Source organism: Rhodnius prolixus, unplaced genomic scaffold (genome assembly GCF_049639745.1).
Source record: "Rhodnius prolixus isolate KJV_2025 unplaced genomic scaffold, Rpr scaffold_2, whole genome shotgun sequence".
In the NCBI taxonomy this organism is placed as follows: domain Eukaryota; kingdom Metazoa; phylum Arthropoda; class Insecta; order Hemiptera; family Reduviidae; genus Rhodnius; species Rhodnius prolixus.
This window is the reverse complement of record NW_027411592.1, coordinates 42,139,300-42,274,092: the sequence shown is the minus strand read 5'-3', so window position 1 is coordinate 42,274,092 and position 134,793 is coordinate 42,139,300. Positions and strand designations below refer to the sequence as shown.

Below are 134,793 nucleotides of genomic sequence, written 5' to 3'. Positions count from 1 at the left end.
AATCAAAATGAGAAATATTATCAAATTCAAATTATAATAATTTTCGTTTTTTAACCATTTATTTCCCTTATAAAAACTCTTACATAGTTTCTATCTGAAGATCATTTTGCTGAGTGGCAGTACATTAATTCACTCCTCTCAGTTTTACAACTTATTGCAGTACACCCGGTTGGCATTACTGCCTTTTTTTTTTAATCACACAATTTGATATTCTTTGGGCAGCATTAATCCTTCTCTGTAGAAACTAACTTTTACTGTAATTAAGATAAATAATTTTTTTAAAAAATTAACAATTTATAATTATTATTACTAAAAAACTTGAAATAGTTTAAATAAATTACTAAGTACTTCTACACAGTATACACATCAGACATACCTATACGATACAACCCCTACACTACCCTGTACATATGCTGACGATACAGCCATACTAGCTACAAGTACACATCCTTCATCAGCTTCATACAAGTTACAGACACACTCACATAAAATAGAATCTTGGGCAAAGAAGTGGAGGTTTAAAATGAACCGACATAGATGCCAGCATGCCACGTTTACTCTCCGGCGGGTCTCCTGTCCACCTGTCCTCTTCAACAGCAATCCTCTTCCTTATACAGATCTGGTGCGCTACCTTGGGCTCTACATAGACAAAAGACTCACGTGGAACCTACACACTAGACTTAAAAGACAAGCAATGACGAAACGTGCGAAACTGTTTTACAGACTACTTGAACGACGCTCTAAATTACCCATTGAACTCAAATGCTTACTACACAATAATATGTGGATATCCTAATGTGGACTTACGGACTAGAGCTGTGGGGTTCAGCCAAACCAACAAACGTACGGACGGTACAAACATTTCAATCAAAACTCCTCCGACAGATAGTTGATGCTCCTTTCTACGTGACTAACCTCACTCTTCACACCGACCTCAACATTCCCTTCATAGACCAACTCGCCAAGACTAAATATCAAAAATTCCATACTGCTCTCTCTGCTTGCTTTAATCCTCTTGTACAGTCTCTCGCCTCCTCTGACATCCCTAACAATAATCCTCGCCGACTGAATCGCCAGTGGCCCCGCGACTTCCTTACAGTCTGAAGAACTAAACGTCATTATTCTCCTATCTCTACTCTCTCCTCCTCACATTCCCCTATCTCATCTAGAGAGTGCTACCGCTGGGTAGCTTCTCTCCTCCTGCTCTTCCCGCACCAGTTCATCTTATTTACATCCTATTTACTTATTGTATATACTTGTACAAATTGTACAAAAGAAATTAAAAAAGAAAAAAGTACTTCTAACCAAAGATAAACATATTACAAATCATTCCTTAATATTCTATAAAACTGGAAACCTTGCGATTCAATTTTAAAAGCAGTTAATTGCTAAATAGGTACAATTCATAATTGTAAAACGAATTTCAACAAAATATCTTCACGGTTGATGGATAGAACTGAAATCCAAACATTCCCAAGCCTAGCAACCAATGCATCCCAACCGTTTGGTTCTACTTATTTAAGAGATATCTTTTTTTTTAATGAAATTTGTTAAAGCCAATAGAAATAAATTAAACTTGGTACCGCAGTATTAAAAAAATAAAATATAAAAAAACCATCAGCATTTTTAGATATTAAACAATGCAAGCCCATTTGTTCACATCAAATTATAATAAGAACAATAAATATGTATGCGAGTAGTTTTTAATAAAAGTAATGTGAATTAATGGCTTGTTTGGTTATAAAAATGATGTAAGACTTATTTCCAATTTACTTATCACTATAGATTCCTGCTTAATCGATTTGGGGGTACGCCCTAAGCGAACAAAAATCTTTTGGTGATTACAAGGTTTGTCGCTCAGGCAAGCCCTCTCTAACAATACAAGTGAGGTGATGTTATACTTACTTTAAAATGTTTTCTAATATTGCAGATACCAATATAATTTGGAAAAAGATTGAAATATTTTATTTATTTAATATTTATTCATCCATATTTGTACCTAGGTATGACCTGTTACAAATAGAGTTTTGTTATTTAGGTCTACACCAAATTCATCCTACCATAACATAATTCTGACCTAAGCAGCCAGAACAAATTCAGTACTCACGACTTGTCACCAACTTGAAGCAATGTGAGTAATTGGATTCAAGTGATATCGAATTCAGAGCAAAGAATCTTCATTGATAACATATACACACTCATATCGAATACTCCTAAAACAGTAAAGTAGAAAGAGTAAGATTATAATCATAATATAATTATTAACAATGTTTTTTGTAAAGTTGATTCTGGAACCGATAGTGACCAAAATGTTGGCTAGTAACCTTGAAAATTTCCGTTCAAATTTTAATAGACTAACATCCTTAAATAAAAGCCTGAAATTATAGGTTTCTAGGATAAAGGTTTTTATCTTACATTTCCAGTTATTATGTTTTATTAAATATCTCTACATTTCCTTGTACAAGTTGGCAATGTTTCAACAGTACTGTTCAGTTCATAGTGAAATTTTGATTATAAAGTATAAGAAGAAAGAGGAATCGAAAATCTCGCCCGCCCTTGACCACTTTTTTGGTTTAATTTTTTTTGCAACTAAAAGAAAGAAAAAATAATCAAGTTGTACTTTTAGAGGTCACTCTGCTTCACAAAATGAATTTTTTAAGCACACAAATTTATATCAGAGGAAATTTACTTAATTCTTCATAAAGAGAAGTGAGACAAATGTTTGGTTTATTTTAGAAATATAATATTCTCATTAAATAATTATTTATTACTTCCTAATATTTAAAATTTAATACTTGCTTTCACAGAGAAAACCTACCCAGAAATCTCTGCGATTCGTTTATTCTTCTTTTTGTACTCAGAAATCTCAAAACTTTAAATCTGATTAAACATTAAACTAAAGAATTCTGAAGAAAAGACAGTATTGAAGAGTTTAAGAGTATTGAGAAAAATTCTTATCCTCTTTCTTCTGCTGTCGGATTTACAGTAAACCAAAGGACAAAAAGCGAGGCAATAAAAATTATACTAACTAATGATAATCTAATATTATGCTTTGATAAAGTAGTAATGCTCATTAAAATTAAAAGGGAAGTTTTACTTTTATTTGTTCGCCCTTGGACTGGTGCACTGCTAATAAGATACATCTTCAAACTTATTCATTCAACATTTCAAGGTCTTCTCAACAAGCTAAACCAGAAATATATGTCAATTTAGATAATATCGTTTTGAAATGTATTCTTTAATATTACCATAGTTTCTTTTATCATAATAATTGTAATTATAATAATAATAAAAATAGAATGATAATGAATTGAATCCTTGCTTAAGGAAATAAGTCCAAGTTACAAAATTGGTATTTTACAATATTTCACAATGTTGCGCAAACTTATACAAAATACGTTAATGTTATTGGTAAAAGATAACAATGCTTGGGCTGATGTAAACTGATCACTATTTTTCTATTTATTTTTGTAAATCTCAGAATTTTTTCTAATTACATTTAATTTATAAATACAGATGAAACAGTAATTCCACATACCTTCTCTAGTTATATTTGTGGCTGTTTCCACATTCTACAAGTTACACGCTATTCATTTAAAGACTTTATTTCTTTCAGTTCTGAAATCTAGCGTAAATGATTTTTAAAGTGGAATTTTAAATGATAATTTCTACAACTATAACTTCTTGTAGATCGATCTGCTTGTTACCACTTCTTTTTAAACTTTTATAGAAGCTCTTTTTATAAAGACTGTATCCTTAGTGACAGAGCAAAAAAGAATATTTAGGGTTCATTAATTCATGTTTCGGAGACATCATTCAACTACTCATCAGGTGCTTCGCTCTGCAGACAATATCACTGCCTCACTCGAGCAGCAGCAGAATTGCTCGAGTAAACACTCGAAAAAACGATACAACTTAAATAAATTACACGTGAGATAAAAGCTCCAAGGGCCAAAGGAGGATGAGAGTCATTCGGTAGAGCAACCAGGTCTTTGCCATTGGTTCTCATTGAATGGAATCATCCATCGTTGGATGCCAAACTACTGACGAAGGTGCCCTGCCGCCGTATATGCAAAATTTAATAGCACAGTCATAGTCTAGAAAACTTACTCCAAAAACTGATCTCAGTTTCTTCGTGACATCACCAAATCGCAGATATAAAAATCGCAGATGAATTTGGCAAAAAATGAGACGGCCACTTCTCCCCCAAAAAGTAAGCTAAATGCCGGATTTTTTGTTTTTAAAAATGGACCTGGAGAACTCAGGTTCCTATCAAAAAATCCAGAGCTTGAAGACACCTTGCCAAAAATAGTTTTTGTCTTAGTAATTAGTTTTTAACGATCAAAACCTTTCGTACTCGTTTTTTTTTATGTTTGTAGAAAAATGAAAAAGTTTTTAGGGATCTATCGACCATGATGCGCGGCTAGTAATCTTTGTTTGAAAAGATCTGAGACTAAAAAAAATAGCTTGTAATGTAGAAATAGAAAATAGACAATAAATAGACAGATCTCACATCAACTTCAAAAGTGATCGGAAATAGTTATTGAACTAAAAAGTGCGTCGTCAGCTCCCAAACTTAATGGTCAGCTAAAACATTAATAGATCCATTTTTGAACCTGAAATAACCAAAATCATACACGCACGATCTACAAAAGCCCAACACAGTCTTTTTTTTATTAAGCTCAAATATCTAAAGAAAAGATTTTCATTTATTTATAGAAATGGCTCGACACTAAAGTTCATCAGCGCGCAACACATCTCAGTGCTGGCCTCCCGTCTGCTGGATAATACAGTTCTGGACAGAGAGCTGAAGAGGCTCGAAGAAAGAGTAAATCGAAGAGTTAGAACTTTGGATGCACTGGCTCGCTAATTCACCTTCTCTTTAAAGGATTTGTGCAATATATTTAATAAAATATATTATATAGATTGCATTTGCCATTTTTAAAAGCAATGACTAAAAAATATAATAAAATTACAATTTTAATTCTTTGCAAATGTTTCTTAAATTGTAGGTTTTACTTTGAACTATTTTTGATTTTTCCAATTATTTAGTGATGATAATCAGTCATATATAGTGCTTACCTTCCTAGATTGTTCATTTTGTTATCAATTTTACTTTACTTTTAAATATTGCTCTAATTAGTACTTTAAAAGAAAGAATTACAGAACTTTAAACGAATGGCGGCAGTCTTGTTTCAAAGAACAATAAAATAGTTTGGTGTAAACTGGTTGTTCAATGTTAACTTGAGAGGTACAACCGGGGGCCGGCCCCATATTCTCGTTATTAATGTAAAGTATAGGTTCTTTTATAAAATCATAACCCTATTTTAGTACCCACTAAATGCCAACTTATTGAGCATCTATTAGCAGGCGGTAATTATGTTCTGAATAGATGTAATAAAGCTATAAAACATTTCCACAAACGAATGAATAGAAAGACACATTCATTCATTGGAATTTTTCAAAAGAAATAAAAGCTGTGTCAGCATCATCACTACAGCCTGTATGACGCCATAAAACCAGTTTCCTATTCCTAATAGACCTCCTTCTCATACACAATATCCTATAGCTTTTACCATTTATTACATTTATTCATGATTTCATGCTTAGTATTCATTTCAATAGCAAAGAAACTGTATACTGCACTTTAGAATTGCACTTCCAATGCACTTGCTATTATGATGAGCACTACATATCCTTTTATAGGTTCATTGCTCCTGGCAAAAAGAAAAGTTATACTTCCTTCCAAATTTCTCCTTCTTCTTTATTTTTTTTAATTGTTCTATCTTTTTCAGCTAAACCATTATATCAAAATTTTTAGTTTGTAGTATTAAATAAAATATAGGTTTTCGATAGACAATTTCCTTCAGTTTACTTCAGTATGGGGAACGATTTTCATGTAAAAATAAGCCCTAAACATTGAGGTCATTCATAAAATGGTGGTTCCCTTCGGAAAATTTGTATTGATTTGCTGACGATCCATTGGACCATTGGAGCCCAGATTCTGGAGTCCCAGAACTATGGGATATTTTGAGTTTATCTAAAAATTATTAACCCTCAAACCACAAGATGAATTTTCCCGACACGAACACCAAGATAGGGTCGGATCCGACCCGATACTATATTTTCTTGCTTACAGTGAAAAACTCAAATATAACTCAAAATAACACATTTATTTCTACATAAAATGTATAATTTTTTTAATAAATTGTATGATTTTATGGCATTAGTCTATTTAGAATGGACTAATAAGTGAAGAAATGAACTTGAAAAAGGTACTTTGTTTCAATAAAAACAAAACAGTTTACAAAAAGGTTGAATGAAAATTAAAGTAAATTAGTTGTGTGGTAACAAAATTATCATATTGTTATGGGAAAAAATCATTTGATTGTTCGCCATTATCAGTGGGAACAAGTAGGACATATTTTCCAATCGTAAGGAGTAATTCCTTTGGAAAACGCTCGTTTTTCAATCTTTTTTCTTCTAGAGGAAGCGTCAAGGCAAACGCGAGGTTCTTGAGAAACGTCGAACGTGCATCTCCAGAGTAACTTTCTTCATTTTTGTTCCACTTGTGCAGGACAAAACGTATAACGTTAATACCAAGGTCGGGTCGGATCCGACCTAGAATCTGACTTACTGAAAGAAATACAAACCTAGAGAGCGGAGAGACCCTTACCGAATCGGCGGAAACAGTGTGGCCTCTTCCTAAGGACTCACAGAAAGGGTATACCGAGTCTAATCGCTAAGAGTTAATTGTGGGGGGAACAATGGAAATATGTTTTCGCCTCGGGTCGGATCCGACCCGCATCTTGTGGTTTGAGGGTTAAAATTAAACCGTTTGATAGGCACGATATCCTGGACTCACACAGTCAACAGTGCTAATGTCACATAACATTTAAATAAATAACAAATAGAAACAGCTATTTTTATAATTATATTCGTTATTGATGACTACCGACGCCTTTTAAAAATAATAATATACAAACTATTATTTTTTTTTGTCTAAATAATTTTTTTTTAAATTTACATTTTCTATTTTACTTGGATTATCCCAAAAAAAGAAATCAAGGATGTAGTTGAAAGTTCGTTTAATGCGGTAGGCAGTGTGCCGAAAGACTTCTACTCATGATGCCTTCAGATTTTAAACATGCTCTTGATTTGCCAGATATTGTCACGATTTTGCGATAGTATATATATCTACTACGTACATTGAAGGATGTATTTTTGTTACCTGTTCATGCTTGAGCGACAAACAATTTTGCCTGCGGTACAAAACACTCTACCTGCTAGATTCAGGATCTGCATAAAATCTAGTCCACAATTCTCAGCGAGTTTATCTTCTTTTTTTTTTTAATATTCACTTAGAAAGGAAGCCTTCTAAGTGAAAAGGTTTAAAAGTTATATTTAATGAAAGAATTTCGAAAAAAATGAGCAATATAACTAATAACCATTAGCCGATTTCTTTATCGCGGAATCCGAAATATAAAAATTAAGTTTCTAGATAATAAATGTGAACTAGTCTAAAAATAAAATAACCTTTTGACTTTCACACAAATTATCAGTTATTAGTTTATCAACAGTGTTATATTTAAAAAAAATAATTAGAAAATTGATTAATGTTTTTTAATAAATAGTATATTTTACGTTTTATAGGTTTTGAGTGCATTAGGTTGATCTTTTACGAAGGAAGTAATATTATTGAGGGATTCATTTCCTGTACGGTAAAGTCCGTTTTCTATAAGATTTTATATGTGATTTCATTTTTTATAATTTCACGTGAGAAATTAGTTCTTTATGAATATATTCCTTTAATCGCGCACTGAACAATTTAAAAAAGGAAATTAAAAACGTTAATAAGTACAAAATGAATCTGTTGACTTATTATTTATAAATGTTAATTGCTTTAAAAGGCAGTTGTCAAATGTAATCGGAAAGCCCGTCGATGCAATAATAATATTCGGATTATCAGCAAGCATATTATTTGGCCACCTAGAAATTTGTGGTCCATGCAGCTTATCGCTTTTTGTATTTAGACGTAAATATTAGGACCTAATCCCTGGGCTATGCGTGCCAGTCATCTTATCTATCAAAATTCTTAATAAGTTTGCTAATGTTGCGATAGGCTTATTCCTCTTCAAAAAGATCTTAGCCTATTCAGAACTCTCTCGGAATTGTTCTGATGGAAAATGAATAAAGAATTTATTAAAAGAAAATGTCACAGGAAACTAGGGTTGCCAACTCTATGAAGTTCCAAAAAAGGACACCCTAAAATATTAGGTACAATCAGGGCCGTCGACATGATTTTGGGGCCCGGGTATATACTCGTATATCATTTGGTTTCCTTTTTTTATTTAGGTGTACATGCAGAGACTCCGGCTCCGGGCCCCGGGATAAGTCCCCTCTCCCCCTGTCTGTAATCTGGCCTGGGTACATTTATATCTTACATACTTATTTAAAAAAAGTTCTCGTTACATCAATAACCTGTTGACCTATTCAGTTTAGTTAGAACAGAAAAACAACACGCCAAATGAAGAAGTCTCAAAAGTCAGAACTTAAATCAAAAATACAATAAAATAAATTAGATTTGTGTGAATAATATCTGAAAAAAGGACAAAAGGCGTCCTTTCCTAATTTAAGAAAGGACAAGGACAACCAGGTGTTAAAAAAGGACTCTCCTTTCCAAAAAAAGGGCAGTTGGCAACCCTACAGGTAACTCTAACTTAATTTTTGTCGACTAATCTATGTAGATTTCCTCAAAATCCATTTATCAGAAAATGGATTTTATTGAATGGTTTTCCTGGTTTAACTTTTGTTTTTGTTTTTTTTTTTTTTTTTTTTTAGGCGCATCAACATCTGGAGTCATGGGCGCCTGGAGCTTTTTACAGAGTATTCCAGCATAAGTACAGTGTTCTCTTGTTGCAGACAACACTCTTCACCATCGGGGTGTGAGCTGTAAGAAGCTCTAAGGCTGGAAACATCCTTCTCAGGGCGAAAAAAATATCGCTTCCTTTTGCCTGAGACACTCATATAACCATTAAGGCTACTAAAACATTCCCATTAATGATTCTCTTTTATGACTAATGTTAATTTTTGTTACAGATTAATGGCAGCAATTATCACTTTAGCCAATATTCGTTGCTTTCTAGCCTGGCATTTGGAGCTATTGTTCAGCTTGCTCAAAGCCACAGAGCAGCCTGATTATCCCATTGATTCTCGGCCAGCAAAATCGGAGCCCAACTCTTCAATTGTTTCTAATTAATATCAATATTCGGGCAGTTTAGTTTGCTCCATCAAAATAACTGTATACTGAGACAAATCTATCCTCCATTAACTCTTTGAATGAATCCTAATTCAAATAACTAACACTACCACTTAGACGCCTCTTGTCTTGTAAGCTCTTTTCTTTCTCGACATCAGTTTTAGACATCATCAACCTCGATTATTATGAGGATTTATGTTCAGCCTTTTATACAAAGAAATAAATAAATGACTCAATATAATCTTGCGTAAGCTTTATACTACTTCAAAGGACATTAGCTGCTTTTTAAAATGTTTTTTAAGAAAGTAACTACGCTCTAGGAATAGTTTAATGCACAATCTTAATAGATTTACCCATGTTTTTAATTAACCTGATCATTAATACGGCTAAAAAGGGTTCACAAATCATCGAAAAATAAAAAGTAATTATATTTTATTTTAATAAATGAAACGGTGCCAAAATAAAATGAGAAATTTTGGTTTCTTCAACTAGTTAAAAAAAAATTCTTTTTAAAACAAAGTATAGATAAAAACTTCATCTAAAATTTAAACTAATTTAAACTGGAAAATTTCTTATATTCTTTAGAGTAATTAACACTAAGATAACCCAGTGGTAACAGTGTTGGCAAGTTTGCATCGGACGATTGCGCAATTAGTGCTTGATATCTTTCTTTATGTTATAATAGTCTTCGATAACGAATTTCTTGACGATTTTTAGCCGAGTATATAGTTTCGATGGCACAAACAATCGAAATACTTTTGCACTTTCTTTAGATTGTCGTTGCACCAGTCCTGACTTCAATAGCAAGCGATTGATTACTCTGTTTTGGGGAAGTTAGCGTTACACAGCGTGGGAATTAGCTTAGTGTGCTAGGTAGCCACGTGCAGAACACGTGATCGAAACCAGCTATTGGCCCTTACTGCATTTCTCTTCCTTAGGGTACGTTTACAACGGAGCTGTGAGTATAGATGATAGCAGAGATGATAGCTGATAGAGTAAAATATAATCGCTGATTAGTGTGCACAACAGAGCTGTGATTCATGTCCGAGAAGTGAAGAAGAGTTTTTATGTTCAGCAGCAACAAAAAGGTATATTTTAAAGAAAAAACGCTTTAGAAAATATCATGTACATCCCATAAATAAAAAACGAAGTACTTTGGGTGAATTTCACCATCTATATAAGGAACTTAGAAACTATCCGGATCGTTTTTTTGAATATGTGAGGATGGGTCCACCCACATTCGACTATATTTTAGAAAAAATAAGGTCAAAATTAAGAAACCTTTGGAAAAATTGTCATGGAAATCCTATAACCATAGAAGAAAAACTAGGGTAAGTAATGATTTTATTAAAAACAAAAAACAAATAAATACACATGAAAATAAATGTAAGCACGATTTAAAAAACAAAATATTGTTTAAAAGTAAATAATAAAATAATAACCAAAAATAATGAGTAAAGTCAGCACTAAATAATTTTTCGACGTCCATTTTGAAGCTCCGATACTGGAGTTCAGCTAGCAGAAAAATGAAAAATTCAATTCTATCATCTATGCTCGTTTATACCGGCGCGTATGAGTCACTAGTCGCAGCTTCGTTGTGTACTAGGTTATTCTATAAGCGCTGATGCATCACTGCTATCATCTCCGCTATCATCTATGCTCACAGCTCCGTTGTGAACGTACCCTTAGAGCTTCTTACAGCTCACTCCCCGATGGTGAAGAGTGTTGTCTGCAACAAGAGAACACTGTACTTATGCTGGAATACTCTGTAAAAAGCTCCAGGCGCCCATGACTTCAGATGTTGATGCGCCTTAAAAAAAAAAGAAAAACAAAAACAAAAGTTAAACCAGGAAAACCATTCAATAAAATCCATTTTCTGATAAATGGATTTTGAGGAAATCTACATAGATTAGTCGACAAATAAAAAGATATTTAAGTTAGAGTTACCTGTAGGGTTGCCAACTGCCCTTTTTTAACACCTGGATGTCCTTGTCCTTTCTTAAATTAGGAAAGGACGCCTTTTGTCCTTTTTTCAGATATTATTCACACAAATCTAATTTATTTTATTGTATTTTTGATTTAAGTTCTGACTTTTGAGACTTCTTCATTTGGCGTGTTGTTTTTCTGTTCTAACTAAACTGAATAGGTCAACAGGTTATTGATGTAACGAGAACTTTTTTTAAATAAGTATGTAAGATATAAATGTACCCAGGCCAGATTACAGACAGGGGGAGAGGGGACTTATCCCGGGGCCCGGAGCCGGAGTCTCTGCATGTACACCTAAATAAAAAAAGGAAACCAAATGATATACGAGTATATACCCGGGCCCCAAAATCATGTCGACGGCCCTGATTGTACCTAATATTTTAGGGTATCCTTTTTTGGAACTTCATAGAGTTGGCAACCCTAGTTTCCTGTGACATTTTCTTTTAATAAATTCTTTATTCATTTTCCATCAGAACAATTCCGAGAGAGTTCTGAATAGGCTAAGATCTTTTTGAAGAGGAATAAGCCTATCGCAACATTAGCAAACTTATTAAAAAACACATACAAACCACATGTTGGGCACATAACCTAAAAACATATAACTTTTATTTTAGTAGTTAACACCGCATTGAAAACCTGAAGCGATTACAATACTTCCTTTTTCCCTTGCGGAAAGAGAAAGAAAAAAGTATTTTTGTGATCAGAATCAGGATTTAGTAGTTTGGAATAAATCATTTCGATCTAACACATCTTCCATCATATTTAATTAGAACGTAGCAACATTCATTTACATGAACAATCACTTGATTACGCTAAGGACATTAAAAAAAAAAAAAAGTGTGCCAATCCTAGTCATTAAAAAGAGAAAGACCAGCTAAACTGACCTCCGAAATAGATAATTAGTAAGGGTGGAATAGAGGAAAGGTTATATAGTAATAAGGTTATATGTTCGTGGATAGAGGCACGTATAGCCTAGTAGGATCATGTTCTAAGTGTGAGTGAGTCATCACGCAGTTCGTTGCTGTCTTATTCATTCCACACGGTCTCACGTCACACCACTCATGTTCTGCTCGGCCCTGTCATTATGTAGACCGGCGGTAATATACATACAAATTAGGGAACGGAAAATTTTTTCAAATTCTTTCCTTCCATATTAGATAGTAATTTAACTTCCACTAAGGATGTCTTAATAAAATTATATTTATCTAAACTGTACTAACTTCCCGTCGAAATTAGGTTATTCAAACATTTTATATTTCTTTCACTTTTGCTTTGTATTCGGAAATAGTACAGAGAATTCATGAAATCTCATTAATAATTTCAGTGTCCCTTGCTCACAAGACCACTGAGTTCGTCACTTCACAGCCCAATGAAGTTGGTTCAACACCCTATTGGGGTAGAGATTCGGGGTTCGCTTTTGGCACACCCTCGCAATGACAGTGTCCTCCTGCAACGACCTCTACCGGACAGAGGCCACTTACTCTTGATTTCTTTACAATCCTGGGTTTCTCATTGAGTTTAAACACAGTCATAATCTTATAAATACCACTGATGAGTTTCTTACACAGGTCCTAACGGATCAGTGCCTTTCTTTCCTTTGCCTATTTATGAAATAGGCATAACATCCGATATTAGAATAGAATCCTACATTAGCCCAGACACTGATTGCCCTAAATGTCGCCAGATTGTAAAAATAAGTTGTAAATTTGCTACAACTTGATCTAGAAAACAGTAGAATACTTGCATAGAACCACTCAAATTTTAGTCCAAGCCTAAGAGTATGTAAGAGTCAACTTCATTCGTAGGTTTAGAAGTGTTAGTAATTTAGGAAGTACCTATCATCCGGTCCAATTAGAAAGGTAGAATCATATTAAATCGTGTTCAGTCATACACAGCTTTTCTTGGCGGTCGTTTTAACTTTCCCGCCTTGCTTTTTCCCGCGCTCCTGGTTCCCGCCAAACGTCTGTAGCCTCGCATTCTATAACCTTCTCTGTGTCTCATTTCTGTTGCTTCCAGGCTACAGTACACCTAGTTTATCGATAATGTATCCTTTCCATTACATATTCATCACTTCAGCATCAATTTTTCTCCATCTTCATTTACATGGGTTTTCTCGGTGTCTTTGGTGTCTTTTGTTTGCCCACTGTACGGCCCTGGCCATTCAGGCCTTGACCCCTACCAGGTGTCCAACCTTGCCGAGGTGGTGGGGCTTACGCACTAAGGGCACTAGAGACTACACCCTCTCTAAAACTTTCGTGTCTTCCGCTTCTGGGTGTGGGCGCCTTCAAATCGGTTACAACTGAGCTCGTTGATTACTATGTTTACATTTGTTTGCTAGACTTACGACGATGACACCTATATATACAATGTAAGAGATTGATAGAACAACTTCAATAACAAGATATAAAATACCTGGTTCCAGCATTATCTAATGAGCACAATAACGCATTGTAGGTAATAATTTTTCGATTCAAATAGTCTCAAGGTTGAACATTACAAAGGAAACCAAGGTTGATGCACCTTGTTTTAAAAATAATTATATTGGTAAGCAATTTTTAAGTAGTACATATTTAGCAAGGCTCAGGAGGGTGCAAAAAAAGAGATTACTTAAAGAGATCTGATAATAAAAAAAAATTATAACTAAAATGATCATGTAATTACAAATAAACTTTTATGCGAAGTTTGAAGAGTTGTTTTAAAAGAAATCATTTGTACTGTTTACCAAAAAACCGTAATTAAAAATAACTTTCAATAAAGTCGACTTCTGGTTCTCGAATATCAACCGAATCGACTGAGACTGAGCGAAGCAGCGAATCAAATTTTATCAGTAGGAAATTACTGCAACGTTTTGTTTTAATATCAATCGCACGTATCCAAACAAATGCATTCATCATGAACACCAAATACAAATACACAATTTATTTGCAAATAATAATAATTATGAAAAAATTTCATACCCAAACGGTGAATACTTCAAATTTTCACATTAACCATAATTTCATTTACAGCAGCTTCACAGACGTAAAAAATTTTGAATGGTGGCATTAAAAACCAGATGTACGAAATAAGAAGGCAATTGACCGTAACGCAGGAACTAGTTCGTGATTCATAAGAATGATGCCAAACGATCTGACCTAGTGGTGGGGCAAACTGGTGCCAAGCCGGCTGGAATTAACATTACTAACACGATTGGTTCAACCTTGGTTAAAACAATCTTTCCGCTGTCTAATGTTATGAAATGCAGAACTTCTAGTAAATATTAGCTATTTTATTAAAATAAAATAGACAGATGAAAAATTTACAAAATAATACATAAATTATCTTGAATAGTCATGTAATATAATATATTAAATTGTTATATTATAACAAGAGGCTTGTAATTCTCAAACACCTGTAAGTCATTTTCATGAAAAATTGTTACTAAAAAAGCGATGGAATCGACTGCAATGTTAGGGTACAACAAATTTTTGGTTTAGAATTATTAATAAAAGCGAAAATGGAAAAGTTAAGAGATATTAATTATTTTATTAAAAAATACGAGGGTCATTTGAAAAGTCCGTGCAAAAATAAAAACTACTTAATTTTTGGGGGTAAACCTTTTTTATTTTTCAACATAGTCTCCTTTTAGGCTTATACACTTCGTCCAACGCTGCTATAGTTTGTTGATCCCTTCCGAATAATAGGATTTGTCCAAGTCTGAAAAATAGCCATTCGTTTCTGCAATCACCTCCTCGTTTGAATAAAATCTTTTTCCCGCCAGCCATTTCTTCATATTGGGGAACAAATAGTAGTCCGAGGGAGCCAAGTCTGGAGAATAGGGGGGATGTGAAACGAGTTGGAACCCTATTTCCATTAATTTTGCGACCACATCTGATGAGGTGTGAGTGGTGCGTTGTCGTGATGGAAAAGGACTTTTTTGTGGGCCAATCGTGGGCGTTTTTCTTGCAGCTCGGTTTTCAAACGGTCCAATAACGATGAATAATATGCACCTGTAATAGTTTTACCCTTTTCCAGATAGTCGATGAGGATTATTCCTTGCGAATCCCAAAAGACAGTCGCCATAATCTTTCCGGCCGAAGGAACGGTCTTCGCCTTTTTTGGCGCAGATTCCCCCTTGGTAACCCATTGTTTAGATTGTTCTTTGGTCTCAGGAGTGTAGTGATGTATCCATGTTTCATCCACAGTGACGAAACGACGCTTAAAGTCCTGCGGATTCTTCTGGAACAGCTGCAAACCGTCCTTGCAACACTTCACACGATTTCGTTTTTGGTCAAGGTGAGCAATCGCGGCACCCATCTTGCGGATAGCTTTGTCATGTCCAAATGTTGTTGCAAAATATTATGTACCCGTTCATTCGAGATGCCCACAGCACTAGCAATCTCACGCACCTTCACTCTTTTGTCATCCATCACCATATCATGGATTTTATCAATGATTTCTGGAGTAGTAACCTCAACCGGGCGTCCAGAACGTTCAGCGTCACTTGTGCACATATGGCCACTCCGAAAATTTTGAAACCACTTATAAACTGTTCTAATCGAAGGTGCAGAGTCACCATAATGTTTATCAAGCTTCTCTTTAGTCTCCTGAGGCGTTTTGCCTTTCATAAACTAGTGTTTAATCAACACACGAAATTCTTTTTCGTCCATTTTTTGAAAATCACTCGACTTCCTCGATTCAAACGAATGCCAAACACAAAGAAATAGACCGATCTGGCTGAAACTTGGTGTGTGTTCTTCCAAGAGATGCTACTAACTAAACATAACCTCGATACGCGCCAGTAGTGCTATCTCTCTGACTTTGCACGGACTTTTCAAACGACCCTCGTAAAAAAGGTAAAGTGTCCATTGTTTACCTGTAAATCTAAAATCGCCAAAGATTTTTTTTTAATTTTTTGCATATGGCTGTCATTTAACAAAACAGACCTGGTTGTATGACACTCGAACGTTTTCTTTAACGGCAAATTACTCCCAGTTAGTCACGTTAGAGAAATCTATGATATCTGGTGAGAATTTTGACAGTTCTAACTCCTCCAAGATAAAAAGATCCAAACTCCTGAATTTTCTCCAAATAATTTCAGTAAAAATTTAATTCTACAGTTGTTAAAACAGCAAGTTACTCTGAAATTTAATCTTAAATTGAAGGCTTTCTCAAACCTACCTGGAAACTGCCCTAATACTAATTAGTAAAAGATATAAATCTATGTAATGTACGTAAGAAGTTTACAGGAAATTCTAACAGCCATTTTCGGAAGAATCTCAAAAAAATGAACAATCCTTCAAGTAAAAAAGTACATCCTTTTAAAACAATTTCTTTTTACACGGATTCCGCAGGAACACACTTGATCCTTTTTACAAGAGAACGCTTATTATACAAAAATTCTACTTTTGAGAGAAGCTATTCAGTCTCTCTATCCAAGAATCTCTTCCTGTTCTTAACAAGCAAATTCTTATTAAGTATAATGAATTCTTAAATACCATAGAAATAAAAAAATCAAGTAAAAAGAATATTTTACCGGAATTAATGTACTCTTCATTCAGATAAACCTAAATTATCGTATTTTCTTTTTCAAATTTAAACCAATCGTGACATTTTTGTTGATGGCTTCTTTAAGTAACTGTTGTTTAGAAGTTTAATTAATTTATTTTTATTTTTATGTAAAATCCAATGGAATATCTACAACCATCTAGGTTGCCCTTGATGTTTCTGTAATTTCCTGAACTTCCTGAACCATATTAACAATTTGGGTCTGCGCTAAATAAATTAAACGTTGAGAAAGATTTTTTAAAAAAAATATAAATGAAATTAGAGAAAACCTTAAAGGCTTGTTTTTATTATACAAATTTTAAAAACTTCAGCAGAGTTGGGGTGAACGTTTCATGCGTATTCATAAACGATTTGATCATTTTAATGAAACTTTTACAAATATTTTTCAACTGTAGAGATCAACTATCATTGTTATTGTAAATTAGTAATCCCTCCGTAGAACTTTCAAGGCCAAGGTAGCAAAAGACTCAGATTAAACTGCAATTTCTTAGTACAACTAGCAAAGAATAGCTTGAATTTTATAAATCAGAAGTTAGAAAAAAATAAAATAATAGATCAATAAAAATATAACCTGATTTTTTATAAACTATGTTTTCTAGCCGTAACAGAGAAGTAAAAAAATTAAGGAGCTACGGTAAAATAATTACTACAAAATTACGGCAGTGATTTGTGAATTGATACAAAAGTCGACGATGATGATAGGGTAGAGTGTTCAGTTGGGACTGAATAGTGTTTATTTTTGTTGCTTTATATCCTGTGGATTTAATAATTCAATCAACAGATCGTAACAATAATTGAGACGATGCAAAGGAATGTAAACAAAAAAAAACATAATCTACTGTAATATTTTTTGGAAATATACTTTCTTTGACGTTAGATCAGCTCTCTTCTCTTTTCATCAGCACCTTTCTATCGTTCTTATAAATTAAGGTTTTTGTATTTTAAGGTTAGTTTTGTATTACATTTCGGTTGTTTTAACATTATCAAAAGATCATTTCTTTGAACCTAATTCCTGTACCAATAACCAACATATTCCGCTACTTTGGGGCTTTACATAGAAGACTTCCTCCTAACCCTCACAACTTATGAGAATAGACTTAACAGATGCTAGACAACTTATAGAGATTATTAAACAACAGCAGTCTTAACTTTCCTAGAACTCTTCAGCTCCTAAACTTTCCATGTCGTATAAAAGATAAATTTAAGCAAGTATTTTAAAGTTCGTATGAGGATAAAGCTCTATGCTCTACGATCAGTTCTATACTGATCCAATTATTGTACAAGTAATCTAAACTAGTTATCTAGACTCTTCGCTCCATAGTTCACGCCAATTTCTTTGTCCCCCAGTCAATCAATTCAAACAGACAAACTTTCCTTTGGACATCTAAGTTACTCAAATTTATTTTTAAAAAATCCTACTTAGAATCTCATTCCAATCGTTGCGAAAACACCTTCCTTCCTGGACACCTTCTTGTAATCCATTTCAACGTCTTAGAAGATAAGGATTTTCTCTTTTACGACGAGTTACTGGTTGTTAAAGAGTTACCCCTGAAATTATGAACAAACGAAAATTTCTATTCTTTTTAATTGTCCATTTTCATTAGTATTACGCATTACAGAAATTGATTTACTTACAATCTAATTTATATTAGCGACTCTGTTTTCTTTTTACTCGAACGAAACCTTATACATAAGTCCAAATGTTTTTTTCCACCTCATTTGCCATATTAAATAGGGCTTCCCTGACCTTGAACAACTTGTAAACAAATTTACTGAAATAACTTTCTATTTCCGTGTTGAAAAAACGTTTCCGGGCGAATAATTAAATAGATTCATGAATCATAAAAAAGTAATTTTACCTTTAAACATGTAAAATGTTATATTTGTAGTCATAGTAGTCAATAAAAGTCTATGAAAATAATATTTCCTTTACTTCATTTCCCAAGAAAATCGTTCATCAAAGAGTTTTGAATTGGATTTTGTAGTAGAAATTCATTTTTGATGGCCTAATATGAGTTCAGAAAGTTCTTTACTATCTTTGTTTGTTGTTTTTTTAATTAGTTTTAGTAAAAAGAGTGAATCTCTGGTTGCTTAGGGTTTAATTAAGGAAATCAGGTTCAAGGCCTCTGATCATATGTCGTAGAATTTTGGGTTTTCCCCCATAAGATAACTATCGAAATCGTTCATTACTTTTCGGTTTGAATATTTCCCAGCAATGAACTATTAATCTTCATTTACATGGTTATTTAAACAAGGTTTGCAAACTAGTTTTTATTTAAATAATACAATTCGCTGTATTAAATCACAACATTGTTGACTTGCTTTACCTTACCCACATCTTAGCAGATTTGTGATTTTCTTTCTTTTTCCCTAAAGACTTACAAATCTACATAATTTTCTTTATCTCTTAGGAATAAATAAAATAATGTGAATATATAACGTATGGATAGATATTTTCAAACAAATTCTTATTGCATCAGTTACTTTATGCAATAATATAAAAAATTATTTTAAAAAAATCTTAACTATAATTTTCTAATTAATGTTAAATAATTAACCAATCAGAATGCATTGATAGAGGTGTAAAATGTGGGCGGCTGGATTGGCAAATCAGAAGCTGCAAGTATAATGGTGACCACACCTACAACCCCTGCCCTTTTAATTGTGCAACTTACAAAAACCGTTTTCTCTAGTTTTCTATTATTTTAAAGATAGTAGCCAAAGAGTTTTATTTGAACTTAAGTAAATCAATCTATACTTGGGTTTAAAACTTTTTTAAGAAATTTTGATTGGAGGATGGTTCTCGAAGAGCTTCAACGATTCGCTTTCTTCTTCTTTCACTTTTATAGTAGTGAACGATTTTAATGTTTAGTAAAAATTTTTAAATTCTATAGTAAAAAAATTTAGCTAAGCAAATGAGGTCAAATTCCTGTAAGCACACACCTGATTTAGATTACAATTAGTCAGGTTATTTAGAAACAAGTGATATAAAGGTCAGCTTATTTAGAATATATGCCCCAACCATACTTTACTCTTACATAAGGAAAGACAGCCCCTGAAGAAAGTAGACAGAGATGGAATATTTTAAATTAGAAAGCTAATTTATTATTGCGGAAAAAAAAATTCTAATAATTACAAGAAATACTGTTTTTTAATAGTAACTTTCTTGTAATTTATGACGTCAAAAATTAGTTAAACTCTTCGTGCTGCTCAGCACGTCGTTTCATACTGAGGCAATATTTCTTCGAACTAGTCCAAATTACAAGTACACTACTGACGTCAGGACAAAATGGAAACGCCTTGTGGTAATTAAGCACTTGTGTGTAACTCTTTCTAGAATGTAATCCAAACGATCTTTATTACCTCAGTGCATTGCATATTGCACACTAACTTCCTGAACGATATTCTACAAATTCCTTTCATTATTTCATCAATACCGGTTTTAAAGCAGAAATAAACCGCCAACTTTTGCAAAAAAAAATTTAAAGTTGTACATTTTAAGTTTGATTAATTTTACAATCTCTAATCTCTTCCCGCTCAAAATGAGGAATATTGCGTTAGCGACATAATTATTTAAACTGTCCGGTAGAACAGTTGTATAAGGGTTGATCGCCAAAACCAGTTTAAACTCTTCTTACAGAAGTATTCGAGAGCACAAATTACACACAGATAATAACAAATAAATTATTTCCCGGGTTCGAATCCAGCAGCTGACCCTTAGATTTTCTCTTCCTAGGAGCTTCTTACAGCTCACTGTCCGGTGATGGACAGTGTTGTCTGTAACGAGAGAACACTGTCCGGAGGCCGGCAGTGCACTGGAAAAAGCTCCGGGCGCTAATGACCTCAGCTGTTGATGCGCAAAAAAAAAAAAAAAAAAAAAAAAATTATTTACCAATAATGGTTCGTTTCTCTATTGTAATTTACTGTAGTCCTTTTCATTGAGCATATCTCTTTCTATTATATATTACTTACACACACACACACACACATATATATATATATACGAATATATATATATATAATTGTGGGAAGAACACCTAGATTAACAATGTAATTAAAGGAAACTATATTATTCAATATTAAAACAGAATAATTGTTACACTTGACTGCTACATAAAATAAAGTAACAATCAATTAATTCAAAAAATGAACATCAATCGACGATTATTGATAATAATAATAAAATCGAACAAAATCATAATGCATTTATTTAAAAAAGAATTTTAAATTTTTTAGCCTCATAATTTTGTTGTTTGATTAAATATATCATTCAAAATAAATAAAAACACAGTTTGAATACATGTTCGGTTTAATCGAAAGGTTTAGTCATCAATTAAACTTAAAAACCTGGTAAAACCTACGGAATTACTTACATTGTCAAAATTCCAATCTAAAATTGAGGTAAAATTCACTTTTAGTATCAGTAGAACATGACAGTAAAGGAGCTCGTAGTGGAATATACAATGGAAGGGTGTGAAAGAGTGGGCGTAACCTCCAGCCAATCAAACATCAAAAAACTGATATTCTCCATTTTGCCCATTTTCAATTTAGCCAATGATATACTGGAATCGTACTGGGCTCAATAAAAGCAGGTTCTACCACTTCAGATTGGCTGACTGTTTCTTCCAATCTGAAAATCCCTATTCACCAAGAACTGGCAGCGAGCTCCTAGTGCATTATGTTCTACTGATTCAAAATTCGCATTTTTTTCCGAATTTAGATAGGAATAGATGACATATTATCTTTTTCATTTATTTTATTACATTTTAGGAATTATTCACCTTCAATAATGCTAATTTCTTTTCATATTAAACTTATTTTAAAATATACACTTCAATTTATGAATAATATTTTAGTTCTAAATCATCTTTTAGAAAAACAAGTTTTTCTTTTAGTAAATTTCCTGAATGCATCTTTCTATTGATGGTAGCATCTTGGAATGGCGAATTTAGGCTGTGATTTAGGCTTATTTTAACAATTTTTTCTCTTATGGAAATATGATATTTCGTTGAATTTAAGGCAGCCATTTAGACACTCTATATTAGAGGATTTTTAAAGCTAATACATTATAATTTTTGGATGAATTCCTGGACAATCAAAGCGCCTACTCTGGTAGCTCCTTCTTTTAACTCTTTACTTAAGGAAATGTCTTCACGAAAGTAATAAACTATTTTCGAACGCATTTCTTAGGGATAAGATGGATGGTAAATAGGGGGAAGGCTGATAAGTCGTAAATAGAGAGAAAGCTGATAAGTCGTAAATAGGGAAATAGCTGATAAGTCTTACAGTTACATTCAAGAAAGTACTTTTCATAAGTTCCGTCTCACGGCATCTTCAGACTTATCTTGCTCTTGATCGGATAAGAGTCGCACATTCTCTCGGACGCCCTTTTTGCTAAAGGGATGTTGGACATCTAAGCACCGACCATTTTTCTAGTATTGTTCGCAAGTCAAAAATTGTAATAATATCAAGGTGAAGAACACACAAAAAGGCTGGAAAATTCGTCCAAATGGCACAAAGACTGAGGTACTGTTAGGTAAACCTTGAGAACAATTTCAACTAAAATACAAATCTCTGAAAATATCATTTTTGCCCATTTTCGTCAAAGTTTTTCATGAAATCTATTTGCCCTGCATTGTTACTAAAAATTGCACTCATAAACGAACATACGCTCTTTATTTAAAAGAAAATTTGGAAAAGATGAAAACTTCTAGATGTCAACTTATTTAACAACTAACCACTTCGCCAACCCCTAATTTTATACAGAGTGCTAAAACAAAATGTAAACCAGAGAAAAGTTTATATACTAATATTATTACTAACAGCATTAAAAATGCATTTTTTTTTTTTTTTTTTGCTTTTTTTGGCATTGGCTTTCGCCATACAGCCAGCATCGTCTAGGTGCTTATCAATAGAATATATGTTAACTCACTCTCCACTCTTACTTATTAATATATTCGCTTCACACATTCATCCCTCTACTATATACAACCAATTACATAAACTACAACTAATGGATGGATCAGTACTCTATATTCCTGCCATCCTTATAGCTTAACCAAAATTAAAATCACGTAATCTTTCTCTAATCAATTTCTTGCATTCATTCTATAACTTTTAAATACATTCATATTTCATTGCTAGCTCTGCTATCGACTTAAGCACATAAATGTTGGTGGAGAATATAATGTCTTCGTAGCGAAATGGTGCATCTAAATACCTGTATATATCGTCAAACATTCGTTTCCTTTCTACCACATAACGTGGACATATCATTATTACATGTTTGAAATCCTCCTCCTCATTGTAATCTACGCAAAGAGGAGAGGACCTTTTGTTGATCCTGTGTAGATACGATCCGCACACCGCGTGGTTCGCTCTCAGCCTGCTTATTGTCGTAATAACCCATTTATTAGTGACAGTTCCCTTAAACCATGGTTGTCTAGGTAACTGATCTGCCATAGTTTTATAGAATCTACCTTTATCACCATTATTGTAATCTGTCTGCCATTTTTGTTGTGCTGCTTTTGCAATTATACCCTTGATATCGGTGTGTGGTAATTTATAATTAGCCATTTCCCCATTATTTGTGGCTTCCTTTGCAAGTGTATCAACAATTTCATTCTCTTTTATACCACAATGACCCCTTACCCACAAAAAATTAATGCAGACTCCCTTCTCTTTAAAAATGGCAATAGTTTCTACAATCTCTGCGATAATGTGATTCATTCCTGCAGACTGGTTGTGTATATGTGATAATTTACACAACGCACTCTTGCTGTCACTAATAATGGTATATTTTTTTCTCCGACAACGAATAAATATATTTTAAAGCCGTTAAATGCATTTTCTTAAAGTGCATAAAGGCTACTACACTAAGTGAAGACAATGTAACGGACTAACACGGACATTTGTGTGAGAATGTTAACACAGTTTTTTGTTTGCGTGATTAAATTGACCAAATTAAGCATATTTAAGCAGGTGTAAGCATATTTGGGACATGTTAAAGTAAAGGTAAGGATAGTCAATAATGCAAATAACAATCTTTATGACAATCTTTGATCATTTAATGAGATAGAAAGGTTGGTACCATATTACCTAATAAATCCTGCTTAATGACATCATTATGTAGATTAAACTTGCTGAGGACGCTGAATGATAAATCTTAAGTATATACATTTTTTTTATTTTTACCTTTCACTAATAGAGGAACAGCTTTAGTTTAGCAAATAAAAATCGTTGAAAACTAGAAACTGTTACAAAAAGGCAGAAAGTAATTGATTAAAATCATTTACAGAACATAAAAGTCATTTAAAACCGAAAAGCTTTCCAATAAAACAGGCATATTATATCCAATAAAACCTGAATCCTAATATTAAAAAAAAAGTAACAAAAAACTGGTTTTAGAGATATGCTAATCTACTACCTTATTCTGTCAGCTAAATTAGAGGTCGGTTAAAAGTATCAGTTATTTCTTAAATTATATATAAGTGCTTAATAAAGAAATTTACTATTTCGCTCAGGGAAAAAATTAAATAAATTAAAAAAAAATCGAATGATTATACAGAGAAATATTGGATGTTCCGCTCGTAGCTTCTACAATGATAATCTTCCCCGTTGAACTTCCAACTCAGATATCGGACCCATTTCAGCACCAAACCATCCAACTTTAAATCTTAACACCTAAATTTTTCTCATCATTGGTATCGTAGGCCTCGGAAAATGTGAATGGTTTGTACGTTAAATGCAGAAATTATAAATTTAAGAGGTAAATAAATGATTTTTTTTGGTTCAGTAATGCTTCAAAAACAAGTTTTTTTAAAAAAAAATTTTTTGTAATTACTCGATATGATTCACTACTCTATTTTTATATTAACTAGGGGAGCACTATAAAAACACCCAACTTGAGCTGTAAACATTTTATTGTTTATCTCATAAAATTAATCACTGCCTCCTTGAATAGCCCTCTTCAATAAGGAAACTTTGATACCTATTTTTTTTTTTGGGAAAGCTTCCTCAAAAGGACCTTCCATGATGACCAGAAGTTCTTCCATTCCGTATTCGTGGATCCTTCAAACTTAATTCAAGTTTGCTGCAAAAGTGCTCAAACACGCAGAATTCTTCAAGATTTGTCGTTGTCAGATCTGATAAAAAGTTTACGCATCGGCTAAGTTCAGAGGCTTTACTTTGATAGATAATGTATGACGCAAAGTGTTGCAGTTTCAAATTAATACATTGTTCTTATTTGCTTTAACCTCATTTTGGAAGTTGGTGCATTATTTTAAATAGTGTCATCAAGCTTTCATCAGTGTTTGGCACCCAGGATTACTCTACAATTTAAACAAATTCTTTACTACTCCACCTTAACTTCCTGCCTGACCGATTTCTGTCTGAATGATTCAATGTAAAATGGCACGTTGAGATCTCCAAATAGTGTATCCTTAACAAAAACTTACAGTTTTAAAAGTTAAGTATAAGGGTTGATTAAACGCCAAAAGGTACACAAATCAGCAGTACCCAACATTTCATTAATACTTCATTGATATAATTTAAGTAATTTTACTGCATTAACTTTTCCTTCACTTTTTTTAGAATTTATTAGATGTCACAGACCCTTATGCTGGCCAGTTCGTTCATAATATTATTTTATTACAATTATGATAAAATGTATATTATATCTTTATATTTTTTATAATGTTTTCTTTTTAAACTGTGATTAATAGTTTGATTATTATAGATAAATAGATATTACAGTCAATCTAAGTTAAATGGTGTGCTACTTGAGTAAATATTTTGTAGATGAAAATGGCCAGCATAAGGGTCTGTGACATCTAATAAATTCTAAAAAATGTGAAGGAAAAGTTAATGCAGTAAAATTACTTAAATTATATCAATGAAGTATTAATGAAATGTTGGGTACTGCTGATTTGTGTACCTTTTGGCGTTTAATCAACCCTTATACTTAACTTTTAAAACTGTAAGTTTTTGTTAAGGAGATTTTTGTACCTTTTGGATAGATTTTCCTTTTTGTCTATTAGCAAAGTTACGTCTGCTTTACAGATTTTTTAAAATTTGGAATAAGCTATTCTATCATTATAACCTGATATGGTGTTAAATCGGAACCGTAACTACCACTGGAGAGATCTTTTTAAAGAATGGTTATAGTTGCGGTCCCCAAACCATCCTCAATAACCATTTTTTTGAGAAAGCGTTTTGAATAAAATAGGAAGGTATTTTTACGTAAATAGCAAAATTAAAAAGGCAAAGATTTTGAATCGAACGACAATTCATTGATGTAAATCGGTTCACTCATTGATAATTTTAACGATTGCAGTACTTCCTCTTAGTAGGTGTAAGAGCATGATGGGACCTCACAGCCACGTAGAGGAGCTTTAATCACTTCTTCGTGCTAAATTTTATCAAAATCGGACTAAGCTTTGTAGAAATATTGGTAATAATAGTTTTAGAAAGGGCCTTATTTGGGTGGGGCAAATTCCCTCCTTTTGAGGCATAGCGTCGAGACTTTTAAAGTGCAAATCTGTACAAAATTTCGATTCGAATCGGTTCACGTGTCGATAATTTGAAACGATTGCTATACTTCCCCTTAACAAGTGTAAGAGCAGATCGTCGCTTTATTGTTACGTAGGGGAGCCCTAACTCTATCATCCTACCAAATTTTATCAAAATCGGGCCAAGATTTACAGAGTTATTAGTAATAATAATTTTGGAGGGGGCCTTACATAAAGGGGGCTAACTCCTCTCCCATTTGATGTACAGCGCCGAGACCCCCAAAAGGCACATATACATAAAATTCCAAATCGAATGACACCTTATTCATGAATACTGGAATAATTAGCTGTCCTAAAAATATGCATATCTTTATTTTCTTTATTTTATATTACATATATATAACATTGTGGGAAGAACACCTAGATTGAGAATGTAATTGAAGAAAAATATATTATTTGCGATAAAGCCAGATTATTTATTACTTATTATTACAAACGTTTGACTACAACATAAAATAACAATTACTTTAATCGAAGAATGAACTTAAACCAATGATTTTTATTTAAAAATAAAAATAAATGCATAAAATTATTGATGTAAAAAAAGTTTATGAATTTTTTAGCCTCTTATTTTTTTTATATTTTTTATAACGTTTTCTTTTTCACCTGTGATTAATAGTTTGATTATTATAGATAAATAGATATTACAGTCAATCTAAGTTAAATGGTGTGCTACTTGAGTAAATATTTTGTAGACGAAAATGGCCAGCATAAGGGTCTGTGACATCTAATAAATTCTAAAAAATGTGAAGGAAAAGTTAATGCAGTAAAATTACTTAAATTATATCAATGAAGTATTAATGAAATGTTGGGAACTGCTGATTTGTGTACCTTTTGGCGTTTAATCAACCCTTATACTTAACTTTTAAAACTGTAAGTTTTTGTTAAGGATTTTAAAGAAAATTTGGGAATTTTATCTTTTATAGAAAAAGAGAAAAAAATTGTCAAAGTTGGGGGTTTTTCAACGTTACGCTTTTTCGTGCAGTTTTTGATGGTCAACCCTTGTACAACTGTCCTACCGGACAGTTTTAATTTGCACAACGTAATTCATGTTGCAGGTTTTCTTCCGTTAAGTTCGAGAGTGATTTATGTTTTGTAGATTCACATTTTTCACAGGTGAAAGTAGATCTAAAAGTGTTCAGTAAACGAGTACTATAATAGCCCATATTTTCGCAGAGATAACGCCAGTAGGACAGGAGATACTGTAATTTGAAATATAAATTGCTCCCAAACATTATCACCTTGTATCTCCAATTAAATTGAATTGAAATGAGAATTTATTTACAATTTAAAAGAAAGATACAAATTGTACTTTAATACAAAGGAGGTTTCAGGCTGCAGTGCCTATATTAACTCCACAATCTTAATATTTAGGTATTTGATAAATGGTCCAAACTTACATACAAAGGCAAAAAACACAAAAAACCTTACTACATGGAGTTAATTAAAGCAAGATATACTTTAGCCTTTTGTGCTTGTATTTTTTATGACCAAGAGAACTTAAGTTATAATCTCCAATATAAATACAGGTAGAAAGCGGGAATTGTACACAATTGAGATAAATGAGTACTATAATTGTACACATTTTCGTAGAGATTACACTAATAGGAGAGGAGATACAGCAATTCGAAATTTGAAGGAAATGTAAAGCTCCCAAACTTTATCACCTTATATCTCCTTAACATCTTTTTTCTCAAAATCTATCAAATCTAGGTTGTTGCGAAAAAATTACAGTTATAAAGGAGGGTTTGGAGTAAGATTTAAAGAAAATTTGGGAATTTTATCTTTTATAGAAAAAGAGAAAAAAATTGTCAAAGTTGGGTGTTTTTCAACGTTACGCTTTTTCGTGCAGTTTTTGACGATCAACCCTTATACAACTGTCCTACCGGACAGTTTTAATAAATACAGCTAAACAGCTGCAATTACGCACAATTGTAAAGGTAAATGAGTATATATGTATTGTATTTTCGGGACGTTTACAGTGTAACTTTATATTTGGTAAATTTCATTTTCGAAAAAACGATTCGCAGCTTTAAGTTTATCCAAATGCACTCACAACTTTACGATATGTGCCATATCTCTCAAATTGAAACATTTTTCTCGCGTGAGAAAAGTGTTATAAAAATGTATTTTGGATTCTAATGTTTCAAAAAATATGCTTTAGTTCATTATTACATTGTAATTCAATCAGTACCATTTGGAGATAATAAACTAATTTTGTAAAATTAGGATGAATCTGGCGGGCAATCAATTTATTCAAGGCGGGCTACATGCCTACAAGGTGGGCAGTGGTTGGCCACCCTCAGCTCCATCTAAACAGCCGACACCTCTCTCAGAACATCCTTACACTACGATTAACCAATGAGACGTTTAGAAAGTCACTGGCCATGAGATCTTCTTACATCCCATCCTAGTGAGTTCCTATTCTACTATTTTCAGCTAAATAAAATTTACTACTTCTGTTTATCATTAGTAAGAGTACGTTATTTTTTTATAACTTAAAATTTCGGCTTAAAAAAAAAAGAATCATGTTTAGTCAGCTGATACATTTTTATGCACCAACAGCTATTAAATAAAGAAAATCCACCTTATGCAGGAGTAAATTTGTCGAATAAGAGAAAAAAGAAAATGGCGAAAGTGATGAATAGTAAAATTTAATAACATTTCATAAGTTTTGAATGAATTTTTAGATAAGCGATGCTGGATAAAATCGCTGTTTTTTTTTATTGTTTGTTTAATCACAATCAACGCATTTTAGCATTATAAGCAATAAGGGTAACATACAATGTCCACAATACACTTAGCGTGGAGGAGGTACCAAGAGATAAAATAATTGTTATTTAGTAATTTTAACAGAAAAAATATTTTATATGCACACTACTTGTCTCCTGCATTCTAAGTAATAGATTCCTCTCTTCATTGTAGGGTTAGGCTGCACCATATATTTTATTCAATTATTTAATGTGAAGGTGGCTGTAAAATGATAGAAGAAAGGAATATACACTGATCATGAATCAATCAATAGACGTTTTAATAAACATGCCAAAGCTCCGGATATCAATGACTTAAGACATAGACCCACCTTAAATGCTAAAGAAATTAATACATGAACGCACCAATGAGGAAATTAATTTGAACAATTTCTTTATGAGGTCAACTATCTTTACTGAGTTTTTAGGTCCGAGATGAGATTACATTTCCTTCATATTTCTAATATACATATGCACAAGCATTGTAGATAGTGTCAATGAGCTAGGCTCACCGCCACAATTGGATAAGGGTTGGAAGATCACTGATTCACTAGCTATCCAATGCTACGATGCTAATTCAAATCATGGTGACGATTCCTGAAAGGACATTTCTAATATGTATAGATCAAAGTTGAATTGGTGCCCTGCATTTAGGACATAAGTCATCCTGGCCCTAGAGGGTTTATGACCAAAATGCACAAGTAATGCAGCCAATAAAGAATTGGCGCAAATAGTATCACTATAGCGGAACACCAAGCTGGTGAAAAATTTCATTAGCCAATTCCGTAAATCTACAAAGGCGTTACTCCAAAAAAGATGGAAGGCCATTCAGACGATCGTAGGCTTCTTGACGACCACAACAAATAAGTGAAAACCTACTTCGTACTAGTCTGCAAACGTATAGTTAGATTTGACAGAAGGGTGAAGAAACATAACTAGTATTTCATGTCAGAGATTTGTGAGAGGACGTCTCTTTGGAGGAGAAAAAGTCATCAAGCATAATGCAGCAGTACCTCTCCAAACTCATAAGTCTAAACAATTGGAGAGGTATTCCAACTAGAGAGTCCCAAAACATGGGGTCTGACAAGCCAACCTCTACGGAATTGAATCTAGACTTACATCCAATATTTATATTAGAGAATTACGCTTAGAAAGCAGAAACAGATGGATCATGTTTCAACACATATGTAGATATTTTCTAGGTTTATTCTAAGATGCTAAAAATGGCAATGATTAAGAGGATAATTATTTTTTGATGCGTTTTTTTTTGGAATCGGAGCTAAAATTTACAACAAAGTCGACGTAAAAAAAATAATTTTATAAACGGGCATGAAAAGCTCTTCCTTGGTTTAGATTGATTCCTTGATTGATATCTAAAAAGATCAAATACTTTTTTAATAAGCTGCTTCATCTTTGTTTATATACATTTAATTCTCACTACTGGAACATTCCTAACATGGCACATCTTTTAATCTACTACCTCTTTTATTTTTACAGCCAGGCTTCCCATCGTCCGTTTAAAAAAATAAAATAAAAAATTTAGCTTACTAAGCTCTGATTAAATTTGGACATAGAATAAGTTTGTTGTATGTGTGTTCAGCAATATGTTCCGTGGGAAACAGATATTATGACTTCATTAATATTGTTTATTTGCAAAGTTATGGAATGTTGTTTTGTTTATACAAAAATTTTATTCTCATGGATTAATCAAATGTTTCCTGTTAACGTGGTTTCAACAGTTTTATATCTTACAGGCTCAATGTATTGAATAAAGTTGGACAATGTTGCCTTGACTATAAGAAAGTAGAAAGAAATACTTGATCTGTTAGTGTTTCCAGTTAAAAGTAGAATATTTTTTTAAACTAGGAACCGAAATATTATGACTATACAATTCTTTTGAATCTTATAGATTTCTTTTAAAATCAGAAAGTGGATATGAAAACTGGATACAAAGCAATTATCGATGATAGTTTCCTAGTTCTAGAATGTATAATCTTCAATGTAGTAATCTTTCCTACACTAAAGATAATCTTAAATAAGTAAAATTATGCTAGTGATTCAGAATTTTGCATTCTGTAAAATTGGCATACTCGTATACCACGAGAATAAAGAAACAAAAGGAAACGATACCAATCAAAGCTTTAAAATAAAAGCAATAATCCATTCACATATTATGTTCATGACTGAAAGCCTAAAGGCCGGTTTTTCAGCCCGAAATAAAACAAAAAAATTAAAGCTCCTTTTAGTTTATTACCGGCTATAAAAATAAATAACATTTCGGATATATTTCGTTTAAAACTTTTACGTTATGAAGGAAATAAAGTAAATAGCTTACTGGAAATCATTTAAAAAGCATCCGCTACATTTAAGTAATTTTTGCAGTCATTAACCTCCTTCTTTCTCAATTTTACTCTTCAAAGATCCATGACTTTATAACATTTTTTTTTATTGTAATATAATATGACTTATTCTATGTAGTAGTAGTAGTGGTTCTAGCAATTGATTGTGAGGTCTAGCGTTCACCCATAGCTTAAAGACAGTCGTATGTCCAATACTTGCGAGAAAGGATCCAAAACCATCTAAGAGATTCTTCAGTGCTTGCCTCAAAGCCTAGTTCGAGGCCACGCTCATGCCATGTCCAGCACAAGGCAGTGAACATTGAACGATGACTGCGATCTTGTAGCCAGGCCGAGGATCAGACAATACATCGTGAAAATATGTGATATAATGGCAGCAGCTTGATTAAGACTTCTATTTCATAGCCACTTTCTGTAGCCACTTTAGGTGGTGTAACGTTCTGCCCCACTACGGATTGTTCAGTGGTTCGGAGAACTCTCTTTAAAGTACTTCAACACTTCTTGTTGCATTAAATATGTAAAAAATGATTAAGAAGTTTAAAATTTTACAAATTTTTGATTTTTAAAATTAAAATAATAAAATCATTGCAATTAAAAGTGTAAAAAATAAAATAATTATCTCGTACGCCTACCTAAAAAACAGCTTTTGACATTTTCTGTAGATTTGTGGACACTTACACACACTTTATGCATATCTCCATAAAACATGAAAATGATAATTATCCCAACAAAATGACCACATATCAAATATTTAAAAACTTGGTAGTTGGACATTAATCTCGCCCGAAGAAATAGGTTTTTTTTTATTTACAAATTCTTACAAATAATAATAATAATAATAAGAACTAATGAATGGAAATATAAATTTATTAATTTTTTTTACTATTTCTGCAATAATTTCTCCATCAATTTCGATCATTGCATACAATAATGCTTAATAAGTAGTTAAAATCCTTTAAGGGAAGAAAGTACCCTAAAATCAGCTCTAAAAGCCGCAAAAAAAAAGTCTCTGACACATCACGCGGTGAAAAGTTAGCAACTATTGGGTAAATTATTTTTTGTTTTATGCGAGCGCATCGATTTTCGTCCTCGAATAACATTGTATTTTATTATCCTTGACCTTCCTTGGGTAACTCCGAAGGCTCAAGATTATTATATTCACGTACTAAAATTAATAAATAAAAATAAAATGAAAATAATACATTATTAAAAATTTAGATGTTGCAAAAATTTATCCTATAATTGATACAAATATTTTTATCTAACATTATTAAATAAAACTTTTAAAATTATGAATGGATACCCCAAATTTGTTTAGGATGAAATGCAAATCATTTCCTGCCCAGATAATAAAATAAAATGAGAAAAAATACTTATCTGTTATTTGTTTTGAACAATAAATTACCAATGTGCTGTACTAAGTAATATATTATCGATAACAATGTTTTTATTAGATTATCTATTTTCAAAGTAATACCTGAAACCATCACTGGTCCCAATATCTGTCGGTCAATATCAAGAGAAAGATAAATATAATACAGTATATAGAAATAGGAACATATTATCAAAGAAGATCGAATTGATTTTATCAGAAGTAACATACTGAGGTCTGAGCGTGATTACTTCGGAGTTCATTGTCGTGACACCCACAACCATAGACACACATTTCAGCTTCATTGTGATAATCATCTCTTCGCTAATCTTGAAAAGTCTGCAGCCCATCCTAGACAAATAAAGAGATATTTTAATTTTAATGTTTGTAGATAAAATTATTATTATTTTTTTAAATGCATTTTGCATTATTATAATGATCAATTTAGGACATCATCAACCAGCTCGTGTATCATTTCCTCAGTATTAGTAACCTATTGATCTGTTATTGGGTTCTTAACTGCTGTTAAGGTATTATTATGATTTAAGATTAACATTTAAGAATTATAAATGGAAAATTGTTTAATTTTTTGTGGTGATTGTTCACTTTTTTCTTGCTGAACTGATTCTAATGAGTCTAGTCTGTGAATCTAATTCAATAACCTAGTTGCTAAGTTGAAGTAAAGAAGCTAAATAAACAATTATGACTGACATTGGCAATCATTTTTTCCCCTTTTGATTTGTTATTTTATTTTATTTTTTGATAGCGCTGAAAAACCATTAGGTCTTCATTAAAAGGTTTTATAGGAGATATTATAACCGACTCAGATCTTCAAAATGAGTTTTCACAAAAACATTTTTGACGATCACGAAAAATTATTTTTTTGAATTAATCTCTCTCTCTCTTTCTCATGCTCTTAAAATAAAAACTAATAAAAGGTCATCTTAATATTTCCTTTACTTCTTTTTTTAGCTAAAATAGTCAACTAGAAATAACTAGAAATATACTTTGCAGCATAAACCCTCAAATTTTCTAAAGTTTTCCGAACGAATAGTGTCAAGAATATTCTTTAAACTCAGGTGGATTTTAAGGAGGTTTCACACAGTTAGATTAATTCTGCAGTGCGGGTTGATATCGCATGTTATGTCTGAGTCAGAAAGTGTAATGTGAGTAGAAAACATATTTGAAAACAAATTCTCTACACAAAACTGATTCGATCAACTTCTTATAATGGATAAAAGTACGAACTCGTCCCAAAGCAAGAATAAAATCAAAATCTAAATCTAAATAAAATACAGATCGATTTGTTGAAATCCAGTTTGCGGACTTACCGATATTTACAGTGAAAACTTAAAATGGAAAACCTGCACGATTACAGTACCTACTCTTACGTAGTAAGCAAAGGAGTAAAAAAACATCAGTTTCGATTGGGCCCCCAAAAATAGTGGTAGAAAAAGTAAACTTCTTTCATATTCTATGGTAACCTCTTTGATATTTTGAAACAAGTTCTTGCTTAAAAAAATGCCAATAGCTCAAATTTATCGGAGTATCTTACTATATGTGATACCAAAAATTTAGTTAAAATATTGGTGATAATTGTTTTAACAGACAATGTACAACAAATAATGCTTAATAGTCACTGATATGACATGATTTGCCAATGTTAGTTGATAATAAATTGATATAAGAAATAATTATCAGAAAAATTAAGCACTTATTTCAATTAACTTGATGAATCACTTTGGAGTTCTAAAAATATCTTTATACATTTTTTTTTTGTGTTAATTCCACTCATTAACTAATTCTAGTAACTCAAAATATGTTTTTATTATTTTTTGGAAGGTTAAGAAGAAGTATGTCTGTCGATTTAATAGCAGCTACAGCATATATAACTGAACTACAGCATAATTTTATCTCCACTACTCTATATCATTTATAATTTTGTTAATATCGTTGGTAAATAAATGTCTACAGTATTCTCTCTAAAAAAAGGTCCATATTATGATGCCCGTTTTGTTGAAATGCCTCAATCCTAGGGGGAGATTCAACCAGGCGTCTGTGCAGTGATCTAGAAGATGCAACATCCAATTATCAGACCAGCCGGGACTTACTATTGAAATTTTAGGAGAATGAAGACCACTCTTTAAAATAATAGAATCAATATTTGCACATTATCATTTGTACTAAACAAAAAGAATTGAAGGCTGGTTCAGATCTGGACTAACTAGACTTGAACTTGGAACATTAAGGAATTTAGGCACACAAATTGTCGGCCATGTAGGTATTATGATATATGATGCAGGGGAGCAAGATACATGCTGTTGGTATGATTCAAACCGAAAGCCAAGGAAGTACTCAGAGCTTGAAAAGAGCAATTTAAGACTTGTAGTTGAGGCCACAAAGGAAAAGCAGTGCCCAGCCGGAGAGCAAACTCCCAATTGCTACAAGCGGAGTGTGATCAAACACCAGAGCAGTAAATAGTAGAAATAAAAAACCATCTTAATTACATTTATTGAATTAATAGAAAAGCCGGTGACGAAATAAGAGACATTCACTCGTTTAAACCCATTAATACTTGTTTCAACAACTCTGATTGTATTTATTAGTCATTTCATTTATAGGGAAGCATTGAGTAACTCATCTAGTGGATAAAACCAAGGTTAGAGTTTTTACTTTAATCCTAATTACTCCGTTTAATGCCTAATCCTAGCACATTAGTATTGTGGTAGTAGAAAATTCAACTCTTGACAGAATTATGATAAAATAAGGCCAAATTTAACCGGCTATTTTAAGTTACAAGTTTTTTGATTTAAGATTTTTAAATTTAATATTAAAGAAAAGCTTTTTTGAAAATAAAAACAAATCTAGTAGAAAATTAATTAAAAACAATAAAGATAAAAAAGAAAACAAATAAATAGAAGCATATAAATAATAAAATATTTAGGTGAATCAAAAGAAAAAAAAATCTATAAGAATTTAATATTTCCGTCTATAAAAAAGAATTAGTCAGAATTTAATGTATAAATATTTTTCAGTCTAAAGAAATTAGAATTGTTACATAATTACATAAACAGAGCATTCTCTACGTTCAAAAGGGAGAAGAAGTGGAAGAAGAAGAAACTTATTTCTGGCTGTGTGCAAATGTACATAGAAAATCACATGTAAGTTAAGAGTGGTTCACGATTCTCAGTTTCAATCCAAGGACTGATTAAATTATCATTTTATCAGGTGAAACGAAGTGCCTAGAGCCTCTTATACGAGTATACAATTTTTAAATATAAGATAAAAGAGCAGTTTGTAACATGTGATACACGATTTTTATAAAGATTATGTGAGTATCTGAAAAATTGCATAACTTAGATATATATTACAACTCTCTCAACTGATATAATAAATGTATATATTTTTTTATTTAATTAATTATTATTTTATACGATTAAATTTGAAGGTCGTAAAGATTGTTTGAATGCCTAACTTGTTGGAACTTTTAATTGATTGGTTTATTTCTACAATTTTATCAAGAGATAGCGCCAATAATTATCTAGTCTGTGACATTTCGTTATTAAACTGTGTGCTTGACTCCTGTTCGTGATTATTTCGGCCATAAGTGGTTTGATAAAAGATTTATGTTTATTTTTCTTGACTCTGGAATCAAATTTTCTGTCTGTCCAGCCGCCGCCAATGTTTCGAAATACTTTTTTCAGCTTTAATTCTTCAGCATTGACTTAGTTCATAACTCTACAGCCGTAAGTCCAGTTCGAATCCTTCTACTGGTGGAAGAGCGCTAGGGACAAAGAGGGTCCTTCATCCTCCTCACCCAGATATACTCCTCATGATTCAGAAACGTGCAATTATTTAACTGCTCTCTGGGTAATCTTAATGAAAGTGGGAACGTATTTCATATTGTCTAGAACGTTTTAGAGTTTCAGAATATATGAGAAAAGCTGTCTCGGAGGTTCTGGACTGTAAAATAAAGAGGCGTTATCTCTCTTACAGGCTTTAGGAAGTATTGTTTTTTACAATCTTTTCTTGTTGAATATTGCGAATGAATTTCTTGCAAAATTTTTTCTTCTAGTTATTTTTCATTACCTTTTACTGATAATTTTTTATTTCTACACTGGACATAACAATCACTTGGAATTTCTGTCAGCTGATACTTTCCTTATTACATCATTTAAATAAAATCAGGGTAATTTCTTTGTAATCATTGTTTTGCTTATGAAATACTAACCAAATGTTAAAATATGAGGTATGAGGTAAATAAATTTTTAACAGGAACAACGAACAACTAATTTAATTTTAAATTTGATTTAATGTGAATTCACTCAGTTTGTATTTGTAGTAAAAATATCTTGGCCTTTCCTTAAAACTAAAAGTTCTTAAAATGCTCTACATTTATGTGTAATTTTAAGACAAATGTTAATATTTATACTAATTTGTCCATAGTCTCAATTCAATTTTGTTTAGAACATTTTGTTAATAATACTGGAGTTTATTAGAATGTATTTAAAGAAAATGATAGCGGATAAATTCTGGTTTCTGATTATGTTACAAACTTGTTTATACTAAGCGCTTTTTTTTGTGGTAATCTACCTCATTTTGACACACAGAGCTTTTTTAACTTTTGCCAACTCAACATGTCGTTCTTTAGCTGAATTGATGTTGAATGGGTTGATGGGCACAGAGGTGATTGTATCAGACGTATCCTCCGAAATCGTAGCCTTTCCGAGTTAATGAGTGCTTGAGTTATGATCATGGAGAAGTATAAACTCTTTCAAGGAAGCGGAGTAGTGTCTAAGCACGAGGGAGTGGATATCCCACACAACCTGCTGACTTCCCTCTTTTTCTGGCACCTTATTAGGCAGCTTAAATAGACACCAGACATTCAAGCCTGAAATAAAATATCCTCACTGAGAAGCATTGGAGGAGGAATATCTGGCAATAGGAGTGGTTATCCTCAATTTTCAGACTGCTGATATTTCGCTATAGAGATCCTGGGAGATTACCAGGTTTTGGAGAGACTTATTCCTGTCGCTTCTTCCTTATTCCTTTGTAATATTGTGTGATATTTATGAATAATTACACGCCTTAAATACCTCTTTTAAGGCCATCATTTTGGGGCAACGTTGAATCGAATTGTTACGTTTCATTATTCAAAATATTTTATTAACATTTCTACAGATCTTAGCAACAGCTTCAAAGTACATTTAACAGTATTTTTTTATTTTTCTGGTATTTTAGTAAAAAAAAAAAAACAGATGAGAACTCTCATTGTTTTTATTCTTCTTATTTTCAAACATCTAAGTTTTTACTGGACTTCGTATCTTTATTGGATTTTCTTACTTCCTTAAGAGTGAGAAGGCAATCACTTCGATTCTAGATGTTTAATTCTGAGTCCACCAAATTTTTTTAATCTTAATTTGTTGAGTGTGAATGGTTAGTAAAATGGAAAATTGCAGAAAAAACGAACTTCATATTGTGATAAGATATTTACTGGACCAATTTTTAATGAAGAATTTTTTGTCTCCATGGCCTCATGTTTGATTGTTGTTCACTTCTTCCTACAAATATATTTATTTCACTGAGGTTTGATTCTTGGCGTTCGGAAACACATCCAATGTAATCTAATACCCAAACACCCTTTAACCAACCTTAATAAAACTTTTAGATGAAATTCGTTAAGCCTTTAAACCAATACACTATACAAAATCTTGTACGTATCTTCCAAGAGTGATAGTTCCAGACATTTTTGCTGAGTAGTTTGTCTCCTTTATTATTATTATTACATTTACGGCTTTATTAGGCCACTCTAACTTGTTTTCCCAAATTTCCTCTAACGACAAGAACATTTGGTTTATCTGTTCTTCTTTGCCAAGATTAAGGGATTGGGGAAGAACCAAGGTGATCTTTCATGGTTATTTTTTTTTTTTTTTTTTTTTTTTTTTTTGGCGCATCGACGTCTGTGGCCATTAGCGCCTGCTCACAGTTTCTTTTCTCACATGAAGGCCACTAGAGCTGGGATGGTACCCTATTGTCCTATCGGGCTGCCACACACATATCTTGCTCAGCAAGGCAGGGTGGAGCCTAGGCAAACGGAAGCAGACCGCGCTCCCCTCTTACATCATCGGTCTAGCCGACGAGGGGGAATGCGATTTGGCCGATGGTACCATCCCTTATTTTCATAAGCTGACGTTTATCCAAAATTCAAGCAATTAAAAGTACTTTGGGTTTTGCTTTAACTATTAATAAACAAAATTGTAACGATTTATATAATAATACATAATAATATACAAATACATTATATATGACATATGTAATAACGCTTAATCTAGATTATGTACATAGTCTATCCTAAGGAGGCTATTTCGTAGAATCTAACTCAAGTGTGCAGTACTTTTAACAAATGTTCCTGCACACTCTAAAAGTGACCTAATCCTAAATGAATTTAAATCTAAGGGGGGTTGAAATACTTTTATAAATTTTTTTCAACCCCGAATTAAAAAAAAACAAAACTAAATCTAACATTCATACCAACATTCTCGCAATAAATACACGTACACTGATAAAATCATTCATGCCAATAAATACATTCACGCTAATAAATACATTCACGCCAATAAATACTTTCATGCCAATAAATACATTCACGCCAATAAATACTTTCATGTCAATAAATACACTCACGCTATTAAAAAGAACATACTACTCATTCACACAAGGGGAAAGTACTCGATATTCCTTTCCCCTTTATAAGAACTAAACTATAAGCTAACCTAATCTATACCTAAATTTTATTATAATAATTTATATTTTTTAAGAAATCAAATAGCCTCCTTACATAAGGAGAACCCTCTTGGAGAATTGCGCGCTGGTCATGTGGCAGACCTGCTGTTTCTCTCTGTGTTCGCAGTGCCTGACACCCTTCCAACACGTGCGACACTGTCAGCCTTTCTCGGCATCTCGGGCACCTCGGCCTTCTTTCGGCAATGAGGAGGTACCCATGTGTCACACGTGTATGCCCAATCCTTAGCCTCGTTAAAATTACAGATTCATGCCGCGGGTAGTTCTCGACTTTAGCATTTCGCACACATGGTTTAAATTCTTTAAGTTTTTCGTCAATATTATCCCACTGACTTTGCCACTTGTTATTTATAATATTTTTCATATATATTTGTAAGTCAGTGGGCCGAACAAGGATGGTATGGCTAGTTTGTGTAGAGGCTGCTCGTTTTGCAGCCTCGTCCGCCCTTTCATTTCCGGACACGCCAATGTGGCCCGGCACCCAGGCGAACACCACCCTTCGACCATGTGTGCTTAGCTCGGACAATAAATAGTATATCTTCATGACCATTGGGTCTGTCGAGAATCTATCCCGGAGAGCCATTATTGCACTTAAGGAGTCGGTAAGTATTAATGCTTTTGTGCAATAATTTCTTTTAATGAACTCTATGGCCTGGCAAATAGCATAAATCTCAGCCGTGTACACGGTCGCAAAATGCGGGAGTGTCCAACTGAGGGTGACTCCCTCCGTGTACAAGGCACTTCCAACTCCGTCGTTTACCTTCGAGCCGTCTGTAAAGATCGGTCGGTAGTCATAATAAAAGTTTAAAAGCTCTAGAAGTCTTTGTCTGTAAACGACGGGTGGTGTTTCATCTTTTTTAAATATTGCCAGGTCCATGCGGACGCATGCGGAAGGTAATGTCCATGGTGGGGAAGGCGAGAAGCCCCAATCCATCACCGAACACAATTGCACTCCTTCCGTGTCTAAGAGCTCTTTGGCCCGAACCCCGAGTGGGCGCGTCCGCGAGCGTTGTCTTCTAAATTCATCTTCATGTGGGCTCTCAAATATGGCAGGAAACAAAGTATGAAAACGTTTTCCCCATATTCCGGCAATGTAAGTCAGGGTGAGCTGCTCTCTCCTCAGCTGAGGAGGATGCATCCCTGACTCCACATAGAGGCTTTGCAAAGGACTAGTCCGGAAGGCGCCTGTGAATAATCTAATTCCTTCGTTGTAAATTCTATCTAATAATTTCAGGCGAGACTTGCGCGCAGAACTATACACCGGGGCTCCATATTCTAACTTGGAACGGGTTAGTGAAATAAAAATACTTTTCAAGATTTCCCGCTCCGTCCCCCATTTGTATCTTCCAAGGAACTTCAATAAATCGAGGGTTCTCCTTGCTTTAGTGCTAATGTAATCAATGTGATCCTGCCAGGTCAACCTACTATCAAATACGAGGCCCAGGAAACGGACACTTTCTTTATAGCGGATCGGTGTGCCATCTAGTACCAGTGTCGGAGGATTACAGTTCCGTCTTAGGCGACAAAAATGAAGGCACACGGTCTTAGTTTCAGAGAATTTAAATCCGTTCCTAGATGCCTCTTCAGCCACTCTCTCTACAGCCTGCTGTAGGGTTTCCCCGACCTCATCGATATCACTACCTGATAAATAAATAGCGAGGTCGTCAACATATAAGGATACTTGTAGTGGGTCACCTACAACTTCAGCAAGGCTGTTTACCGCTATCGTGAACAACGTAACGCTCAATACCGACCCCTGAGGTATGCCATTTTGTAGTTCATGTGGGTCCGAAAGGACCGACCCCAGTCGCACTCGGAACCTTCGCAGTTCTAAGAAGCTACGGAGGAACCTCGGCAATCTCCCTCTCAGTCCCCACTCGTGACACTTCCGCAGAATCGCATATCTCCACGTCGTATCATAGGCCTTCTCGAGATCGAAGAACACGGCCAGCACGTGTTCTCTACGCATAAAAGCGTTTTGCACATAGATCTCGAGGCGGCTCATCTGATCCAACGTGGAACGATATCTGCGAAATCCCGCCTGATACTGGCTGTAAAGTCCTCTCGTTTCTAACAAATACACTAGTCTATAATTAATTATAGACTCAAGGACCTTACTTAAGCAGGTGGTCAACGAAATAGGTCTGTAACTGGAGGGGTTACTAGGGTCTTTTCCTTCCTTTGGGATCGGTATAATAATAGCGTCCCGCCAACCATCAGGGTATTGGCCGGTATCCCATATGCTGTTATACAATTGGAGGAGGCCTACCTTCCCATTTATGTCCATATTTCTGATCATTGCATATGGGATCCCATCCACTCCTGGGGCAGAGTCTTTACATTTCTGTAAGGCATTGTCTAATTCGTGCATGGTTAGCGGTTCATTGTATGTTTCATTGATAGCGGCATCAAAATCGAGTGGCTGTTGCTCCACGTCACCTTTTCGCCGAAGGAATTCCGCCGAATAGCTCCCCGAGCCAGACACTTGAGAAAAATGCCTAGCCAAGGCCTCAGCGACTTCCTCTGCCTCGGTGACGACGACATCATTTATTTTTAAGACTGGTATCGACGGGGTTTTACGTCCACCAGAGAGGGCTCTTATCTTACTCCACACCTCTTTCAACGTCGATGTTGAGGAGATTTTTGACAAGTATGAGGTGAGAGTTTCCTTTTTTTCATGTCTAATTATACGCCTCTCCCTGGCTCTTAATCTTTTGAAGTTTATAAGATTTCCCTCCGTCGGATGTCTTTTGAATCTGTTTAAGGCCCGCTTTTTTGCTGCATTAGCTGCCCAACATTCCGAAGTCCACCAGGGGACAGGGGGTCTAGTGACCTTCCCGCCCACCCTAGGAATAGTGGAGCTAGCTGCAAGAGTCAATCCTTTAGTAAACAAATTTGTATCAAGGTTGACATCCCCTGTAAGGGGTGGTATCAACACTTTGGCAGCATAAGCAGACCAATTTGCTTTTCTGATGTCGTATCTCCAGGGCATAACGTATTCTGACCTGGAGATGGAGCTTGCTACTAATATTGGAAAATGATCACTGTGGTATAATTCTTCTAGTGTGGTCCATTCAAGTCTAATTGCAATTGTGGGAGTTGCCACACTCAGGTCATTTGCACTGAATCCTCCTGAGTGTGCATTAAAATGAGTTACTTCACCACTGTTGAGGAGCATCAGGTTAGCGTTGTCTATAATCTCCTCAAGAGCTCTACCTCTAGCGTCAGTTCTGACGGAACCCCACCAGGTGCTGTGACAATTAAAGTCACCCATTAGCAGCACCGGTGCAGGGAGTTGCGAGAGTAGATTCTCCAGGTCACCTCTTCGCCAATAGATATCTGGTAGGTAAATACTAACTAAAGTGACCTGCAGTGGTGTAGCTAGGCGCACGGCAACGGCTTGTAAATTAGTTTGAAGAGGTAGCCGCCTGCTGGAGATATTTTCCCTTACACAGACGGCAACTCCGCCATGCGCCCTCCCACCGGGGGCTGGTTGCACTTCTTTACTGTAAACAGTGTACCCAGGGATTCTTATAATTTGTCCTGGGCGAATCTTGGTTTCTTGGAGGCACAACCCGAATGGTCGGTGTTCTCCTACAATTCTGCGCAAACCTTCCATGTTGTTTTTGAAACCCCGCATGTTCCATTGAAGAATGGACTCACACATTTAAGTATTATTAGTAGCCTGACCTGGCAGGAATATTCTATATACTAAGGATAGACTATTTACAAGAATAACAATACATTTGATAAAAGTCTTAAGATAATACATGTTAAAATATTTTGTAGATAAATACCGAATTGGAAGAGCTATATACTTCATTTTGCTGACTCGTAGTCAGTGCCACAATCGTCCCCAGTTTTACCCCTGGGCAGACCCTTTTTCTTTCTTCTTGGAAGGAGGGAAGAGGTGCTTTCACCACCTTCCGATTCCGAAGCATCCATGTCTGTCTCTATCAATTCTCTTTGCTGTTTTGGAAGGCTAACAACAAGCTGAGAGGACGCTTGTTGCTCTAATGTTTTAGTTTTCCCCCTTGTCTTTAAAGGGGGTGGCAAAGAGTGTTTTGCTGTTTTCTTTTTGGGGGAGCGTTTTGGTGGATTTACCACCTTCCACTCCCCATCAGAGGGATTCATTTTTTCCGGTGGGCGTGATCCCACCTTTAAGTCACTCCCGCTAGTAGCGGGAATGTTTTCTGGTGGTCTTTCAACCACCAGCACCCCTAACGGGGCGTTTTGGATTGGTGGTGGGATTACTCCCACCTTTGAAGAGTCTCTCCCCACAAATGGGGAGAGCCTCTGGGGTGGTGGGATTTCTCCCACCTTGATGATAGAATCCTTTAAGCCCGAGGAAGGGCCATTTATTTGATCTATTCGGGTCTTTGCAGGGGCTACGATTGAGTGTGGCACTGGTAGGGGCGCCCTCATCTTTTCTGCATAGGATATTTCTTTTGTCGCATACGATTTGCTTTCCACTATTGCCCTAGCTTCAAGGTAGGGCAAGTTTTGCAAAGTCTTTATTTTTTGTATTTCTTTTTCTCTTGCTAAAGTTGGGCACCCCGATGATCTGGCAGTATGTTCTCCGCCACAGTTCACGCATGTAATTGGTGGTGTGCAATCTCCTTCATGAATAGATTTACCACAAATGCACACCGGTTCTGCAACCTTACATCTCATAGCAGTGTGACCAAACTTTTGACATTTAAAGCACCTCATTGGCGAGGGTATGTATGGGCGCACTTTTAATTTATAGAAGGCTGCATCTACCATTTGCGGCGGCTGCGGACGATCGAAAGTGAGGACCAAAGAGGCGGTATCCACTAGGGACCCTTCTTGCCTCCTCTTTATTCTCCTCACTTCTATAACTCCTTGGTCGGCTAGTCCTTCTTTTATGTCCTCTATGCTACTATTGAGAAAGTCCCTGCAAGTTATCACTCCTTGCGAAGTATTTAAACGTTTATGGGGACCAGCTTCCAATTCGGTATCCATATATTTTTGTAGGTTTAAGATAGCTCTAACTTGGTTACGATTATCCGCTTCAATACAGATTGAACCATCATTAAGTTTTCTGATACTCTTAGTCTTACCCAAAGTACTTTTAATAAACTTATGAAGCTTAAAGGAACATTCGTTTGAAAATGTTCCTTCCTTCTTTTTCAAAACAAAAAATCTTCCCCAGTTGTCTTCATCTAAATTAATAAATTTAAAACCTGATTCACTTACCTTCCTGTGGCCACCCTTGGCTTTCTTCCTTGGCGGGGAAGAAGGGCTATAGGGTTGCAGTGTAATCTGCTCCCTAGTTGTCGATATTCCTAAATCGGTGTCCATGTCCATGCCGAGTTTTCCGCCGTTAGTATCCATCGTAGGGGGTTGAGGGTTAGGGAGTTGGAGATTATTGGTAGTAGGAACGGTGAGGATTTGGGATGATGTAGGTAAGAGGAAAGGATTGGGATTCGTGGGGTGAAGGGAGGTAGTTGGTGGGCTAGGCCCGAAAAAGGTTGATTGATTATCCATAATAATCAACGAAGATTCATCAGAGCACGTGATCCCGCCTCCACGGACGCTCAATTGGATCCGGTTACTATCCGGATGGATCATCACACCCCAATATAGACCGGTGCCGCGGAAGACAACGTTCCGGTACCAGGTACCGACCCGTGCCCCCGCGACCCCCTTCCTACCCCTAGGAACCTGTCTGAGACAGTGTTCCCTAGCCGATTTCCTGAAGTAGGGGTATCCTCCAGGTGGAGCTCTCGGGTGAAGCCGAGGCCGAAGACATGTGTTGGGATAAGAAGCCCACAGGTCGACGTCTCCCTCAATGCCCAGGATCCTCTTTTCCACCCTAGCCCCAAAGCCTCGCCACGGCACGCGAGGGAGAGATATTTATACTCTGACTCTCGACGAGTGCGTGTCCTTGTTCGTGCAGTGTGTGTAGTCGTCTGTAAAGTGTGAGTGTTTAGGTGTAAATGAGTGTGTGTGGTAGGGAGCTCGAGTTTACCTGTGGGTTCGCTAAACCCAAGTAGCTGCACACATCAACTACCTCTGCAGGCCCTAAGTGTAGTGTGTGAGTGTTAAGGGGTGTTAGTGTAAGTGTTGAAATGTTGTTAGACTGGGATACCCGCAGGGACGCCAAGCTCCCTGAAGAAGTGGCTAGTCCACTTCCCCCTACGGGGTTTCATGGTTATTATATTATTTCTTAATTTTTCAATTGATTTTATCACTCTTCAATGAATGTCTACACTTTAGTTACAGCTTCTATTTCAGGTACAAGTTCCTCTTAGCAGACACTGTAAAAATCTTCTATTTACGAGTAATATGTACTTACATTTTTCTTCTACTTTTCTAATTTAATCTTTGCATGCATCTGTTTTCTGTCTAAAAACTCGATTTCTGTATTTTATAGCTCAATAGAAGTTCACATAGAATAAAAGTTCAGTAAAATCTGCTTAAAAAGAGAAACAAAAATCAAATACAAAAAAAAATAAAATTAATAAACGTTAAATTAGGTAATTAATTATTGCAAGAATTCCACAGAACCATATTTAGAGCAACACTATCTCCAATTTGAACCGGTTCTGTTTCTACTTTCAGCGTTAGCAACAAGATTTATTAGAACTGGGCAATACATTCTCTGTGAATTTTCCCCTTTCTCCTGTTTAATATCGTTCAGGAATTTACCTACTTTTAGCTTTTTGTTTTCCTAAATTTTTTTTTAAAGGTAGGTCTACATTTGTTTTTTTTTGAGTGCCTTTAATTGTATTATTTGTACACATTAATACTATTCTTTTTTCTTTTTTTTATAATATGACACAGTAACTTTTCTTAATGAGATTGTTTCTGAGAACATGAACAAAATAATTTAGACGGTATGCTTTCTTTAAACGATGAAATATACATTGTTAATTAAATAATTACTTTGTGCTTTTCACTCTGAGTGTTCCCGGACGATTCCAAGTCAGTAGTAGGAGAAGCCAAGATGTGTGGCGTTAATCCGAAGAATGATATCTTCGTGAGCCAAGAAAAATTGGCGACATTCTTTCAGGAAGAGCTAATTGCAACATATTTTTTTATTGCTGGAATTATCCAGGCAGCTTTTCTTTTCTTTTTTTTTAAATTTTTGTTTGGCCGGTACGGATTGTCTGGATGACCGGCTATTCGGGACAAAACCGTAATAAGACGGTAATGAAACTTACTAATACATTGTTTCATATAGATTTATGCTAGGAATTAATTTTAGAGCCGTTCTAGATTGTTGGGGTTTGGTTAAGCTTTCTTGTAGTTACATTTCGGTGTAATGTATAGTTTTAAAAGGTTTTCCATGGTTATATAATAGGGCCTTGAGGATGATAAGAGAAAGTAATGTAAGAGTTCACATCAGTTTTTTCACAATTAATGTGTGCTCTTTGGGCTTGAAGAATTTACTTGAGCCAAACTTTAAATCAACCTCACATCTACACACTCTTATTTACTTATTGTACACTTTGATAGATGCCTGCAATCTATGAACAAACTCTAAAAGTTAGAAGACCATTAAAGACTTTTAGGTGTAGAAGCAGTCTTTCTAATAAATTACCATTTTTAAATGTTAAACAGGTTAAAATAAGGAAAGTGTGGACATTTAAGTGATTCTTACCATAGTCTAAAATAAACATTAGTGGCTTGATTATTTCTAATAAATGACAGTTCTGTCCTTGATGCCACAAAATTTATTGAAGATGTATTCCAATGAGCTTGTTAAAAATGTATTAGTCAAAATTTTATGGGGAGCAATATTACCATTATGTATCTCACACAGTTCAGACTGACTTTTTTTTTTTTTATACTACAGTCCCAATACATAAATCTTTTTTTAAAAGAAATTATTTATTAATTATTTCTTTCTGATTCGTGACTTCTTCGACCCGTAAGCGTAGAAAACTATTGATTAATATGATGTTTTTTTAAGACAATAATTTAGCACTTACTTTTCCATCCCAGTTTCAACTTCAACATTTATTTTTCGTAAATTCCGATGTCCTAATTAATGTTTTATATGATCTAAAGTATTATTGATGATTGGATTAATCATACATAATTTTAATTGTATAAAATTTGGGCCAATAAAAGTTTTGTAATAAATCTTAAAATTAATTTAAATTTTCTGATTGTTTATTTAATTAGTCATTTTTTGTTTACCCAATCACTCCCACTTTCGTTCTTCTTATTTCCTTTTCCCCAAAAAGGAGGAAAAATCCATTGAAGTTGTGTGAAATTTTCACGCAAAACTTTTAAAGTTTCCCTGAGCACAGAAGTTTCGGATCGCTTGCTGCTTGCTAATGCAGGCTCATTCAAAAATCTCTTAGCCACAAATTCGCAACGATTCACTCTATCACTTGGTATGGTGTTGTTTGCTCAATTTTAATTTTAACTTTTAATAACACCTGCGAATTAAAAGCTTCAATGCTTTTAAAATTGTAGGAGAATAAAACCAAACGAATAAAGTACTGAAATTATTTGTTTACTCGCAGAAGACCTGCTATTAATAAATTTGTTAAAGTTAATGGCAACTCATTACTTGAAAAAGCGAAGTGAAGTACAGTTGGGTTACTGCTACATTCCAAGTTAACATTTTCTAAACATATTAACTCAGTCTGTTATAGATCTTGGATCTTCTGTGCAGTTGTTTCCTTCATCTGAACAGAACCACAACATCTTAGTAGTCTCAATAAGAAACAAATACCTATAAGTACACCCGGAATAATTATATGCAGTTCCTGCATGGTCTAACGCTTGCGCTACCAATTACCAAAAACTGTGAAGAGTATAAAATAAATGCTTGCGGTTAGTCAGGCTTTTTTCCAGATGGACATAGATAAACCATATGCACGCTATGCTAGTAGATTTTGCTAGTGTGTCTTACCACTGTTTCTAACACAACCGAAAGGTATATTCAGCCTTCTTCGAACAGTGTACATAGTCATATTGCCGAAATTGTGAATTATAACAATGCTGTGCAATAGTTATTTATTTAACAAGTGTGGAAAGTAGTACTTTTCCTCACGCGAGGCAGGGTTTGCACGCACGAGCGAGCGAAGCGAGGCGAGTGCAAGTGCAAATTGCCGAGTGTGAGGAAAATACTTGACACTCGAGTTAAATATTATATTTTTTCTGCAACCATTAGATTTATTAACTAAAAAAATTAAAAATTTCATTTTTACAGTCTACAAAAAGTAATTTATTTATTATAAACTTTTATTGTTATATTACAATTATTTACATTACTTACGTATTTACATTACTTATTACATTTTCTGCTGTTTCTTTTATTGATGGAGGAGTGTTTTCTAAACAGGAATCACTAGAATCCATTTTAAATTTCTATAAGGTAACACTATTATAACCTTTTTAACTGTTATAATTAAAAATATCTAATTATTTATTAAAGTATTATTTTTATTTCTATATTCCTTCAATTTTTATTTCTCTCTCTTTTAATATTCGTTTTTTAATTATTTAGTTACGTTAAATAAGATTATTAAAGTTTTACAGAAAATATTTATGTTAATAACAAAACATATCAAGGAAGCACAATAAAGTTTTTCCACTCACTAGTGCGGAAAGTGACACTAATTGGAATTTTTCCCCACTAGTGTGGGAAGTTGGGCATTACACAGCTGATTTTAATTGAGTAATGAGAACTTCCCTACATGGTTGCAGAGCAAAGATTTTTTTTTTTAAATATTATTGTTTTTCCTAACTTGTAAATATGCTTAATATTTAACTTACAACAAATTTTATTATTATTTTTGCTTGTGTACACAGGCAGCTGGCCTACAGGAGGTGAGTGTTGCTAATTTTTTTATTCTACCAACTTTTTGACCCTTTACTTACACTTTTCTCTAGAACATTATTTAGTAGAGTACCCAGCATTTTGATTTGATTATTTGAGAAAAATTATTGGACGCTCCAAATAACCTGCTTGTAAGGATGTGAAGAGAAACATTAGTCGGGAGATTTTTAAATGAATAACACATATTGAGTTTTCTCGAGAAGTACATGTTTGACGTCACCTGAGTAGATAAAAATAAAATGGATTTAGCGAAAGGCAATGTGTGTTTAAGTAGAACAATCTGAACGCGTTGGGCTCCAATCTTTTTGTCCTAGCTAAAGGAGATATTTGATTGGTTTACTCGGTGAGTTTTCGTTTTCCCATTGGTGCCACTTGGAAGTGGAGGTTGTTAAGGATATATTTGTTAAGCGTGGGTAGAAAATTGTTTACCACGAGAACACTTAACTTAAAAAAAAAGAAAAGTACTTCAGGAAAATTTAAAACTTATATACTGTTATAGTTAATGCGCATACTATGCACTACTTATTCATTTAACAACATATTTGTGCAAACTGCAAAGGCAATTTTTTTATAGCACATTCTTTACCATATATTAATTTTTATATTAATAACCATTACAATATTCTTAAATACCACATTCTTAAATGATACATTATCTTGAATGATAACTCTAGTTAATTTTAGTTTGTAGTTGTAACCGCTTATGAAAAGATCTACACATTTTAAAATGTGACACTACTGAATCTACAATATTTGGAAGATTTTGTCATTTCTTTAAAATAAATCACAACGTTACAAACTCCGATTTAAAGTCTGGAAAAACCTTTCTTCAATGCCCAAGTGATTTTTGTCTTAGCCAACAAATTATTCCTTGTGTATGAAAGTGAATTAATTTAGACAATAGATTAGATCAGGTCAATCAGTCAAGAAAAGCATTTGAGAAATTAATGTAGTAGTGCAATGAAGAATACGTAGCTCCTTACTTAAGCAGATTGCGTGGAAAATAAGAAATAATGGTGAGTTGTACGAACTGTATGGGACCAGAGTTATCTAAAGTTTCTAATAGTGGATTTTAAAAAATGATGGACAATAAAATCTAGAAGACGCTGCTTCTAGATTATGGAAACGAACATAGTTGTGCTAAATGCGAAGAACTGGAGAAGACAAACCATGAACCGAGGTAAAATCGTGGAACAGTTTTGAAGGAAGTTAAGGCCTACGATGAGCAGTTGTCAGTGTGCAAGGATAATGTAGCGAATAATGTGACGGCTAGATATATGAAACTGGTGAATCGCCGGATCGTGTGTAGGACAGGGCAAATCTTTGGATTATTGGACTAAGGTATTCGTAACTAACAACTGCATTTATCCTGATACTACCATTAACACTTAAACAATTTGAAAAAATAAAATTATAACCTGAAAAGAGACCTTTTACTTTTTATGCTTTCTCTAAATAAGCTACAGATTTATCTTTAAACCCAACACATAAATATCAAAAAAGTTGTTTTCGAGAAAAATGCGCTTTATTATTATTGCTAGTGATTCTCATAATGCACCCTTCTCATAAGGCTAAAAAGCTTGGGCACAAAATGAAGAATGCTAAAAATGTGAACACAGCAGATTTTAGCCAAACCATATGCAAGCAAGGAGATTATTTCATCAATCTAACTTTAAATATAACCTACAATGCCGCAAAAAAGAGAAGAGATTAGTCCTTAAAAACGTGTTTGGTTTATTCATTTCGTTCCTGCTGAGAAAAAAAAAAAAAAATCGCTAATCTGTGACGGCATAAAGGCGTGATTGTGTTTTTCTTCGTTGTGATGCGCATTAGTTTGATTAGAATTTGCCTTACTGTTGAGAGGTCTCTTATCTGCAACATTCTAAAACAAACAAAAATTAAAAAAAAAAAGATTTGCGATAGATAATAATAATAATACGGGCGCAAACGGCTAAAAATGCCAAAATTAAAAGAAACAAATGTTACAATAAGTTGTACGGAATTAAACTGTCCGCCGGTCCATTAGTCAAGAGATGTTTAATTCAATTTTACTATCCTAATTGAAGTGGTCATCTTTTTCTGAGAAATAAAATTATTATAAATAAATAAATAAAAAATAGAAAATTTAAGTTAAGAGCAAAAGCCTTTCCGAACCCATTCAGCTACTAAATATAAACAAATCAGAGTAACAAACTGAGCCTAAACAGAATTGACAAGTCCACCAAAATACCCAAATATTAGGGACCCAGACTAGAAGAACATCTTTATTCAGTCAGATATTATAGAGCAAGAACAGAAGCTTTTAAAGGTTAAGTTAAATTTTTTCTGATGTCTATTTCTAAAGATAGATATAAAACCGAAACCTGTCAAAATCACAGAAACAGACGTTCTATAGCGGAATGGTAGTACTCTCCAGCAATAAGGATTTTGAAATGAAATGAAAGCCATTTATTAAATATTGTAAATAATACATTTAAACATTTAAATCAGCTAACGTGTGGCTACCCAAATGGTAATATGGGCTGCTAATTATAAAATTTAAAAATAAAAATGTATCTATTCTTAATTTATCTGATCCTAATTCTTATTTTAATTAATTGTTAATCTTAATCCTGAAGATCCTAATGAGGAGCTCACCATTTGATAATTTAACAACCCCTAAAACATTTGCATAATCCGGGAATTAGGTATCACTGTTTAGTAAAAGCTATAACGTTTCCACCATTTCATCTGCAAAGGAAGCATCAGAATACCTCAAGGTGCCAATTTAGTAATCTTAGTTTAGATGATTAATACGTACCAGTTTAGATGACTCCTGGGTCGAATTCAAATCCTAACTGTACGATCTCCAAGTGTTCATCTTAGATCTTAGAGCGAATTTTAAAGACAATTATATCTCTCCCACGATCCCCTGGAATCATTCTTTGAGTATCACTCTTCTTGTATTCAAATTTCGTCCAGATGACTGCCAGGGGTTCCTTCCCCTAGCATCTAAAGTTGAAGAACAAGTTTCTCATTTGAAGATATCAAGTGTTCATCAACAGCTGCAGTCGCCTGTTCTATAAAAAACAAATAAATAAAACATGTGACGTGACATTCAATTCAACTTCAATTGTGCAATCCTTCTTTCTGAGACTTCCCCAAGAAGATTGATTCAATTCCCAAAACAAAAGGATCTCAGCTTATTTAATCACCTAAGATAGACAGGAATTTATTCAATAATAAGATGAACCTTGCCAATACTAAATGGCCAAGAGTGCTGAACAATGTCAAGGGCGAATAATTCTAATTTTCTTTTGAGTTTAGGGGAGGTTTTTCTGGGAATCCGAAGTCAAGGTTTAGCGATATGCTAATTTCTTTGGGAATGGGTACCTTTGCTTCTGATTGATAGTCGTGTTATAAATAAATGAATAACTCACCGAGTCTCAATTCACAGAATAATAAATCATTTGAAGAAGCTAAACAAACAAAAGCTCTTTGTTTATATCATCAAATAAAAATAATAATATTAAAGTGTTTAATATTTTGAATGTACTTCTAAGCTAAAAATATTTCTCTTTATTAAAAACATGTGTAAGGCAATTATTATTCACTTCTGTTAAGATCTTACATAGACTAAAGTTTTTGAACGATACGAAGTGTACTAATTTATTGGCACAAATTGAAATGTCTGATAATGTTGAACAATTCTAAAAACTCAAACTGACAAATTTTAAACTACTATAATAATAACAAATTAAGTGCACTTATATTTCATCAGAGTAACAAGCTCATTGGTTAGTACAGTATACTCCCAAGCGGATCCATTCTAAACATTCTCTGAAATATCTAAAGTGATAACTGGGATTTTTAAGTCACTTTTGCAAGGATTTTCAAAGTTGTTACAGTTGCAAGAGATTTTTCTATCATTGTTAAATGTACCAAAACAATTGTTTTTTGGGTTCAAACTTCTAAAACTAAATCTTTCACATAGTAACACCCACCACAGCAAACATAAGTGACTGATTCCTGATCAAACTGCACTGTTGACGGATTCTAGTGTGACAATCCTTAATTAGGGAAGTCTTTTTCAGAAAACTGGCAATTTTATTTATTTATTTATTTATAATGTACGAGTTCTCACATCACCTGGAAACAATGCTGAAATTTGAACAATTGAAGCATTCTCAAGTATATGCTCTACTCTGATTATCAGGCTATGATCCACAAATTAATTTGTTGGTGAGCCTGCAGAAACGATTGGGAAAATATAAGTAACAATTTTCATTTTTTTTCTAGAAATTGTTCAGTGAAAAATTGAAAAAAGTATGAAATTGTTCAATTAACTAGAAAGTTCAACACTGTTATCAGCTCTAGTGCATAACAATGTACTTTTTAAACTTAAATTAATTTATTATGAAAGCAGAATGTGTACATTTCTAAATAAAATCGTTTATTTTTTTTAGATCTCTTAAACTTTGAAGAGGGTAAAAAGTCTAGTTAAATTATGGTCCAAAAATCAATTGCTAAAAGTGACTATTCTATTTGTTTTCAATTTGCAAAAAGAACTTAAATGAAGTAACTAATGTTCTCAGTGTTGTGACACCATTGGTTAAATACAATAATCTTGTTTTTGTGTTGATACTACGGTGAATTATTGGAAGTTGAACCGCAAAAAAATGAAAAATGAACCACGCCATAATGAAAAATTACCTAGCAAGAGAAATTAAAAATATAGTTGCAACTTGTGAAGTAGTTCAGAATAAGTAAGTACTCGTATTCAATTCACTTAGAAATTTATAAAGTATGAAAAATAGATTTTTATTTTTTGCTCTATTAAAGTTACTTACCTGTTCATAAGAGACATTGTAAGTAACCATTCACAGCATTTGTGTGTTTTTAAGTACTGACAGAAATAGTCACCAATTTCCAACTCATGAGCACCATTCATAGACACTACATTATTTTTTGCTCTTATATTACAATAATAAGGCCAATTAATTCAAATTTTAAGGAAAAGTCTTTGAAAATTGTTATTAGAGAAAGTCTTAGAGATATTTGGTCCAATTTTTTCCGAAGATTTCTTTGCGGCACTCTTAAGAGATTTTCAGAGGTTCAACTTAATGACTGGAAATAAAAATGGAAGACTACTAGCGTTGTACTAGTTGGCTGAGGCAAAGAAGCACAATTTTCATTAATAAAGATTATTGGTTAAAGATAGATCTAAAAATATTAATATAAAATAAATTGTGCTTCTTAGCCCCAGCCAACGATAACAACGTGCAAATCATTGAATGCTAAGTATATTTTGTGAGTGTTATGGCTATCATTGTTTGTGTAGTTAAGCTGAGATACCAGGAGGGGACGCCAAGGTCTCTGATGAAGTAGCTAGCCCATTTACCTCTGCAATGCTTTAAATCACTTACAGAACATTATTAATAATTGAATTAAATCGTGGAAAGACATAGTTAGCCGTCTTAAAATCTTTTAAAGATACTAATAATCCTGCTTTTTAGAGGGTTAATAATATTTCAAAGCCTCATTCAATAACACATTAGAGGTCTCGCAAATCTTTAGATCAATAATTGAGCCACTTCAGACATGGAAAAAGTCAAATACAAAATACAGATGAAGAACAAATGGAACAGAAAGCGAAATTTTGTTTATAATGCTGTCAAACTGGCCATCCGAAACTGATCTTACCAGCCACAAGGACTGCGACAGTTATCTACTGAGAAGGGGAACAAATAATCTCTTAGTCCGTTTAATATCACATTATATTATCCTTAGAGTGGTAATATTCTTAATTATTGTGTTCATTAAATTCAACAACCATTTACCTTTCCCACTTAATTTTAATACTCAAGCCTTCACTGAATACTTCTTCGGTTCTCTAGCTGGCCTAAATAAAATTTCAGATTTTTGGCTCTCTGAAAACGATCCTATTGAGTAGAATTATTCAGTAATTATGGGAGAACATTCAGGATCAGTTCAGCCAAGGATTAGTTACTAATAGGTAGATTACTAGGCCACTAATAGGGTGTATTGAAGGATATTCAGAAGGCGTTCAATACCTATTGTCTCTCGGCTTAAAGCACAGCATCTAACTTTCCTCAATATCGTAGTTTAATATAGCAAAAGCCAACCTCCTTAACAGACAGTTCAGAATATCTAATCCCGCTTCAATCTTGATAACCTTTCTTCGTCAGGGTTATAGATCCAAGTTTTTGCCATTCTCTCCCTGAGAACTTTAAGGTGGGCGTTACATGCATATGTCGTTATCCAAACTGTATAGCAGTGGAAGCCAAGTTGGCCGTCACCTATCTGGGGAGCATTCAGAGTGCATCTCTCAGGAAAATTAAATTGTTAAGAGACCTAAGCAATATTAGTAAACAAGTCTGTACAGGCCAGATTGAGTCCAATTACCAGAAGTCAGATATATGATATTGTTTAAAAAAATTGCTTGTATTGTCATTCCTTTAATCAAATACTTTTACTGACTAGTTTTAATGGTTTAATCAAATAGTTAAGCCAACCAACACACTTTATATACATCTTTTTTTACTTGTTCTACTAGCTGTTCAGTTACCTAATTCTTAAATTAAAAGGAACATCGTTTTATGTACGCGTAGGCACCGCAACAAAGACGGTCCTATGCGTGGGAATAACTATGATAGATTATCAAGTTCGCACTTCTATCGTGATTTATATAGTTTTCTACACAAACACATTCTAGAACTATAAAAATATTAGTTTAGTGCACTCCATTCAAGACTTGTGTATTCAAAGTCAAGTATTGGAAATAAATATAAAAATAAATATTTCTTTGTAAAATGATGAGGAAAATTAATAATATAAGGACGTAGCAGTAAGCAAATGTCAAAATAATAAATAAAACCTGACGAACACACAATACTTTTGATTGATAAATTTAATTTTAATACTGACCTTTTTGATTCATCATTTGCCAACCAACAAGTTGGTTCAATCGGCTACAAATTGTATAAGTGGCTAAGCAAATATAACCAGTTCTATTCTACTCTCCATCACTTTACGGATCTCTTCTGACTAATAGGAATGAGGTTGCAAATGGCATTCAGCACAGGTTTGCGGTTGTGGATAGATGTTTCGGTCGGCGTATGAAATGTGAAAATCACCACATAGAAAAATGAAAAAGTTGTATGGTTATCCCAAAACGTGCACTCTTGACAGCAGCTGATTCCAGACTTCGTATGAACGGTCTGCGTTATATTTAGCAGAACGGTCTATAAGAGGCTAGAAAAAAAATAGAGAACTAAAGTGAACATTATAAGGTTGTGACGTCCCGGTGGTTTAAACAAGATTCCGTTGGCCAGGGTAAAAATGTAGGAAATTACAGTCCTCTGTTACTACAAAAATTAATTTTCCCGAGAAAAAGCTACACATGAAAATTGAGAGGAATAATATGGGTGAATAGTATTCGAAGTTTTAAACAAGATCAAAGAAAAAAAATCGCGAAAACTGCTCAACCAAAACCTAACTTAAGCTGTTTTGCGTCAATGTAAGGAAAACGGGTTAATTTTTTCGGTTAATGTTATTAAATAAAGTTAATAATTTAGTTCTGATTGTTTCTTTTGGTTAGGGGCCAGGTTAAACTTGAAGTTCTGGGAGTTAGAAGTGCACTAATCCAATTACCCTATATTTCAAAAAATGTTGTACAACGAAAAAGAACAATTCTATCAATTAAATAATTTTATTACATTACTTTATTATTAAATAATTAATTTCTTACTCAGGAATATTTATAACTTAAAAGGAAAAGTATTGCACAACGAAGAGAATGACAACATCTAAATTACTTTATCAAGATAAAATAATAATAATAATATTTAAGAAACAATATTTCTTACGATTTTTATCACTGTTTCACTATAATAAAACGCTATGATAAACGTTATGTACTATAAGCGATCAAAATTATTTTCTCAAGAATGTCAAACTTTAATGAGGTAATTAAAACAAATATTCAAACATAAAAAATAGTAAACTTATAATTTTAAATTTATGTGCGACACAATTTAGAAAGTTAATAAGATTGCAGCAGGATATATAAGAATAAAAAATATGCTACATATTTAATTATATTTAATATAATATAATATTAATAAAATGCGAATTGAATTGGAATTATACAGTTGGTTCATGGACTTGGTATCTGGAAATTACCTAGTTGGGAGTGTCCCTGAAAATTTCAGCATTATTTGTTTTCTCAGATTTCCTTTGAAGTGTATTTGAGCTTATTATGTAAAGCTAGTTTTCAGCATTATATTTTCTTTCTTGTCTATTGATCCTCTTAACTGAAAATTCATGAATCTTCAACCTTTGCAATTGAATTAAGAGGGAATACTATAGAAAACAATTATTTGTGCTATCAAGTTTTATGCTTTTTTTTTGAAGGTGTTGAGGTTTTGAAAGCCGGATCATTTCCACACTTTTCAAGAGAAAAGATAATGATTCTGATTGTTGAATTATTGAGTAATGTAATGTCTGCATTACAAATAGAGACTGGATTGAGCATTAAGTCGCATCATGCAAAGAAAGCATTGTGGTAAGATTTTTCAAAAGTAAATAAATAGAAATTAAGTTATTTCGTTAAGTATCGAGCTTAATACTGTTATGTTTATTCACTATACTTATTGATGATAGAAGAAAAAAAAAATGAAATTTCAATTAAATAGCAAAGCTAAATTAGGAAACTTGGCACAGATCCGTCTCTGCCGGACTTTTAATTTAGTACAGGTTAAGACATTCTGTTAATATGAGAATTATTTTTCTTATGGAGAGAGGCTAGGTTGTTCAACAATCTAGAGCTATGTAAGGCAGTAATCTAAAGCTATCTACTACCAGATTCTTGTAAAGTTATCAAAACATTTGTTGAACGAAGATTCCTTCTAAACCTAGTAAGATTTGAGACAGAGTAAACTCTTAGAAAATAATGAAAACGGCTTGAGATAAAAACTTTTCAGATCCGTCACAAGCTGTTTGGCCAGCTCTGGTGCTCTGCTTCAATCGACGGAGATGTTCCTAAGACGTGGTAGAATAGGTGTGGTAGAACAACTTATGTCTTTACGGGCATTGTCAAGAGTAAAAAAAGAAGATTCTTAGATCTATTAAGAGATTGGACAGTACTTCGCACAAATTATTAGGGATAATAGACACGTCAATTTGAAGTTAAGAAAGGAATACGAGGAACATCTAAGAACAGTAAGTGCATCCAAAAATGGTGACCGCTGCCATAGATAGTGCAGTTTAGAGATGCACGCATACCTGAAACATGGCACTAGATTATAAAGTCTCAGCTAATAAACTATTTATTATTATTATTTAAGGCGCTTCAACAACCGAGGTTATTGGCACCCTGAGCTTTCTTCAGTGCATTGCCAGGCCTCCGGACAGAGTTCTCTCGTTATAGACAACACTGTCTATCAGCGGACAGTGAGCTGTGTAAGAAGCGTCTAGGAAGAGAAAATCTAAGGATTAGCAGCTGAATTCGGTACCGTGATCTTTGCGTTTTAGAATCTAGCATTCGCTATCCACTCAGCTAAACCTCTCCCTAAATAAACTAGATTGCTAATATTTGAGAGATGAAATCCAATTCTATCACGTTACTTCTAATTTCTCCAATTTTGCTCACATTATGCTTCCAACCTCGCAAAACCTATCGCCTCCTAAAACTAAGCGAGTGCAGAAATAATAAAAGAGATTGTTTAAATTCTTCCCCCTAAAAAGAGTCCAGGTTATGATTTAATCACAGCACACATTCTCCTTCAACTTCCTAGAAAAGCAATAGTCCTCCTTACAACCATCTACAATTCAATACTGAGAACTACCTATTATCCTATTCTTTGGAAATTCTCCACCATCTGTATGATACCTAAACCTTCAAAACCCACGCATCTACCTTCCTCTTACCGCCCTATCAGTCTCCTTTCGATTCTAGGCAAAATTTTTGAGAGACTCCTCCTACCACGCCTTCAAGAAAGTTTTGATGGCCTTGGAATTATCCCAAATCATCAATTTGGTTTTCGCAGTTGCCACTCTACAATCCAGCAGGCCCATCGCGTTGTGGACACCATCGCTACATCACTGGAGCTTAAACATTTCTGCGCTGGAGTATTCTTGGATGTCTCACAGGCCTTTGACCGAGTATGGCACAAGGGTTTGCTATGGAAGCTTAAGGGTATTCTACCAAGCACATACTATCTTATACTCAAATCCTATCTCTCCGACCGATTCTTCCTAGTAACTCAAGGCTCTTCTCGATCATCTATTTTTCCTGTCCTTGCTGGTGTACCACAAGGTAGCGTCTTAGCTCCTCTTCTCTACACAATCTTTACAGCCGACTTACCTTCAAATCCCAACACCTCCATATACACCTTCGCTGACGACACTGCCATTCTCTCCACACATACTGATCCTGTCTTCGCTATCCGCTCTCTACAATCTCACCTTCACTCACTAGAACCCTGGCTACAAAAATGGCGAATAAAAATCAACCCAAACAAATCCAAACACATAGTCTTCACACTCAAACGAACAACTCTTGGACCTGTCTTCTTATATAACACTCCTATCCCACCAGCCGACCATGTGCGGTACCTTGGACTGTACCTAGACAAAAGACTAACTTGGAACCCTCATACGAGACTTAAACGGGCTGAATTACACAAACGATACAAACTCCTTGCTAGACTACAGGACAAACGCTCAAAACTAACATTACAGAACAAGCGTCGACTGTACACTTCCCTTCTTGCTCCAATATGGACTTACGGACTTGAACTTTACGGGACAGCTAAACGATCTAACATCAACAGATTACAAACACTCCAATCTAAAATACTCCGCTGCATTGTAAACGCTCCCTTTTATGTCAGTAACCACTCCATACACACAGACCTCAACATTCCATTTATACCAGAACTTGCCAAAACCCGCTACAACACATTCCACCAAAAACTATCATTTCACCTTAATCCTTTAGCTGCAAACCTATTCTCAACCACACTTCCCTCCAACCCCCGAAGACGGCTGAGGCGCCGTTGGCCCCGTGACCAACTGGTAGACTAATGATGGTCATCACTGGATGATCATCATTCATGATTGCCACGCCATTTTTATTGTACGCACAGCATATTTACTTATTGTACTGCACGAGTGCAGGTGTAAATTTCAAATAAAAGATATATATATAAAAAAAAAAAAATTCTTTATTTGTTTACCAATTAACATCTTTATTATGAGTTCAGTAATAAATAGTATACTACGATTTCAGTCAAGTTTTATTGCTTAAACTTTTACTTTGTAAAACTTTTAATCGGACAATCTATGCATTGTACAAACATAAATTACAATAAAGATTTTACCGTCAGTCTATCGTTTAAAAGTGATTATAATAATTAAAAAGAAAATAACCTTTCGTTCAAAAACCTCCAACTCAATAATTTGATCTAGTAGTACCATGCTATTCAATAGAATTCAATAGCAAATTAGGCTGAAGGTGCATAGTATAAATATCTGGATAGATTTAATCATGCAACCCCAAACGTATTATAGTACTGTCAGCTACACTCCTTACCACTCATAAACCAACCACTTTTACCAAACTTTCTATGTGGTTGTTGGTGTGTTAATATTATTATGCAAAAAACGAACGAGATTCAAACCTTTTTTTTTCACTTATTTCCCAAGTCTTTGGCATTGTTTAGAACATTTTATAAAGACAAAAAAAAAAAACACTATTATAAATATCATTAAATGTTTAAAATTTGAACGTTTTATAGTTACAAATCAGTAGAAATGTTATGCATTGTGAACAAACTTAATAGGACAACCATACAATCAGTCTGGATATTAATTTTGGGAATAACCAGTAAATAATACGTTACAAAATTTTCTGTAAGCATCAGCAGTCAACTAGAAGGATGGCGATTTTTTTTTGAAGTTGTTTGGATGGCTTTATCGATTTCATTAGACTAGAAGAGAGACAGCACATGTTGTGTAGCAAGGAAATTGCGGACCAAAAATATGTGTGATGTGGATATTTCGCAACTTTTGGTAAAATCATAAAGTAACCTTATTTGACAGCCAATCAACACTATAATCATTGGATACCCATTCTTAACTGTATACAGGAAATTATAGGTAAAGCGAGGTTGGAACTTGGAAAAATCTAAGTTCCTAATTAGGAACTTAATTAGGATCAGAGCTACGAGATTAGGTTTCCGACATAGGACCATTGCGTAAGATGTCGCCTTTTGTCAACATCAACAATTACTTCACAACGTACCGCTGGGATCATTAACAAAAAACAAAAAAAAAATGTGCTTTTCACCCCTTCTTCTGTGACGTCGAAATAAAAATTTTATGCTTCCAATTATATATCTTATACAACCACGATAATTAAAAAGAATATTTTCATCTTCGTCCAGCTGTTTCCACCAATCAGGGTTCCTTGCAACCAAATGTCGAATGCAGGCATACATCTCAAGTGTAGGCATTGCCTCTCTCAAATCTCTCTGGCAACACTGCAGAAATTTCCTCTTAGATCTTTCAATTTTCTGCCTTCCAGGTTGTGTTGCTGGCACAGAATATATCCAAACCGCAAAGCAATGCCCATCTAACCAAAAGTATAATACTACATATTTTTTTTTTATTATAGCTTCTGTGCCCTGTTTTAAATAAATTAAAAGTTAAAATAATGTTTGCCAGTCTGAAGTCCAGACCTTCACTATTTAAAATTAAAAACAAATTGGCCTTGAGAAATAAAGTATCTATTAAAATTTGATTTAAATAAACCTTACGGTCGAAAAAAAGAATCAATTAAACGGAGCCATAAAATATTAAAGATGTCAAGAAGAAGTAGATAAAATAAATCGAACAAAACACCAATCTAGTCTAGAAATAAAGGAGTCAAGACCAACCCAGCAATAAAATAAAGCAGTCGAGATCCACTCCGTTAATAAAATAAAGGAGTCAAGGCAAAAATAAAAGACAAAAAAGATCTCATCGTAATATAGGATGATCACTTGCTCAACAGAGAAATTTGAATGGTAATCAATGTTAATAATTTTGAACGTAACATCATGTATCCTAAGCATTACTGGAATCGGTTCTCCCTAAATTTGAATTCTCTTTTTTTGAATCATTAATCCCTATCAATTGAAATGCAGAAAGCTTATTAACTTCAATCGATTAGATCGAATCACGGCCATATTATAAAACAATAATTAGCTACAAACTAACTAAATCTGGAATTTGAATTCTGCTTCGTAATTTATAAAGTTTTTGAATAAATTTCCAAAGTCTATCCTAAGTTCAAATCAGAATTTCATAGGAGTCACATAATAAGATTCCTAATTTTGCTAATTTGAATTTCGTTTGATAATTATAGATTTGCCACCATTGTGAGATATGAAATTTTGGAAATGTCGAAAGATAGAATTTTAGTGCCCGCATGCTTTTACAGCCCCATTCGACTGAATAGAAAAGGCTAGTTAGAAAGTAATGTACGATCTGGTAAGCTTAGACAACCTCAATGCTTGCTTCATTGCAGAAAAAAAAAGAAGCACAAACGAGATAGATACAGGTGATGCTTTCAAGCAAAACCCATCTCAATTTTTTTCAAACCAACAGTTTTAATAATAAATAAATAATTTAATTCATATACATATTACTTTTTAATAGAAATAATTTCGATTGTCATACAAAAAATCGAAAAAAACTGAATTGATTTGTTCAGTAATTTTGTAATTTCGAAATACTTGTGGAATAAAAGGTTGTAATAACAATTTATTATAATAAAAGCGGATATTTTTGACATTGTCGAAATAATAGTGTTCTGATTTTAATTCCTCATTTAAAAATTTGTGACAAGTTATAAAAATTTATGGTTTGAAATGCGGAAAGCTTATTAACTTCAATCGATTAGATCGAATCCCGGCCATATTATAAAACAATAATTAGCTGCAAACTAACTAAATCTGGAAATAGTAAGCTAGTATTCTTTACGAGTATCTCCACTAAAATACGCACTACCAAATAACTGTGAAAGAAAAAAAATATTTAACGTGATTAACAGAATTGTAAATAGGACGTAAGAGACCTGTTTGTAGGAAAGAAAGTAAGGAGGGATATTTTATGTAAACTGTGTACTCCATTTCATCAGACAATTCTAATCATCTTCTGGAATTCACTGGATATGTTTCTACGCAATTAATGAAGATTAACAGCTCTGTTAATGAATTTCGTGTAATTTGTTCTCTAAAGTTGTACAACTATTTCTTCCATAATTCATTCAATAAATAATTTGAAAACTTTAATAGAATGATAAAAACCAGATAAAATATGTCTATAATTCATGTCCATGAATTTCACATTAGTTTGATTAAATTAATTAAAGATAAAAAATGTAAATTATTTACAGGTGGTGTTCCAGGGAGTGTTGAAGGAAAAATACAATACTTTAATTAGAGAGGAAAAAAAAGAAGAGAAATGCTTCCAGAAATTATGAGAGACAGAGACCCTCCGACCATGTACACCGGCGCTGTCCAAGTGGGGAGTGTCAGGGGGTACCTAATTTCAGCCGTAGTGGGGACTTCTATATAAGTAGATGCCGGGCATCACTTCTGATTCACAATTGCTGAGGCCCTTGTAGTATACAGGAACAGTTTTTTTTTTATTTAATTCATATTTTATCTGCCAACATTTACGTTAAAAGTTAGTACAAAGTTTCAGATAATAAACGTCATCTCACTTTAATCTTTCATTAGATAAACAAATTTAGTTTACATTGTTTTTGTCTAAATTTATGTTACAGAAATGAAAGTACTAGTTACGTATACTACCTTTTTGGTACTGTTTCTAAATGTCCAAGCGAGATCCTATTTTCAACGAGATGATTATACCTCAACGTATGAAGATGATGAACAACAGGTAGGATTTTTTATTTGAATTATTTTTCTTTAAAAAGAGTGGTTATTTTACAGCTTGCAAAAAATATTAGGCTTTTAGTAATCCTACCAGTTCCGGCCCCATTATAAGCAGTCTCATTTCCTACGCTAGATTTTATTTTGTAACAAATCGTTAACTTGTTTTATTTTATTTTTTTAATCTAAATAGAATAACTAAAAGGTGTTTTAGATTTCGACCTAGGTCATTTCATTATGATTAAGCTTTATTTTAGAATATTTAGGTTTAAAGGTTTTTAACTTCATAAAATAAATTGTTTCTTGTTATTTCCCCTGTAACTTTGTAACTAGTGATACTTATCTCCTAAAGAAATAACTCACCAATAATATTCATTGTTATCTATAAAAGAAAAAAGTCTTAAACAATACAGTCATAAAACTTAAACGTAAATAAAATCCAGCAGTTATTTTGCCTGCATGAAATTCACTTCCATTGAATTTGTATTTACAGGATATGAGTAAACGTTTTTTAACCAAATTTATAAATGATACTGAAAATTATTATGCTTATCAATTGTGCATTAAAAAAGAAAAATGTTGACATTAAAATAAGTGATTATAAAGTCGAGATCACTAAGTCACTTTTGAACGATAAATGCAGTTTACTTAAAATCGCTTTATTATTTGTAACGTGACCAGCCAGTTATAAGTGGATAACAATTTAGGATCATTAAAACAAAGTATCCAAGATGACAATTTAGAATGGGTAGGAGAAGCAACAGGTGAGAATATTAACGTCTGTTTTACAGCACGCCCCCTGCCGGTAATTTTCACTTGATTATATGATGTAATACACTAACCAGCTGGCGTAAGTTCATTCATCTGTTCTCGGCACTTGACAAAATTCTTTCTGTTCATTCATGCTATGATTTTCATTAATATAGCTCAAGTTTATTTTTTATTTTTTAATTAAGTTTCCTGTTCCATTTAACACGGAATTCCGAGTATTCAGCATTTTTTTATTTATTTTATAATTATTAATCTAAGACTGCATTTTTATGATTTTTTTGGAAGTTGATTGTATTTTTACTAGACGTAATCTCAACATATTTGTTGTGATTCTTGAAAAAAATTGAAAATATATTATTTCTGAATAAAAAACAGTTATTAGTTTCTTTCTTATCGCATCAGCATACTTTTTACCAAGTGATCCCTTTCGTGGACTCGAGTACAAAAAAATAGTTTTTAAAAATGGGATTTTACGTAGCTTTAGACCAGGGGTCCCCAAATGTTTTACACAGGGAGCCAGTTCACTTGGTCCCTCAGACCGTTGGAGGGCCGGACTATAAAACAAACTATTTTAAAGTAAAAAAAAACGAGAACAAATAGAATATTTCAAATTAAGAACAAGTAAATTTAAATCAACAAACTGCCCAGTATTTCTGTGGGAATTATGGACCTGCTTTTGGCTAATGAGATGGCCCAATGTCCGGTTTAGTTTTAGTGCTTTGCCTTTCTTCCTACTTCTGGATGTTATTTTACACTGTATTCGGAGCTGTGACGCGTGCATCCCGCGTCATCGGAAGTAGTACTGTACCATGAGCGACGCCATAGAGTGTGCGATGCCCCTTCCGGAAGTACTGCGGGAGCCGGATAAATATCCTCGGCGGGCCGTAGTTTGGGGACCCCTGCTTTAGACTGTGTCTTCTATCTGTGCAATTGTTGTGTGGTTAGCCACACTCAAAAAATGAAATATCACAGAAAATTAATAAATTTTATTCCTAATTAAATTCCACTATTAGACCCAATTATAACCTTTTTTTAAAAAAAAATAAGCAAACCCAAAGTGGCACATTAAGAAATAAATTTTTACGTTTTCCCATTGAAAATGAGTTTTCCCGTTGAAAATGGCTTTTATAATTTTCTTTTAATTCGATGGACTAATTGCATATAATGTAGTTGTATAACCTTTTTTATAATGGAACATTTTGTGGAAAGAAAGGCCTTACTCTAAAGTGCCACTCCTGTACAATGTGCGGCCTCATTTCTAATAAAATATTAATAGAAATGAATAATTTAAGTACTCGTAAAATTTTAAATTATAAAAAAATGTCTCTTCAGAACATCAAAATACTAATTTACTAAATGGATTTTTCACTTTTTCAAAATTCTCTCTGAAAATATCATCTATAATGTCCTCTAAAGTTGATATTTACTTTCCACGTAATCAGTTATAACTTTTATTCGAATTATTTTCCTAGGATAATTGGTTTTGGAAAATTTTGAGGCGAGATTAGGAGTTATAGACTCTTCTCTAGGGTCACTTCGTTATACGAATAATATTTTAGAAAACCTTTTAGAGGAATTAAGAGTTCAATATGTTGTGAAATTCCCAGTTTGAATGAACTTTATTGGCTAGAACTTTAGTTATTGCAGTAAGAGAAAGGCACGTGTGGTTTCTCGCCAGATTTCTCACCATCCTACGAGTTGAGAAACCGAAAAAATAATTCTATATAAGATATTTTCCTGAAATTTCCAGTTCTTATGCATTATTATTATTAGTCATTTTTTCAAATAATAGACGTTCATATATTTAGAATTTCCTTAAATATTTTATAAAAAATCCATTTTGTTTTGTAACTGAGGTTGAAACAATTTCTTTGAGTAACGCTATTATTGGTACAGAACTACTCTAAGAAGTATTTTTTGTTTTTACTTATTCAATGTGTTTCTATAATGTTAAAATGCGTAAAGAAAAAAAATAAAATATTTTTTAAAACATTTAAATATTTTAAAGAAAGAATTGTTGGCACGGAACGCTAATGAAAATGGGGTTAATGTTTCATTAAATTCACTCACCACTTCTGCAGGACTTTGGGTTTGTGGCCAGCGGCTGCCAAGGCTCCGAGTAATTCTTGATATTACGCTGAGGTTTTGCGCTGAAAATCAAGGTTTCTATTTCTTTCTGCCCACTTCCACTTAGAAGTTGTCTAAGGCTTACCACACATATTTTTTTTGTAAAACATCCGTTTACACAGATAATTCAGTTTTATTAACTAATAAACAATCGAAAGGTTTCTTTAAGTAGTTAATAAAACTGCAAGGATGAACTGAAATGTTGTTTTGGGTTAGAAAGTTTTGTAGAAATACTTAACCTCAAAGACCGAATTTGAACTTAACCTTGTTTTACTTATTTTCTTTTATTTTCCTTTAAATAAATATTTAGTTTGTTTTAAAGATTTGTGTTTCATTCATCTTTCTTCTATTCTACATTCCGTTGCGTTCGTCGTTTTATTGGCACGGATATAAAGTTTGTTGTGACCAGATTATCTATATTCTAGATGAAAAGTAATAAAATGAAAACTGGGTGCCAAGCTTTCCCAAAACTTTGTCTCACTGGATTTTGAAAACGCTAATAAAATTTCCTTAAAATGAGAATTGTTACCTAATCTTTGGTACCCTTAATTCTAACTTAACCTCTTTTGATACTAAGTATTACCTAAAAGAATCCTAAGCCTCCCTACACTTAAAAAAAAAAAATGCCTCTTTTCAATCCCCTAATCTGTGATTTAGGAATATTTGTCAAGGTAAATTAGCTTTATATAGTGTGGATCTATTATTTGTAAGGCTGTGCCTTGCTATTTTATTTTGAAGTAAAACTTATTGCAAGAAAAACCTCTGAATGAACCATTAAATAAACCGATCAGCGGAGAAAACACCCAGTGATGATTTAAGCTCGCACACTTTCATCTCTTTAAGTTATCGCTTAGGTCATATCCGCAAAAGAGAGAATTTTGGTGAAGGAAACAAGTTTTCCGGAATCATTTATTCTCTAATTTTAATTTAATTTAATTATTTTTGTTTTAAGGATAAAATTTAAGTTAATATCTGAAAAGAATTCTCAAGGAATGCATCTGATTTTATTGCATTTTCAAATATATGCTGCCACACACTGATCTTATTCAAGGTCGTAAAAATGTTCTTATCTATTGATAAGTTTCTATTGAGATAGTACCTGACCAAAACGAACGAAACAAAGAGTTGTTGATCTATCAGAGGATAGAACTCATTATAGAAATGTTCCTTTAAACCACAACGTTGAAAAATTAATATAAAATAATTTTAAAGACTTTCAATTACATTATTAGTTATCTGCAATTCGTCAGCATTGATGGGTTAATAACTGAAAATTAATTTAAAAATGTTATCAAAAAGATTAAATAAATACAGAAATTAACCAATCAACTTTTAAATGTTGGATTCCAAACAACGGAAAAAATATGTACGTATTCAAAATTTGATTATTTTATATTACGTGGGTACACAAAACTTTTTCTTGAAGAAATGACTGCAAAAAATGACCTTTATTTCGTAACGTTTTCAAGACTGTTATTGTTATTATTATTTCTTCATCAAAACTCAATTCTTGTTTTTTTAAAATAATATGGCTGATGCAATTTTTTTAATCACAATTAAAGCTTCTTTTCTTTATATTCTTTTAAATATCTAGTTCCATAATCTTATCTAAAAAGATAAAAATAAGAAAATATTTCCTTAAACGTAAATAATCAGTATTACGCTGAACGGGAACAAACCAAAGTAACACATGAAACTCGGAATTTTTTCTTAGTAAAATTAGACCCTGGCAGATGATTCAATTCATTTTCGTTTTGGATGCATTGTAAATGAACATTTCCATGACTGAAAGTGGTAAAATGTTTCACCTCTGTCCAAGTATAAAGCAATTAGTGAACAAGAGTAGGATCTTGGTCCAATAAAGCTGGAATCTGGAATGCTGTCAAAAGTTGTGCATGATATTGGTGGTACACAGTGCTGGTTAATAATGGCTGATTTTGTTCGAAATAGCATGCGTGTTTATTCCGGAATTGGGTCGGATTCGGGCATCATTCTGCAATTAGCGATTGTAGTGTGAAACGGGAACATAATTGAACCCGAATTCTATGCGATTCAAAACCAAAGCGATTTATCTACCTTTGTTGATGGACGAAGTCCATTATGGGTTACGGAATCAGCGATTGTGTATAATAGTTTATTATAGAGGTGCGAGAATTACCGCGGTGACTTAGTTTAAGCAGGCCATTCATTTGTCTTGAACATTAACAGACTGATCGAACTGAACCTTACTGTATACTGTTGATGTAAGCTCCTTGAGGTCTACCCAAAATTTGACAAGATCAAAAGTTTATAGAAATCGATGTAATCCCTTTTCTTTTGGGGTACTGGAACTTGTGGTACTTGGATTTGGACTGAAGCACTTCTGCTGGAAGTTACCAATGTTGTGGAATATCTAAGTTTCTGTAATTTTCTATTTATTATTTATTTAATTATTCTGCTACTGAAACGTATTAATAGTTGAGCCTTTTCTCTTATTAAGAGTGCTCAGAAAAAAAGTACCTTTAATTCAGTTTCAGAAAACTTAAGCTGATTATAGAAAAATGTAAAGTAAAATATGTTCTCTTGAGATCAGTGTCCCGAGTAGAATATAAAATCAAAGTTTACTGTAAGAACTATTATACCTAACAAATAATCCTTAAAAATGTATTTCCTGGCACTTCAGCCGAAGTTGTATACTCTTCTTATACTGTGAATTTCATTTGGGGGCTTATTATTGTCAGTTTAATTTTGTATTGCCTTCTACATTTTAGAACCGGAATTAAAATTCGGGCTAGATGCAGAAGCACTAGTTGAGTGGCTTGCCAAAATTCATACACTATTTTCAAACAATATGAGCTTTAATGGTGTTGGAAACGTGTAATTATTATTATTATCATTATTATTATTATTATTATTTCTCCGCTTAATACTGCAAGAGAATTACTCCTCTAAAAGCAGTTACCTGTTTCGAATGGGCAAGCAAAGTTTGAAAAGATGATACTTCTGCAGTTCTTGATCCTGCCATGTTCATTAAAGATTAAACTTTAGCTCAATAACTTGTATATTTATCGTACATGTTAAAACTGTTTTTTTTTTTTAAAGAAGAATTTTAATCATAAAACTTAATTTTTGAATAGTATTACTTCTTTGGATCTATATACATATTTATATATACATTTAATGAGCAGTCACAAAAAAAAAAAAATTCTGATAACTGTTTATCGAGATAAACTTATCTTTTTATAACATGTTGTATTCGTGTCCAACTTATCAATTAGAAACATATCAACTATAAATTATATTTTCATTCACAGTAATTTACCTTTTGAGTGATTTTGCAGATTTAATCAGATCCTAAGGAGCCACTTGATTTAGTTTAAATTTCAATTTGTTTATATGTCACTTCTTTTTTTTTTTTTGGTTAAAATGAGTCTTAGAGTTTGGGGGACAGATTTTTAAAAATTTTACTTCTGAAATAAATACTTTAGGCTATTCAAATTGATTTTTATTTTCATGATTTTTGTCATTGCAAGTAAGATTAATGTAGTTTTCATTCGGTGTTTTGTATTTTACACAAAAACATAATTTTAAATCTAATCTATTTACAAATACCACCTCTTAAAGATTTTAACTGGCCGATGAAAAGAGGTATTTATGCTTACAAATTATTAACAGTAACTTCCATCAAGTGATACTAATTTCTTCTTCTTCTTTTTTACTATCGACTATAAACTATTATCGATTATTAAGTTGAGACAGTCATCTGATTATCAACTCACATTTTTACATTTAAAAAAAGAAGTAAGATCTAATTAAGTATTTAATGTTCTAATATTTTCAAAAATTTAAATCTATTACACATAATTTTAAACTATAAGAAAAATGCGTCTATTCAATTTACTAAAGAAATATGCTGTTACTTTAAAAGAACAACCATTGTGAAGAAAGTTGATATAGAATTACAACTCAATTAAAGTTCGTAGAAGAAGATTGAGGGGACCAGAAACAGGTGGATTATTTATGGCCTCTCCCTAAAGAGGGGAAAAAACGTAACTTTTAAACATTGTCCTTTGCTGCTGTCCTAGTACGTGACCGGCCCAGCGTACCCAGGTACCTTCAGGGCCAGTGCTACCTATGTATGACGTCATCGGTCAGGTTGGTATCATTGACGTCATGTCCCCCTTGGAATATATTAAAAAGTTTAGGATGGGCCTAGTTTCTATCACTATTAGGTTGAAGATTATTACCACTTAGTTGAAGAAACATAGTTTCTGCTTGGTTTCTGCTTGTTTTTCATACCCTTTACAGTAAAAAATTGAAAGTGTATGTGTGTGAGTTCACCGTAATTCTCAAAATCACAAGAAGTTAAAAATTTGATAATTCCTATATGTGTAAACAAAGGACTTCACGATAAGAATTAGGTCAAAAACGGTAAATTGAAAGTACCACTTAACTGATTCGTTTTTTTTCAGTTGTTTAAAATTTTCTTGAAAACGATTCCTACAGTTTACTTTAAACATGATACACTCATATGGATCCATAACTTTTAGTTGATTCATTTTTACAAGCAATTTCGATTAGGCATTTCTTGAAGAGAGGATGATTAGGCTATCATCTAAAAAGCATTCCACTTCTAAATATTGCACAACCTTGCCAACAGTAGTACATTAATAAAAATCAAATTAAGCAGAAGAGCCTCTTTGTAGAATTTATTTTTTTCATATTGATTAATTTCATTTTTAATTATTTTGAGATTTTCCTTAATAACGATTCCTACGATTTATTTGAAAAATCTTTCCCGGAAGATTACTTCTGAAAAAGGTAATCAGTAGATTCCCTCCAATGTGCTAATTCGGTAAAAAGTTCCATCCTATATCTTGTGTACAGTTTAGGAGGTTTAAACAATCTTGCTAAAATTCCAAAATTGAAGGGAATTTTTTAACCGGTGTTACCTTTCTACTCAATGGATTTTTCATGTTTTTAAGATTTTTTTATAAAATTGCTCCTAGGATGAATAAACTTTTTATATACATTATAAATTTATAGAATTCTAGAATAATCCGTTATAGCTGTTCTCAGGGGTTATGCTTCTCTGTTAAGTACTTTTCGTTGTAGAGGTTTTAGGAACTATAATATTCGTAAAAATTTAATATGTGTCCCAAATGTTCGGACTTAAAAGAAATTTTGAGTTAGAAGCTAAAGAAAAGTGGATTATCCAAACAAAAATAGGTGAAAGAAATGAAATCAGTTAAGTGGCATTTTCGGTTGGATTATTATCTTCGCTGAGTCACTATCAGATCCAATGGGAATGCTCAATTGAAGTCAAAACTCTAGATTGACTGCAATTTATTTTCGCTTTTCTATTTTGATCGTTCAAACATGCACATATCATTTAGTAAAAACTCAGGGAACCGAAAATTTGGCATGTGGAAAAAGTAATCAGTTAACGCAAAGAAGTATGTTTCCAAACCGCTAACGCAATAACCAGGTGATAAATAGCGCTATTATTTTCGCACTACTTTGGAAAAAGTTAGTTAACTGGCTTGGTAATGCCTTTTGCTAACGAGTGACAATGAGCGATATATTGTGAATATGTTGTAGAATAATCTCTGCATTAGTAGATAAGTAGAGTATGCAACTCTGTGGGAACAAGCTGAATACACTCGTCTCTTAAAAATTGTAGACCTTATCTCTAGAATTCTCACCTTACCTAACAATTTTCATCTTTCTTCTTTCTATCAAGTGTCTTCTGCACTTGCTTTTTTTTTTAGCGCTACCGTACCAGTTAAATAATTATAATAATATCAGTATGGATCCCTTGTAGGATAAGATGTTACTTTAGTTGTAAACAAGATTTTTGTTTTAGTTTTATGCGCATATTATTAAAACATTTGTTGACTAAAACTAAAGTGATTTCTTTAACATTTTAAGGATAAAGGTTCATTTTTCGGCAATATTTAGGAAGAGTTTCTGTAATTTTGTTCTTTGTTTCAATTATTATTGTTATTCACCAGGATCTTGATTATCGGTCGAGAATAGAATATAGAATAGAATAGAATAGAATAGCTTTATTGGATAAATATTTGTACAATCATATTACAAATTAAAAAGCTACTAAAAAACAAAAGCATTTTCGGCTTGGTAATTACCGTCAGCCTAGAGTTGCTGCTATATTTACATAACTGATAAAATAAAAAATAATAATAATAACAAAAAATAGGCAAAATTCAACTAAAACGTAATATTTCTTGATTTATTAGCTGTTGTATTCAGCAATGAGAAAGGCCCGATACTTATAAGCGGTAATGTGGTAATAAAATAACTGTTTCCATCCTCCACCATTCAACAGGAATATGACTTCGGAAAGAGTTAGATACTTTTTCCCCAGCCATTTTATTCTATATTCGGTCAGTACTGGACAGACACCTACATAGTGATACAAATCCTCCTGTTCTTCTCTATTACACAGGGCACATAGTCTCTGTTGCTCTAATCTAATTACATTGTTATTAAGAGAGATTAATTGCCCACGTAATTTAAAGATCACTCTTATGAAGTTCAAGTTATTTACATCACTTATGTAGCGCCTGCCTCCTGGATCCAGCATAAGATCTTTATATAGATAATGGAATCTGGACTCATTTGCCCTCTCAACCATCGCATTCCGAAATTCTGTTTTAAGGTTAGCAAGAATGTCATCTAAATTAATGTCATCATAATGTGAAAAAGTAACACCATACTTGGTGCACAAATCAAGGTTATCCTTGTGCCAATAAATATTATATTTAATTATCTCCTGTGCGAGGATTCTCGGCAATCTCGTATTCGGCATTGCAAACACTTTCTTTAAATAATCAAAATGAAGCTGCAAAGTGTAGAAGTAAATCGGCAGAAAATCAGATTCGAGGTAAGCTATATATCGAGGGGTATGGACTGGTAGTGAAAACAGTTTCTTTATAAAAAATAGATTTAACTTTTCTACTTCCTCGAAATTTTGATGGCCCCACACCTGACCTGCGTAACAAATAACTGAACGCACTGCGGCATTATATACTTCTAATTTTTTTGTAAGGGGGATTACATTTTCATTTATAAACTTTCTGTAAGTGATATTTATCGCCAACTTGGCCTTATGCAATTTATCCAAAAAGTGTGGTTTAAGATTTACTAGTGGGGTAAGACCAATACCAAGATAATTGTAGAAATTAACAGTTTCCAGTCTTTTCTTTTCTAGGTACCATTTTTCATTATTTGCTAATCTCCCACCCTTCCGGAATACCATCACTTTGGATTTTGTTAAATTAACTGCAAGATTCCAAGCATTACAGTAACTCACCAGCCTATTAATCATCATCTGCAGGACTTTTCGCTCAGGAGCTACCAAAACTAAATCATCAGCGTACATGAGACAGCGGATATTCACACCCCCCATCCTAATACCACCTTCAATGAAATCATAGAAATCATTTATAAATAAAGAAAAAAGGCTAGGAGAGAGTAAACATCCCTGCCTCAACCCCACCGACGTAACAAATGCTTCTGATAGTCCTTTACTGGTCCAAACAGATGATTCTGTATTTTTGTATAAAGCCTGAAGGGCATTTATAAATTTATTTGACACGCCTAATGTAAAAAGTTTATAAAATAATGAGTTTCTATCAGGTGAATCGAAGGCAGCCTTAAAATCAATGAAACAGCAGTACATTTTTTGTCTTTTTTTACGAGTTTGTAGTTTAATTAAACCAAGCAAATTAAAGATATTGTCTACAGTAGAATATCCGATCCGAAACCCCGCCTGACATTCATTTAAAACATTATTTTCCTCCATCCACAGTTGCAATCTCAACAATAGCAAACCAGAAAATAACTTGGCAGTACAATCCATAAAAGATATTCCTCTGTAATTACTTACAATGTTGGTTTCCCCTTTCTTAAACAGCGGAAAAATTATTGATTTTGAAAAGCTGTCTGGGATATTGGAACTATTGTAAATCAAATTAAAATAGTGCAAAAGTTTTTCCAAAAAAACATCCGGGCAATCTTTAAAGAATTCATATGGAATACGGTCGTATCCTGGAGCTTTACCATTCTTAGCCCTGTTCAACACTTGCTTTAGTTCTTGAAATTGAAAAGCTTTATCTAAAGTCTCATTTGAAATAAAGGGAGGGGCATACGAAATGGGCGAGGCCTGCACAGGAGGGTTCAACAACTGATTGAAATAGTTAACCCATTGCTCACAAGTTATTCCTGGACAACCAATATATTTTCTATTTTTCACAATATTTATCAATTCCCAAAAGCCTTTCGAGTCCTTAACTGTTCTAAATTTATCAACAATTCTTAGATGAAATTCTCTTTTCTTATTCTGACACAGTATCTTATAATCTTGATTAGACTGTACATAAAGTTCTTTAATTAAATAACAATTAGTTTTTCTATATAAATTCTACAGATTAAAAGTTTTCTTTCTTAAAGCCACACACTGAAAATCAAACCATTTCTCTCTGAACTGGCATTTAAACTTATTTTCAATTTGATTAGTACTCCCTAAATACGATGCCCTCTTAATAATATTTACAAACAGATTTACACCTTCTTGTGGATCATCCGGGATATCTATCTGCATGTTTTGCATTAAATTATTTATATTATCCTTAAAATTTAAGGCATCATAACCAGTCCATTAAAGTTTTGGTAAGATTGGAAACAAATTTTCTTTATGGGTTCTTTCCAAGTTTAAAGACAAATGCAGAGGCATATGATCAGAAAAGATTTCTGCTCTTACTTGAAAGTCCTTTACTAATACTAATATACTCATGGAGACGCTACATAAATCTATAACAGAGTTACCTCTTGGTCCTAAAAATGTAAATTCTCCTTTCCGATCACCTGGAGTTCTACCATTCAATACTATCAACTCAAAGTCAGAACATAATTCAAGAAAACGCTCTCCCTTATTGTTAATAATGGCATCCTTCGACTTTCTTTCGGAACTTAAATTCAACCCCACAATATCCAGTTCTTCAGGAATGACTTGATTCTCAGAGATTCGTACATTACAGTCCCCAATCAAAATTAAATTTGCGCTATCAGCCTGACGAAACATGTTACTGATTTTATCTAAATCCTCTTTCCATTCGTTAATTCGTATATAAACCGGAAGTAAATAAAAATTTAAATCCCGACCACTGTAATGAATAACAAATTGGTTTTCTATTTTTCGAAAACTGAAACCTTCCGAAATTAACTGATTCCTAATCCCATATAAATTACCGCCTATAGCTCTGCCAAACTTTACATTTCTCAAAGCTTGCACCCAGCATAACTGAAAACCGGTAAAACAATTTTCAAAATAAACAAAATCTTCTTCTACCAAAAAGGTTTCATAAAGTAAAAAAATATCATAACTTTTGACAAACTCAAAAAAGGATACTTTTTCTTTTTTATTTCTTAAACCGCAAACATTATAGCTCAAAATTGAACAACACTTATCATTACCACTTCTCACTTCCTGACACTCTATTTCACTATTACTAATCACTATTTCCTCTCGTTTTTTGACACCTTCTTATCAGCCGTCTTCATCTCCACGTCCACTATTATAGATGCGCCATTTTCCTGGGTTCCACTTTGAGTATTTAATTCCAACATATTCTTAAAAGCTCGTAAGTCCTCCTCAGGAAAAACAATATTCAACTCCTTCGCCAATATTTCGAACCCATCCTTACCTCCACACTTCAAACCTTCTTCAAAATTCCAATAAAACCTCCTTCCTTTTAAGATAAAGAACTCATTCCTCATCTGAATCAATGCGTTTCTACCAAATTCTATTATCTTTCTTCTAATCTTCATTAGGCAACCTCTTCTTCGCCTGGTCCTACCAGAAAGATCTTTATGTATAACTATGCCAGTACCCTTTAACTTCTTAGCACTTTTTAATATATCCCAGGTTACTTCTTCTGTATTAAATTCCGCCAGAATAATATCTTGGCTATTATAGCTTTTTAAACTATAGGCTTTAATAATGCCAACATTTTTAACCTGCAAAACGCCCTCACAAAGCTCTTTCACAACTCTAACATTATCTTCACCGGCATTTCTCTTTACACCTCTAAAAATCAGATTTTTTGCTTTACTTTTATTAACCAAATTCTCTACAATATTATTCATCCTGCTCTCTCTGATTTTTATCTCCTCTATTTCTTTTTTTAATGCTTTATTTTCTACTAATAAACAATCCACTTTATCTACTAGTGCTTTAAAGTCTTCCTTCGACGGCAAGCCTTCGCTGAATACTTTCAATCTACGGTCAAATAATTCACCAATACTTTCTAACGACACGGTCGAGAATAGTATACGTTTTAAACGAATCAACTAAAGTGTTGGAATCTCATCTAAATCCTGTAATCCCAAGATGATATTTGAAATGAAAAGTAACAATAAATATGTTTTTAAAAGTAATTATCCGTTCATTGGCGAATAAACAATCTCGAAATTTAAAGCCTTACAAATTTTATTGTTATTTTTCTCTAAACTGTACAATATGATTATTGTAATAACATTGTTCTGTTAGTTCTTAGTTTTAGAAAATGTAGTTAATCAAGTATTCTTTGTAAGATAGTATTATTTGGAATATTTGTTAATTTTTCACTTTATTTAAAGTATAGCTTTGTGATTTATTGAGAAAATTAGGAGTCACAAAAAGACTTATAAAGAGAAATGATTCTCATCACTTCTGAGTGGGTCTAAATCTAAATCTTTTTCACATTCCACCTCAGTTTGATTCATTAATTAAACCTGGTGAAAGAAAATTAGTGATCCCAATTTTTTATGAAAATACAAGCTCGCCTTTAATTTCAATAGAAATTTATTATAGCGTTATCACACAGCCATTGTTCTCATATTTTATCTTAGGACCGAAGAAAATGTTAATTAAATTGATTGGAAAAATGACTATTACAATTAAAAAAAATGAAAATCTATTTTCGTCAAAGTACGAAAGTTAAAACAATTCTGATGACCTTCCCACAAAAAATCTAACCATCCATTATCACTTTTCATAACCATCATTCACCAAAATTTTATCCATGGTAGTTTATGAGACGAGAAAAATTGGTTTAATAACATATTCCATGTATGCGTTTTAAAGAACAGTGAGTAAACAATAAAATTTTAGCACCAATAAAAGTTGGATGAGATTTTATATTGCGACAAAAAAATAATAAAATAAACTTCCGGATGGGTCATCTTCAGAGATCAACTTATCTGATATAAAAAAAAATATATTGATTTTAAGCTACAATAAATTATGTTGACTCAGATCCGCTTTGCAAGATTTATTTATTATTTCCAAGGTATTAATAGAAATATTCACTCAGAGAAAAGTCTACTAAGATCAAAGTATTTCATATTAGCTAGGCTCACTTATTTAATAATCACATTTGATTCTTTAATATTTCGATGAGTAATAATTATTTAAATAATGGTTTAAGAGTGTGAGATAATTATTATTTAAAAGACTGCCCTTATAAAATTGCCTTTAAAAAATAGAGTATAAATATTGTTTAAAATCCTTTAAGAAATTGTGTAGTTATTATTACTTTAAACTCGTCAACATTTTAAGAAATTGGTAACCGGATACTCTTCGTGTACTGTAAACCTTCTGATACGTACTGTATTCTCACTGCAGACAACATTAAACAAAGAACTGTGGAAACTCGAAGAGATAAAAGGGTAGCTCGGCCTGGATTTGAAAGGGCTTATTAGTTCACCAGGATACCAAATGGTAATATCTTCCCTTATTATTTTGAACATCAGTTTGGTCATAACCTTTTCTCTTCAGTTCATTTGTCTTTTTGAAAGGTTATTGGCGTTCCTGTATTAATTCATTTTTTCCTCTCTCTATGACAACTCGGACTGGAATACATGTGCTCATAACTGCTAACCTCTGTGGCTTTCACGTGATTCCTTTTATCGTTATTATATTTCTGAGAAAATATCCGTCAAAATTGGTCAGTCAATATTGTTGCAACACAATCATTTTTGAAAATTTGGTTAGGTCCACAGTGCTAGATAAGATCGTTGAGTAGAAAGCATGATTATTGTATCCTAGATTGGTTTCGTTATTTCACCCATTATAGGTAATAGATTAACCAGTTTGTTGTAGAGATCATCACTTACGATGTCTCGCACTGTACTTGCTGACTCAGCAAAACCATTCAGAGATGCAATGAACATGCGTGCTACAATTAATGAAATCAATGATTCTTAACCATTTATCCAGATTTTGGACTGAATAGGTTTGCAAAATAATCACAAAAGTTTTTTTTCTTTTCGATCAAATTACAGCAAGCTGATAGATAGAATTAAAATGATAAAAGAGTTGTAACCCAGAAGTTTAAAGATTAGTTATCTTATCAGAATTTATTCTAATGTTTATTAGAATCGCGTTAAATTTTTTTGTTAATTATTAATGAAACAGTGCAGCAGGGAAAAAAATAAAAAAAAGTTTAATTGTAAAAGTGGGTAAGTGATATGCGCTAGTCAGTTGTTTATTTCTGTAGATTCAAACAGTTTGTAGATATCCCACGGCTCAGCAACATTCACAATTATGTGTCAGGCAGAAACGCTGACCTTACATAATGCCGTCTCAGTTGACATATTACAACTAGAATACTTGATTTTTTTTTTCTTCTTTTCTTTCAATTGAATACTATATAAGCATGATTAATTTCCTTTTGAAAAGAGACCGTATAGTGCATTGACCAAAGAAACAATTAGATATTTCCCACTCTTTAATTTAGCGGAATTGCTCACTTTTTATTCTCATAAATCAAAATCAAATTTCATATTATCCTAAAGCATTAAATATTTTATAAAAAATAATTTGAATCTTTTAAATTAGTTACTTAAACAGAAATTAAATTGAGTCCAGCTATTTTGATGAAAGTTTGTAACATTACATAAAAAACATTCCCTTCGATTTTCAAATAGACGTGAAAGGTAATTTAGAGCCTACAGGGAAATTTTTTAAGTAATATATGAAATTGGTATATCAAGACAGTAGTCATAGATATATCATCTACAATTACATAAACTCATCGCCCTTAAAATCCCTTTAAAATTATTGTCTTAGTACAATACTTCAGTTATGCTTTTATATAAAGTAAAGATTTCTGTTTTTATTATACCAAGCTTGAAGTAAAACGTTGGAACTGTGTTTTGGAGAAAATTAAGATCAGCTGCGAAAATAAAAAAAAATCTAACGTTCTTTGGACATACCTAGTACATTTACAAAATATATAATAAGTTTAAAAGCTATATTCGTTTATTTGCTTTTATAGAATTACATTTATTAAACAGAAGGAAAGTGCATTTAGGTATATTTTGTTAGTTTATTAGCAAATCGTAGGTAGTTTAATCAGGAGTATTCCAGCAGTCAATTCTCAAGAAATAAAATAAATAAATAAATCCGTTTTGCATAATTTTAAATAAAAAGAATTTGAAAAAAAAAGCTTCTGAGAGGCACTTATCGGTAAAGACAAAGTTTACTGTTTGTTCTACTACATTTGTCAATAAATGCAGTATTAATTTTGCATGTTAAGAACAAGGTACCATATGTGGCATTACTTTTATTTTTTATTATTATTACGTCTTTTTAGGCCATTCTTAAATGTCCCTTTTACATAAAATAAAACTATGTGCGCTTTCAGCTCAAACTTAAAATATATTGAGAAGTTTAATACCAATTGTTTTCAGTTACATGACTTACCCATGACTTAAAAATTAAAATTATATCTTAGAAATAAAATAAATACTAAGAAACTTTGTAAAGTATAAAATATATATATATTTTTTTTTTCAGAATTCTTTGTCTCCAGTTGGATCAGGAGGAACGGGGGTTAGGAAAAGTAAGTTAAATTATGTAGTATTTTTCTAAAATAATAATTAACATGAAGAAGCTGATGACAAATTAATTTGCGATTTCTTTGTCGGTGTAAAAATATTTTTTAAAAAAAGTTGTATTTTTCCAGATTCTAACGAACTAATGAAAGATTTCGTCAAGATTACCTCGAGCACGGAAGGAGTAATTAAGGTTAAACAAGGGGACACTATTGAGTTAGAGTGTACAGCAGTAGGCAGTTTTACACCATCGGTGGATTGGTACAAAGGAGATATTCCTGTAACTTATGTAAGAAAGAAGAAAGCTATTTTTTATTTAATAAAATATTAATGGTTTAAGCGTGAATCAATATAGATATATACATTTGAAATTTTATTCAGAATATAAGTTAAAATTTTTTCCCCAACTTATTTAAATAAAGCGAATTCAATGAAATTTGTAATAGCTATATCATATTCTTCAATCTTGAAGTTATCTAAACGTGACTTGCCTCAAGGAGGAATAAATACATGGATGATTAGAAGAGTATTGATAGTTGTCCTCTAAATATCAATTTATGGTGATAAATTCACCATTGCTTCACTAATTTGTTTAAATTTAGAATTTATTACAAGTAAGTTTAAAACGGCTATTAATATTTATAGAAAATTTGAACTAAATTACAGGGCGAGGACAACAATTATATTACCAAGTTTGGTGTAACAAGGATGGTTGTAAGATATATAGAAGACTGTGCCCAACTAAAACATGAAGGTACTTATACTTGCCAAGCAGAGTCTGGCAGTGCTTCAATGACGTCTCCGTCAGTGACTGTTTTTGTTTCTGGTAATTTCATTTTAAAACTTATTAGTGTTTTAAACTGCTTATTTTATAGAAATATACTTTAAATTGTATAGTGTTTTAATCTAACGATAACTTAAATTTTAAAGTTAAATTATGGAACTGAAGAAACTTAATTTTCCTTATTGTTGTAAATTATTAAATAATTCATGTTTCTAACAGAGAAAATGTCGCCAAGAATGCTGAAAAATGGAGGGAGTTGTAAACAAGATCAGAAACTGGCTAGAATCACAAGGTATAGCCCAGTTGTGATGCACACGATGGGAACTGATGCAAAACTATTATGCAGGGCTAGAGGATTTCCACGACCTTATGTTTATTGGACTGATAAAAGTGGAAATATTTTAGATACATCAGCTGGATCAAGATATAAGGTATTAAAACTGTCCGGTAGGACAGTTGTATAAGGGTTGACCATCAAAAACTGCACGAAAAAGCGTAACGTTGAAAAACACCCAACTTTGACAATTTTTTTCTCTTTTTCTATAAAAGATAAAATTTCCAAATTTTCTTTAAAATATAGAGCAAACACTCCTTTATAGCTGTAAATTTTTTGCAACCACCCAGATCTAATAGGTTTCGAGAAAAAAGTTGCCGAAAATGAGCAAAAACGGCTTTTTCAAAAAATGTTCTTGTTCTTGTTGTTGTTCTTGTTGTTGTTACCTTTTTTGTAAACAACGTAGCGCCTAAACGCGCGAACCGATTTTCATGAATGAGGTGTCATTCGATTCGGAATTTTATGTAGATGTGCCTTTTGGGGGTCTCGATGCTGTACATCGAATGGGAGAGGAGTTAGCCCCCTTTATGTAAGGTCCCCTCCAAAATTATTATTACTAATTACTCTGTAAATCTTGGCCCGATTTTGATAAAATTTGATAGGATGATAGGGTTAGGGCTCCCCTACCTAACAATAAAGCGACGATCTGCTCTTACACTTGTTAAGGGGAAGTATAGCAATCGTTTCAAATTATCGACACGTGAACCGATTTTCATGAATGAAGTGTCATTCGAATCAAAATTTTGTACTTTAAAAGTCTCGACGCTATGCCTCATAAGAAGGGAAGTTTGCCCCACCCAAATAAGGCCCTTTCTAAAACTATTATTACTAATATTTCTACAAAGCTTAGTCCGATTTTGATAAAATTTAGCACGAAGAAGTGATTAAAGCTCCTCTACGTGGCTGTGAAGTGCCATCATGCTCTTACACCTACTAAGAGGAAGTACTGCAATCGTTAAAATTATCAATGAGTGAACCGATTTACATCAATGAATTGTCGTTCGATTCAAAATCTTTGCCTTTTAGGGAGAAGTACTGTAATCGCAGTTTATTTTTCTTGCTCCTCTTAAAAGGAAGTACTGAAATCGCAGTTTAATTTTGCTATTTACGTAAAAATACCTTCCTATTTTATTCAAAACGCTTTCTCAAAAAAATGGTTATTGAGGATGGTTTGGAGACCGCAACTATAACCATTCTTTAAAAAGATCTCTCCAGTGGTAGTTACGGTTCCGATTTAACACCATATCAGGTTATAATGATAGAATAGCTTATTCCAAATTTTAAAAAAATCTGTAAAGCAGACGTAACTTTGCTAATAGACAAAAAGGAAAATCTATCCAAAAGGTACAAAAATCTCCTTAACAAAAACTTACAGTTTAAAATGTTAAGTATAAGGGTTGATTAAACGCCAAAAGGTACACAAATCAGCAAGTACCCAACATTTCATTAATACTTCATTGATATTATTTAAGTAATTTTACCGCATTAATTTTCATTAATATTTTTTAAGAATTTATTAGATCTATTATTTATTAACTTAGTGTATCTAAAGATTGAATGGAACACTTGTCCATATCATAGGCAACATTAGCTCTTCCTGGCACATCACTCCATGGTGATTATCTGTGTAAAACAAAAGCAACAATTCGGCGTTTTACAACCAAATTAGGTGCCGTTTATGGGAGAGAAGCACTTATTTTCCAATAACATTTTCTTAACAAATAAGTGTATTCACCCGATAATTGAACTGGGCATCTCCTACTTATAAGTCTTCGCTCATAACCACAACACCAAACCCGACCACAGTTGCCGACATTTATTCTTTCTTTAAACCCCCCTCTCTTTAACCAAAATTCTGGAACATTTTTTAAGAGTATAATCATTATATTATTTTAGTATTATTATTAATAAAAAGTGCATCAAAAAATAGTGGCATCACTCTTTTATCTGAGATCATGTTTCTCTATGAGCTGGTAATTACGAATTTACGACTATGATCGGAATATTGTTTTTGAGTCATTTGACTGGTACTGACAGAACCTTACAAAGAGTAAGTCACCTGATCACACTTGGTGTAGTAGGTAGTATTTAGCTGCACCAAGAAAACGAAGTAAGGACATTGTCTCAGATATTCTCTAGCAACTTGGACTTAGCCATCTGTACATTCATTTAGCTTGGCAATCTATAAAAATTTCAAATCTCTTAATCATACAGAAAAAAATTCCTCCGTCGCGCTACTAATTCACCCAGCTACACCCAAATTAATCCTCAAAAATAGACAACTAAAGTTTATGAAAAATAATATAATATGCAGCCAAATCCTTTCCCAGACAATTGCCACTTATCGTCTCACAAATCGTACGAAAACACATTACGACTACTTGTTTTTTCTTATTCCAAATTAAATCTAAGAGTCTTGGGTTTTCTTATCTTTTTACTTCACAAGCAGTTTAACTTGAATTTGTTTACCACGATTGAATTTGTACATTGAAGTGTTGAAATGTTTTAACCATTTCATTTTAAATGTTTCACGTGTCCATGTTCTCATCAAGTTAGCGGCCACTGTGGTTTTTAAATAAAAAATTTTCTTTTTTAATTTTAATTCAAATAATTCTGAATGGAGTGATTTATTATGACAGAAAACGTTAAGGGCAAACTAAATCACTATTTTTATACATAAATTTTTTTGAATAGAAATTATTAAATTATTTTACTGTTCCTTTCAGATCCTAGATTCTGGTGATCTGATAATCCGAAACTTAAGATGGCCAGACATGGGTGTATATATGTGTGTCGCTGAGAATAGCGTCGGTAAAGATATAATTTCAACATTCTTGTATCCAATGTTGGTAAGTTTTATCTTACAATACAGTATTTATAGATTCTGTGAAATAAGTTTGCTTATCTGTTTTTATAACTACCTTTTTTTTTTCGTTTTAGGATGATTAAAAATCAATACGAAAAAACACACTCCTATAATGCGTTAAGATTGATGCGAAGTACTTCTAGTCATTTAATTAACTAATCTCTGTGTACTAAATTAATTTTATTCAACAAATCGTTGAACGCTTAAAAGTATTCTATTTTTCCTTAAAAACAAAAAAAGTCGGCCAAAGTAAAAATTAAACTCTGTAGGCTTGTATTTATTTATGTTAACTTTGTAAAGTTAATTGACATGGTATTTTTTTATATATGTTAAGAGTTTGTATATTTTTTTTTATGATCAAGAAAGATAATTATTTTTTAGCAAATTATTATTTTTTTGAATGTTAGCTACCTCTAGCAAAGATGATTGAACGATATCGATTGAGACTGTTGTGAATGAAGCGGATTTAGCTTTATGATGAACTAAATCTTAATAAGACATTGGCGTTATATACTTATAATTGTCATTTATGTACCTGTTAATGGTTTTGCCGCCAGTGTCAAAGTTGAATTTATTTTTAGTATTAGTTTTCTAAATTTTGTGTACTTACAAATTTTTGTTAATAAATATTTGAAAGCAATGAATTGAGTTTAATTAAAATCCTTGCCATATTTCTTGTATTATTGTTGTGCAATAAACAAGAACCATTTTAGACGGGTAGATGTTTATGAGCAATAACAAAAAATACCAAATAACAGTAAAACTATTTGATGTTCGTTTGTAAGACAAAGCTTTGATAAAAAAGTTACTTACAATTCCTCTACTAAGCATGTAAAAAGTTTTCAGTTCTTTGAATCTTAACTTTCACTTTTCAATGCTGTCAGTTGACGTGCCTTAAATACAAAAGGAAAATGTGCCAATATTTTAATTTGTGCAAGAGTAAATCCTTGCTGAAACTACCAAATTGCTAAATTCCTGTGTAAAGGGTGGCCTTCACTATAAACAAATACACTAGCATTACTTTTAAATTTACAAGTTCCTTAAGATGGAGGTAGGGCATTAAATTTGTCTGATAACTTTTTTCCCAATATTATGGAATTAAATGGGAATAGTTAAATCAATATTAACAATGTACTAACGGTACCACCAGTAAACAGCATCATCAGCGCAATTCTTTTTACCCCATCTATGTAACGAATACAGAATCAAGATTATGGTTGTTTCTTGAATATCAGGCCGACAAATCCACTTTGGTCCCTACATTTTTTTCAACATCGATAAACATATTGAGTTTACCTCTCACTTTTAAACACTTCAAACACTGACACTGTTTTAAAACTGGAAAATAACCAATGAGGTAACCTATAACCCAAATCTTTCATTTAAACCATAAAATTCTCATCTACAAATATTGGATTTAACAAATTCGTTCTCCTTATTCATAAAATTTTTCGGTTTCGAGAACGATTGGACTGAATTAACAAATTACCTGCACAACTTGAAACTTAAGTATACTTTAAATGAAATCAAGGTTAATATGGTTTTTAAACATAAAAAAAGTTCCAGAAAGGGCAAAGAAATCGGTGTGGTAAGGTATTTTATGGTAGCTAAAACAGATAAAAGTGCATCCAGCTATACGACTTGATTAGTTGCGATATTACAGGCACTGAAATGTATTTACAAAATAAATAAATTATTAGATACATCCAGAAGGTCACACAAACAGGATAAATTTCCATTTTACAGGCGTAAATATTACTGTGAAATTGTAGAACTTACAGCAATAAATAAATAAAAAGAAAGAGAAAGAAACAAAAAGGTCTGTGACAGGGGTAAGATTAAACAAATGAAGTTGCAGACATGCCAAGCAGACCCTGCATTGTCTGCACAAATGTAAGATTTCAGGCTACCTCCTACAGGTACTATAGATTAACGTGTAAAACTACAAAGAAAGGATGTGAAAAAATGTTAACCAAAATATAACAATAACAATGAAGATAGCACCTACAAAACATAGTTCAGACCCATGATTTATCTAAAATAACAAAAGCATCTTAAAGACAATCAGTGCATTGAGAGGCAATCAGCAATTATGAACCACAATTATAAAAATATTGTATGAAATCTCACTTCACTGTACAGGCAGTAATTATGAGAAAACGATTGTTTTTATTTTAAAAAAAGAGATGCGACATCTAAGTGCATGGACAGCATTTAGTGCACTGCCGACCTTCAGACAGTAATCTATTGTTAAAGTAAACATTGTCAATTTCGGGACATTAGAAGCGACAATTAAAGATAACTATTAAACTCCTAGGAGGTGATAATTAAGGACAGGCCGTTGAAGATACGCCGGTGAGAATTCTGATCCAAGTAAGAGTCATAAACTCTGTTGTTACAGTCAGTTCTTATCAGCGACTGATGAAAGTCAAAATGTTTGATATGTAAAGAAGAGTTCTAACAACCAACATGCAACAAACCAAAGAATAAGCAACACAAACAGTTCTGATGTTAACATCCTTCTTACAGCTTTCATTAAAATATGATTATATCCCTTAGTAGAAACACATTGGAAAATAAATATAGACGAATCTGCATCAAAAAACAGAGACTGATAAACCAAGAGTATTGCATCATTTAAATTATGACAACAACGATGATGATGATGATCTAATGGCGCAACAGCCATAACTTTTTTGTGGGATTTCAGTACTGTCCATCCTAACATGTCCTGCCCAGCTTAATATTCTCGCGATGTCTGGCCCCTAGTACAATCTTAACACCTCCCGATTTGTGTGCCGTCGCTAGATTGCACCTTCTATTATTGGTCTGTATATCCTACAAAAGTTTTTTATACTTGATAGCTAACGCGCTTCTTTTTTTTTTGTCAGTTTTGTTTGTTTTGGTGATGACTCACGTCTCGGATCCGCACATAAGGACAAGACGGAGAAGAGTTTTATAAAGGAGTACTTTTTTAACTTAGATAAGTTTGTTTCCAGGTTAGGTGTTACAAGTTTTTTAAGGAGAGCGGGCTATCAGCCCACAGCTCCCGAGACTAGTGAAAGGGCTACCTTCTTAGAGCCTCTAGTTCTGCTCCTCCTTTCGGAGCTCTAGGGAAGGTAGCCCTAGAGTGCGTACTATTAGTGTGCTTGTGTCGTTATAAGTATATATTGTAGTGTTCTGGTGAGTGTGTACGGTGAAGTGTACTCAGGAACCTGGGGAGACCGTAATGCCCCAGTAGCTGCGCACAACTGCTACCCCTGCGGGAATTGCAATGAGACATTACAAAAATTGTACCTTAGCAGTCACCTGAGCCAGACCCATCTCACATTTTAATGGCAATCGCACTCACATTTAAAGTGAGAACTTTCAGTATCAAGAAGGTTTGATTTCCAGTAGTAACAAGAAGAAGCTATAGTTTGTAGCGAGGCGAAGGCCAGAACTGGTCAAAGGGAACTTATATTTATTAACCATGTTCTCCCATTCAAAGAAGAAGGGGCCGTAGGCAATTCATGGAACAGTCTCAAAAGGCTCTTTGGCAGAGTCTTAAGCCGTTTATCAATTGAAACAAAACTATGATTAAGTGATATGTCTGCACATGTCAGATATTACAATATATTACATGATATATAATGCCGCACATGTGATAAACTGAGTAAAACCTCTGAGTTAAATTAAATAAAAATAATAAAAAATCAATTAAAAATAAATGAAGGCCATGTGGGCATAAAATATATAAGTAAATTAATTTAAACAAAATAGGTAAGTAATGTATAATTAAAGTAATTCAACATAAAAACATTAAACATTCTTAAGAAAGAAATAGCGAACATCTTGTTAGTCAGTTTATGCTTGCATTCTGATCTCAAAGAACTGATAAATAATACAGTACACTGCTACTTAAAATGTAGCAACTTCTACGAAATATAAATTATTCGACAAAAAGTTAAGAATTTTTTCTTCTTCTAGGGTACTTCTAACTACATGAAATACAAAACATATACACATCTAATGATTTTACTTAAAATTTATTTGAAGTACTTTATTTTAAATCTATTTTACTTAATAGTAAAATAAAATAAAAATAAGAAAATCCGTTTCTAGAGGAAGAAAAAGTTCAAAACTTGTCTCCAAATACTATTTAAAACCAAGTTCTCGACCCCTGTTTTTTCAAACATAACCAAAAAACACAAGTTTTTTTTTCAAATGTCCGTGAGTCCGCAATCGTAGTTGCAGAGGAATGTTTAGCAAATAAACATTATTTCTGTATGTAATGTACAGTGGTACATATTTAGATGAGCAAATATAAGTTGAAGAGAGAGGTACTTCATGCAGGTTGATCTAATTGCTGTTATTATATCACAATAAACTTTCACACAGTACACATCAATAAGGAGAATGTAAGTGAGTCTTTAAAAATTCTTCGACGGCATCAGTATCCCACCTCTCTATAGCTAAAACCTGAAATACAAAGAGATTTTTCTTTTTAAATCCAGAAATTAAACATTGCATTCTTTCTGAGTTCTTTGTAAACAAATTACAAGCACTGTACGACAATAAACAACACATAAAGAAGTTTCTTACCTCTTGAACGTTGTTATTTTCGTCAAAAAGTTTGATAATAGGATCTAATCCTCTCACATAACGAATCGTCAGATTTGGGAATTTTGATGGCTTATCACTCTTCACAAATGCTGCAATAATTTTTTTTTTACTAAAATCTTTCAACATTGGAAAGTATAATTACAACAACACTCTTAGTAAGATTGGAAAATGTGATCTCACACTGAATTAACACAATTAGAATACCTTGAATTTGAGGGTATGCTCCAAATTTACAGGTACACACTTCTAAGGATGCCTTAGGATATCGCTTTAAAGCAGGTTCACTTTCATCTTTATTACAACAATTTAAGCAATGCTCCCTAGAATCAAGTAAAGCAAACTTGGCTTAGTTCTACAAGGCTTACAGTTTTATACGCAAATAAAACGTCTAAGAGGAGAGTGCAATTTGTTAATCCAAAAGAAAACACCAAAAACATCATTTTTATAAAACATCCACTTACCTCATTATATCTAAATCATGCTTCTTTAATTGATCACATGTTGAACAAAGTAAACTTGCTTTATTCATGCCCAAGGCCCAACAATCTTCAGCAGTGAATTCTCCATAATTTACATTCTAGAAATTATTTTCTGATTTAGATTTTTCAAAAAGTGTCTATATGCTATGAATATAGATGACATTTTCAAGTCACAAATTCCAAATCAAACCTCAGATTTTACTGTTTAAATTAAAATATGGAACTGTAATAAATTTTCTTTCTCAACTAATAGCAATTTGTACAATTACAAAGTTATAAAAGTGTGACAAATAAGATAAAATTTCCAAAATAACATACCACTAAGCTGATCGAAATCACTAATAAAACCAACACAAATTTATAATTAATTTCCAACATTTTATGCAACTTCATATTTTAAAACATCAACTCCAAGAAGGTTTCAACCGCTAAAGGTTAACTTTGTTATACCTGTTAACTACTGATTGGCTAATAAAAAGGCAAAGAACAAGTTTTGTTATCTACTTACCCATGCGATCTAGCGGAATATCTAAAAACTATAAATGCATGTAGTTATAAAAATTTCCGATAGAGTACTCTTAACTGCATTTTTTGTCGTAGCTCAGTTTAGTTTTTAATGTCTTCAACAATAATCAAAGAAATGAAAAAACCAAAGGTGGAAACAACTAACAAGATATTATTTGTCTAGAATATAGATTTGAATAGAATATATTCTAAATTGCAAAGAGTGTGAGTGGCTTTAATCCAAGTCTATTGCAAGCGAAAAGGTCTAGGTATTGACTTTCTAGTTTCTAAAGTGTTAGTGTTTGGTACAGTTGTAAGAGTTATTATTATTTAATAAAAATATGCTTCATACAAATATATATTTTTTCAATTGAAAAATACTCCATTAAAGTATTAGAATGCCTAGTAAGAACTTCAAAAATGTTAGATAATCTTAAACCAATTCAGTTATTTGCTAAAGACCTTTATTTAAAATATTAAGAAGAAGAGAAAGGAACTGCAGAAATGAGAACACTTGAATAACCAACTGTAATAACTCTAATACAGAACAAAATGCAAAATGGAATTAGTTCGTAAAGATATTAGTTAAATGGTTAGTGCACTTGTCTTCTACAAGGAAATCTCGGTTTCCAGTTCTACTTGCTCTTAGATTTACTCTAGGAGCCTCAACAACTTTACTGTGCGGTGTCAATCGTTGTTCCTTGATTATCATTCTCCACCTTATCAGCAGCTGGATTCGTCCATACGGTACCCTTGTTGAAAGAAAAAATTCATAATAATAATAATAATAAGGGAAGGGATTAGCTATGAGGTTAGCATACTGGACTCCCACGCGGAGGTCCCGGGTTCGAATCCAACAGCTGACCCTTAGATTTTCTCTTCCTAGGAGCTTCTTACAGCTCACTGTCCGGTGATGGACAGTGTTGTCTGTAACGAGAGAACACTGTCCGGAGGCCGGCAGTGCACTGGAAAAAGCTCCGGGCGCTAATAACCTCAGCTGTTGATGCGCAAAAAAAAAAAAAAAAAATAATAATAATAATAACAATAATAATTTAATTATTAAAGCATTAAAGTATTCTACTTTAATTCAAATGACAAATGCAATTCAAATGGCAGATTGCTACTAAGAAATAAAGAAGAATCTAAATCGACAGTAGAATCAAGAGTGATCATTAATGGAAAATAATTCAACAAATTTGTGTATAAGAGTCGCGAATTTAAGTTAAATGAACCTATTGTATTGATTAAATCTCTGTTTCACTTCTCAATTCAATTCAATTACTTCAAATCCCACGGCACACTCAGATTTTCTGTTTCTAGGAGCTTCTTACAGCTTAGTGTCCGAGGAGAGTGTTGACAGTGTTATGAGAGATCACTATCTGGAGGCCGGCAGTGGACTGAAAAGAGCTCCGAGCGTCAATGACTTCACATATTAACGCTCCTTAAATAATAATATCGATGCGCCGAAACAAAACAATAATTTTTATAATAATAATAATAATAAGGGAAGGGATTAGCTATGTGGTTAGCATACTGGACTCCCACGCGGAGGTCCCGGGTTCGAATCCAGCAGCTGACCCTTAGATTTTCTCTTCCTAGGAGCTTCTTACAGCTCACTGTCCGGTGATGGACAGTGTTGTCTGTAACGAGAGAACACTGTCCGGAGGCCGGCAGTGCACTGGAAAAAGCTCCGGGCGCTAATGACCTCAGCTGTTGATGCGCCAAAAAAAAAAAAAAAAAAAAAAAATAATAATAATAACAATAATTTAATTACTAAAACTATGTATTAACATCAATTTTATTTATTTAACAATGGTCTTCCTCTGGATGAAGTGTCCCCAAGGCAAGAAAGAAATCCCTACATTTTATTTTCGATTCAATCGAAAATATCTGGCCGCGGCAATACAGAAAGACATCTGAAGGATGTATTAGCGATTTCTCGATTACGTAAAACACGATTTTGAAAACTTGATCGTATTTCTTGTCTGGTTTTTAAAGATAAACTTTAAACTGTGACGCATAAAAAAAAATTGGTTTTTGAGCGAATATATTCTTAAAACTTAAATAAAATACAAAATTGCATTTGTTTTTATTGTGAAATTGTAATTAAAATTAAAAAAATGTTAACAAGATATGAGATGATAATTTTTTTCTTTTTTTAAGTTTGCTTTACGCTAGAATTCACTTTCATTAAAATTTACATCAAAACGCTCATTTTCATAAATCTGTTTATGTATTCATCATAATTCTGCTCATCACATCTGTTAGGAAAATAATATCCTGTCCGGTTTTCTGAAGTAATTCCTTTACTTGAGTCTTCGAATCCAAAACTTCAACAGTCTGTGTGTACGCGTTGTAACGTACTCCAAAATTCCGTGGAATAGTTTGGGCATATTTACTGAAATCAAAGTAGTTACATTTAATACAACTCATACGAGTACAGTCACACTTCAAACATGGTAAAGTTAAAGAAATCTCATCTTTTCAGACGGAATTTACCTCCTAATTATTGCTCCGCCTTGGAGTTTGGCGGAAATATCGATTTACCCCTAAATTTTCTCAAAACATGTATTTAATCATGAGGAATCAGGATCTAAATAAATGCTTGTCATTTTATTTATTATTGAGACGTTCAACCAAGGAAAAATATCCAGGGCTTATTTTGAATGACTTCCAAAGGCATTTTGATACTTAGTGACATATTGGTTTGGTCTACCGGTTGATAGTACAACTTCCCTTCTTACATCATTACAATGTTAGACTTCTATCAGTTCAACAATAAATTTATAATATGCTTTAAGTGAGCCTCATCTTAACCTCGAAATGTGACAGCAGATGTTTCTTAGGTATCAATTCTTAGACTTGTAAACCTCTTCACGGAGGACTAGATAGTGTATCGAAATTAAAAAAAGAAAAAGCTATTTCATAGAATTGTTTGGTAGAGGAGATGCTGATTCATCTGATCATTGTTTGAGGCAGTTGCGTGGGCCCATAGGGGCTTTCAATCTTAGGGCATAGTCCCTTCTTATATTCGAATTTCTTCTTTTTCTTATAGTCGAATAATAAAATAATAATGACAAAAAAGAATTATTCAATATCTTCAGAAAAAGGCAAAAATTAAGAAAATCAGTAAAGCAGTGGAGTGCCAGCGTGAAAAAACAACTCTTCTTCTAAATGGAATATGGGAAAGAAAAAATCTTAAATTTGTAGACAAATTCAAATACTCATTGCATTGAAGGAATTGCACATATCTTTGTATTTCGATTTAAAAGATTTGTTTGATTTGGCTGTGAAAATGTGACCAAGTGATCAGTTCGTCTCTTGTTTTGTGAGCTATGAGAAAATTACGCATAAAAATCTTTAATCAACATTGCCTTCAAAAAAAGTAGAATATAATATACTTTACGATAGAATTCACATTCATTAAAATTTACATCAATACGCTCATTTTCATAAATCAATTCATAAAGCGTTTCGCATAAACAGTTAAATTTTAATAGTAAACTTTGTTTTATGAATCAATGATAACTACGAGTATATGATAAATTTTAAGCAATAGTCATTTATCCACTTACATCATTTTATCTTTAGCATCTTCAAAACTTTCGGCTACGAAATATATTGGTTGATATTCAGTTATTGGATATTTTTGCTGCGCAGTTGACGGTGGATCAAATGGTTTCAGCATGGGTTTGTCACTGAGACAATATTCTAATTCTCCATATGAAGATAATAATCCAGCGCCGAATGCTTTCAATTTGCCATTTTGACGACAAATACCAAATTCAACAGTGAACCAATAGCACTGAAATAAAATTGTAACTGCATTGAACAATGAGTGAACTAAATTCTACAATATCAATAAATCAACTTTTTTTTTTCCAGAGAAATGCTTCTTTTGATAGAATAAAAGCAGTTAGATTTTAAACTTAGCACTTCATTGATGTAATTTTTTTTATTATAAAAGGTAAATTATGGTAAAGTAATCGCTTATTTTTTAAGGCATTTAACTGCAACTAGCAAATTAAGTTAAGTGGAGGAGTACCATAATCAATAGTTTTTTAAGAAATAAAAAGTAACTGAATTCAAAACACCTTTTCCCGTTTGTTTATAATAAAAAATATAATATAGTGCATTCAAAACTAAAATAAATGATAAAGTTGCATAAAATACCGTAGCTATTTTTTCTACATATTCATCAGGAGCACCCAGCGAAGCCAGGCCTATTTCTTGAGAAAACTGAGCAAATGCGGGATCAGCAAACAGTGGTACATGGCCCAATAATTCATGGCATACATCTGGTTCAGGCGTATAGAGTGGCTTGCTCGGATGTCTCACATACTGCGTTGAATGGAATACTCTAAATGCCAAGCCTGCCAAGAAATCTCGAGACGACAACAGGCCAGCTACAGGCCTCAGAGTGAAGCCAGTGCAATCTAAGAAAATATGCAAAAATCTTATTTGAGGTAATTCTTTTGTCTTAGGTTTGTAAGTGGAAATACAAATTTCCAATCAGGACAGAAGGTATACCAACCTTTTGAAGTTAAAAATGTAAAAAATATAATTATCAATTAGCATAAGCCCTGATCTTAGTCCCTAGGTAAAATGCTTGTATAAATCTCTTTAACAAAAACTAAGTGTAAAATGTTAAGTATGAGAGTAGATTAAACGCTGAAAGATACACAAATCCGCAAGTACCCATAATTTCATTAATACTTCATTAAACTCATTTAAGTAATTTTACTGCATTAACTTTTGATTAATATTGTTTTAGAATTTATTAGATCACACATACCCTAATACTGGCCATTTCATTCACAATAATTGATTGTTATAATAATGATGAAATGTATATTACAACTTCATAAATAAATATTTTAACTCTATTCCAAATTAGTTTTCTCATTGATCTTCCCTTTAATAGCTGTAAAAGTAGGATAGCACTCAAATAAAACTCGAATAACTTCTCCCTGACAAATTTAATCAAAATCGGGCGAAGGTGATTGATAATACTTTAAGAAGGACCTTACTTAAGTGGGGCAAACTCCCTTTCTAATGTTATAGACATCTAGATCCACAAAAACTATATCCACAAAGAATTTCGAACCGATTGAAAATTCATTCATGTAAACCAATAATAATTTGGTAAATAAATCTGAACGATTGCAGCATTTCACTTTGTAGGTGCAAGTGCAGGAAACTATTAAAATGCCACGTAGAGAAGCCCCAACTTCCTGTCAAACGTTATCAAAATCAGGCTAAGATTTACATAATAATTGGTATTATTACTTTTAGAGAGGGCCTTACATACGTAGGGCAAACGTCTGTCTTTAACTATGTTCAGCGTCGAGACCGACAACAGCCATATCTTTTATTTAAAATTTAACCATCTATATCTAATTACCTCAGATCGCTAAAACATTGCGGTTAATACTAATTATAGAGCTAACTTTTCTCAACAATTCGGTAAAGAATTCATTGAAATCTGAAGAATACGAAGAGAAGTATAGAGGTTTGAAATTTGAACGATTTACAAAACCTCCAAAGTTTAATCTTCTATATCTAATTAAGAACTGATTAATTAATCCAAAAAGCTGAAAAAGATTATTGTCAATTTATGTCATAATTTTGTATTATTTTTTGCCAAGCTTTCGGCCTAGAGACTAGGTCTTATTATAAATAGAACGTTGCAATTTATACCAGTTATCTCCTTAACAAAAACTTACAGTTTTAAAAGTTAAGTATAAGGGTTGATTAAACGCCAAAAGGTACACAAATCAGCAGTTCCCAACATTTCATTAATACTTCATTGATATAATTTAAGTAATTTTACTGCATTAACTTTTCCTTCACATTTTTTAGAATTTATTAGATGTCACAGACCCTTATGCTGGCCATTTTCGTCTACAAAATATTTACTCAAGTAGCACACCATTTAACTTAGATTGACTGTAATATCTATTTATCTATAATAATCAAACTATTAATCACAGGTGAAAAAGAAAACGTTATAAAAAATATAAAAAAAATAAGAGGCTAAAAAATTCATAAACTTTTTTTACATCAATAATTTTATGTATTTATTTTTATTTTTAAATAAAAATCATTGGTTTAAGTTCATTCTTCGATTAAAGTAATTGTTATTTTATGTTGTAGTCAAACGTTTGTAATAATAAGTAATAAATAATCTGGCTTTATCGCAAATAATATAGTTTTCTTCAATTACATTCTCAATCTAGGTGTTCTTCCCACAATGTTATATATATGTAATATAAAATAAAGAAAATAAAGATATGCATATTTTTAGGACAGCTAATTATTCCAGTATTTTACCATAAGTAAAATTAGGGGGACTAAATTAAATTACAATTGAGAAATGAGTAAATATTGTTGAATAATCTACTTGTTATTAAATGTATGTTATTTGTGCTCACGAATATTTCGGTAAGGCGAATTTAAGACTGAAATATTGTTTTGAATCCTCCGTGATTGAAATTTAAAAAGTGGCCGACTCTAACTTTGTTTTTTTCTACTTTAACATGCATGTATATGTGACTACTCAGAATAATTCATCACTCATTTTATCATAATTATAATAAAAAAATGTTATGAATGAACTGGCCAGCATAAGGGTCTGTGACATCTAATAAATTCTAAAAAATGTGAAGGAAAAGTTAATGCAGTAAAATTACTTAAATTATATCAATGAAGTATTAATGAAATGTTGGGAACTGCTGATTTGTGTACCTTTTGGCGTTTAATCAACCCTTATACTTAACTTTTAAAACTGTAAGTTTTTGTTAAGGAGATTTTTGTACCTTTTGGATAGATTTTCCTTTTTGTCTATTTGCAAAGTTACGTCTGCTTTACAGATTTTTTAAAATTTGGAATAAGCTATTCTATCATTATAACCTGATAAGGTGTTAAATCGGAACCGTAACTACCACTGGAGAGATCTTTTTAAAGAATGATTATAGTTACGGTCCCCAAACCATCCTCAATAACCATTTTTTTGAGAAAGCGTTTTGAATAAAATAGGAAGGTATTTGTACGTAAATAGCAAAATTAAACTGCGATTTCAGTACTTCCTTTTAAGAGGAGCAAGAAAAATAAACTGCGATTACAGTACTTCTCCCTAAAAGGCAAAGATTTTGAATCGAACTACAATTCATTGATGAAAATCGGTTCACTCATTGAAAATTTTAACGATTGCAATACTTCCTCTTAGTAGGTGTAAGAGCATGATGGCACTTCACAGCCACGTAGAGGAGCTTTAACCACTTCTTCTTACTAAATTTTATCAAAATCGGACTAACCGTTATAGAAATATTGGTAATAATAGTTTTAGAAAGGGCCTTACTTGGGTGGGGCAAACTCCCCTCCTTATGAGGCACAGCGTCGAGACTTTTAAAGTGCAAATCTGTACAAAATTTCGATTCGAATGACACTTTATTCATGAAAATCGGTTTACGTTTCGATAATTTGAAACGATTGCTATACTTCCCCTTAACAAGTGTAAGAGCAGATCGTCGCTTTAATGTTAGGTAGGGGAGCCCAAACCCTGTCATCCTACCAAATTTTATCAAAATCGGGCTAAGATTTACAGAGTAATTAATGATAATAATTTTGGAGGGGGCCTTACATAAAAGGGGCTAACTCCTCTCCCATTCCATGTACAGCGTCGCGACCCCCAAAAGGCACATCTACATAAAATTCCGAATCGAATGACATCTCATTCATGAAAATCGGTTCACGCGTTTAGGCGCTACGTTGTTTACAAAAAAGGTAACAACAACAAGAAGAACAAGAAGAACAAGAACAAGAACATTTTTTGAAAATGCCGTTTTTGCTCATTTTGAGCATCTTTTTTCTCAATATCTATCAAATCTAGCTTGTTGGAAAAAAATTACAGTCATAAAGGAGGATTTGCCCTATATTTTAAAGAAAATTTGGGAATTTTATCTTTTATAGAAAAAGAGAAAAAAATTGTCAAAGTTGGGTGTTTTTAAACCTAACGCTTTTTCGTGCAGTTTTTGATGATCAACCCTTATACAACTGTCCTACCGGACAGTTTTAATAGAGCTAACATTTCTTTATAATTCAGTAAAGAATTCATTAAATTCAGTGTAATATGAAAAGAGATGTAAAGTTTTGAAGTTTAAAGGAATTTAAAACCAAAATTTAACCTTCTATATCATGGTAGTTCTTTTTCTTGATTAGTTAAAACTTAAATAATAACTATTTTATATAATTTTTTACACTAATTCTCCTAAACTTTCGGATTGGCTACTACAAAAGTGCATTCTCGTTTTTTTCAAAAAAAAAAACGAAGGTCATTTACTGGTGCTCGAAGACTTCACAGTGTAAAGTAGGTCTCCAGACAGCGTTCTCTCAGATCTAACTACTCGCCACCAAACAATAAATTTGCTACTTCACCAACCATTATCGCGAAAAATTTCAAGAATTAACGCCAGAGTTATTTGTTTGCTTCAATTTAGTTTGATTTCTGTTAGTTAATTGTTACTTTGACATTTGCCAACCAACGCACAATACAATTTAAGTAAAATTAACAACTTTTATTAAATCTGTACCTCTCAGAAAATCGGAGATATCTTGCAGTTGCGGAATACGATTTTCACTGTAACCACAATTTTGAATTAACAAAGGAAATACATGGTTGTGTTCTTTACACGCATGAGTTGGATATAATGTAACTAATTGTTTGAATACTTTTCCCCATGTTTCTATCTCATCTTTGGTATATTCCACTCTAGGGATGGGTTCACCGCTAAAAAGAGATAAGGATGAAAAGTTAAATAAATACTCAATTTTCGACACAATTCGGTGGTCAAATAATGTAGCTGTTAATGTAGAGATACTCACTGCTTGTACCCATAAGCTATATCAGCAAAATACTTTCTTCTGGCTCTATATGCGGCATCCGTGAAACCAGGATGATCTGCATCTAATTCAGCCCCATAGGACAGAATCTGATTGGCGAACTGGTCCAATTCTCTCATTCTTCTTGGAAACCAAGGCCTTGCATCTAAAATACAAATACATTTGGATTTTAATTCAATTCTTGAAACATCCAATAACATTTTATGCATTCTATAAACTTACAGAAAATACTAACCATCATTGTTTGTATGATTCCGTGAAATTACATTAAAATATTCACATCTATCTTTTAAAGCTTCAAGGGCAGCATCTAAACCTTTTTCGTCTCGTGAAGAGCACTCAATTTTAAATTCATATCTATCCTCATATCTTGTCGAAGATCTTGATTCAATATGATGTAAATTTACATTGTGTTTCTGAAAAAAACACGCATACAAATTATTTATTTAAAAAAACTTTATATTTTTCATTTTTGACATCTTTGTGCTTAGTTTGATTTGTTGAAAGGTGATCTATTATAATAAATTAATATTTACAAACCTGCCCTCAGAACTTTTAATAATTATTTTTATTTGTTTTCATTTTTAGTATTTATAAAAAGCATAAACTTTTCTATATTCTTTTTCCTAAATAATGTTTTAAGATGTATAACTTATTACGCTCTTAGTTATAGCATTCCAACCATCGCATACAGAGGGTGCATTTATCGCTTATCTAAACAGAGAATCTAAAGAGATATACAAGCCTTGCTTCCCGCCCCAAACCTCTAATAGGACTAGCTGTTTGAAATTTGTAGGATGAGAAGCACTAAGTTAAAAGTGAAGATTATTAATTGGGTTCTCTAACTAATGTACTTAGTTGCCATAATATAGCAAAGATCACCAGTACAAATTTTTAATAGGCCAGAAGAGAAATATGATCAACGCCCCATCCCAAATTTAGGAGATATGAGCTGAGTCAATGGTGAAGGGGATAATTACTATTTTTATTAGAGAAACAAGGCTTCTGGAAAGTCTTAGATGCTGATAAACAAACTGCAAGTGTAGCTCTTAGATTTTCCTTCATATGAGCTTCTAAAGCTCACTGGCCGGTGATAAAGTGAAGGTGAGCAATCCCGGTGAGACCCCAAGCATCTTGATAATGCTTCAGAGTTTTCATTATCCCGTCCTTAAACTAGTCGATCAATCCATTGATCCTCTAGGATTTGATCATAAACTAGCATATCACTCTAATAGTAGTAAATCTTTTATATCTATGCAATGCTTGGATAATTCCGTATCCAAGTGTACGACCATATTTAATTGTTCTTAAAATCTAGTTTGTTACACATCATCTAGGAAAGAGATAACCTTGGCAAGGATCAACCCTAAAATAAATAAATAAAAAAGAAGAATAATACCGAATCAACCAAGGAGAAGATAGCAAACTGACTTTTCTCTCTTCATTTAGCTCTGCGAAGACAGACAACAGAAATTCCAAATTGTTGATAAAGAGATTGCGCTGGCGGAGTTCAATTCTCGCATCACAAACACTTTAGAGATTTTACTAAGAATGTAATTCCCGTTTCGGTATCTTGGAGCTGTCGTACGAATCATTCCAGTCTCAACCAAGCATGGTTAACACTAAACTATTGTCCGCAAAAATTCCATCCGATTACCTCTCTACTATCTTGTGTCAAAAAAGACTGCCAGCTTACAATGTGAGAGGCTAATCTCTTTAATAGTGGCTTTTGACTCTCCTGTGGAAAGCGAAGCTAGGTAGAAATTTTCACAACAAATTACTTAAAATTAAAATAAGATTATCGCGATGCCGAACAGAAGAAAATAGCACCTATGATCTTTAAACGAAAGTGGGCATTTTTGAAAAATAAAAAAAGCTGAAATTAAAGCACTCCAAAAAAATAATACTTCAACAACGTTGGGATAAAAAAGTTTTAGTGACAAGAATAATAAAATTAATTTTGGAATACGAATTATTGAAAACTTGCAATAACCAAAATTATACGTATAACATTAACTTACTCTGAATGGCTCCAGATAGCTGACCAAAGCACCAACCTCATCATGTGCTTTTGGCGAAAAAAAAATTATCAAATTCTTTCCTTTATCAGAGGCTTCTTTGATGTAACTTCCTCCGTCCATTAATTTCGGTTCCTAAGCAATAAATTAACAAAAATAACTTTTGATTTTTTATGAAAAAGTAGCAATCACAATCACTAAACCAGGGAAGTGAATTACTAGATGTAATAAAACTTTCTGAGAAGCTGGTTACCTTGTGGTTTAGTTTTATACTTTTAACTTGCTGCAATCATTAATGATTGCTAGCGTTTAACCAGAAAAAATAACAGGTAGTAGTATTTTTTTTTTTTAACAATAATTTCTTTCTAATGTAACACACTAATTTAGTTTCATCATTATATATTTTATTTGAAGGTTTAGTTGGAGAATTAGGAGTACAACCTATCATTTCATGAAGCCTTCAACCACGTAAACTAATTAAATACTAAACACGTGATTCTGTTATAAAAAAATGTTTGTGAGACTTTCTATAGGTATCAAACCTAAAGGGTTATATTTTCTAAAGTTTGTCATTTTTAATGAGACAGTGAATTGGTTGGTATAAATGATAGATATTTATAGATGCAATATCTTTTTTTATATTTGTATTATATGCTGATTACACAAAAACTGACAAAATCACATCTTAGTTTCATAATAAAAATATTCTCCAGCAAAATTTCCTTCTTAAAAAAATAAATAAATACATAAAAAATAGACTTTTCAAGATGGTAACAGTTCTTGACCAGTCTTTGATAAAATAATGTTTCTGAGAATCCTTGAGATTGGCTCAGTTATAATATTTAGTTCATCTTCAGGGATTATGTTAAAATTTACAGAAGTTATTGCGTGTAATATAACTTGTTGCACTTCAAAAAACTATTGTATAACATTTTACCAGAGATTGAGTAACTTAAGTAGTTACAATTTTTTTTATTTATTTTATTATCATTATTATTTTGTTTAATAATATTATGAGCAATAGCTTTTGCAAAATTTGTACGCATAGATATTAATCACAAAACAAAGCCTTGAAGAACAAGTAACAAAAATTGGTGTAATTTTTTTCTTTTTCTTTTTTATTTTTATGATGGCGCATCAACATCTGAGGTTATTGGCGCCTGGAGCTTTTTTCAGTTCAATGTCGGCCTTCGACAATTGGTACGGAAAACCATCTTCACTTGGAATGGTGTAGTAAGCCCAAGATGACACCAGGAGGGTGCGTAGTCATGGGCTGGGCCAGTGACCATTCTAGGCCTTAAGTAAGAGACATAGTCTCTACTGTAGAAATGGTACCACAGGATGAGTCAGCCCGTTGGAGTTTTGTCTCAAGCCTCACGAGTTGAGGAAAGGTTTCGTGGTGGTCGAGGTATTGCAATGATGATGGTAGAGTCCCCATGATCTATTGTGTGGGAGGAGGATGGTTGGTTTGCCTTCGGGAATAGATACGCCACCCACTAAGTCTCCACAAGAACATGTCGGCCTTCGACAGTGTTCCTTCGTTACAGACAACACTGTCTATCACCGGATAGTGAGCTGTAAGAAGCTCCTAGGAAGAGAAAAGCGAAGGGTTAGCAGTTGGATTCGAACCCACGTGGAATCAAGTTCTCTAACCGCACAGCTAAAGCCTTCCCTTGGAGTAAACATTTGTTATTTCTTCTTCACTCAACTTGATTCCACCTTCCTAGAGACATGATTACTTAATCAGAACCCGATAACTTAATTCTCCTTTCACAGTTTTATACGAACTCATCTAGACTTTCATAGGACTATTACATGGTGATAGCAGAATGAAGAAGGTGTCAATTAAGTCTAATCCACTGCAATCTAAAACATGTATTGTATTATCGTCCCTTCCAGTGGCAGTTTTTGTCAGAGATTTAGCATCAGTAGTGTGCAATGTGTAAAGTGAATGTGCTTTGTAGTTCTCTAGAGTTTGGCAGTGGATACGCTAAACTCAAATATTATTGAACTTTATAAAATGTTTGATCATCACATTAATTTGTCTTAAAAGTTGAATTTAGATTAGCGGGGGAGGAGATTAGCTAAATAGTCTGCGTACTGGATCGCCACGCGGATATCTTGGGTTAAAATCCAGCTCCTTTTCTTTCTTTTTTCAAGGAGCTTCTTACAATTCAGCTTCTGGATTACCGTTAGGACATTAGGACATTGCCTGTAACGAGAGAACACTATCAGCAGTACACAGAGAAAAGTCCCGGGCGCTAATGACCTCAGATGTTTAAAGCCTTCAGCACGAGAGCGGTAGAGATATTTTTTTCGGCTCTTAAGCACACAAGGTTTTAAAATATCGTTTTTATGCACTCGACCACTCTAATAAGAAAGTTCTAGTCCAAACTCTTAAAATCACTATGAAAATGAATATATAAATAAAAATAAATGAATACAAAAATCCAAGATTCCACTGAGGTAAACAAACAAGTTTTAACAATGATTCTCTCAAATGGTTCTAAATAGAAATTATTTGTGTTAAAGTGAAATAATAGAAATCTTTAAGATGGTCAACTTTAGTTAAAAATAAGAGTATTTGGTAGATAAAAATTCCTTTATTTGATGATGATAAAAAGGGTATTTTTTTGTTTTGTTTAAGAGGATGACTAAAGGAACTTTAAGGTTTCATCTAATTAGTATGTTCAGGATTCTCTGGTAAAGTAATTTACATACAAATGAACTTCATGTTTATCTAAATGTACATAATTTCCAACAAGCTTTCTTTACATAAAAAATAAATATTTCTCTCCTTTTTAATTAAATAAACTTATTCTTATTCCAGAATAAACTACAATATCTTCTCAAACATAACTGGAGATAATAGCTTTAATCTAAATATTTGAAACATTTGTTTACTTAATTTTTTGAACACCACACTTAAATTTAGGCCTCTTTCTTCAAGGCTGTGAACAAGTGTTGAACAGCTAAAATAAAATTGTTTAAAAAATTTAATTAAGTAAAATATTGTTTATAGCATTATAATTTAATGAATTAAATAGTATACTTTGTAAGGCGCGGCCACTATACATGACCTTCAAAAATGTAAACCAGTTTGAAGTTTCTCACTTCTTTAAAAGATTTTGTTGGAATAATTTTTTCATTTTGCAATTTAACAGGGCGCATTATTTTTTGTTTGTTAAGAGATGAACAAATAAAAATAAATACACTTCTTTTTTTAAAAAAATAATCTCATTTCTAAGTACAATCAGTCACTTTTTTGAAAAACCAATTATTGTTGGTTGAAAAATATTGTTATTCAAAAGAGTAAATGTTTAAAGTATACTATTTATTTATAATTTGAGTTGACAACATTGAAGGATTTTTTAATTTTTTTTTTTTTATAAGTTTTTATATCTTCATTGCATTGATACTGATTACAAAAATATTCGGACATACTTATCTATTTAATTTCAAGATTAAATATTTTTAATGCAATCTTATTTATCTAAATACATTTTTTAAATCCTAAAGCGTTGAACCAAGTTAAAACATTATCTTTTTCAATTCTTATCGCAATTTTTCAATTTTTATCGCAGCTCTCAAAGTTTGTTTGTTTTTTAAATGATATTCAGAACTTTTATTTGTAGCCAATTGTGTTCAATTGTATTTGAATTTGTTGAATGAGCTGGAGTTTAAACTGTTAACATAGTAATCATCCCTTTATAGTGAAATCTCCGTAGGCTATTTACATTACCCTTATATAAATGCAAATTGACTGTTGTTTTTAAATATTATTTAAGCATAATTATTTATATGGAGATTATCTTTGCGTAGCTAACTCTTTAACTCTAACCAAATAACTTTAAGAACTGTGAAGAACAAGCTAAGAGGAGGTGGAAAGATTCATCCACAAAAAGCAGAATTCAGAAAGAAAACTAGTAAAGAAGATTTCAGTTGCAAAAAAAAAAAAAACGTAATTTGTTTAACCATTTTACTTCGTTTTAAGCAGATTAAGGAAGAATATTAGAATTCATCAAGATGTATACATTGAGATTTGATTAAAACAAGCGTACGAGGTCATCTGAGTCTAATAGGGAAGTTGGGTCAAATGTTCACATGGTGAAATTGCCCAAATTAAACCCGATTTACACTATAATTCGTACATTACTACAGCACATATTAAGAAAAGAATTATTTTCGTCGATTCAAATAAATGTTACTTCGTGAATTTATGTAGAAAATAAAAAGGCTGAATTACTCTGAAAGATATGTAAGAAATATTGTCCTTGATATGTCGCCGCCAGTTACTTCACTATTTAGTATTGAAATGAAACTCATTTAAATGTTTTGTGCGACAGTATTAGTATTATATAATAAAGATGGCTTACTCAAAACTTTTAAAACTTGGTTATATTTTATTTTCAAGGGTACACTTACTGAATTCATTGAAATTCTTAATTTAAGTAGAACGGTAATGAGCTTTTTAAATTTTCTAAATAGGTTTTAATTTTTTTTTTTTTAACAATTAATTATATTTATTTTCGCTTAGTATTGTGTTTATTTGGACGGGCTTTATGTGTCAAAGGCGGAGGTGATGAGAATCAAACATATTTAGCTATTATTCATAATTGCACATCAAGTGGGGCTGGAAACAAGACTGAGAATTAATGGATTTAATTCCAAGCAATACACTAACTTAGCAGTGTACATCACCACCACTTCTGTGGAACTTGAATGGTTCCCTAGGAACATTAACTGCATTCTTGTTAAATTTTTGAGTAGAACTCAAAATAATAGACTCAATTGTCAAAATAATTATTTTAAGTAATTGCTAAATCTCTTCTTCTTTTTTTTTTTCTGTTACCGCACTTACATTTGTACTAACAAATTACCCTATTTTACATTATTGTTTAAATTATTACGCATTGTAGTCTCTGCATAAAGATTCTCATTTATGTTAGAGAAATAATTGTTTTTCAGTTGATCAAAGAATATACGATGAAATGTTTAAGCGTATAAAATATTTTTGTAAACATAAAATGTTGACAAACAACTTTATATATTTGCATGTGGCATTTATATAATGAAAAAAAGTCATTTGTAAATTATAAATTCAGATCTCGTCCTCTTCCCCAACACAAAAGACTTGTTTGTCAAGTTTTATTTTTAAATTTAATATTAAACATCAAATAATTTATGATGAAACTTATATTAGCTTTGTTCTGCACCTTAGATTTCAGATTATTAAAATTGAAGAAGGACTAAAACTTTTGGCTATTCTTGAACAACTCCTTGCTTCTCGTCTCCTAAAGAATTTTCTAATGTTCAAATCCTCCAAATAAGATAGCCTGTGTTTTCCTAGGCTTCCTGCTTCCTCAGTGTTTCTTTGCTCCAGAAAAAAAATAGACGTTTCTTCCTATATTTCAAAAACTATAGATCTAGAATGTAGCAATTATTGGGTGAAAAAACACAATAATGAAAGGTGCATCTCTAAATCCCAATGTTTCAAGAATTTTATCGAGGAATCCAAGAGAAGTCCGCGTAAAACTACCAATGGAGAATTTTGCCTCCTAAACGGTATATTATTCTACGGATAACTCATTTAATCTACAAATGATGCACAAATTTTTCAAGAATACGATAAATATAGGTTTTTGGATTCAAAAACTATTATCAGAATTAGGAGTGATCTCTAGCTATTGCAGCCCAAAAATTATTATTTTACTTAAAGGTCCAGCGGAAAAAAACTTTACCTTTAGCAGGTCAGGTTTTTTTGAACCATCCTCGTTTTTACGTCATGATCATCTTCTTTAGTCTCAACATACCCAAAATCTCATACCGCCACTTAGTGATTGCATTATCGGTATATTTCTTCTCTTACTGGAATAGACAGCACAAGAAAAGATACTAATTGTGACAACCCTTACAATTTCAGTACAAAAACTGAACTTTCATGGTTCAGGGTTTCTCCTCTTGCCTCCAAGATTCAGAAAGCAAGTTGGCAGTTACAAGTGCAACCTGGCAGGTTAAGAGACTTTTCCTCTCTTGCTTCCATAGAGGCTGGACCATCTATTGCGGAAAACCATGTGGAGATATGTTCAGACCTATCTGGACATTTTTTTTTTTTTTTCTTTTAATTTTCAATTCAGGGAGGGCATCGTGATCGCCTTTTCGCTGGTATCCCTCAGTCTACGCTAAACGTCCATTCTAACTGCAAAGCAGCAAAGAGCCCTGGGACGGCGCTAAATGGCCAAATTGCCAAGTTAAAAAAAACGTTGGATAAAGTTAAAAAAAGGCAATTCTTCTTCACTACTAGGGTGAAGAAAGATGGGCACTCTAAAATATCTATTAAATTTTCAATCCGTTAAAGCTATAACATCTAATAAACTCAGATAGTACAAATAATTTTATAATACAAAAGCAATAAGAATAATTTCTATTTAGGGTGGGGATTAGTCATTGGTTCCCGTATGCAGAATTTCAACACGGAGATTCCAGATTCGAATCCAGATTTTCTCTTTCTAGGAGCTTCTTACAGCTCACTATCAGGTGATAGATAGTGTTTTCTGAGAGAACACTGTTCGAAGGCCTGCAGTGCACTAAAAAAAGCTCCGGACGCCAATGACCTTAGATGTTGACAAAAAGGGATAAATGAAAATATTTCTATTTCTCATTTGAGTAACGCTTAGAACTTTAAGCATAACATAACTATAAAAAAGGATGCTCACTAATAAAGTAAATAAGAAAGATGGACGAAATGTCTTACTGAAATCAGATCGATAGGTTTTTCATTTAAAAACGACTGCAGTTGTAAGCGATACGTGCCCATCTTCCTCAAGACTTAAGTATACAACCAGTCTACCCTCGTAGCCTATTGACGCATATCTAAAAATAACTGTATCGGACAAATGGTACTTTTGTTATGCTAAAAATATAATTTTAAAAAGTATTAAAAGCGAAGTTTTCTTCAGCCTGGGCATTGGAGCCCAACAGAAAGTTACACCACGGATTATGAGCTCCTGATGAAGTCTACTAAAATATCGACTTAAATTTTTTGGTGTTATATTTACAAATGTGCACACAGATCGTCGGAAAAATTAGTATAAGAATGTCAGGGAATAAGTTTAAATGTGGTCGAGAACCAGCAGTTGCACTACGTATATAATTCAATTCAGAGAAGTTTTTTCTGGCGAAAAATAAATATTACCATTCAAAAATATTGGCAACTCTATTTTTCAATTTTTTTTTCCAGAAAAATTAGAATATCTACAAAATATAAAATATTTCTTCCAATTCTGTTATCAATTTCAATTCTTTTAAGCTAAGGATGAGATATCTTGTATGTACATCCTACACCTTTAGAGATAATAAAACCAAAGAACTTTTATTTCTTTCCATGAAACTAAGAGGTGGAATTGTGTTAGTAATTTTTTTTTTAAATAAAGTTTTCAAATGCCTCTTTTAGTATTTTCCCCTATCAACCTACTTATGTATCCATAGACTATAATCATCAGATAAATGAATTATATCTGAAAATAATAGTTTTGGGATAAAATGTTTTAATTATGAAAAAAAGTGTCCTAAAGGTTAAACAAATTATTTATCACAGAAAATCAGAATTTTATTTGCTACGTTTTAAGCGACAAAAACAAACTATGGATCGTGCGAATCAAATCTTGTCATTCACGAGGCTAAATTAATTACAATTAATTGTTTTAGTAATTAAATGATTGCATTACCTTATAAGAATGTCCAGTGTCCATTTTATTTCTTCTTCCTCCAAACTATCAGTAGAAGGCTAAGTATTTGTTCTCGTCTTGTAAGTAAAATAAAAACAACTTCTTATTTAAAGGATAAGCAAGTTGGACAACTGCCATTCCTTACCCCCACTAAAGTTGCGGGACAAACTCATTGGACAGCAAGCGAGTCAGGACATTAAATAACCAGTTTGAAAACTATTTATTTTTTATTCAAAAGTATTTTCGAAAATAAACACTTAAACTGAATAAACTGTTTCTTCTGTATCAACAAACATTAATTACTGATTCATATTATAGTTCACCAAGATTTAATATTAATTTTTCATCAAAAAAGGATTCTTTTTCTAGACTTTTAAGCAATTTTTCTGTAGCAGTTTGCTAATAGAATCTCTTACTATGGCATTCAATTACAGCAAATTCCTGAGAGTGTCAAACTAATCAGAACTTGTAACATCACAAATAGCTTTATTTTTGAAATATAAAATAAATAAATAATAAATTATTTACGTTCATTTTTGGAAAACTAGTTTCGATAGGATAAGATAATAAGTTATGCAAACTCTACCTAATTTTAGTTTCATTTTTGTGTAATAAATATCATATATTCTTATTACTATTATTAAGAAGTTCTCATTCATCAATATTTTTTCATATGCAGGAAGTATTTTTAGTTTATTTTGTAAATACTCTTAGTTATAGACTCTTTGTTCTTTTCTATAAATTTCAAATTTAGTTAGTATTCTATTATCTTTTCTGCTTTGAATTTGCATTTTTGTTTGTTTTTTGTTCTGTTCTTTTTATTCTGTATTTAATTTTTTTTTCTTTTTTTGTTATTCTATGAATTGTATAATTAATAAGTCAACCCCCTCTGAATGTCTTGTTGACTAGAACAGAGGTAAATGTAAATAAATTAAAATAAAATAATAAATATCATATAGTTTGAATAAATTTCGTATGATATGACTTATTATTTAAATAATAATAATTTTTATTATAATAACATTTTTTCGGAATTAAGGAAAATGATAAATGGCCAGACCATTTTTTAGTAAGTAGCATTATGCGCAAAACGGCTCAATATGAATTTATTAAATTGATATAACAACTTTATTTGATAACAACTTGAATTGATATTAATTAAATTGATATAGCGTAGAAGCATACCATTTTTTGTTGAGTCGTTATTCCAGGGAAATTTAGATATATGATTGAGTTCTAATCCATTGCTACTATTTACATAAGAAATTCACCGCAGTTATTGATCAGAATTGTCAACAGAACTGTAGTACTGCAAAAGTAGCATAACCTAGAAGTCCTGGAGAATAGAAATTCAATATGGTCAAAGAGCCTTGAATAAACAAGCAAATGAAAGACCGAAACAATGTGGAAGATAAGAGAGGGAAGTAGGAAAATCTCTACTCTATGGACAATTGAATTCTGCAGATCATCTTTCAGTATTATTTTTTTTTTGGTCATGGATTAAAAGCCAAAGTATTTATCTAGGATTTTCGACTTTCCTTGAAATTTATCTTCAGTAATTTATTTTGAATATTCCATGGGATTAAACTGATTTTAATTTGCCAACTTGAGATATATTGTTGATAGATCTTGGGCAAAATAGGTAAAAAGTGCTAGCGCGCTCTCTAACTGGTTATTCTTTAATTAATAAAGTTATTCGTCAATTATAGAAACAATGTATCTGCATTGAGAAAAATTTGGGCTAATAGGGAAGAGGAGGCAAAAAACTTGGCAGAAGAGAAAATTAGGTTCATATTACTGGACATTTGTAGTCTTCTATGAGTTTGACTTCTTAAAATTTCAATGTTGAGAGCCAACGTTTATTTTATTCTTAACCAATTCGATGAAAATTAAAATAAAGACTCTTAATAACCATAAAACATGCGAACGTTAACCGCTATACATAATACTATATCTCTAATTGTGTATTTTATTATTAAAAAATTGTCAACCAGATAAGTAAATAATTTTTGAACGGAGATTATTTTTTGTATTCTGTTGGTATTAAATAGGAGAGAAAACGGCTAAGAAAAGAGCGGGAGAGAAGCTAAATCAATGCGAATATAAAATTTAATTATTGGGTCCTTGAATTTATTTATACTAGAAATAGTAGTCCCGAAGAGTGTACAGTATGTAGAAGTGGTGGGTGGTGATTTGTGAGACTAAAGTCTGCTGAGCTCAACCTAAGTTAGTTGATCACTTCAAATACCTCTGTGCTGCCATGTGTGAATGTGAGGTTGTATGGTAGGGTTGCCCATAGGGTCGCAGTATCTCAGAAGGACAGTCCACTTACTCTGGATCCATTTTATTTACATAAAATTAATCCTGTCCACTCATTTTTAATTCGAGTTAATATATATATATATATTATTAACGATAGTCTATGTTTAAAATTAACCCAGCCTCTTACAAGAATGCTTTTGACAAAAGTAAATGACAAAATAGGTAACAAATTCTATTTAAGTAAGATAATATCAGTAGAGAGGATTTGGGGGTTCTGGCGCACCTAAAATACAAAATGGCGGCCATCCCCTCCCCTCCCACCCCCTCCCATAACCCTACCCCCACCCCTCCCCTTTTTGACCAATCATCGATTTCGACGAGGGTTTAAGCCACGCCCCCTACCCCCACCCCACCTTATTGACCAATCATCGAACTCGACGAGGGCTTTAGGCCACGCCCCTTCCCCCACTCCACCCTTTTAATCGACCAATCAGCGAATTCGATGACACCCCTTTTACCCCCACTCCTTCCCCCACCCTTATTAATTGACCAATCAGCGAATTCGACGACACCTCATTACCCCCACCCTAGCCCTACTCCTATCACATGACACCTACCTTTACCCCCTCCACTCCCACCACCCCTAGGTCGTCGTATTCGTTGGCCTCCTAAGCTCCTCCTATAAGATGGCGTCTCTTCTAACAGCTGTAGTACACAAGATGGCGGACCTCGTACCATCTGATGACCACAAGATGGCGGACCTCATACCTCCACCCCCCTCGCCCATTGATAGACAGGAGGGGATTTTTTTTTTTTTAATTATTTTTACTTACCTGGGATTCGATCCTACAACCTTCGTACTGGTAGACACGTCATCTGCACCAGTCGGCCACAGTGGTAGTCTCGCTTACTCTAGTTTTGAATGTTCTCTTATGTTTTAACTTGGAATTATTTTTTAAAAAATCTAACCCCCCTCACCAAGAATTTTTTTTTATTTAAATTACCCCCACTATCACAAAAATATTGAAAAATAAAAATGGATAACCTCACTTTAGGTAATAGAAAAAACTATAGTATTACTAAAAACTATTTACTTACCCCCTCCACCTGGACTGCTTCCGCTGCTGATGACGCGACCTACACTCACTGAAAACTAAACCCGAACTGACACTTGGACTGCGATACTAGCATTAACTCCCCACCACAATTACGTCACACTCTAACTAGCCAATAGAATTGCATCTTTTTTTCCAAATGATTACCTCTCTGGACAGGTCTCTGTAGCAAGCCACCCCCTTTCCCTTCCACATCTTTTATCATACCTGTTAATTTATATATATGCCAACATAGCTGAACATGCTCCAACAAGTCTGGACATGTAGCCAGCTGTTTGAACAGGCAAGTAAAAATAATGATGACACATACCATTGTCATATCCTCAACGAGCACAAACATGCTCCAACAAGTCTGGACATGTAGCCAGCTGCCTCTTTCGCTTTAACCGTTTTTTTTTTTTTGTTATTATGAAGTTAAAAGTAAATTGAACTTTGAACTTTCATATATCTTATTATTATTTCCGTTTACCAACTATACAAACCTGTATGAACATATCATCGGTGTAGTCTCAATATGTGTGATTACCTGAACATGCTCCAACAAGTCCGGACATGTAGCCAGCTGCCTCATTCGCTTTAACCGTTTTTTTTTGTTATGTGTGATTACCTGAACATGCTCCAACAAGTCTGGACATGTAGCTAGCTGCCTCTTTCGCTTTAACCGTTTTTTTTTTTTTGTTATTATGAAGTTAAAAGTAAATTGAACTGTAGAGAGGATTTGGGGGTTCTGGCGCACCTAAAATACAAAATGGCGGCCATCCCCTCCCCTCCCACCCCCTCCCATAACCCTACCCCCACCCCTCCCCTTTTTGACCAATCATCGATTTCGACGAGGGTTTAAGCCACGCCCCCTACCCCCACCCCACCTTATTGACCAATCATCGAACTCGACGAGGGCTTTAGGCCACGCCCCTTCCCCCACTCCACCCTTTTAATCGACCAATCAGCGAATTCGATGACACCCCTTTTACCCCCACTCCTTCCCCCACCCTTATTAATTGACCAATCAGCGAATTCGACGACACCTCATTACCCCCACCCTAGCCCTACTCCTATCACATGACACCTACCTTTACCCCCTCCACTCCCACCACCCCTAGGTCGTCGTATTCGTTGGCCTCCTAAGCTCCTCCTATAAGATGGCGTCTCTTCTAACAGCTGTAGTACACAAGATGGCGGACCTCGTACCATCTGATGACCACAAGATGGCGGACCTCATACCTCCACCCCCCTCGCCCATTGATAGACAGGAGGGGATTTTTTTTTTTTTAATTATTTTTACTTACCTGGGATTCGATCCTACAACCTTCGTACTGGTAGACACGTCATCTGCACCAGTCGGCCACAGTGGTAGTCTCGCTTACTCTAGTTTTGAATGTTCTCTTATGTTTTAACTTGGAATTATTTTTTAAAAAATCTAACCCCCCTCACCAAGAATTTTTTTTTATTTAAATTACCCCCACTATCACAAAAATATTGAAAAATAAAAATGGATAACCTCACTTTAGGTAATAGAAAAAACTATAGTATTACTAAAAACTATTTACTTACCCCCTCCACCTGGACTGCTTCCGCTGCTGATGACGCGACCTACACTCACTGAAAACTAAACCCGAACTGACACTTGGACTGCGATACTAGCATTAACTCCCCACCACAATTACGTCACACTCTAACTAGCCAATAGAATTGCATCTTTTTTTCCAAATGATTACCTCTCTGGACAGGTCTCTGTAGCAAGCCACCCCCTTTCCCTTCCACATCTTTTATCATACCTGTTAATTTATATATATGCCAACATAGCTGAACATGCTCCAACAAGTCTGGACATGTAGCCAGCTGTTTGAACAGGCAAGTAAAAATAATGATGACACATACCATTGTCATATCCTCAACGAGCACAAACATGCTCCAACAAGTCTGGACATGTAGCCAGCTGCCTCTTTCGCTTTAACCGTTTTTTTTTTTTTGTTATTATGAAGTTAAAAGTAAATTGAACTTTGAACTTTCATATATCTTATTATTATTTCCGTTTACCAACTATACAAACCTGTATGAACATATCATCGGTGTAGTCTCAATATGTGTGATTACCTGAACATGCTCCAACAAGTCCGGACATGTAGCCAGCTGCCTCATTCGCTTTAACCGTTTTTTTTTGTTATGTGTGATTACCTGAACATGCTCCAACAAGTCTGGACATGTAGCTAGCTGCCTCTTTCGCTTTAACCGTTTTTTTTTTTTTGTTATTATGAAGTTAAAAGTAAATTGAACTGTAGAGAGGATTTGGGGGTTCTGGCGCACCTAAAATACAAAATGGCGGCCATCCCCTCCCCTCCCACCCCCTCCCATAACCCTACCCCCACCCCTCCCCTTTTTGACCAATCATCGATTTCGACGAGGGTTTAAGCCACGCCCCCTACCCCCACCCCACCTTATTGACCAATCATCGAACTCGACGAGGGCTTTAGGCCACGCCCCTTCCCCCACTCCACCCTTTTAATCGACCAATCAGCGAATTCGATGACACCCCTTTTACCCCCACTCCTTCCCCCACCCTTATTAATTGACCAATCAGCGAATTCGACGACACCTCATTACCCCCACCCTAGCCCTACTCCTATCACATGACACCTACCTTTACCCCCTCCACTCCCACCACCCCTAGGTCGTCGTATTCGTTGGCCTCCTAAGCTCCTCCTATAAGATGGCGTCTCTTCTAACAGCTGTAGTACACAAGATGGCGGACCTCGTACCATCTGATGACCACAAGATGGCGGACCTCATACCTCCACCCCCCTCGCCCATTGATAGACAGGAGGGGATTTTTTTTTTTTTAATTATTTTTACTTACCTGGGATTCGATCCTACAACCTTCGTACTGGTAGACACGTCATCTGCACCAGTCGGCCACAGTGGTAGTCTCGCTTACTCTAGTTTTGAATGTTCTCTTATGTTTTAACTTGGAATTATTTTTTAAAAAATCTAACCCCCCTCACCAAGAATTTTTTTTTATTTAAATTACCCCCACTATCACAAAAATATTGAAAAATAAAAATGGATAACCTCACTTTAGGTAATAGAAAAAACTATAGTATTACTAAAAACTATTTACTTACCCCCTCCACCTGGACTGCTTCCGCTGCTGATGACGCGACCTACACTCACTGAAAACTAAACCCGAACTGACACTTGGACTGCGATACTAGCATTAACTCCCCACCACAATTACGTCACACTCTAACTAGCCAATAGAATTGCATCTTTTTTTCCAAATGATTACCTCTCTGGACAGGTCTCTGTAGCAAGCCACCCCCTTTCCCTTCCACATCTTTTATCATACCTGTTAATTTATATATATGCCAACATAGCTGAACATGCTCCAACAAGTCTGGACATGTAGCCAGCTGTTTGAACAGGCAAGTAAAAATAATGATGACACATACCATTGTCATATCCTCAACGAGCACAAACATGCTCCAACAAGTCTGGACATGTAGCCAGCTGCCTCTTTCGCTTTAACCGTTTTTTTTTTTTTGTTATTATGAAGTTAAAAGTAAATTGAACTTTGAACTTTCATATATCTTATTATTATTTCCGTTTACCAACTATACAAACCTGTATGAACATATCATCGGTGTAGTCTCAATATGTGTGATTACCTGAACATGCTCCAACAAGTCCGGACATGTAGCCAGCTGCCTCATTCGCTTTAACCGTTTTTTTTTGTTATGTGTGATTACCTGAACATGCTCCAACAAGTCTGGACATGTAGCTAGCTGCCTCTTTCGCTTTAACCGTTTTTTTTTTTTTGTTATTATGAAGTTAAAAGTAAATTGAACTTTGAACTTATTAATAAAATATAAATAAGTTTTAATTTCCTTTTTTTTTATTTATCACATAATTTGTATATGGCTTAATATTGCTCAACTTGCACCTTAACCCCATAAAACTTTCCTGTAATTTTAAGTGTAAAAAGGAAAAATACGAATGAGCAAACATTAATTAAAACATTATTTTTATTTAACGGAAGTATACAAGTAAAATAATAACATTTATTTCACAGTATAAATTTATTTCAGTTTACCAACTATACAAACCTGTATGAACATATCATCGGTGTAGTATCAATATGTGTGATTACCTGAACATGCTCCAACAAGTCTGGACATGTAGCCAGCTGCCTCATTCGCTTTAAACGTTTTTTGTTATTATGAAGTTAAAAGTAAATTGAACTTTGAACTTATTAATAAAATATAAATAAGTTTTAATTTACTTTTCTTTATTTATAAGTGTATAAAGTAAAAATAAGAATGAACAAACATTAATTAAAACATTTTATTTTTATTTAAAGGAAGTATACAAGTAAAATAATAACATTTATTTCACAGTATAAATTTTATTTAAATTCTATGTCATATCTTCCATTATTAAAGCCTTTGTACATTATTAACAGTTTTTTCTTTGATTGTTGGTAATCTTCCACCATTTCATCAGTTATCACTGCCGCAAATCTGCGTGGAAGGAAGATCCTCGTTGGGTAGTCCATTGTCGGGCCAATATAATGTAAATGGGCAACGATGGCATCTCCAAATTTAGTGTTGAATCTTTCGAATTGCTTCACTTCGTATGAGTATCCGGTTCTTAGATCTGATAATTTGCCAATGCCCACAGACCTTGTATTCACATCATTTAAAAAGCTTGCCAACTTAGACATCTAAAAGAAGAATATTATATGAAAGTATCACATCATTATCAATATATTGTTTCAATAAAAAAAAGTATTATTACTTACCTTTGAAGTATGAAGTTAACCTCTCGAGCTGTGGGCAACGAATGACGAATTACCTTACAAGCTTCACTACTCTACCGTTACGGATGTCCCCCCCCACTCTATGACGTCACTTATAGTTAGCCAATAGAATTGCGCGCTTGTCTTCCCTCTCTCTCTCTTGCAAGTGTCTCTCTCTCTATAAGGTGAATCATACCTCCCACCTTTGATGCAGGACTCAACCTGTCCGTTAACTTCATATATGTTTCTTAGAAAAAACAATATTTTTGAAACTGAACTTTGCCCTTATTAGCTTTTATTGCTTTATAAATAATAAAACTTTGAATGTTTGTAGACTTAAAAACTTACTTTTTAAAAAATGTAAACACGCTTGCACAACATGTTTGTACAGCCAAGTAAAAAATAATGATGACTCATACCATTGTCATATCCTCAACGTGCAAAAGCTGCAGCTTAGTTTTTTCTTCTTTTTTTTTAACTAAATAAATTTTGTATATGCGCCCCTCTTAGTTCGGCTTCCGCCTTAAGCTTCCTCACCACGTCAAGGTGGAGGTCATCGAGGAAGTTTTTATTTTTTTTTTTACTTTTTTTATTTTTTTTAAATAATTTTATAATAATAAAAGGAATACTTGAAAAATAAAGCAATAATTTAATTTAATACATTTATTCAAATTAAACTTTAAAAAATACATATACCTCAGAAAAATATATAAAAACTTAAAAATCAACTTCAAATACAAATAAAATATTTAATTTCTAATTAGTACATTAAAGTGAAATAAATAAGAAATGTTTTGCTATCGAATCAGTTTATTTTAATGGTTGTTGGAATTTTAGCTGCCTTGCATCAATCGCATTCATACATTGTACAGAATCTGCACAAATCCATTCATGGTTTACGGGGATTTTACACCCCGCCAGTGACCAACATTCAGGTTTGTGTGCAACTCAATGCATTCGCCAGTGACCACATTCGTTCTTCAAGGCAAAAATATTTCCGTCTCATTCCAACCAAATTTACTGTTGAGCCAGCAATTGATGGCTTTAATTCGATATTGCGTACATTTCTCTTTACAAGTATTGTGTATAATACACTGATTTCCTGCTGTTTCTAATGAATCAAGTTTTGGACAGTCATAATCTTCTAAATTAATTACACAACAACTGTACAGATTTTGTAAAAGAAATCTTTTCTTTTCATAACCCTTAACAAACACAAATTTATAATTACAATCAATAAACTTGAAAATATCTCTAATCATTTCATATTCAATATCCCCGTCATTCCACTTAATTTTATGATAATAATTTTCTAACCAATAATTGGTTCTTCTACTTTTTTCACATTGTTTATGTTGGACAGGTGGCTTGAATATCCAGTGTCTGACTGATTGAAAATTATAGTCTAATAGAGAAAGCTCTTTAACAATATAACCTCCTACACTGTCTACAAAGCACTGGAAGTCAGCTATCAGCACGCCTGTCTGAGCCATACTGAACACTGAACTAGCTCTTCAAGCCTTCTTATACCATACGACGTACAATACCTGTTAGAGGATTATATTCTACCACCCTGTCGTGAATAATAAGGCAATAAGCAGTGGTGTTGGGCGGGAACATTTCTTTTGATTCAAATTCCAATCTAACATCTACCGGGCCACATTTGATAGATTCACACTGTTTAGAACAATCTATTACAATTAAGGGTGTTTTCTCTTTAAAATTTTGTAAAGAACTTAGAGGATACATTTGTTCTCCATAATATGACATTTGAAAGGAAGCATACATATGATATAGAATGGCAAAACGGTTAGAGGAAAAATCTACATTCAAATCGCCGTAGGGGAAAGCTTTACAATTAAGATAAAGTTTTACATTTGAAATTGAACAGTGGTCAAAGTGACTAGCGTTGCTTTCCACATTATTAGCACGTCCGGTCTGAAAAGCTAGAATGATATATCGGGGCTTTTCCATTTGACTAGAAGTCTTTACTGACCAGATTTGCCTCTGAGTGGCCGGCAACAAAGGGTAATCATAGAGTTCCCAACTTCTAAAACTTAGAGCAAATACCTTAGCAGATTTAAGATGACGCATAAGAGCCAATCTCTGATGTTCGTTGACTGTGACATAGGGCAGCATCCAGCAAAGCTTCACCATTTCAATTTTACACCTCTCCACCGCTTGTTCTTCATTCAATCTGTTGAATTTATAGGCATTTCCATCTTGTCTGCTTCTAACAAGTATCAATTCTTGTTTAACATTAATCACAATTTTCTGGTAATCTTCACAAAATCCCAGCAGCGATGATAGCGGAATGCATAAATTAAAACATCCTTCTGCTGAAGTGATGTTGAGAGCATCGCTTTGAGGATAGCACCAGCCCCAGTTTGTAATATACTGACAGCCTGCCTTAAGCGAAGCCAACCCTTTAAGTGTACAAGCTATTCCTGGGTTTTTTACTCGATCTATTTCAACTCCACTTAGTTCGTATCTTATTTCATCAAATAGAAATGCAAAAGCATTATTGGTCAATTTGGATGAAACAGGAACTGCAGAGCCGTCTTCCTTTAAAAACTTGCCTTCCAAGTAGAGCAAACTTTGACTGGGTAGCGTATATAGATCTTGATGTTGTACACTAATGCGTATTTCATCGCCTGGCAGTAGTTTTGAAGAAGCATATGGGTGATGGGAATGCAATTCTATGCACTCGATTGAATTGTCAAACTGACATTTCTCTTCCAAATCTAAGACTTCCATGATGACGATAGAACGTAGTAACCTGCAGACTGAAGAAATCGAATACTACTGTTGGTCAGCGATGTTCGCTCGGCAACTGTTCTCACTGGAATGATGCTCTTTTTCTCCGCAACTGTCCTTTTATCGCCTCTTCTAAAGTCTAACCCCATCTCCGTCTAGTGATCAAATGGCCAACTTCAGTTGTGAGCCTCTCTTTTATAAGACATCCAGCAGGAAGAGTAGACAAAGCTGGCCGCAGTTGTTAGTGCCAACTTTCTGATACTGCTTCCTGTTCCATGAAATTCGACTTCCCTTTACATATCGGACAAATTCAGCAGGGGGATTGGCACCACTGCTATCGAAGAATTGAACATATTCTCCTCTCTTCTTGTAACAAACCCAGTGAGTACCACTGCCAACACTGCTATCCAAATTAAAAATGGCTCGTTCATTTTTCCAAGGTTTCTTTGGAAATTCATCAATCATGAATACTCCTCTGAAATGAGGAATTTTATTTGATTTCGCCAACTTAATTAGATCAAAATTACTTAACCGCAGGCGAGGTAGCGTATCCAGCATTCGTTTAGCTTTTCCACTCAATTTTGAAGATTTGCCACCCATTCGTCTAGGAGTGGGGATGATTCTCTTCTTTTTCTTCTTATCTTTAGCACGTCTCATGATAAACTAAAACGTTGTTAGTTGTTTCTGGCTTTATATATGAACATTTTTAACATTCTCCCAACTGTTGTGTGAATTATCTAAGCCCAACCATTTCACCAAAATTCTATCACCTTTCCGTTTAATAACCTTCTCCACTAGGTAACTGTCGGGATGTTTGGCCAGCTGCAGTTCCTCTTGATAGAAACCTCCAGCAATCATTTGCCCCTTATAATCTTTCAGATGATAGGTGATCGGTATGGTATTTTTCACTTCAGCAACTTTAAATATTTCTGTAGACCATGAAGGGCAGTAGCCTTTAGCAAATTGAGCTTTATATTTGGATATGCGTACATGATCACCAGCTTTGAACTTGGGAATGCTGGCATTTTTCAAAGTTTTCTTCGCATATACTTCACGTAACAGCTGTTCTTCTATTTCTTTTCCCCGTACTGAAGCCGGCGTCATTTTGATAGTTCTGTGTTTAGTGTTATTATATTTGTTCACTAGCGATTTAATGCCGGTTAGCCATTCGTACGATCCTTGGAGACTAAATTTTTTCCACATTGCCGCTTTCAGAGTACGATTGAATCTCTCCACTATTGAAGCTTTTAAGTTACTATAGGTAGAGTAGTGATTTATACCGTTCACGTTCATCAGCTTGCCAAATATCTTGTTGTAAAACTCTTTTCCATTATCCGTTTGCAAATTGTTTGGCTTCCGATCGGCTAATACTTTCTCGAATGCTTGACTCACTTCCAGGGCTGACTTATTCTTCAGAGGGATCGCCCATGCATATTTGGAGAAACAATCAATCACGGTCAACAGATATTTATGACCTTTATTGAATCTAGCGTAGGGTATTAGTTCCACCAGGTCGGCTTGCCATAGGTCATCTAAGCCCTTTAGAAGAACTGCTCTTCTCTTGAACACTCTTCTTGCTGGTCTATGCAACTCGTTTACAATCTGTTCCTTAACAGAGGCCATGATGAAATGAAGCTTGCTCATGACCACACTACGCTATTATACCTCCATCTCTCAGCTGGGCTTCAATACTTTTTATTTCCGCGCTGGCATTGTTGGTGCCAAGTAACCTTCTTAATCGATCTACAAGCATGAAGAAAATAGATATGGTTTTCTAGTGTTGGACAAAGATAGACAGATTACTGAGGGAAGGTATCGAAAAGGTTTCGAAGCCTATATAATACCTTAACTATGTACTTGAAGATCATTGTTCATTGAGCCATGGAGGGGTCAACTAGTGACGTTGTAATGCGTGAAATAATCGAAACCAGAAAGGCGATTCAAGAAAAGTGTAATTTATTGAAGAGAAACAGAGAAGAGACCGATGAATATTTGAAAATGAAATATCAACCTTTATTGAGTCCATTGAAAGCATTGGTGGAAAAGCAGGAAAAGCCACCACTTGAATTAAAAGAATCTCCTAAACCGGAAGTAGCTACTTGTGAAACACCCCTTCCACCTCCAAAGAGACTAAAATTTCTGAGGCTGGAATCGGCTACAACACCGCCGTCAAGATTTACAAAAACATGGCATGAAGAACTTTCAACCCCAAAGCGACCGGAAGTTCTAAAGTTATCTTCTTCTGCTTCTGCTGAAGCAACCAGCCCGCTTCAAGAGGTACGAGAACAAGCACAAACTCCCGAAGGGAAGGAAATTTCAGCAAAATATTTGAAGGAAGTTGGAGAAATGTCCTCAAAATATATCAAAAAATTTATTAAAAATGAGACCAAGGACTTGGATATGATATATGGTGTAGTTTATGACGGCCGGAGATTTAGTATTGGTGACTCAGTGGTCTCCATCAGCAAAGATATTCTATCCGTTGGTGATAATACCTATTTCGGCACGCCAGGTCTTTTCGAGTTATTATTCTTGACAAATCCAAACTTGTCTATGGTGAAAAAGACGGATTATATCAATTATAAGAGCATACTGCAACAGACGAACGCTCATAGAGAAGGGCACAGCCCTTCCGGACCAATTAAAGTTCTGAACACAAACATGAAATACAAGAATGTGATTTCAAAATTGTTTTCAACAAAAAGAGGTGCCGGATATGTAGATCCTAACATGCTTGTAGATCGATTAAGAAGGTTACTTGGCACCAACAATGCCAGCGCGGAAATACATGAAATACAAGAATGTGATTTCAAAATTGTTTTCAACAAAAAGAGGTGCCGGATATGTAGATCCTAACATGCTTGTAGATCGATTAAGAAGGTTACTTGGCACCAACAATGCCAGCGCGGAAATAAAAAGTATTGAAGCCCAGCTGAGAGATGGAGGTATAATAGCGTAGTGTGGTCATGAGCAAGCTTCATTTCATCATGGCCTCTGTTAAGGAACAGATTGTAAACGAGTTGCATAGACCAGCAAGAAGAGTGTTCAAGAGAAGAGCAGTTCTTCTAAAGGGCTTAGATGACCTATGGCAAGCCGACCTGGTGGAACTAATACCCTACGCTAGATTCAATAAAGGTCATAAATATCTGTTGACCGTGATTGATTGTTTCTCCAAATATGCATGGGCGATCCCTCTGAAGAATAAGTCAGCCCTGGAAGTGAGTCAAGCATTCGAGAAAGTATTAGCCGATCGGAAGCCAAACAATTTGCAAACGGATAATGGAAAAGAGTTTTACAACAAGATATTTGGCAAGCTGATGAACGTGAACGGTATAAATCACTACTCTACCTATAGTAACTTAAAAGCTTCAATAGTGGAGAGATTCAATCGTACTCTGAAAGCGGCAATGTGGAAAAAATTTAGTCTCCAAGGATCGTACGAATGGCTAACCGGCATTAAATCGCTAGTGAACAAATATAATAACACTAAACACAGAACTATCAAAATGACGCCGGCTTCAGTACGGGGAAAAGAAATAGAAGAACAGCTGTTACGTGAAGTATATGCGAAGAAAACTTTGAAAAATGCCAGCATTCCCAAGTTCAAAGCTGGTGATCATGTACGCATATCCAAATATAAAGCTCAATTTGCTAAAGGCTACTGCCCTTCATGGTCTACAGAAATATTTAAAGTTGCTGAAGTGAAAAATACCATACCGATCACCTATCATCTGAAAGATTATAAGGGGCAAATGATTGCTGGAGGTTTCTATCAAGAGGAACTGCAGCTGGCCAAACATCCCGACAGTTACCTAGTGGAGAAGGTTATTAAACGGAAAGGTGATAGAATTTTGGTGAAATGGTTGGGCTTAGATAATTCACACAACAGTTGGGAGAATGTTAAAAATGTTCATATATAAAGCCAGAAACAACTAACAACGTTTTAGTTTATCATGAGACGTGCTAAAGATAAGAAGAAAAAGAAGAGAATCATCCCCACTCCTAGACGAATGGGTGGCAAATCTTCAAAATTGAGTGGAAAAGCTAAACGAATGCTGGATACGCTACCTCGCCTGCGGTTAAGTAATTTTGATCTAATTAAGTTGGCGAAATCAAATAAAATTCCTCATTTCAGAGGAGTATTCATGATTGATGAATTTCCAAAGAAACCTTGGAAAAATGAACGAGCCATTTTTAATTTGGATAGCAGTGTTGGCAGTGGTACTCACTGGGTTTGTTACAAGAAGAGAGGAGAATATGTTCAATTCTTCGATAGCAGTGGTGCCAATCCCCCTGCTGAATTTGTCCGATATGTAAAGGGAAGTCGAATTTCATGGAACAGGAAGCAGTATCAGAAAGTTGGCACTAACAACTGCGGCCAGCTTTGTCTACTCTTCCTGCTGGATGTCTTATAAAAGAGAGGCTCACAACTGAAGTTGGCCATTTGATCACTAGACGGAGATGGGGTTAGACTTTAGAAGAGGCGATAAAAGGACAGTTGCGGAGAAAAAGAGCATCATTCCAGTGAGAACAGTTGCCGAGCGAACATCGCTGACCAACAGTAGTATTCGATTTCTTCAGTCTGCAGGTTACTACGTTCTATCGTCATCATGGAAGTCTTAGATTTGGAAGAGAAATGTCAGTTTGACAATTCAATCGAGTGCATAGAATTGCATTCCCATCACCCATATGCTTCTTCAAAACTACTGCCAGGCGATGAAATACGCATTAGTGTACAACATCAAGATCTATATACGCTACCCAGTCAAAGTTTGCTCTACTTGGAAGGCAAGTTTTTAAAGGAAGACGGCTCTGCAGTTCCTGTTTCATCCAAATTGACCAATAATGCTTTTGCATTTCTATTTGATGAAATAAGATACGAACTAAGTGGAGTTGAAATAGATCGAGTAAAAAACCCAGGAATAGCTTGTACACTTAAAGGGTTGGCTTCGCTTAAGGCAGGCTGTCAGTATATTACAAACTGGGGCTGGTGCTATCCTCAAAGCGATGCTCTCAACATCACTTCAGCAGAAGGATGTTTTAATTTATGCATTCCGCTATCATCGCTGCTGGGATTTTGTGAAGATTACCAGAAAATTGTGATTAATGTTAAACAAGAATTGATACTTGTTAGAAGCAGACAAGATGGAAATGCCTATAAATTCAACAGATTGAATGAAGAACAAGCGGTGGAGAGGTGTAAAATTGAAATGGTGAAGCTTTGCTGGATGCTGCCCTATGTCACAGTCAACGAACATCAGAGATTGGCTCTTATGCGTCATCTTAAATCTGCTAAGGTATTTGCTCTAAGTTTTAGAAGTTGGGAACTCTATGATTACCCTTTGTTGCCGGCCACTCAGAGGCAAATCTGGTCAGTAAAGACTTCTAGTCAAATGGAAAAGCCCCGATATATCATTCTAGCTTTTCAGACCGGACGTGCTAATAATGTGGAAAGCAACGCTAGTCACTTTGACCACTGTTCAATTTCAAATGTAAAACTTTATCTTAATTGTAAAGCTTTCCCCTACGGCGATTTGAATGTAGATTTTTCCTCTAACCGTTTTGCCATTCTATATCATATGTATGCTTCCTTTCAAATGTCATATTATGGAGAACAAATGTATCCTCTAAGTTCTTTACAAAATTTTAAAGAGAAAACACCCTTAATTGTAATAGATTGTTCTAAACAGTGTGAATCTATCAAATGTGGCCCGGTAGATGTTAGATTGGAATTTGAATCAAAAGAAATGTTCCCGCCCAACACCACTGCTTATTGCCTTATTATTCACGACAGGGTGGTAGAATATAATCCTCTAACAGGTATTGTACGTCGTATGGTATAAGAAGGCTTGAAGAGCTAGTTCAGTGTTCAGTATGGCTCAGACAGGCGTGCTGATAGCTGACTTCCAGTGCTTTGTAGACAGTGTAGGAGGTTATATTGTTAAAGAGCTTTCTCTATTAGACTATAATTTTCAATCAGTCAGACACTGGATATTCAAGCCACCTGTCCAACATAAACAATGTGAAAAAAGTAGAAGAACCAATTATTGGTTAGAAAATTATTATCATAAAATTAAGTGGAATGACGGGGATATTGAATATGAAATGATTAGAGATATTTTCAAGTTTATTGATTGTAATTATAAATTTGTGTTTGTTAAGGGTTATGAAAAGAAAAGATTTCTTTTACAAAATCTGTACAGTTGTTGTGTAATTAATTTAGAAGATTATGACTGTCCAAAACTTGATTCATTAGAAACAGCAGGAAATCAGTGTATTATACACAATACTTGTAAAGAGAAATGTACGCAATATCGAATTAAAGCCATCAATTGCTGGCTCAACAGTAAATTTGGTTGGAATGAGACGGAAATATTTTTGCCTTGAAGAACGAATGTGGTCACTGGCGAATGCATTGAGTTGCACACAAACCTGAATGTTGGTCACTGGCGGGGTGTAAAATCCCCGTAAACCATGAATGGATTTGTGCAGATTCTGTACAATGTATGAATGCGATTGATGCAAGGCAGCTAAAATTCCAACAACCATTAAAATAAACTGATTCGATAGCAAAACATTTCTTATTTATTTCACTTTAATGTACTAATTAGAAATTAAATATTTTATTTGTATTTGAAGTTGATTTTTAAGTTTTTATATATTTTTCTGAGGTATATGTATTTTTTAAAGTTTAATTTGAATAAATGTATTAAATTAAATTATTGCTTTATTTTTCAAGTATTCCTTTTATTATTATAAAATTATTTAAAAAAAATAAAAAAAGTAAAAAAAAAAATAAAAACTTCCTCGATGACCTCCACCTTGACGTGGTGAGGAAGCTTAAGGCGGAAGCCGAACTAAGAGGGGCGCATATACAAAATTTATTTAGTTAAAAAAAAAGAAGAAAAAACTAAGCTGCAGCTTTTGCACGTTGAGGATATGACAATGGTATGAGTCATCATTATTTTTTACTTGGCTGTACAAACATGTTGTGCAAGCGTGTTTACATTTTTTAAAAAGTAAGTTTTTAAGTCTACAAACATTCAAAGTTTTATTATTTATAAAGCAATAAAAGCTAATAAGGGCAAAGTTCAGTTTCAAAAATATTGTTTTTTCTAAGAAACATATATGAAGTTAACGGACAGGTTGAGTCCTGCATCAAAGGTGGGAGGTATGATTCACCTTATAGAGAGAGAGACACTTGCAAGAGAGAGAGAGGGAAGACAAGCGCGCAATTCTATTGGCTAACTATAAGTGACGTCATAGAGTGGGGGGGGACATCCGTAACGGTAGAGTAGTGAAGCTTGTAAGGTAATTCGTCATTCGTTGCCCACAGCTCGAGAGGTTAACTTCATACTTCAAAGGTAAGTAATAATACTTTTTTTTATTGAAACAATATATTGATAATGATGTGATACTTTCATATAATATTCTTCTTTTAGATGTCTAAGTTGGCAAGCTTTTTAAATGATGTGAATACAAGGTCTGTGGGCATTGGCAAATTATCAGATCTAAGAACCGGATACTCATACGAAGTGAAGCAATTCGAAAGATTCAACACTAAATTTGGAGATGCCATCGTTGCCCATTTACATTATATTGGCCCGACAATGGACTACCCAACGAGGATCTTCCTTCCACGCAGATTTGCGGCAGTGATAACTGATGAAATGGTGGAAGATTACCAACAATCAAAGAAAAAACTGTTAATAATGTACAAAGGCTTTAATAATGGAAGATATGACATAGAATTTAAATAAAATTTATACTGTGAAATAAATGTTATTATTTTACTTGTATACTTCCTTTAAATAAAAATAAAATGTTTTAATTAATGTTTGTTCATTCTTATTTTTACTTTATACACTTATAAATAAAGAAAAGTAAATTAAAACTTATTTATATTTTATTAATAAGTTCAAAGTTCAATTTACTTTTAACTTCATAATAACAAAAAACGTTTAAAGCGAATGAGGCAGCTGGCTACATGTCCAGACTTGTTGGAGCATGTTCAGGTAATCACACATATTGATACTACACCGATGATATGTTCATACAGGTTTGTATAGTTGGTAAACTGAAATAAATTTATACTGTGAAATAAATGTTATTATTTTACTTGTATACTTCCGTTAAATAAAAATAATGTTTTAATTAATGTTTGCTCATTCGTATTTTTCCTTTTTACACTTAAAATTACAGGAAAGTTTTATGGGGTTAAGGTGCAAGTTGAGCAATATTAAGCCATATACAAATTATGTGATAAATAAAAAAAAAGGAAATTAAAACTTATTTATATTTTATTAATAAGTTCAAAGTTCAATTTACTTTTAACTTCATAATAACAAAAAAAAAAAAACGGTTAAAGCGAAAGAGGCAGCTAGCTACATGTCCAGACTTGTTGGAGCATGTTCAGGTAATCACACATAACAAAAAAAAACGGTTAAAGCGAATGAGGCAGCTGGCTACATGTCCGGACTTGTTGGAGCATGTTCAGGTAATCACACATATTGAGACTACACCGATGATATGTTCATACAGGTTTGTATAGTTGGTAAACGGAAATAATAATAAGATATATGAAAGTTCAAAGTTCAATTTACTTTTAACTTCATAATAACAAAAAAAAAAAAACGGTTAAAGCGAAAGAGGCAGCTGGCTACATGTCCAGACTTGTTGGAGCATGTTTGTGCTCGTTGAGGATATGACAATGGTATGTGTCATCATTATTTTTACTTGCCTGTTCAAACAGCTGGCTACATGTCCAGACTTGTTGGAGCATGTTCAGCTATGTTGGCATATATATAAATTAACAGGTATGATAAAAGATGTGGAAGGGAAAGGGGGTGGCTTGCTACAGAGACCTGTCCAGAGAGGTAATCATTTGGAAAAAAAGATGCAATTCTATTGGCTAGTTAGAGTGTGACGTAATTGTGGTGGGGAGTTAATGCTAGTATCGCAGTCCAAGTGTCAGTTCGGGTTTAGTTTTCAGTGAGTGTAGGTCGCGTCATCAGCAGCGGAAGCAGTCCAGGTGGAGGGGGTAAGTAAATAGTTTTTAGTAATACTATAGTTTTTTCTATTACCTAAAGTGAGGTTATCCATTTTTATTTTTCAATATTTTTGTGATAGTGGGGGTAATTTAAATAAAAAAAAATTCTTGGTGAGGGGGGTTAGATTTTTTAAAAAATAATTCCAAGTTAAAACATAAGAGAACATTCAAAACTAGAGTAAGCGAGACTACCACTGTGGCCGACTGGTGCAGATGACGTGTCTACCAGTACGAAGGTTGTAGGATCGAATCCCAGGTAAGTAAAAATAATTAAAAAAAAAAAAATCCCCTCCTGTCTATCAATGGGCGAGGGGGGTGGAGGTATGAGGTCCGCCATCTTGTGGTCATCAGATGGTACGAGGTCCGCCATCTTGTGTACTACAGCTGTTAGAAGAGACGCCATCTTATAGGAGGAGCTTAGGAGGCCAACGAATACGACGACCTAGGGGTGGTGGGAGTGGAGGGGGTAAAGGTAGGTGTCATGTGATAGGAGTAGGGCTAGGGTGGGGGTAATGAGGTGTCGTCGAATTCGCTGATTGGTCAATTAATAAGGGTGGGGGAAGGAGTGGGGGTAAAAGGGGTGTCATCGAATTCGCTGATTGGTCGATTAAAAGGGTGGAGTGGGGGAAGGGGCGTGGCCTAAAGCCCTCGTCGAGTTCGATGATTGGTCAATAAGGTGGGGTGGGGGTAGGGGGCGTGGCTTAAACCCTCGTCGAAATCGATGATTGGTCAAAAAGGGGAGGGGTGGGGGTAGGGTTATGGGAGGGGGTGGGAGGGGAGGGGATGGCCGCCATTTTGTATTTTAGGTGCGCCAGAACCCCCAAATCCTCTCTACAGTTCAATTTACTTTTAACTTCATAATAACAAAAAAAAAAAAACGGTTAAAGCGAAAGAGGCAGCTAGCTACATGTCCAGACTTGTTGGAGCATGTTCAGGTAATCACACATAACAAAAAAAAACGGTTAAAGCGAATGAGGCAGCTGGCTACATGTCCGGACTTGTTGGAGCATGTTCAGGTAATCACACATATTGAGACTACACCGATGATATGTTCATACAGGTTTGTATAGTTGGTAAACGGAAATAATAATAAGATATATGAAAGTTCAAAGTTCAATTTACTTTTAACTTCATAATAACAAAAAAAAAAAAACGGTTAAAGCGAAAGAGGCAGCTGGCTACATGTCCAGACTTGTTGGAGCATGTTTGTGCTCGTTGAGGATATGACAATGGTATGTGTCATCATTATTTTTACTTGCCTGTTCAAACAGCTGGCTACATGTCCAGACTTGTTGGAGCATGTTCAGCTATGTTGGCATATATATAAATTAACAGGTATGATAAAAGATGTGGAAGGGAAAGGGGGTGGCTTGCTACAGAGACCTGTCCAGAGAGGTAATCATTTGGAAAAAAAGATGCAATTCTATTGGCTAGTTAGAGTGTGACGTAATTGTGGTGGGGAGTTAATGCTAGTATCGCAGTCCAAGTGTCAGTTCGGGTTTAGTTTTCAGTGAGTGTAGGTCGCGTCATCAGCAGCGGAAGCAGTCCAGGTGGAGGGGGTAAGTAAATAGTTTTTAGTAATACTATAGTTTTTTCTATTACCTAAAGTGAGGTTATCCATTTTTATTTTTCAATATTTTTGTGATAGTGGGGGTAATTTAAATAAAAAAAAATTCTTGGTGAGGGGGGTTAGATTTTTTAAAAAATAATTCCAAGTTAAAACATAAGAGAACATTCAAAACTAGAGTAAGCGAGACTACCACTGTGGCCGACTGGTGCAGATGACGTGTCTACCAGTACGAAGGTTGTAGGATCGAATCCCAGGTAAGTAAAAATAATTAAAAAAAAAAAAATCCCCTCCTGTCTATCAATGGGCGAGGGGGGTGGAGGTATGAGGTCCGCCATCTTGTGGTCATCAGATGGTACGAGGTCCGCCATCTTGTGTACTACAGCTGTTAGAAGAGACGCCATCTTATAGGAGGAGCTTAGGAGGCCAACGAATACGACGACCTAGGGGTGGTGGGAGTGGAGGGGGTAAAGGTAGGTGTCATGTGATAGGAGTAGGGCTAGGGTGGGGGTAATGAGGTGTCGTCGAATTCGCTGATTGGTCAATTAATAAGGGTGGGGGAAGGAGTGGGGGTAAAAGGGGTGTCATCGAATTCGCTGATTGGTCGATTAAAAGGGTGGAGTGGGGGAAGGGGCGTGGCCTAAAGCCCTCGTCGAGTTCGATGATTGGTCAATAAGGTGGGGTGGGGGTAGGGGGCGTGGCTTAAACCCTCGTCGAAATCGATGATTGGTCAAAAAGGGGAGGGGTGGGGGTAGGGTTATGGGAGGGGGTGGGAGGGGAGGGGATGGCCGCCATTTTGTATTTTAGGTGCGCCAGAACCCCCAAATCCTCTCTACTAATATCTAATTTTCTTATTGCAAGAAACAAATTTTCTTTAATATGTATACATTGAATTGAAAAACAGAAAAACAATAAAGAGCTTTAAATTCAAACCTTTAATGACTTATTTATTAGGAATTTCCGTCCTTGATAACAGGAAAAATGAATCTGAAATAACCATTAACTAGAGCAAGGCTGAATGTAATGAACTTTGCCATGCTTAATCCATAATACAAGTTAAAAAAACCATGGAAATATTCGGGATTCCGGTCTTGGTTCATTTAAAAAAAAGTGATTTTTAGTGTCAAACAGACTGTGTTGTCCTTTCTTAATTATATAAAATACAAAAAATGGTAGGAAAAGTTGGAATTCCAGCCTGGGTTCTCCGAAAAAGTGATTTCTATTAAAAATAACCATTAGCTAGAGTTCAACTACATTTAAAAAGGTACTTTTTGGTAATTTTATTTTATTTTTATCTAAAATAAAAATATTTTATTTGTTATTCAAATTTCAGTCTATTTGCGAATAAATAATTCTACGCACACTCATTTCAATAAATAATTTGCTTATGAGTCCAATTCAATTAGCTAAGCTATTCATTTTTTCTAAAGTTTATCATCATCAAAAATATCTATTCTTAAAATTTTATTGAATACAAAGTTATAACATAATAAAAATCTGACACCTGCGCACGAATAAAAGTGCCTTATTTGTAAAGAAGTAGGCAATAAAACTTTATTTTTTAATTAATGCACTTGCAAAAAAAAAAACTTGCAATACTGCCATAAAACGGGCACAACATAGCGAAACTTACGTGATAGCCTAAGCCTATAACGACAATCTCGAACCAGGTTCACGTGAATGGGATATCATCAACCATAAATGGTTTTATTGGTTGCACAGTGTGGAGCATTTGTTATTTGATGGAGAATTTTTGACAGCACATGTTGAAGGTAATATACATATGTATTGGGATGTTTTTCTGACTCGTACATTTCGAGTCCATAAATCTAAATTGGTTTTATAAATGCGTTCTAAATCAGCACATTGTTGATCAAGTTCTGCTTTGAACACTTATGAATATTAACTTTTTACGCTCTACTTGACGAACCATTGCACAAAAGAGAGTATGTGTTGCGAGAGGTTATTGGACTCTACAGTATCAGTTAGTGGAGTGGTAATTTCATGTGGTTAAGTTAAAGTTATAGTTTGGAAGTGTGTGGTCTTGTCGTCAACACTACCTTGAGAATCAGCCCTGCCCTGGCCTTTACAGAATAAATGGAAGAACTTGAGCGCACTTGTCAGACCCTGAAAGTCAATTAGAGAAGTGAAAGAAAGCATGAGGTTCACTCGGATACCACACTCGATCTACTACTTACAAATGCAATGTCGAAAAAGTATCCGTGCTGTACTTCTTTAGTTCTAGAGATGCTCATTGTAGAAATAGAAAAATGCAATAGTTACCTACCTGTGTTTACCAAATTTAGTCATTTCTCATTCAGATATACACTTTTTTTTAAAAAATACATTGCTACTATTTACAACTGTCCAAAAACCAGTAATAATTGGCTTATTTAAATAAAAGTAGTCAAATAAGTTTGTACGGTCCTTCTTTTTGACTTTTACTCTTGATTTTGAAGGTTTATAAAGCATAGCTAACTTAGATTTTTAAAAAAATCTAAAAAAACTGTGCAATAATAATGTTATTAAAAAAGTAATAGCAAAATAACGATATCAATATTAATTTACTTCAACATTAAAAAAAAGAAAAGGAAATGGTTAAAAATTAAGAGTATGGATCTATATTTAAAAACTTATTCTTCAAAAAATGAAGTAAATATTAAAGAATAAATTTGGATTGAATTCTGCATGTTATTTAGTTTTGTACTTGCGTTATTGCTGAGATATTGTTACAGCAATAAATAAATAAAAATGTAATTTTAGAAAAAGCGCTGCAATTGTCTTAGAAAATAAATCATCCGTTGCGCCACAAATTATCTACCAGAGCTTCACTAGTATCTCACTAGATGTCACGAGATGCTTGTTACTGGTTTAAAAAGAGCAATTTTTTCACAACTTTTAATTTAACTACAAGTGAATTATTTTAGATGTATTGTACTTTTACTAACCACAGGATTAGATTCTAATCTACCAATCTTAGAAATAGGTAAATGAAAATAATTGTCACTAATAATAAAACCAAAATGTGTTCATTGTTTTGTAAATATATCTTTAAAAAAAATTGCAACCAAACTTACTAATAAAATTGCTTCTAAACAATTTTTTGCTTACTATTTTGTGTACCTATTTTTTTGTTTGTTTTAAATTCCCTTTACAAAAAAAATCCATACGATCCGCAAAAAATTCCAGAACATGCTTATACCATTCTGACAATATGAAAGAAAATTTGAATGCCACACAAGGAGTTAACGCACCTCTGGCAATAGCTTCAACAAGCAGCAGCGGTGCCATCACTTCTTTTGAAGAAATTAGTCCTATCCCCAGATTTCAGAAACCCAAGCAAACTCGAAGAAAGAAACAAACTGCTGAAGTCCCTACGACGGTGGAGAAACGGGAGCCATTGAGAAGAGAGGCTACTCTGCCGACAAAAAAAAAAGGGGAAAAGTACTGCAGAAAAAGAAAAGGAAGGACAGTTCATCTTCAGCATCCTCCGCTCCCGATAATTTGGTAATGACCAGTGGTGAGAGTGATATTGAAGAGAAGGACGATGATTTTACATTGAGTGTAAAGGATATTTTTGTGATAGGAAGGGCCCAAAATGCGATTGGCTTCAATGCATAACATGCAAGAAGTGGCTACATGAAATTTGCAGCAAAGACAATTTGCATTGCAAAAAATGTTAAAAATTAAACAAAAAATGTCTTTTGTTCGGTGTTCCTTCCCCTCAGTGTTTAATGAGAATATTTTGCTGTTTACCTAACATTAAATTTGTAATTTTTTCTTTCTCAATTTATATCTTAAGATATTGTTGCATCTTCCCCCGCATCAACTGGCATCTTCCC

The 134,793-nt window shown here is 33.6% G+C and overlaps 3 protein-coding genes and 2 long non-coding RNA genes across 8 annotated transcripts in view; 2 read left to right on the top strand and 3 right to left on the bottom strand.

Moving 5' to 3' along the window:
• Positions 1-14,404, bottom strand: part of LOC141449697 (uncharacterized) — a 21,896-nt gene extending 7,492 nt beyond the window's left edge. The window contains exons 1-4 of one of the 4 annotated variants that reach the window (XR_012455655.1): positions 14,203-14,404; positions 2,108-2,213; positions 1,906-2,010; positions 84-254 (exon numbers count right to left, since the gene is read on the bottom strand). This is a non-coding gene — a long non-coding RNA (uncharacterized lncRNA). Of the gene's footprint in view, positions 1-83; positions 255-1,905; positions 2,011-2,107; positions 2,214-3,097; positions 3,289-14,202 lie in introns of those variants that run through there. The other 3 variants (XR_012455653.1, XR_012455656.1, XR_012455654.1) reach the window with 3 other exon arrangements.
• A 49,666-nt stretch (positions 14,405-64,070) lies between these two features.
• On the top strand, positions 64,071-85,815 carry ImpL2 (Ecdysone-inducible gene L2). Its single transcript, XM_074119353.1, has 8 exons — positions 64,071-64,203; positions 64,304-64,419; positions 81,154-81,199; positions 81,323-81,480; positions 81,858-82,017; positions 82,195-82,406; positions 85,036-85,158; positions 85,250-85,815. The coding sequence occupies exons 2-8, from the start codon at positions 64,306-64,308 to the stop codon at positions 85,256-85,258; spliced, it is 822 nt and encodes a 273-aa protein (XP_073975454.1). The 5' UTR covers positions 64,071-64,203; positions 64,304-64,305; the 3' UTR covers positions 85,259-85,815.
• Positions 85,816-89,350: 3,535 nt separating this feature from the next.
• LOC141449695 (selenoprotein F) lies at positions 89,351-90,736 on the bottom strand. The gene is made up of 5 exons (XM_074119354.1): positions 90,578-90,736; positions 90,242-90,357; positions 89,985-90,100; positions 89,760-89,869; positions 89,351-89,636 (listed from the first exon to the last, which is right to left on the bottom strand). The coding sequence occupies exons 1-5, from the start codon at positions 90,650-90,652 to the stop codon at positions 89,562-89,564; spliced, it is 492 nt and encodes a 163-aa protein (XP_073975455.1). The 5' UTR covers positions 90,653-90,736; the 3' UTR covers positions 89,351-89,561.
• Positions 90,737-91,556: 820 nt separating this feature from the next.
• Positions 91,557-92,528, top strand: LOC141449696 (uncharacterized). Its single transcript, XR_012455652.1, has 2 exons — positions 91,557-91,601; positions 92,315-92,528. It is a non-coding gene; the product is annotated as an uncharacterized lncRNA (long non-coding RNA).
• A 300-nt stretch (positions 92,529-92,828) lies between these two features.
• Hn (phenylalanine hydroxylase) lies at positions 92,829-109,566 on the bottom strand. Its single transcript, XM_074119352.1, has 8 exons — positions 109,410-109,566; positions 101,686-101,817; positions 99,900-100,080; positions 99,647-99,809; positions 99,355-99,551; positions 94,937-95,199; positions 94,339-94,568; positions 92,829-93,161 (listed from the first exon to the last, which is right to left on the bottom strand). Exons 1-8 carry the CDS (start codon positions 109,431-109,433, stop codon positions 92,993-92,995), a joined length of 1,359 nt encoding a protein of 452 aa, XP_073975453.1. The 5' UTR covers positions 109,434-109,566; the 3' UTR covers positions 92,829-92,992.
• Positions 109,567-134,793: the final 25,227 nt, after the last annotated feature.

Coding starts and splice junctions, on each gene's coding strand:
- ImpL2 (XM_074119353.1), top strand. CDS start 64,306: ATGAAAGTACTAGTTACGTATACTACCTTTTTGGTACTGTTTCTAAAT. Junction 64,420..81,153: donor ATGAAGATGATGAACAACAG/GTAGGATTTTTT, acceptor TTTTTTTTTCAG/AATTCTTTGTCTCCAGTTGG. Junction 81,200..81,322: donor AGGAACGGGGGTTAGGAAAA/GTAAGTTAAATT, acceptor GTATTTTTCCAG/ATTCTAACGAACTAATGAAA.
- LOC141449695 (XM_074119354.1), bottom strand. CDS start 90,652: ATGAAGTTGCATAAAATGTTGGAAATTAATTATAAATTTGTGTTGGTT. Junction 90,358..90,577: donor TGATTTCGATCAGCTTAGTG/GTATGTTATTTT, acceptor AATAATTTCTAG/AATGTAAATTATGGAGAATT. Junction 89,637..89,759: donor AAAATAACAACGTTCAAGAG/GTAAGAAACTTC, acceptor TTTGTATTTCAG/GTTTTAGCTATAGAGAGGTG.
- Hn (XM_074119352.1), bottom strand. CDS start 109,433: ATGGACACTGGACATTCTTATAAG. Junction 100,081..101,685: donor GCTATCTGGAGCCATTCAGA/GTAAGTTAATGT, acceptor TGTTTTTTTCAG/AAACACAATGTAAATTTACA. Junction 99,810..99,899: donor GAATCATACAAACAATGATG/GTTAGTATTTTC, acceptor TTTGTATTTTAG/ATGCAAGGCCTTGGTTTCCA.